The following is a 144,179-nucleotide window of genomic DNA, read 5'->3' as shown; positions in this document are numbered from 1 at the left end:
GTGTCCCCTGCATCGGCAGGTGGACTCTCAACCACTGCACCACTAGGGAAACCCTGTATTACGTATTTATTGAAAAAAATCTGTACATAAGTGGACCCGTGCGCTTCAAACCTGTGTTGCTCAAGGGTCAACCATGTTTTTATTTTTAGAATTTTACTTTTCTAATTTACTTTTGAAGTTAACATGTTTTTGTATTAAAGTTATTTTCCTTTGCACCATAATAGTAAAAGGTTTGCTGACTTGTAAAACTTTCCTTTGTTCATTCAACAAGCATATCCCAAGAGCCTATCATAATTTAGGAAATAATAATGCCTGTCATGTTTGAACACTTAGTGTGTTGCCAAAGGTTGGTTTAAGTGCTTCAGGTAAACTTATTCATGTAATCCTCAACACCTCCCAGAGGGGTAAATAGAGTATTATCTACAATCTACAGATGAGGGGGAAAAATGTGTAACATGTCTAAAGCCACACAGTTCATGCATGGTGGATCCAAGGTTCCAACACCAGGAGTCTGGGTCCCCTGCACTTAAACACTGTATCTCATGACCCTCTAGGCTTATGGAAACCAAAAGGGCACTGATCCCATTCTCAGGGAACTTGGACAGCTTCATCAACAGACAGTTATGTGTGTTACTCTTCTGGCGATGCACAGGCAGGTACAGCGGGGTGAATACAGCCTTGAGAACAGTCAGGCAGTGCTTGAGCTGTTAGTGGATGAGTGGTTGTCTGCAGACGGACAAGGGGATAGGGGTGGGAGGAGGCCCAGCATAACAGGGTGAGGGGCAGGGCAGCTGCGTGTGTTCAGAGAGGAGATGGGGGGACAGCAGTAAGGAGCATCCAGAGATGAGGAGGCAGGCTGGGCTCCGTTCACAAAAGCCCCTACTCCAGAAGGAGGCGTTTGGCCTTCCTACTGAAGGTAGCGGCTGGGAGAACATTGACTAGTTTTAATTGAGGAATTCCATCTGATTTGCATTTTGAAAAGCATGATATCCAAAATCAAAGCTTTTTCTCTATTGCAACAAGATCTTGATTTTATAGCGAAGGACAAAGGAAAAACACAATTCATTTAACTGAAATTAACTGAAAGTCAAAGTTGGAGAACTTTAAATTCTAAGAGTGGGATAGTTGGGCATGAGCCATTTGTCTTCAGTGTCACCACACCAGCCTCTTTCCAAGGACTCAACTCATAAATCACGTCATTATCTGGCTTTATTTTAAAGGGAGGCCATAGGAATCAAGTCCACTGTGACTCGGATGGGAAATCGGATGGGAAATCATTTAAGAAAATATTTCTAAAGTGTTTCTGTTTCCCACTTCAGGGTCATGCTTTTTCAGATTTCAGAAGATGTGAACAAACTGGAATTGAAGGACTTCAAGTTTTTTTTGAGCCAGGAGATTGCCAAATGTAAGCTGGATGATGACATGGTAAGACCTGGTGTCTGCCCGAGGTTTAGTCTTGAGGGTGAGTCAGCCAGTGGGGATTTCTGAGACTAAAGAGAGCACTTGTCAGTAAAGCAACATGAATTCTCACTTTTTAACTGGGGAGAAGAAGAACGCTGTCAGGCATGAGTGCTGTAGATATGATGCCCCTGTATACTGTTAAGTGCTGCTCACGTTAATTACCAGGAACAAGGCAGGGTGAGGAGCGAGGGGAGAAGGCTGGTGTGGAGGCCCAGGCAATGTGGAGACCTTGCAGAGCCAGGAGAGACGGTGGTGGGCCTGAGATCGCTTTCCCACTTCTGCAGTCTCTGAAACAATCTGGGACCTGGAAGTGTGTGTGTGTGTGTGTGTGTGTGTGTGTGTGTGTGTGTGTGTGTGTGTGTGTGTGTGTGTGTGTGTGTGTGTGTGTGTGTGTGTGTGTGTGTGTGTGTGTGATGGGAACACTCAGCCTGGAGATGATCAGGTGGCAGAGGCAATGAAGGGTGTGAGGCAGTCCCCAGGGCTGTTGCACCTCAGCCATGCACTCGGGCTGCTTCACTGTCTTCACATAAAGGTGTCCACAGGCAGTTTCAGCACAGGGCCTGGGCCTGGGGACTAGGTGACATCTGATGTGACTTCTCCTGTGTCTTCTTATTTCTGTCTTTCTGGGCCAGAAATCATGAATTGCCTCCCTAATAATCTACTGATTGGCTTTATAAGACCAGGATGTCCTCCCAGGAGGGTTGGCTTGGGAAGCTAGGGTGGGTGCTTAGTTTGGAGAGAGTGGAAGCAAAAAAAAAAAGTTAATCTAAAAGCCAATATGGCTCCATCTAGTTTTCCAACTTGATTTCTCCTCCCTCTAGACCTTGCTTGATATTTTCATAGAGATGGAGAAGAGGGTCATCCTAGGGGAAAGAAACTTGGACACCCTGAAAAGAATCTGTGAGCAAATCAACAAGAGCCTATTGAAGAAAATCAACGATTATGAAGAACTAAGCAGAGGTATAAATAACCTGAGAGCTGTGGATCAGCAAAATGTAGTCTTAAATGGACAGACTCTATGTCACAGCAGTTTCTAATCAAATATGTGTGTGTTTCTTTTTAAATTCAGAGCAAAGAATGAGCCTTGAAAGAGGTCCAGATGAATTTTCAAACGGTAATACTTGCAGATATGTTTTCGAGGTTTATTTAGTTAATTTACTTCCTGATAGCCTCATTGCCTCCTCTCCACAACCTTCTACCACATCTGCATTTTTTTTTAAATTGGGGTAGAGTTGTTTTACAATGTTGTGTTAGTTTCAGTGAATTGAAGTAGAATTCCCCGTGCTATACAGCAGGTTCTCATTATCTATTTCCTACCTATTAATGTATATATGTCAATCCCAATCTCCCAATTCATTCCACCCCCCGTTTCCCCCCTTGGTGTCCATACATTTGTTCTCTATGTCTGTGTCTCTCCTTCTGCCTTGCAAACCAGTTCATCTGTACCATTTTTTCTAGATTCCACATATGTGTGTTAAATATATGATATTTGTTTTTCTCTTTCTGACTTACTTCACTCTGTATGACAGTCTCTAGGTCCATCCACGTCTCTGCAAATGACCCAATTTCATTCCTTTTTTTAGGCTGAGTAATATTCCATTGTATATATGTACCACTTCCTCTTTATCCATTTGTCTGTCAATGGGCATTGACGTTGCTTCCATGACCTGGCTATCGTAAATAGTGCTGCAATGAATATCGGAGTGCATGTGTCTTTTAAAATAAATTTTTAAAATTTATTTATTTATTTATTTATTTATTTATTTATTTATTTATGGCTGTATTGGGTCTTTGTTGCTGCACATGAGCTTTCTCTAGCTGTGGCGAGTAGGGGCTACTCTTCGTTGCTGCATGTGGGCTTCTTATTGCGTTGGCTTCTCTTGTTGCAGAGCACAGGCTCTAGGTGCGTGGGCTTCAGTAGTTGAGGCTCACGGGTTCTAGAGCGCAGGCTCAGTAGTTGTGGCACACAGGCTTAGTTGCTCCACAGCATGTGGAATCATCCTGGACCAGGGCTGGAACCTGTGTCCCCTGCATTGTCAGGTGGATTCTAAACCACTGTGCCACCAGGGAAGTCCGCATGTGTCTTTTTGAATTAAGGTTTTCTCTGGGTATATGCGCAGTAGTGGGATTGCTGGGTCATATGCTAATTCTATTTTTAGTTTTTTAAGGAACCTCCATACTGTTCTCCATCGTGACTGTATCAATTTACATTCCCACCAACACTGCAAGAGGGTTCTCTTTTCTCCACACCCTCTCCAGCATTTATTGCTTGTAGATTTTTTGATGATGGCCACTCTGACAGGTGGGAGGTGATACCTCATTGTAGTTTTGATTTGCGTTTCTCTAATGATTAGTGATGTTGAGCATCCTTTCGTTTGTTGGCAGTCTGTATATCTTCTTTGGAGAAATGTTTATTTAGGTCTTCTGCCCATTTTCGGATTGGGTTGTTTGTTTTTTTGATATTGAGCTGCAGGAACTGCTTGCTTGTATATTTTGGAGATTAATCCTTTGTCAGTTGCTTCATTTGCAAATATTTTCTCCCATTCTGAGGGTTGTCTTTTGGTCTTGTTTATGTTTTCCTTTGTTGTGCAAGAGCTTTTCAATTTCATTAGGTCCCATTTGTTTATTTTTGTTTTTATTTCCATTTCTCTAGGAGGTGGGTCAAAAAGGATCTTGCTGTAATTTATGTCATAGAGTGTTCTGCCTATGTTTTCCTCTAAGAGTTTTATAGTCTCTGGCCTTACATTTAGGTCTTTAATCCATTTTGAGTTTATTTTTGTGTATGGTGTTAGGGAGTGTTCTAATTTCATTCTTTTACAAGTAGCTGTCCAGTTTTGCCAGCATCACTTATTGAAGAGACTGTCTTTTCTCCATTGTATATCCTTGCCTCCTTTGTCATAGGTTAGTTGACCATAGGTGCGTGGGTTTATCTCTGGGCTTTTTATCCTGTTCCATTGATCTATATTTCTGTTTTTGTGCCACTACCATGCTGTCTTGATTACTGTAGCTTTGTACTATAGTCTGAAGTCAGGGAGTCTGATTCCTCCAGCTCCATTTTTTTTTTTTTAAGAAGATGTTGTGGGTAGGAGTTTATTAATTAATTAATTAATTTTTGCTGCGTTGGGTCTTTGTTTCTGTGCGAGCGCTTCCTCTAGTTGTGGCAAGCGGGGGCCACTCTTCATCGTGGTGCACGGGGCTCTCACTATCGTGGCCTCTCTTGTTGTGGAGCACAGGCTCCAGACATGCAGGCTCAGTAGTTGTGGCTCATGGGCCCAGTTGCTCCACGGCATGTGGGATCCTCCCAGACCAGGGCTCGAACCCGTGTCCCCCGCATTAGCAGGCAGATTCTCAACCACTGCGCCACCAGGGAAGCCCCATTTTTTTTTTCCTCTCACGATTGCTTTGGCTATTCAGTGTCTTTTGTGTCTCCATACAAATTTTAAGATTTTTCGTTCTAGTTCTGTGAAAAATGCCATTGGCAATTTGATGGGGATTGTGTTGAATCTGTAGATTGCTTTGGGTAGTATAGTCATTTTCGCAATATTGATTTTCCAATCCAAGAACATGGTACATCTCTCCATCTGTTTGTGTCATCTTTGATTTCTTTCATCAGTATCCTGTAGTTTTCGGAGTACAGGTCTTTTACCTCCTTAGGTAGGTTTATTCCTAGATATTTTATTCTTTTTGTTGCAATGGTGAATGGGATTGTTTCCTTAATTTCTCTTTCTGATCTTTCATTGTTAGTGTATAGAATGCAAGAGATTTCTGTGCATTAATTTTGTATCCTGCAACTTTACCAGATTCATTGATTAGCTCTAGTAGTTTTCTGGTGGCATCTTTAGGATTCTCTATGTATGGTATCATGTCATCTGCAAACAGTGACAGTTTTACTTCTTCTTTTCCAATTTGTATTCCTTTTATTTCCTTTTCTTCTCTGATTGCTGTGGCTAGGACTTCCAAAACTATGTTGAATAATAGTGGTGCGAGTGGACATCCTTGTCTTGTTCCTGATCTTAGAGGAAATGCTTTCAGTTTTTCACCATTGAGAATGATGTTTGCTGTGGGTTTGTCATATATGGTCTTTATTATGCTGAGTTAGGTACCCTCTGTGCCCACTTTCTGGAGGGTTCTTTTAATCATAAATGGGTGTTGAATTTTCTCAAAAGCTTTTTCTGCATCTATTGAGATGATCACATGGTTTTTCTTCTTCAGTTTGTTAATATGGTATATCACATTGATTGACTTGTGTGTATTGCAGAATCCTTGCATCCCTGGGATCAGTCCCACTTGATCATGGTGTATGATCCTTTTAAAGTGTTGGTGGATTCTGTTTGCTAGTATTTTGTTGAGGATTTTTGCATCTACATTCATCAGTGATACTGGTCTGTAATTTTCTTTTTTTGTGATGTCTTTGTCTGGCTTTGGCATCAGGGTGATGGTGGCCTCGTAGAATGAGTTTTGGAATGTTCCTTCCTCTGCAATTTTTTGGAAGAGTTTGAGAAGGATGGGTGTTAGCGCTTCTCTAAATGTTTTGTAGAATTCACCTGTGAAGCCATCTGGTCCTGGGCTTTTGTTTGTTGGAAGAGTTTTTTTTTGTTTGTTTTTGCGGTACACGGACCTTTCACTCTTGTGGCCTCTCCCGTTGTGGAGCACAGGCTCCGGACGTGCAGGCTCAGCAGCCATGGCTCATGGGCCCAGCTGCTCCATGGCATGTGGGATCTTCCCGGACCGGGGCACGAACCTGTGTCCCCTGCATTGGCAGGCGGATTCTCAACCACTGCGCCACCAGGGAAGCCCTGTTGGAAGATTTTTAATCACAGTTTCAATTCCATTACTTGTGGTTGTTCTGTTCATATTTTCTATTTCTTCCTGGTTCAGTCTTTGAAGGTTATACCTTTCTAAGAATTTGTCCATTTCTTCCAGGTTGTCCACCTTATTGGCACAGAGTTGCTTGTAGTAGTCTCCTAGGATGCTTTGTATTTCTGCGGTGTCTGTTGTGACTTCTTTTTCATTTGTAATTTTATTGATTTGAGTTCTCTCCCTCGTTTTCTTGATGAGACTGGCTAAAGGTTTATCAGTTTTGTTTATCTTCTCAAAGAACCAGCTTTTAGTTTTATTGATCTTTGCTATTGTTTTCTTTGTTTCTATTTCATTTATTTCTGCTCTGATCTTTATAATTTCTTTCCTTCTACTAACTTTGGGGTTTTTTTTTTTTGTTGTTTGTTGTTGTTCTTTCTCTGCTTCCTTTAGGTGTAAGGTTAGATTTTTTATTTGAGATTTTTCTTGTTTCTTGAGGTAGGATTTTATTGTTATAAAGTTCCCTCTTAGAACTGCTTTTGCTGCATCCCATAGGTTTTGGGCTGTTGTGTTTTTTTGTCATTTATCTCTAGGTATTTTTTAATTTCCTCTTTAATTTCTTCAGTGATCTCTTGCTTATTTAGTAGCATATTGTTTAGCCTCCATGTGTTTGTGTTTTTTACAGTTTATTTCCTCTAATTGATTTCTAATTTCATAGCACTGTGGTTGGAAAAGATGCTTGATACGATTTCAATTTTCTTAAATTTACCAAGGTTTGATTTGTGACCCAAGATATGATCTATCCTGGAGAATGTTCCATGTGCACTTGAGAAGAAAGTGTAATCTGCTGTTTTTGGATGGAATGTCCTGTAAATATCAATTAAATCTATCTGGTCTATTTTGTCATTTAAAGCTTGTGTTTCCTTATTTACTTTCTGTCTGGATGATCTGTCCATTGGTGTAAGTGAGGTGTTAAAGTCCCCCACCTTTATTGTGTTACTGTTGATTTCCCCTTTTTATAGCTGTTAACATTTGCCTTATGTATTGAGGTGCTCCTATCTTGGGTGCATATATATTTATAATTGTTATATCTTCTTCCTGGATTGATCCCTTGATCACTATGTAGTTTCCTTCTTTGTGTCTTGTAACATTCTTTATTTTAAAGTCTATCTTATCTGTTATGAGTATTGCTACCCCAGCTTTCTTTTGATTTCCATTTGCATGGAATATCTTTTTCCATCCCTTCACTTTCAGTCTGTATGTGTCCCTACGTCTGAAGTGGGTCTCTTGTAGACAGCGTATATACAGGTCTTGTTTTTGTATCCATTCAGTGAACCTGTGTCTTTTGGTTGGAGCATTTAATCCATTCACATTTAAGGTAATTATGCATATGTACGTCCCTATTACCATTTTCTTAATTGTTTTGAGTTTGTTTTTGTAGGTCTTTTTCTTCTCTTGTGTTTCCCACTTAGAGAAGTTCCTTTGGTATTTGTTGTAGAGCTGGTTTTGTTGTACTAAATTCTCTTACATTTTGCTTGTCTGTAAATCTTTTGATTTTTCCATCAATTCTGAATGAGATCCTTGCTGGGTAGAGTAATCTTGGCTGTAGCTTTTTCCCTTTCATCACTTTAAATATATTGGGCTCTCCCTTCTTGCCTGTGGAGTTTCTGCTGAAAAATCAGCTCATAACCCTATGGGGATTCCCTTGTATGTTATTTGTTGCTCTTCCCTTGCAGCTTTTAATATTTTTTCTTTTTTTTTAAGATTTATTATTTATTTATTTTTATTTTTATTTTTGGCTGTGTTGGCTCTTAGTTGTGGCACACAGGATCTTCATTGAGGCATGCAGAATTTTTCATTGCAGCGTGCAGACTCTTCGTTGTGGTGCACGGGCTTCTCTGTAGTTGTGGTGTGTAGGTTTTCTCTCTCTAGTTGTAGTACACAGGCTCCAGGGCGCATGAGCTCTGTAGTTGTGGCATGCAGGTTCCAGAGCACACAGGCTCTGTAATTTGTGGCACACGGGCTCTAGTTGAGGCATGTGAGCTCAGTAGTTGTGGCATGTGGGCTTAGTTGCCTTGCGGCGTGTGGGATCTTAGTTCCGTGACCAAGGATCGAACCCACGTCCCCTGCATTGTAAGGCAGATTCTTTACCACTGGACCATGAGGGAAGTCCCTAATATTTTTTCTTTGTATTTAATTTTTGATAGTTTGATTAATATGTGTCTTGGTGTGTTTCTCTTTGGGTTTATCCTGTATGGGACTCTCTGTGCTTCCTGGACTTGATTGACTATTTCCTTTCCCATATTAGGAAGTTTTCAACTAGAATCTCTTCAAATATTTTCTCAGGCCCTTTCTCTTCCTCTTCTTCTTCTGGGACTCCTATAATTCGAATGTTGGTGCGTTTAATGTTGTCCCAGTGGTCTCTGAGACTTTCCTCAATTCTTTTCATTCTTTTTTGTTTATTCTGCTCTGCAGCAGTTATTTCCACCATTCTATCTTCCATCTCACTTCTCCATTCTTCTGCCTCACTTATTCTGCTATTGATTCCTTCTAGAGTATTTTTAATTTCAGTTATTGTGTTGTTCATCACTGTTTGTTTGCTCTTTAATTCTTCTAGGTCCTTGTTAAACATTTCTTGTATTCTCTCCATTCTATTGCCAAGATTTTGGATCATCTTTACTATCCTTACTCTGAATTCTTTTTCAGGTAGACTTCCTATTTCCTCTTCATTTGTTTGGTCTTGTGGGTTTTTACCTTGCTCCTTCATCTGCAGCATATTTCTCTGTGTTCTCATTTTGTTTAACTTACTGTGTTTGGGGTCTCCTTTCTGCAGGCTGCAGGGTCGTAGTTCCTCTTATTTCTGGTGTCTGCCCCAGTGGGTGGGGTTGGTGCAGTGCCTTGTGTAGGCTTCCTGGTGGGGGGACTGGTGCCTGCATTCTGGTGGGTGGAGCAGGATCTTGTTCCTCTGGTGGGCAGGGCCACATCTGGTGGTGTGTTTTGGGGTGTCTGTGAGTGTAGTATGACTTTAGTCAGCCTGTCTGACTAAAGGCTGGGGTTTAGACTAATGGATGGGGTTGCGTTCCTGTCTTGCTAGTTGTTTGTTGTGAGGTATCCAGCACTGGAGCTTGCTGGCCCTTGGGTGGAGCTGGGTCTTACTGTTGAGATGGAGATCTCTGGGAGGGCTCTCACTGATTAATATTCCCTGGGGCCAGGAGTTCTCTGGTGGTCCAATATCCTGGACTCAGCTCTCCCACCTCAGAGGCTCAGGCCCAACCCCTGGCTGGAGCACCAAGACCCTGCAAGCCACATGGTGTGGAAGAAAAGGAAAAAAAAAAAAAAAAAAAGAACAGAAAGAAACCCCCAAGTCGAATGGTAAAAGCAAAACCAAACAGAAAAAAACAGACACACAAAGAAACACACACACACACACTCACAAGAAAAGAAAAAGAGAAAAAAGATGAGAGCAACCAAGCAAGTAAACTAACCCCAAAATGAAAACAAACACTAAAAACTAAACTATCAAAAAGAAAAACAAAAAACCAATCAAAAGCAGAAAGCAACCTAAAAAAAGGCAAAGAAAGCATAAAACAAACACACAAAAGAGATAAAAAAGGATAAAAACATAAGAAAGATGAAAACAAAAGGAAAAAATACAAAACAACAAAAAAGTGAAGTAAAAATTGAAAAATATAAAATATAGTTAAAAAGAAGATAAAAACAAAGCAAAACAAAGGAAAAACAAAAACAAGGAAAAAGCACACTATAATGACAAAGTAAAGTAGAAAGAGGAAAAAAAAATAAAGCAAAAAATATATTACAAATAAAAGCATAAAAAAGAAAAGAAAAAAATGAAATGAATAATAAAAACAATAGAACAAAGTGAAAAAAATTATAGTAATATTAATATTTTCCTGTGGCCTCACCTGTCAGTGTCCTTGCTCCCACAGTGAAGCACAGCCAATCCCTGCCTGCCCGGGAAGTCCTCCAGTACTTCTAGGTGGGTCTCTGGACCTGCTGTGGGCTCTGTGGGGTCAGCTCAGACTGACCTGGCCCAACTCTGGCGTGTACTTGCCCCCAAAGTCCACAGTTGCCCCCAAAGTCCACAGCCTCAATTGCACGAACACTCATTGTCTATTCAGATATTCCACAGATGCAGGGTTTACCAAGCTGATTGCAGGGATTTAATCCTCTGCTCCTGTGGCTGCATAGAGAGATTTCCCTTTCTCTTCTTTGGTCCCACTGCCCCTGGAGTTCAGCTTTGGTTTTGGTCCCATCTGTGCATGTGGGCCACCCTCAGGCGTCTGTTCTCCACCCAGGCAAGAGGGGGCAAAAGCAGTGGCTGATTAGGGCTCACTTGCTCACTCAGGCTGGGGAGAGGGAGGGCTACAGCAGTCACAACTGTGATCACTTCTGCATCTTTTTTTTTTCCGTTTTGTTTTAATTATTTATTTATTTATTGGGGTATAGTTGTTTTACAATGTTGTGTTAGCTTCTACTGTACAGTGAAGTGGAGTTCCCTGTGCTATATAGCAGGTTCTCATTAGTTTTCTATTTTCTACATATTAGTGTATATATGTCAATCCCAATCTCCCAATTCATCCCACCCCCACTTTCCCTGCTTGGTGTCCATACGTTTGTTCTCTACGTCTGTGTCTATATTTCTGCCTTGCAAACTGGTTCATCTGTACCATTTTTGTAGATTCCACATATATACGTTAATATACAATATTTATTTTTCTCTTTCTGACTTACTTCACTCTGTATGCAGATGACATTTGCATGTTAATGGACCTGTTCTCCTTATAGCACTGGCTACTTTTCACCTTCTCTGCACATTGGAAGATATAAAAGGAATTGTCAAAAGACAAAGACCCTGCAGCCCCAGGCCAGCATGTTTGAAACAGGGGCAGAGTTAGTTAGTGATAAGATTTCCCCTTATTCTGTGAACTGCAAGGATATTGTGTTCAAGGTGGTCTGTGAATTTTCTTTTTTTCTTTCTTTCTTTCTTTTATTTTTTTAACAAATCCTGACTTTATTTTTTAAAAATTTATTCTATTTATTTTTAAATTTTTAAAAAATTTTGGCTGCATTGGATCTTCTTTGCTGTGCATGGGCTTTCTCTAGTTGCAGCAAGTGGGGGCTACTCTTCGTGTGGTGTGTGGGCTTCTCACTGTGGTGGCTTCTCTTGTTGTAGAGCATGGGCTCTAGGCATGCGGGCTTCAGTAGTTGTGGCACACAGGCTTAGTTGCTCCACGGCATGTGGGATCTTCTCAGACCAAGGCTCAAACCCATGTCCCTTGCATTGGCAGGAGGATCCTTAACCACTCAGCCACCAGGGAAGTCCTGTGAATTTTCATTTTAAAAGGGACCTTATGTTGTCCTGGGTGCTACATCTTTCCTCACCAAAGCACCTTCCCTGCCTGTGTCATTCCAGATGTGTCACAATTGCTCATAAGGGAGGGCTCCCTTGAAATGCTGGCCATGTCGGACTCTCCAGGAGAAAAGGACAGTGAGTCACAGGTACCGGGAAATTCCCATTCCTTTTCCCCTTTGTGCTGCAGATTCTAATTATTGTGTTCCTGAGCTTCTTTTAGCTTCCAGATAAACTAATAAGGGACAGAAACTTATTGAAAATGTTGAGAACTGTAGAAAAAAATTCACAAAAGCACAAGTTCAAAATGTGACTTTTAAACTTTGAATTTTGAAAAGGTGATCTCTTTGGTTTCCCATGTGTTAAATTTCTATTTTAAAAGCAAAGATGTTGGAATAGTTGGAGGGCAGAGGGGTGGGGAGCCTCCAACCTGATCCTTTCAGCAGCTGCATCAGCCTAAATGGGAGAGGGCTTTGGGAGAAGAGTCAGCAGGATTAGAAAAAGCAAAGTCTTCTTTTAGCTTGGCATTTCAAAACAGTTTCTCCTTTGTGATTAGGTGTAAGCAGCACATGCTCACGATCTAGTTGTCTCTATGATCTCATCCCAATGAGCTGGCCCAAGAATTGCCTTTCTAGATATCACTTCTGTTTCTGTAACTTTCAGCAATTTACCACATTGTGACTCAGCAGCCCATTCACTCTTCCTTGTGGTGGGAAACAGAGGAAACCCTGTATGCCTAACGTCTAGTGGAGACTTGAAATTAAGCTTAGAAGAGACCGTTTATTAGTGGACTCCTGAGCAAATTACCAGACCTCTCTCAGTCTGAACATCAAGGATTAACTGAAGTCATGTGGCACTTTGTAAACAGTAAAAGCACTCTGCAAATGTCATCCCCACCCATCAGCTAATGACACTGAGTGCAAGAGAGATTCGTTAACTTGTCCAAAGTCTTAAGGTTATTAAGTAGTAGGAATTTGGCCCCCTAGTCTGGGGCCCTTTTCCCTACCTTGAGGAACTGCATGGACTTCCCAGTAAATGCTAAATATCTCAGCACTGAAACAACCCCAGGGAAGTCAGGAGGTCACAGGGTCACCTCTGATTGATACTGTCAAGTAGTAGAGTCTGGATACTGTAATTTGTAGCACAGCCAAGACCTGCCTGCCCAGCACATCTGTCTCCTTGAGTCACTGTGGTCCTGAGATCCAGATTAAGCCATCAGCTTGAAAAATCCTGGGACCATGCTATGCCGTGTGATGGGCAGGCCCTCACCTGTTAGCCCAGAAGCATGGATGAGTTGAGCAGAGAGCCGAGGGAATCATAAGGTCTCAAAGGGGCAGCCCAAAGACAGCACCAAGACAGTCATTCACCCAGCAACTCCTGATTGAGCTCTCACAAATTAATAATAATCCTAGTCCCTGGCACAGATGTTCACTGCCTTGAGCAGAAATGAGAATAAATAATACCAATACAATGTGGTGACAACACTATTAATATAAGTGCAAATGCTCAGGAGGCCCAAGTATTGGGACACTGACTTTCCACACTAACTGTGGGGAAGAAGTCTGTGATCCTTGTCGGGGGATGAGTGGAAACTAGTTCCTTAGGGGAGCAGTGCCAAGTTGGGGTGGGGCTATGGAAAGTGCACTTGCATCCCAGTTTGGCTTAGGTGATGCCTAACCTCTTACTAGGGAGTTGTTTGTTCACGTCTCAAGTGTTTGATCCACAGAGTCAGCTCCTGGGTTGGATTTTTGTTTTCCAGACATCGAACACAGTTTACCGAATGAAAAGCAAACCTCGGGGATACTGTTTGATCTTTAACAATTATGATTTTAGCATAGCAAGGAAGGATGTGCCCAAACTTCACAGCATTAAGGATAGGAATGGAACAGACTTGGATGCAGGTACAGTAGAACCCAAAAGAGAAATGAAATATTTCTAATATCTATGTTTTTGTCAAAAGGGGAGAACAAAAGCTGTATCAACAGGGCCACGTGTTTCAAAAAGATGGATATAACTGTATTTCCCTGTGGAGGTGAACAACATTCTTACATACTTGTTAGTTTTCTGCTTTTGTTTTTTTTTAATTAATTTTAAAAATCAAAGCAATGTATATATAAAGATAAAATATCAAATCTTACTAAAAGGCTTATAAAAAGCAACAATAAAGTTTGTTTTTAATTCAACTAAATGAATAGAGCCTCTATAGAATGTATTAGGTGTTGGGTGAAAACATTGCTTTGGTATCAAGACCATTTACGGAAGTTGTGTTTATAAAAGTTGGGCTATGAGTGCAGCAGAAATTGAGTCCTTAACAGAAATAGCATTTTCAAATGTTAAACTAAACAGAAAGTCTTTGGCTCAGCCTTTTTCAGCTAAGATTGAGAGCTTACAAGTTAAATGAAAAATAATTTGCATCATGTGAACATAGAAATGACTACAACTAAAAGCAATAAAAGAAATAATTCAACCCAACCATTGTGATATTAAGAATTTTTACTTGATCAAAGAATTTTTGAAAATGGTGTTTATGAGTCATAACATCAGGTAATTACTTATTTTTTAAATAAAGTAGTTTAGAAAATAAGATAGCTTGATTTTAATCATAAGGACTCTGTGAATGGTTTCTGTTAACATTTGTTTATTCAAGCAAATCTATTCTAAGGTTTTAAAAAGCCACAGAACCTAAGTTCACTGACTACATCATTCATCATCATATATCTTGGTATTGAAGAAAAGGTTTCAGGCTTTCGATTTTCATTTACTTAATATTTACCATTAAAACATTTTTTATTAAAATGGCATTGATTGTATTTCTGATCAAGGGTATAAAGTAGCAGTATGTAGGATGAATAAGTTTAGCAATCTACTGTACAGCATGATGGCAATAGTTGATAATGCTGTATTGAACATGAGAAATATGTAAAGAGACTATATTTCAGGTGTTCTCATCACACACACATACACATGCAAACAAAAGGTAACTGAGTGAGGAGGTATATTATTAGCTTAACTGTAGTAATCATTTCACTATTCATATCATAATGTTGTACGCTTAAATATATGCTATTTTTATCTAAATTAATCAGACAGGCAGCCTGAAAAAGGTTGAAAGACTTTGACTAGATCAATTAGAGCATTTGGGGAAAAATAATGTTAAGCATGTAGAAAACAAAGCAATGAAAAAATAATGCTATTGCTAATTCCAGGAAAGACAAAAAGTTTAATAAGAAAGGAAGCATAATTAAAGAATATTATGTTTACATAGTATTAGTAATACATATATTTCTATTGCTTCAACAAAAATTTGTAAATGTATAAGAACACCAAGCATTCATCACCCACAATAGGAACTCAATACAAATGTCTAAAATTTATAAACGAATAAATAGAAATGAGCCCAAATTCATTACAAAATGGAGGCTAATACCCCCAAAAAAATAATAGCTAAAAGTTGAAAGTGGTTTCCTTCATGGAAATGGCTGGGCAGAACATGACTGGATAAAAGGACGAGTAGAGGGGGGTAGCTTTTTTGTAATAAGTCTTTTAGTACTACTTGACTTTTAAAACATTCATATCTCGTATTTTGATGAACAATTTTGAGAGGGTTCAGGATAAAATAAGTATGGATCTTTTATTAAAAATTTGTTTTTGCTTTTTTTCTGATTATGTAAGGATTAGTTACTTTTTAGATTGGTTAGGTAGTAAGCCTAATTAATAGCTTACCCATCTTGTAGACTAGTTGAGAAAAGACAACAGGCCAACAATAGCAGTTTCCTTCTCTTTTGCCTCAGGGCTGGGAAATATTTGCAGCTAGTGGCAGTAAATATTGGAAGTCTGTGGAATCCAGTCACTAATATAGAGGGTCTTGTTTTTAAGTTCTGGTTCAGATTCTTATCTGATCAATGTTCTCTCTAGTCCTGGGTTGTGGTCTGGGAATTCTTGCGGTGTAATATGACTTTTTTTGTTTCACTTTTCAGAGGCTTTGAGAAAGACCTTTAGTGAGCTTCATTTTGAGATAGTGCATTACAAAGACTACACTGCGAAGAAAATCTGTGAGGTTCTGAAATCCTACCAAAGCATGGACCACAATAACAAGGACTGCTTCATCTGCTGCATCCTCTCCCATGGAGACAAAGGCATCATCTATGGCTCCGATGGGCAGGAAGCCCCCATCTATGAGCTGACCTCTTACTTCACTGGTTCAAAGTGCCCTTCCCTTCTTGGCAAACCCAAAATCTTTTTTATTCAGGCTTGTCAAGGGGATAACTACCAGAGAGGTATAGCTATTGAAACTGACTCAGAACAGAAGGAAGCCTATTTAGAAATGGATTCATCACTTCAGAAGAGATATATCCCAGATGAGGCTGACTTTCTGCTGGGGATGGCCACCGTGAACAACTGTGTTTCCTACCGAAGCACCATGGAGGGGACCTGGTATATCCAGTCACTTTGCCAGAGCCTGAGAGAAAGATGTCCTAGGTAATTTTTGCTTATTCAACACTTCATTCATCTTTAAATGTCTAGCTGTGGATCACATAACTGTAATTCTCAGGTCAGTTGCGGAGTGGGAAAGAGGGCAAGTTTACCGATGGAAAAAACTGAAATACTTACTGAGGAGTTTCTTTTATTTAGCACCTCAAAGGACAATCAGCATATCGTAGAGTAGGAAAGATGGCAAAGTCATATAGTTCATCTCTGTCTTTAGGCAGAAATATGACTGAACCCATTCAACCAGTTTGGAATTTCCATGTGTAACATCCTCCAACCCTGTCAAAAGTTCTATAATAGCTGACCAAACTCGGACCCTCTTGTGGGAGATAAGTGCTAAAGATCAGAAACTTTTTCTATTCCCACAAATTTGGCCTGCTTTGAAGCCCACAAAATGTGGGAAAATAACTTTCCCTCATTTATTATCTTATGTTTCCTTTATTTAAATGATGGTTTTGTACGGCACAGTTCACCAAATGCACACACAACCAGCAGATAAATAGCAAGGAATCCTCTGTAGGTTGCTTCTAGTTCCGTGTCTCATTATGTTTTAAGTGTATGAAGAGCAAGAATTTCCCATGGCAGATAAAGGACTGAACCATAACATCCACACTACATTTTCATTTTGTAACTTAGACCACGAATCCTGCGAGGTTCCAAGGGGCTAGCTATAGAAGTGAATAAACAGGTTGCCCAACTAAACTGATAAGAGAAGCTGGTGAGAAAGCAGTGGGGTGGCTGCAGGAGACTTTCAATTTCCACTTGCCTAAAGTTTGATGCGGCCACAGATAAATCCACAGAAGCAATGCCAATTTGAGTCAGAGGACGTTGGGGGGCGTTGAGGCGACTGGGGGTAAGTGACACAATACATGGAGCAGAGTGAGGTGCAAATAGGTCAGGAGGCAAAGAAACCAAATCTGATATTGACAGTGAAGTTTCTGATGGGCATAAGATATTAAGTTCTGAGACAACTTCTTTACCTAGAAAGCCGTGGTAGGTCTTGGTTTAACGTCTTGTTATTTCAAATGCCTGTTGTTTTGAGGGAAATAACTATCACTAATCACAGCAGATGATAGGGTTTACCAGTTGATTTTTCCCCCCATAGATGGTCACAAGGTTATGTTATGTTTTTCAGGGGTGAAGATATTCTCACCATCCTCACCAAGGTGAACTTTGAAGTAAGCAATAAGGATGACAAGAAAAATATGGGCAAACAGATGCCACAACCTACTTTCACACTGAGAAAAAAACTCTTCTTTCCCCTTAATTGATGCTATTGTTTAGTTGCATAACTAAACAATAGTGAAAATGCTGCTATTTTATTCTTTCTTTTTTTTTTTTTCTTGATAGATGGAAGTGGAGGGAATGGGAGGGCAATATAATTTTCATGCAAATTCAAGCTAAATCTCTGGCTTTGCAATAGCTAGACAGTCATAGCTGTAGGCATGATTAATTGTGTTTTTAATTTGATGAAAAGGTTTAAAAATGAACTTATAGTAGATACAAAAAGTATAGTAAGTTTAAAAGAAATGTCAAAGATCACTGAGGGGGATATTTGCGATCTGACCTGGCTAAAAAAACCCCTCATGTGTTGAGGTTGAGGATATAATGCTCCCACATCCGGCCTGATTGCTGGTGGCGAGTGTGACAAGCTATCCCAGGAACATGTGAGCTTCCTCTCCTGCGCCGCTTTGCTTTTCAGTGGTGAAAGCATCACTGTTTAGACTTAGATTTCAAAAACCTAAGCATGATTGTCCTTGTTTTTATTACTCATAAGTACAGTATTCAACTCACTTTTAAGAGGAATGATGTTAATTGGATATTGGGCTTCCCTGGTGATGCAGTGGTTGAGAATCTGCCTGCCAATGCAGGGGACACGGGTTTTAGCCCTGGCCTGGGAAGATCCCAAATGCTGCGGAGCAACTAGGCCCGTGAGCCACAACTACTGAGCCTGCGCGTCTGGAGCTTGTGCTCCGCAACAAGAGAGGCAGCGACAGTGACAGGCCCGCGATGAAGAGTGGCCCCCGCTCGCCGCAACTAGAGAAAGCCCTCACACAGAAACGAAGACCCAACACAGCCAAAAAGAAAGAAAGAAAGGAGCTTTCATTAAAAAAAAAATAATAATAAACAGAAACCTCACTTAAATAGATTAGGGAGACCAGAAGGGGGAGCTCTCATTCCCTGAGATGGTAGCAGAGCCCAACAGGAAGAAAGACTTATTCTTTCCTGGTAAGAACTCAACCAGTGAAAGGCCATGGACTCTGTTTACCATAGCCCTCCCCACTTACTTTTATCCTCTATAAAAACATTCTTCTTCCCTTGCTGTGTGGGGCCTTGCATATGGCTTGCCATGGTTGCAGACCCCAAATTGCAATTTTTTGCTGATATGCAATAAACCCTTCTTTCCTGGAGAGATAACTGGCAGTCTGTTTGTTTTAGGTCAACATTTTTGGTGGTCCATATGGGGACCAGAGAAGATCCTCAATGGCTCTGGGCTTGTGGGCAAAAAAGTGTGGTACCCACAATCAAGCCCATTGAGTTCACTGTTTTCCTCAATGACCCTGGAGTTTGAAGGTACATCTTTCTCCTGGATCTGAGCTCATGTCCTCTTTGCCGTTTGAAGCTCTCCGGGCTTTATTCAGGATCTATTTTAAGGTTTTATCTTTCTTGTTAAGGCCTTGTTCTATGTGCAAGAACTTGTTTGGCACTTTGGTCTGATTTTGAGATTAAACTGTTTCTACTGAAGCTGGTTGAGAAGTTGTCAGCCCATTCCTTTGGGAACAGGAGCTGCTTCACTGAAACTGTGTCAGTTCAGCTGTTGGCCCATTCCTTTGGTACAGGGGCTGTTCTCTGGAAACTGGCTGAAAACCCTCTGGTCTGGCTCCTTTGGGATCAAGCTGTTTCCTTAGAACTGGCTGGTATTAGCTTGTAGGCTGTTTGAGTTGCAAGCTGTTTGAAAATTATTCTTTTATTCCAGAGAAAAACCTCTGAGAAATGGGGCCCCAGTTATCTAAATATTTTGATGTTGCCCCCCACCCTCACCACAGGGACTCCAGCCAATTTTATGTTTAGAAACTGTGGTCCTTCCTCATGTGCATTTTTAGCTAAATGGACTGACCCAATCAAAGGCAAGTTAGGATCTCAACAGCCATCACAGGGAACTTTTGAAATCCCCAAACTTAATTTTCCTAAAACCAAATTGGACCACAATAGTTCAAAAATTTCTAGAACTGAGTGGAATGCTTATTTCGAGGCTTCCAAATACTATCAGGAGTCTAAAATTGCCTCTCTGCAAAATAAGATCTTAAGGTTAACTGAGGCAAACAAATAAGTAAAGAAAGATAAAATGGCTCCTGAAGCTTCAGGCTCTTGTTCTTTGGCTTCTTTGTCTCAGGCTCCATCTCTGACCCCATCTTGAGTCTCTCCCTTGGCTCCCTGTGACCAGGCTCTGCCTCTGGCACCATCTTCCTCCTTCCCTTCTATGCTGCCTGTACTTCCTCTATATCCTTAGTTCCCCTATACTAATTCCTTTACTGAACTTCCCCTTCTTTCTGAAATTCTCCCCACTCCTTTTTCCTCTGAACTTGTCAGAACCTGTCCCTTTAAAATTAAGCTGTCTGAGGATCCAGAGCCTTAATTTCTCATACTCCTTGGACTAAAGCTGAACTGTTAACCATAGTCAAAGATTCACCCAAAGTAACCAAAGACCCTCACAGATTTGCTCAGGAATTTACTATAGTCATTCGAACTTGCTGACCTGGTTTCTCTGACTTATATCAGATAGTTCATATGCTTGTTGGTAAAGGTCAGGCCCAGCATTTGATGAAAACTGCTAATTGAGGAAATCCTGACAGGTCTCTAGAATTACAACCAAGAAACCTGCTAACTTATTACATGGCTTGAGCAACCACTAGGTGACTCCATCACGTGACTCCTAGGGCTTTTCCAAAGCCTGTTGATTGGAAGAAAATTCAGGCTTGCACATGAAAATCTGACAAACCTATTCATGATGATTACAGTTGACTTCAGATTGTTTTTAAAGAAAATTCTGGTCTTCCTATAGAGGTGGATTCCACCCAGGAAACTTTTAATTCTATATTTATTAATGGGTTGAACTGGGATCTTTCCCTTCTATAAAAAGGACCAGATGGAATGGGAAACTACATCCGCTCTGGATTTAGTGAATCTGGCAAACCAGTGCTCTCACACTCTAGATGACTCACCTATAAGGAAGATGGCCAAAATTCTTAATCTTCAACCCCAGAAAATGGAGTCTCCTAAATGAGACCAGAACCCTCCTAGTTTCTCCTGTTATTGCAAAGAGCCAGGACTTTGGAAAAGAGATTTTACAAATTCAAACACTTCAGGTACATTTAGCCCTCTAACCAGCCTTTCCAACATCCTCCCAATTCTCAGTGATGAGGCTCCAAGGAACTACAGGGGCTCCTCCCAACCCTCCCTCTTAATTGGCTTGGAGAAACATTTCTCCAGGTTGGGGATGAATCTCCTCCAGTCCTAGCAGACATCAGAGCCACACTCTCAGTGCTCAACCCCACTACTATAAAGCAGCCCCTGCCTCAGAATACTAAAACAATTCACATAGTGGGGATCTCTAATGAGCCACAAGAGATTCCTGTCTCTGAACTTATTTCCTTTCATTTAGGTTCTTTGAGACATACACACACCCTTTTCTCCTTAGTTCCCCTGTCCCTACCCATTTATTAAGCTGAGACTTCTTAGAGAAGTATCTTGCTGGAATTTCTTTCTCCCAGAAGGGGGAAATAATTCTAGAATTTGACCACAGTCATCAAAGAAGCCAACCAGGTGAATTAAATGACCCTGTGACATCTTTTATTTGCTCCATCTCTCACGGCCCTAGAACTGATTTTGGAAACACTGATTATTTGTCCCCATTGAATTAGGAGCTACCATCCTCCTTATGGGCAAAATCTCCAACTGATATTGGCAAAATTCACAGTGCACCTCCCATCAAGATTCAAATAAATCCCTCAATACCTCTTCCCAGAATTAATCAATACCCTATAAGTAAAAAAGCCCTTCAAAGCATAAAGCCTATAATAGAAGATCACAAAGCTCAAGGCCTTGGATTTAACAATAACTCTCAGTCATAAAACTGAATAAACCCAGAGACTCTCAGATAAACCTCCTGTGTTGTTTTGCATAAAAAACTAAGACAGGAAAGGGAGAGGAGTCTCCCAGCATCACTTCAAATGAAATGACCTCAGTAGATAACTTCTGTGGCCAGCATATCCCCCTCCTGACACTGCCTGTGCCTTGATTTCATGAGGGAATACCTAGATTCATTTTCACCTATTCCTCACCCAATGCCACACAGTTTTCGGGATCTTAGTTCCCCGACCAGGGATCGAACCCAGGGCCCCTGCAGAAGTGCAGAGTCCTAACCACTAGATCGCCAGGGAATTCCCATCCCTTCCACTTTCTAAAGATGACTCAGCCACGTCTTTTTGAGCAGCATCATTCATACCTTAGATGAATGTTTTCTTCTGTCAGGTGCTGTATGGTATATTTAAAATTTTCTTCAGCTTCAGCAGGCTTGGTCTGGAGTGTTTTCTCCAGATTTGCCACCATAGCTTTCTGAAAGACAGGTACATTTTAATAGCCATCTTTCCCAAATTAGAGTCACCCAGAGCAGAGGCTTCCTCCCTCCAACTCCTATCCCCAATCCAGCCAGGACTCACCTCTCTCTGGAGTTCCATCTGGGTTTGGTAGAGGGTTGTGTTAAGTGATTCTAGGATAAGAGCTTGAGCATGCAACTCTTCCTCTATGACCTGTGTAAGAAGAAATTGTTTCAGGACATCATGATGATGTCTACCCATTTATTCTCTTCTCCGGGACACCTGGATTCAACTATGAAAGCATCAACTTTAGCTACTCCTTCTCCTGCCCTGTTACTACGCCCTGTTCATTCTACTTCCTCTGTGTCTCACTCGTCTGTACCCTTCTCTTCAGCCTCACTATCACCGCCCCAGAGCCAGCCCTCACCACAGCTCACACGGGTTGTCAAAAGAGCTACCAGTCATCCATTCATTAAACAAATATTTATTAAATATCTAGTATGAATTCCAACTACATGACTTTCTGGAAAATGCAAAACCATAGAGACAGTAAAAAGGCCAGTGGTTGCCAGGAGTTAGGAAGGGAAACAAGGGACGAATAGGAGGACTGAGGACTTTTAGGGCAGAGAAACTATTCCATATGATACTGCAGAGGAGGCTACATGGCACGATGCCTGCGACAAAACCTATAGGATGTACAACACAAAGAGGAACCCCTAGGGTAAACTATAGACTTTAGTTAATAATCACGTATCAATATGCGTTCATCAACTGTAACAGATGTACCACACTAAGGCAAGATGTTAATAATAAAGGAAATTGTGCGTGCGTGTGTGTGTGTGTGTGTGTGTGTGTGTGTGTGTGTGTAGGGAGAAAAAAATCTCTGCACTTGCTCCTTAATTTTTCAGTAACCCTAACACTGCTCTAAAAAAATAGTTTGTTAATTAGGGGAAAAAACCCCGCAAAACCTACTACTGTATTAGGCCTAAGGAATATTACGATGAACAAGACAGATAAAGTTCTTACTTTTATGGGGATCCATTCTAGTGAAAGAGATGCAAAAAAATTAAAGTAAATACAATAAATAAATTGAAAACAAACCAAGGATGTGGATAGAAGATGCAGTGTAAGTGCAGGGAAGGGATAAGTGTGGAAGCTACTTTAGATAGAGGCTGAAGAGACTATAAAAATGAACCAGATGGGCCTATGCTTTCAGGTGCAGCCCCATTTAACTCCTACATGTCATCAGGGCTCTTTGCACCCAAAGAGCATCCTTCCACAATGTATAAACTGGAGAGGTACCATCATTTACTGCAATGGCATTGGGCAAAGCGCTGTACCAGGTCATTTTGCATTCTTTCATTTATTTATTCATTCAAAAATCACTTGCTATGTACTGAATGTCTGTGATATGCCAGACACTATTTTAGAAACTGAGGAGCAGTGGCAAAAAAATAGACAAAAATCCCTGACTTCATTGAGTTTATCAGTTTTGACGGTTATAAGTCTGTGTAGAAAAATGAAACAGGAGAAAGGACGTGCTGGGCAGGTTGTTGAGCCTTTAAGTAGAGTAACCCCTGAGAAGGTGGCATTTGAAGAAAGACTGGAAGGAGGTAAGGAAGTGAGCTATGTGGAGATCTGGGAAAGAGTTTCCAAGAAGGGAAAACACCAAGTGCAAAGACCCCAAAGTGGAAGCAACCTGGCCTGTTAAAAGAAACAGCAAGAAGTCCAGTGCCACTGGAGCTGCATGATGGAGGGAAGGAGTAGAATGAGATGAGGCTGGGGAAAAGAACCACCAGCAGGCAGAACCATCTCTGGACCAAAACAGGACTGGGAAAATTCATGCTTCCACCAGCCAGAGTATAAAAACCCCTTTTAAGACACAGAGCATTGGGCAGCTTACTCTGACGGATACTGTCTCAGTAGTAGGGAAAAATTAGCCCTAGATCAAGACTGCTTTAATTTTGCTTAACAAAACTTAAAACCAAGCCTTGGAAAATCAAAATGTTTCCAAGTAACTGAATCCCAGAACAAAGCTCAACGATATTTAAAGGAATACAAAACTATTTAGCACCTAATGAAGTAAACATCACAATGGCTGGCATCCAATAAAAAAATTACCAGACATGCAAACAAGCAAGAAAATATGACCATACATGAGGAGCAAAATCAATTAATTGAAACAGACCCAGAAATGCCACAAGTGATAGAATTAGTAGCCAAGCTCATTAAAGCCGTTATTATAACACACTGGGTCTACCTTACACCAAAGCCCATCCTTTTACCTTGTGGGACATTGTGGTCTGTTTGCCCATCAAGGGTGAAGCCCTGCCTGAGCTCTAAAATATCATGCCATGCTTTCATAATGGCTAATCTTTTCCCAAACATGTCCATTCTGGATCCAAATTAAATTCTCAGTGAAAGAGGAACCACAAGGCAGTTTGTGGGTTTAAACAGTTTCCCTTCTGGTGTCTCCCTCATGGAAGTGCTGTAATTTGTCCCAGAAGAAAAGTTCTTAGAGAGGCTGGGGGAGTGAGGTTCACTCAGAGTTTTAAGGAAAGGCCTGAAGGCAGCATTCCCAAGGGGCAGTATTGTACTTTTCAGAGTTCAGAAGGAAGAATCTGGCATTTTACTATTTAAGGCCCTTTTGTGGTTTGAGCCTTACGAGAAATGGGAGGCATTTAACATTGAAGATCACACAGTATATTGTTCATATACTTGTTCAGATCTGGCTCTAAAAAGACAACAATGGCTTTCTTTTTCAGATAGTTCTAAAATCCTTTTGACTTATTGAATCCAGCAAGCTCAGCTTTAGATCTTCTGTTTTTTAATGGTTTGGGGAAAATTATCATAGATTCCATTTTATTGAGAGTGTATCATTTTAGTGATATATTTGTAAGAGGCTAATTTCACAGGAAAAATGAAAAAGCTTACCTCTTTGGTCTTTCTCAGCTCCTTTAATTGCAAGGTGTCCCTTTCGTGTTGTTTTAAGAGCTCCTAAAAATAATTTTATTTGAAAAAGGTCAGCACTGGGTTTCTGGCACTTCTTTCAGAAAATTAAGAAAGCCAGAATAGGATTCAGGAATATAATATTCACCATAGTTTAGGTGTTGCTTTAATGAAGCATACATTATAAACTAATGACATGACATGTTGAAGTTAAATAATGAAAATCTTACTCTTGTTCAACCTTAGTGCATTGAGAAATATTTAAAGAAATCATATTTTCATTAAAGCCTTTTCTTTTGGGTACAGATTTAATACTGTTAATATCCAGTTCTCCACAGATTGAAGTTTATATTCATTGTAATCACACTCAAAATACCAACAGGCTTTCTTGACAAGATAATTATAAAATTTATTTAGAAATACAAAGGATAGGGCTTCCCTGGTGGCGCAGTGGTTGAGAGTCCGCCTGCCGATGCAGGGGACACGGGTTCGTGCCCCGATCCCGGAAGATCCCACATGCCGCGGAGCGGCTGGGCCCGCGAGCCATGGCCGCGGAGCCTGTGTGTCCGGAGCCTGTGCTCCGCAACGGGAGAGGCCACAGCAGTGAGAGGCCCGCGTACAGCAAAAAAAAAAAAAAAAAAAAAAAAAAAAGAAATACAAAGGATATAGAAGTGCCAAAATAATCTTGAAAAGCAAGAGCAAAGTTGGAAGATTTTTCTCCCTGATTTCAAGCTACAGTAATTAAGACACTGTGTTGTTGGCCTAAATATAGACAAATAGTTGAATGGAACAGAATGAAGAGTCTACCCCCTGCCCCCTCAAGTACAACAAAGACACCAAGGTAACTCAATGGAGAAAGGGACATCTTTTCAACAAATCATTCTGGAACAATAAATATCTATATGGAAAAAAAAAGACCTATGGCCTTACCTTGCTCCATACACAAAAAATATTCAAAATAGATCATAGAATCATAAAAGCTAAAATTATAAAGCTTTTTAGGAACTAGAATATCTTCATGTTCTTGGACTAGGCAACCATTTCACAGAAGGCACAGAAAGCTGTTACCATAAAAGGAAAAAATTGATAACCAACATTCATCAAAACTAAAAACTTCTGTCCATGGAAAGACAATGTGAGCAAAATGAAAAGGCAAACCACAGGCTGGGAGATAGAATTCGCGACACATATGTCTGACAAAGAACCTGTATCCATAGTATAAAAAGTACTCCTACATACCGATTATAAAAAGATGAGCAAATCAAGTTCTTTTTATATGGCAAAAAACTTGAACCAAAGCTTCACAAAAGAAGACATATGAATGGTCCAATAAGCATATGAAAAATTGCCTGACATAATTAATCATCAGGGAAACTAAAGTCACAATGAAATACAACTTCATACCCATCAGAATAGCCAAAATTAAAAGAGTGGTAATACTAATTGTTGTTGATGATATGGAACAACTGGAATTCTCATATAGTTAAGATGCAAGAGTAAAATGGTACAATGACTGTGGAAAATATTTTGGTAATTTGTTATAAATTTAAACCTATCCCTACTCTAGAGTCCAGTAATAACACATCTAGGTATATACCCAAGAGACATGAAAGCATATGTCTACAAAAATAGCTATACAAGGGTATTTATAAAAGCTTTATTTGTAAACACCAAAAGATGGAAACAACCAAAATCTCCAAAAACAGGAAAATGGTAAACACATTGTGTGGTATTCCTACAAAGAAATACTACTGTGCAATAAAAGGAATAAATTACTGATATGAACAATGAATGGATAAATTTCACAAATTATTGAGGGAAAAGAAGCTATACACAAAAGAGCATATACTGCATGATTCCATTTATATGAAGTTTAAAAACAAGTAAAACTAGTTTATAGTTGTAGGAATCAAAAAAGTGGTTGTCTTGGGGCCGGTTTTGAGGGAGATAGGGTTTATCTGGAAGGAACACAGGCGTGCTGTCCGGGTTGAAGAAATATTCTAGATCTTGATTTGGATGTTGGTTACATGGATGAACACATTTGTCAAATCTCATCAAACATGAGTTGTACATGTCCAAATTTGCTTAGTCGAGTTTGCAACAATGCCCTTTCTCTTCAGTTACAGTCAAGGATGAGAAGGCCATTCAGAGACTGGGATTTTGGTAAATAGGGAATTTCAGGTTCTGTATATGTTTAGCATTCTATTATTTCCTGTTAATTACAATTTTCAGTCCAATAGCCCTGTGGTAAGACTGCCTAGATATCTAAAGGACAGCAAGACTGACAGTCTGCTTGCATAAATTTCCAGGGAAGCTGGAAAAGGAGGACCATGCCCCAAAAGACAAAAAGTTTGCCCCATTACAGAGGTACCCCTGGGAACTGGAGGTCCCACCCAGACTGCACTTTCAACCATTGATGTGCTTTGGGCTGTTACCTCCTTCTCCCAATTGAAGTTCTCAAAGATAGCACTGTAGGAGTCATGTATTTTCCTCTTCTCTTCTTCTGAATCTAACTCAAATTTTTTGGTTATCTTATGTTCTGTGGAGGTGAGGAAATCACATATATGGGTAAATGTAGGAAAAACAGAAATGGAGAGAAAACCAGAGTATCTGAAGATAATAGAAATTCCAGACTGGGCCAAACTCAAGGTCCTTCCAGCCTGGTGTCTAACCTCTGACTCTCACCTGGAGATGCGTGAGAGTGAGGTGAACATGGCAATGGTTTTCCATCACATCAGCCTTATGGGATTTACTGCTAATGCCTCTGGTTCTTTTTATGTAGTTTATTTTGGACCTGTTGCTTATTATTTTGTCCATTCCCTCTGCTGAAGTAATCACTATGTTTTTTGGATATCCTTATCTTAAAATACAACTCTTGGCTCATGTGACTTTTCCAGCAATAAAATTTATTATTCTTTATTCAATAAAATTTATTCAATAAAATTTATACTTATCCCTGGGGCAGAGCTAGGCTTAAGTGGATTTGGGGGACAGGGGAACCTGCCAGCAGAGCCCCAGTACTAAACAGGGGGAAGGACGGGTGTAGGTCTTACACAAATTTCTTCTTCAGCATCGTGGTGCTAGGGGTGGATAGGGAGGCAACCCCCGGGCTCACAAGATAAGTCTGGACTGAGCTACACTATGAGCAGCTAAATTCTGGTCTTCCAAAACTGCTCGTAGCATCTTAGCATAGACTCTGGCAACATGGGACGAGCGTAGTGCGAGTATCTGGGAGTCTGGATGATGACGTGGGCTATGCTACACCAAGATTCCAGGTAAAGACTCAAACAGGAGCAGCTCCACACCCCATTCCCCAGCCTTGACTTCAGGGTCTTCATGCTACCTCCTGGGAGTCCAGGGTAGGAAGGGCTTTAAGGATGACCTTTCCCAGGGAGTATCTGCATTTATATGAGTGATTTGTGAATATCAACTAAATCTGATCTGAATTGTGTTGGGCTAGGATGTGGAATAGGTTTATAGAGCCCCCAATTCTACTTCAACTAGTCCTCTAGGTCAGGGAGAAGTTTCCAGAGATTTCTCTCTCTTTTTTCCATTTATGAGGAAGCTCAGTGGGGGTAGGAAAGTCTCCTGTAGGGCACTATGTATGATCCAGGCTCTGTGCTAAGTGTTGGAAATATTAAAAAAATACACAGCAATATATGACTGTATCAAATCAACATGTTGTACACCTTATATCCATTAAAATATATCTCGGGCTTCCCTGATGGTGCAGTGGTTGAGAGTCCGCCTGCCAATGCAGGGGACACGGGTTCGTGGCCCGGCCCGGGAGGATCCCACATGCCGCGGAGCAGCTGGGCCCGTGAGCCATGGCTGCTGAGCCTGCGTGTCCAGAGCCTGTGCTCCACAACGGGAGAGGCCACAACAGTGAGAGGCCCACGTACTTCAATATATATATATATATCTCAATTGAAAAATATATCAAGCATGGCTTCCTTTAGGGGGGACGTGGGAGTATGGACTGTGTTGCCCCTCCCCCAACAAGTGAATATTTGAAACTAATTCAAGAGCTTTTTTTCTGGAACTTCGGGGTCACCTGTACCCAGAAAACAAGTCTGCAGTCCTACAGATGTCCACAAGCTCGTTCCAGCCCGATTGCCAAACTTGCAACCAGTGAGTTCGGGATGGTACGGTTCAGACCCTCAGGTGGCTAAACTACATAAAAGACTCTATCCTTGTTGCACTTTCTTGAAGACTCCAGGCACCTTCCATTCAGGAGTCCAGCCATGCAGCCCACCCATCATACTTCATGACTTCAAGGCTGCCTTCCTCAAGTCGAGGCCAAACTTAATGCTAGTTTCTTGGTGCATGTCATCAAAAAGTGTAAAATTTCTGTACTCACTTTGCTGTAACAGGATCTTTTCCCACTCCAACTTCTCATCCTTCCCCCATTCTGCCTTCTTCTTTGACCACTTGTCCTCCATTTCATCATAAATGCTGTCCTGTGGAGGTACAAAGGTACCATGAAGAAAAGCATCCTGAAAGGCTGCACCCTGGCCTGAGGCTCAGCCCTGAGCCCTTTGCAGTTTCCCTCACCTGGGACCCTTGCTGGGGGCCCCATATGGTGACTGGTGGGAATCAATTCCAGCCCAGTCACCCAAGAGCCTGCAGAACCCTAAAGATCAAAGAAAACTCTGCATGGCGTTTGCCCTGTTGGAACTGGGCTTCCTTTGAAGACAGGCAGTTGAGCATGTTGCAGATGCTCATGTCAGCTCCCTCTGAATCATGAATCACTCATCAATAGCACAGGGGGAAACAAGGGAAATGCCAAGTTGTTAATTTTTTTTATCAACTGTCATTGTTTGCCTGCGACTGAGTTGTTTCCTGGGACTCCAGACTGTCAGTGCTAAAACCCGGAAAGTCCCTGGCAAACCAGGACCAGTTGGTCACCATAGGATGGGGGCTTGCTGGCCCAGCCCTTCCCCTGTCCACTTCCCCCCTCCCACTCTCTCATCCCCCTAGGATGAAATCATGCCCTAAATCTGGTTTCCTGGGGCTCCATCAAATTAGCTGGCTAAGTGGATGGGCTATGTTCTGAGGTCTCCCCTACTCTGCTTGCTAGAGTTAGTACAGAGAGACACAGTCCTTTTGTATGGCAATTTGGCCAAATGCATCAAAGGCCTTACAAGTGTTTATTCTTTTTGACCCAGTACTTTACTAAGATCAAAGGTGTTACAAAGTGAACCTGTTAACAGTGGTTGTCTGGGGCGGTGATAGTTCATTCTTTTTGTCGTTGCTGCTGCCGTCGTTGTTGTTTTAATTAATTAGTTTTATTTTGGGCTGCGTTGGGTCTTTGTTGCTGCGCGCGGGCTTTCTCTAGTTGCAGCGAGCGGGGGCTGCTCTTCGTTGTGGTGCGCGGGCTTCTCATTGCAGTGGCTTCTCTTGTTGTGGAGCACAGGCTCTAGGCGCGTGGGCTTCAGTAATTGTGGCACACGGGCTCAGTAGTTGTGGCTCGCGGGCTCTAGAGCGCCGGCTCAGTAGTTGTGGCGCATGGGCTTAGTTGCTCCGCGGCATGTGGGATCTTCCCGGACCAGGGATCGAACCCATCTCCCCTGCACTGACAGGCAGATTCTTAACCACTGCTCCACCAGGGAAGTCCCTGTTGTTGGTTTTTGAATTTCCATTTTTTAAAAAACAATGAGCAGGTATTACTTTTGTAATGACAAACGTATTTTTCAACAGGCTCCTTTAGGGTCTGGGTGACTGACATGTCCTGCATGGGTGCCATCACAGTCCGCAGGTTCCCTCTTCTCCTTGAGGGCCACTTAGGTTCAAGGAGGCTGGGAATTTCAGGAAGTGATTTTCTGGGCAAGAGCTCTAGATTCATTTGAGCGTCATCAACCAGGAATGAGCCTTGCTTCTCTTTCTCTCATAATCCACCAAGGAGCTCTGAATCTCACCTGATATATATGAAACATATTCTTCAAATACTTATATTCTTTTCCCATCTCCTCTGGACAAAAGGAAAACAACAGGGTCATCATTATTCCTCTGGAATACATGTTTTCAAATTCAAATGAGAGCTCTCCTGCACACTGTCCATACCTCAAACTCATCCTGTCGGTGGTGAAACCATGGTGTTGCCTTAGCAATCACTCTGGAAGCTTATTAGAAATTTAGATAGCCGGACCCCACCCTAAACCTGCTGAGTTTCAGAGGCAAGGCTCAGTATCTGTCAATAATATGCTTCTCAGGTGATTCTGATGCACCCCAAGTATGAGGACTAATCCCTGGGGGCAAACCTACAACTGAAGGAAAAACAGAAGCAAAAACTTCTGTCTTTTTAAAATAACATTCCTAGTGTAAATTGGTTTTGAAAACAATACATGTTCTCTTTAGAGAACTGGAAAACCAGCAAGGTACAAATATCATCTTGTAAAAATGTAAGGTAAGAGAAAGGAAGGAGATTACAGAAATTCTTCTCCCTGTGGCGATTAGTCTATGAACTCAGAATTCTGAAGGGTACACACTTTGTCCTTCCTAAAGGCAGCATAAATAATGGGATAAATGGCCCACACAACCCTTACAGGTTTTAAGGCCATACAAATCACAGTGTGCCTGTTAGAATTTAATGAAACACCATTATTTTACAGGTGAGGAAACTTGTTGAACTGGAACAGTATTACGTTTGTAGACCTTTTAAATATACTTTAAACAGTGCTTTCACATTCTTATCACTCTGATAAAGGCAGGTATTCTTGTCCTTGATTCCCAGATGGGGAAACTAAGACTTAAGGAGATGAAGGGACTTGCTCAGACCCCAAAACTTGGCCACAGACCCTTCAAACTTCTGGGGGTAGGGAGGACATTGCTTGACAGGGTTTCCCCTTTTTCAGTTTCATTCTCAACCACTTGATCTTCCTGGGCTTGAGAAGGAAACCTCGAAAGCCAAGCCAGAGTCCACCCATGGCCGTGGGAGTTCCTCTGCCCTGGATCTGCAGGGTCAGCCTCCACCCCCTCATCAGAGTCATTCTCCCAGGTCCCAACCGTACCTAGTTTATCCTGGGCAGCCAACCTCTCTGCCTTCAAGGCTGCTTTGTAGTTTTTCTCCAGCTCACTGAGCTGTGCTGCGTGAGTCTCCTCGAGCTCCCTGTGGGACCCCAGGAGAAGGCCACAGTCATCCGTGCAAAGTTCACCTGATCCCACCTCCCCTCCCTCACGCAGGCAGCTGGTGGGCAGGCTGAGGGGCCCTCACTTCCTGACACATTCTCCTGACATCCATCCAGAAAAGGGTGAGGAGATCCCTGTTTTCACCATCCACTATTTTGCATGGAGACATCAGGGGGCCATGGATGTCCCCCAACAGCACAGTCTTTGCTTACAATCCTTTTGGGAAACTGTGGGCTGATTAACACCCAGGATAATTTTACAGCCCAAGGTCTCTCCAGCCTCCATTACAGGAGGCAGATATCGGCAGTGTTCAAGAGGAGTGTTAAAATAAAAGGCCACATGGGACTTCCCTGGTGGTCTCGTGGTAAAGAATGCGCCTTCCAATCTAGGGGACGCAGGTTCAATCCCTGGTCGGGGAACTAAGATCCCACATGCCGCGGAGCAACTAAGCCCTCGTGGCTCAACTAGAGAGCCCGCGTGCCGCAAACTACAGAGCCCACGTGCTCAAGAGCCCACATGCCACAACTAGAGAGAAGCGCGTGTGCCACAAGGAAGAGCCCGCATGCCTCAGTGAAGATCCCGCGTGCTGCAACTGAGACCTGACGCAGCCAAAAATAAAAAATAATAAGTAAATAAAATAAATAAATATTAAAAAATAAAATAAAAGGCTGTATGAGCTGTCAAGCCAAGAAAAGACACGGAGGAACCTGAAATGCATATTGGTAAGTGCAAGAAGTCACTGTGAAAGGGCTACAGGCTGTATGATTCCAACAATGTGACATTTTGGAAAATGCGCAGCTACGGAGGCAGTCAAAAGATCAGTGGTTGCCGGGGTGAGTGGGGAGAGAGGGGTGAATAGGCGGAGCTCAGGGGATTTTTAGGGCAATGAAGTTATTCTGTGTGATACTATAATGGCGGATATGCGTCACTAAACAGTTGTCAAACCCCATAGCATGTACAGCATCAAGAGTGAATCCTAATGTAAACGGTGGACATTGGGGGATAACAGTGTGTGTCAGTGTAGGCTTCATTGATTGGAACAAGCGTCGCATGTTGGTGTGGGATGTCAGTGATGACAAAAGGCTGTGCAGGTATGGGGCCCGGGGGTATGTGGGAATTCTCTCTACTTTATGCTCTTTTTTCCTGTGAACTTAAAACTGCTTTAAAAAATAAAGTCTATTAGTAAATAAGTCAATTAATTTAAAAAAATTTTTAAAGCAAGTTTGTGACACTTAGGAAGACTTCTCTCCAGCAGGACTACTGGGGCTACTCTGGTGCCCAGCAGGAGGTGTGGAAGGGGACTTTCTGGGTTTTCTCACTCTCACAGACAACACACCTCCTTTTTCTTCCCCTTGGTTTGTCTCTGCAGCTCTGGCTCCTGCCCTTCCCATACCTTCTTCCCATTTTGCCTAGACCTTGACCTAGTAGCCAGGGACAGTAGAGGTGAGAGGAGGAAGAGGAGGGGCGTGGGGAGAGACCAGGCTGAGAACAACAGTAGTTTACCATAGAAATCTCCTAGAGAACCAAAAAACGGCTCTTCTCGGCAATCAACTGAAAGGGAGATTATAATTGAAATGAAATTTGGATGAGAAATTACAAAGCCAGGAATAACCTTCTCCGGGCTGTATTTTAAGTGACCTCAGATCAAACGATCCTGCTCTCCAAAGACATGTCTCTTATCTCCCCTACCCCTCGCCACCGAGTTCCATTTGGCGTTGTCTGAAATCCCAGTGAACTGAAATCCTGCAAGGATGCAGGAGCCTTAGGACCTTCAGTACACAAGAACTTGTGCCAGAAATCATACCTCCTCTTGCTTTCAAAGTTCTTCTGCATCTCAGCACAGCAGAGATCCATTTCATTGGCGAGCTAGAAACGAGGCTGGCATTTACAAGGCAGGATTGAGGACCCCACTCCCACTCCAACCTGCAACTTCTGAGAAGCCTTCCCATTCATGGGGTGTGTCCCTCTCCCCAAGCCTCTCCCGTTGTGTTCAGCGGTGCCAGAGAGCACATCGTTACTGAGGGAACGGGACAATTCTTGCCTCGCTCTACATTGTCTGGTACGTAATCAGTTCACAAAGGGTGCATGGAAACCATCCCTTTCACTGTTTTGTGGGCAGGTCTGGCCTCTTTGGCTGGACTGTAATCTCTTTGTAAGATCATGGCCTTTGGATTTTTGGATACGTAATTCAATTGAGCAATCGTTTATTGTGCAAAGGGCTTGACCTGGAGGAGCCAAAGAGGCCTGAGACTCAGACCCTGCTTTGATGAACTTAAAACCAATGCTAATAAATCCTCATTGGCAGAAGGGCTCTGTTTCCGGAGGCAGGAAGTGCTCAGTTCCAGGTGAACCTCTCTTCTAACACGCACATCGGGTCCTCTGGCCAGTGCCTCAGGAGGAATAGACATCGCCAGCCGAGACGAGGGCTCGGGGCCAGCACACACCCCCTTCTGCACAGGCACACAACAATGTAGGGTGTTCACAGCTGGGAGAATTTTAAGAATCACAATCTGAGGTCCCTCGATGGAAATAATCTCTAAATATGTCTTCAGCAGGGCCGATACTTCAGTGACTGAAAGTGTGCATTTTGCCCAGTAACCCACCACAGATGAGGTGAGTGATCTCATGCAAATTATTTAACTTCCTGAGCCTCGATTTCCTTTCTGTAGAAGGTGACCATGAACTTGGCAGGGTTTTCAGGAAGGTATAGGAATGAATCCTCAGAAGGGAAGGTCGCAGCCTGAGTCCTATGCCGGGTCACTGTAGGATTCAGGCACATCTGGTGTGTATCAGAGGGCGAGGGGCTGGCCTACTGGGAATTCACCCTTCACACGTGGGTTCGGTAACGGCAAGCGAGGCGGGGCGGGGGCGGGTGCTGGTGGCAGGAGGGGATGGGCAGATGGGGAGGAGAGGGGAGGAGTTGGGAGGAGATCTAAGGATTGGTCTGATGTATCATTCCAGTCCAGGCCACCAGACATCTCTGCTTAGGGCGGAGAAGAAAAGTCCGTGATAAAGTGAATGGTGAATTTTAAAGAAAGTGTTACCAGAATCCCCAGGGAACACGATGAGCGCTAACTGAAATCAGCAGATTCTGGAGAGTGGGCTTTGGCAGTTTCACCAGCAAGAGGAAGTGGTACTGGAGGCTTCTGGGCAGCTTTTGAGCAAAACTGAAATCCTGGTCACGCTGATGCGGTTACCAAGAGCCTCAGCAAGGTCTGAAATTTAACTCACCGTACAGGCCACAGCCAGCCCTGCTGGAAATGGCTGGCACTCCCTAGTGTGGAGAGGACAGTGGCATTGAACATGCCAGAGGCTCCCCGAGAACTCCTGGAAATTGAGTTAGGCCTAGAGGAGGGACTTGAGTTCTTGCGATTATGGATGAGGATGGAGTCAGGGCTGTTGCCTGGACAGCCTGGCTCCCAGGAGGAAGGTGCTTGGCCTTGCCTGGAACATAGCAGGTGATCTGAAACTACTGGCCTTTCCCCTTCCTAAAAAGATGTCGGTTAACTCAAGGACCACTCAACAGTTTTGGGGGCAGAACGATGGGCTCGGTTCATTTGCTCTATTATCGCTGTCAGCTCTGAGATCTGTTCTTCGAGGTCAGTGACGATAGCAGTCCTGCGGGACAAGTGATCCGTGATCCATGCAGCTTCCCTGCCATGCCAGTCAGGACCCTCCCTGGGCATGGCTGGCTCTGGCCTGGTGGGAGCCAGGCCATGTTCTGCACCTGCTCCATCACCATGGGGGGTGGGGGGTAGGGGAAGGGGGTGGTTTGGAAGAAGGAATTTGGCAGTAGGGTGGCTGAGCCTCACACGGAGCCCTTTTGGGTAATCTGGCCAGAAGTGAGCAGGGGTGGTTTGGTGACCCACTGACTAGAAGAGAAAGAGGAGGACGCCAGAAATCCATTAGGATTTGATCTTGACTTGGTAAAGATACTTGAAATGGAGGAGGGAGAAATTCAGAGGATTAGGAAATTAGGTGGAGGAATAGGATTGATGCTGACAGTGACTCATAGACAAGGAATGGGCCAGAAACAGGACAAAGAGGGGATTTAAGAGGATGGATTTCAGAGTAGATTTACGCATTTTTGTGTTTCTGAGTCTGGGGACTCCATGAAATCTGTAAGGTTACTCAGCTCTGTTTGGCTGAGCTGGAGTGAACAGGGTGGCAGGCAGTGCAGCAGAGATGAGGTCCTTGATCCCTGAGGGTGAGAGAAGAAGAGAGAGGATGTAGGAGGAGATGGGGAAGGAGGAGATAGGAATGGGAGGTTTAGCAGGTTAGCGTGAAGAGGATGTGGGGACTGACTTTACATGGTCCCGGAGGATAGAGAGTGGGTGGGCCTTGAATGACAGAGGGCGTGGCAGCGTGCCCAGCAGGGGTGGAATCAGACCAGCACCTTCCACGCTGCACCTCTCAGAGGCGTAAACTGAGTGGTATCTTTCGACTTAATGGAAAAGACATGCAGGCTCTGGCCTCCCAGAAACCCTGACCTTACCCTCAGCTCTCACCCTTCAAGTTCAGACTATGTTATGAACATGGCATCTACTCATTCTCCAGAAACAGCTAGTCCCCTTTAGTGTGAGGGACACCCACCCAGTCATTCTCCAGATCAGCTGCCTGACTCATCTGTCTGCCTGACTCAAACGGGCTCAGAGCAGAGAGGTGGGTGCAGAGAGGAGCTGGCGCCAGGCTGAGGAGTGAAGGGACGCTGTGGACTGGGCGTCAGGTAAGGGGCTCATCCTCGAGGCCAGGCCGGGGTGGGGCTGAGGAGCTGGATGCGGGTCCAGGGACATTGCCTGGAAGTCCTGACTTTGTCCATGTTCTCTGATTCTGAATGCTTTTTCCTAGCAGACATCTCATCTCCCAAGGTGACGCAAATCTGCTCCCTATTCCGAACGAAGCGGTAGCCAGGTGACACGTTTATTACTTCCTGGGCATCCAGGTGGAAGATAAGGTATAGTGCAGGCCTGGAGTGCTGAGATTGCTCCAATCTTCTGCTGGCGCCCTACTCACAGCTTAAACACAGACACGTGAGGTGGGATGCCCGGGCCCAAGTTCCGCCCGTGTCCTCCCCCAGCTTACCTCTCTCCTCACACCCAAGCGCAAGACTCGGCTGGCTCCTGAGCGCCCCCACAGGCCTCTCAAATTCAGCATGTGCACAAGCCAACTGCTGGCCCCTGCTGCCGCTCTGCTTCCCAGCCCACATCCTCCTCTGTGTTCTCCTTCATGGCCAGAGGCCAGGAGGCGGCCAGGCATTGTGGAAACCGCTCAGGTTTTGGAATTAGATGGGCCCGAGTTTAAATCCTGGCTCTGCCACCAACCATAGTTATTCAACATATCCGTGCTTCAGTTTCCTTATCAGAAAATGAAGATAGGGCTTCCCTGGTGGCGCAGTGGTTGAGAGTCCGTCTGCCGATGCAGGGGACACGGGTTCGTGCTCCGGTCCGGGAAGATCCCATATGCCGCGGAGCGGCTGGGCCCGTGAGCCATGGCCGCTGAGCCTGCGCGTCTGGAGCCTGTGCTCTGCAACGGGAGAGGCCACAACAGTGAGAGGCCCGCGTACGGCAAAAAAAAAAAAAAAAGTATATATATATATATATATATATATATATATATACTTTCACATTTCTGAGTCTTAGTTTCCTCATCTGCAAAATGGGGACAAAAATTCATGCCTCCTCATTGTGCTGTTGTGCACATGAAACGAGACCATGTCAGGAAAGCTCTTGGCACACTGCCTTGCATACATTCTCAAAAACTGGTAACTGAGCTTAGGAATATTATGAACCCCAGTGGCATTTTGTTTACAGAAACTTTTATTTCTAAATTTGTGGGAGAATAGGTTTATTTTTGTGTTTCTGTTAAATTGAAATATGCTTATTGTAAAGAAAATCATAACAAAGAAGAGTCTAAGGAAGTAAAAATTCTCCAAAATACTAACATCTAGAGATGACCACCGAAAATATTTTGATTAATGTCTTCTAGAATTCTCTCTAAAGAAACAGATTTATATAATTTTCCATAAATGAGAACAAACTCTACTTACATTCTAGATGTGCCGTTTTTAAACAATGTCATGAGCTTCTTTTAATGTCAGTAACTATATATATATATATATATATATATATATATATATATATATATATATAGTATAATCATATAATCATTTTTAAACTTAAGTTTACTATGGAGAGATTTTTTAAATGTATAGAAGTAGAGAAAAGAGTACAGTGAACTCACACATCACCTAGCTTCAACAATTAGCAGTTTGTGGCTAGTCTCATTCATCTATACTCAGCCCACTTTTCTAACACTAGATTATTTTAAAAGCAAATCTATAATTTTAATTATACTTAAGACAAATCTTTAAAACAAGCTTGAGATTTGATTCTATATCATCATGACTTTGTAACTTTCTCTTCTATGAATGTACCTGTTTATATTTTTAGCTAGCTCTATATTGATGAACATTTGGTTGTTTCCTTTTTTCACCAATGTTTGGTGCATATTCTTTTGCTCTTAAAAAGTAAAGGCCTCTCCCTCCAAATACTCGTGGGGATGACACTCAAAATAGTTAACAACCAGTAAGACAAGACTATGGAACGATCAGAGTAGTCAAGGGTTATAAGGATGGAACAGGGTGGAGGACCCTCTCCCATCCCCATGCCAGGTATTAAACCCTTACCTGCTGAATCCTGAGGAGGTATGGGGGTGCCAAGGGAGGTGTTGAGGTAACCAAGGTGGCAGTCAGGGCATTCGAGGGGCTTGAACAATGTATATGCACAACCAGTATGGTAGTATTTCAGTATATCAATAACTGCATACGAGCTAGACGTCAGCCCTCCTCCTCTGTACTCTCCCAAGAGGGAATCACTGTTAACAGCTTTTTGGTTATCCTTCCAGAAATGTTCTGTAATCTTTAAAATTTTTTACACAAGTGAGAACATACTTTACACACTACATCATTTCTGCTTTTTAAAAAATATATATATAACAGGCTATCTACTAGATATTTCCATATCAGCATAGATAGATCTGCTGCATACAGACTGGCTTGATGCGCACTGTATGGCTCTAAACATAGGGGTGTGTGTGGTGGTGATGGGGTTAGGATTCTTTCTCCTCATTATTTTCCTTTCCTATATCTCTCTCTGATGATTTTACCTGAGGATCAGTGGACTGAATGTGCCAACAGGTGACTCTGTAGTCACCAGTGAGCCAGCTGAGCCTCCAGAAAAAAATTATATGAAACATCTTTCCAAAGGGCTTACCTTGGACTGCCCAAAGATTTGTTTTTCCCATGTGGTTTCTCTCCAAGCCAAGAGTCTTAAAGACACCACAAGGTTATAGAGAAACTGTTTCGCACCAACACAAAATCAGAATTCATTCTAGGTCAAATCCAGAGGGTTCCGGAACTTGAGACCTCAGTGGTCATTCCAAGTGATTGAAATGCCAGAGCAGAAAATCCACAGTATGTGTGCTGCAGAGAGACAGGCTTCCAGTGAATCCAGTCAAAGTCTTTTACAAAGGCTGACCTGGCATGAGCACGAATTTCCCTTCTAAAGACAATCCAGTTTGAGTCTTTCAGTATTGCAATGAAAGTCACACTAGAGCAGAAAGTCACTCCTTCATTCAGACTCTTGACGTGGGCTTTGCATTGTGAGGTTTGTCCTTGGGAGATGGAAGGGAAGATTTGTTTCTTTAATTGATATGGAAACAGAACGGCAGCACCTCATTGGCTCAGGCACTCTGCTCTTTAAGAGAGAAGGCTGGAGAAGCAGTCATTAAGAAATCCTCTCACACCAGTCAGAATGGCCATCATCAAGAAATCTAGAAACAATAAATGCTGGAGAGGGTGTGGAGAAAAGGGAACACTCTTGCACTGCTGGTGGGAATGTGAATTGGTACAGCCACTATGGAGAACAGTATGGAGGTTCCTTAAAAAACTAAAAATAGAACTACCATATGACCCAGCAATCCCACTACTAGGCATATACCCTGAGAAAACCATAATTCAAAAAGAGACATGTACCAAAATGTTCATTGCAGCTCTATTCACAATAGCCCGGAGATGGAAACAACCTAAGTGTCCATCATCGGATGAATGGATAAAGAAGATGTGGCACATATATACAATGGAATATTACTCAGCCATAAAAAGAAACGAAACTGAGCTATTTATAATGAGGTGGATAGACCTAGAGTCTGTCATACAGAGTGAAGTAAGTCAGAAAGAGAAAGACAAATACCGTATGCTAACACATATATATGGAATTAAAAAAAAATGTCATGAAGAACCTAGGGGTAAAACGGGAATAAAGACACAGACCTACTTGAGAATGGACTTGAGGATATGGGGAGGGGGAAGGGTAAGCTGTGACAAAGCGAAAGAGAGGCATGGACACATATACACTACCAAACGTAAGGTAGATAGATAGTGGGAAGCAGCCACAGAGCACAGGGAGATCAGCTCGGTGCTTTGTGACCGCCTGGAGGGGTGGGATGGGGAGGGTGGGAGGGAGGGAGATGCATGAGGGAAGGGATGTGGGAACAGATGTATATGTATGACTGATTCACTTTGTTATAAAGCAGAAACTAATAAAAAAAAAAAAAAAAAAAGAAAGAAAGCTGCTTTTTCTCATATTGGATTGGCCAAAAAGTTCGTTTGGATTTTTTGTTAAGATGTTACCGAAAACCCTGAACGAACTTTTTGGCCAACCCAACAGAAAAAAAAATGCTTGCTTAAAAAAAGACCAGTGGCTTTTATTTTTATTCTGCTGCACCTCACTATATTTTACACATTTTATAGTAAAAAATTGTTTTAAATAATACCCTTATTACATACTATTCTCATCTATTTAAAAAAACTTTTTTTAATTTTTAAATTTTTTAAAATAAATTTTATTACTGATTTATTAAAAAATTTTTTTTAATTTTATATTGGAGCATAGTTGATTAACAATGTTGTATTAGTTTCAGGTGTACAGTTAAGTGATCCAGTTATACATGTACATGTATCTATTCTTTTTCAAATTCTTTTCCCATTTAGGTTATTACAGAATTTTGAGCAGAGTTCCCTGTGCTATACAGTTGGTCCTTGTTGGTTATCTATTTTAAATATAGTAGTGTGTACATGTCAATCCCAAACTCCCAATCTGTCCCTTTTTCTTCTATTTAAAATGAAAGCTGATTATAAATCCACCAGATTGATTTCATGATTCACTGATGAGTCACACCCCAAAGCTTTTAAAACTTTGTTATAAGTTCATCCATTCATTCTACTCCACACTTACTATCTACTGTGTGCCAGGCACTGTTGTGAGGTTGGGTGGATACCTCAGTTCCTGGGATCCAAAGAGCTTAGAGACTAGTGGGGAAACAGACAGTTAATAAATTCAAAAAAAGCACAATGAAGCTTATATTGAGGGCCTTACCACCTGCAGTAGGAGTAGATAGCTGGGATTTCTCTCTAGTTTAATGAGTCAAATAGTTTTAATTAGAGAAAGAATCTAACTAGCTTTGCATATTAGAAAGATAATTTTGACTGCAGTGTAGAAAAAAACAATTGGAGGGGCCAAGGTATGAGGGAGGAAAATCAGTTAGGAGTCTGTGGCAGTGGCCAAATGAGGGAGTAGCAGTGGAGATGGAGAGAAAGAGGACACGAGGTCTTGGTGATTGAGGGAAAAGGATGAGGCTATGATGATTCCTGGGTTTCTAGCTCAAGCAATTGAGTAGATGGTGGGGCCACTTATTGAGATGGGAAAGTCTGGGGGACAGACAGGCTCAGGGGAGCTGGTCATGATTTCTTGGACTTGTTGAGTCTGAGATGCCAGGGAGACATCCAAGTGGTGAGGTCAGTTACAGAGCTTGTTACATGTTTTGGGAGTTCAAAAGAAGAGTCTGGGCTATAAACTCTTTAGGAGTCTTCAGAGTAGATCCTATTTTAAGCCAAAGCAGTGGATGAGATCACACAGGGAAAGGGTGTGTGTAAGAAGAGAAGAGGTTGAAAAAAAAAATCCCACAAGGACTCAGAGGCAAAAAATATACAAATCAATTTTCACTGCAAAGTAAAGGAGCTGTTACAGTGGAGGATTACTGGACTGAATGTCAATATTATGACACAGTGTGAGTGTGTTTCATGTTTGGTAATTGCAATCATTGTTGCTTTTGTTGTGGTCATCCATTTACAAGGCTTGGTGTCAGTTTATTTATCTCTTGTAAAAATAAAATACAGTGTGTGTGTGAAAAAAAAAAAAAAAGAAGAGAAGAGGGTCTATAACAGAGCCCTGAGGAACACCAATGTTTATGACAGTGTTTCTCAAAGTATGAACCATGTGTTAGTTAAAATATGTAAAACTACCACATGAATGAAAGTGACTTAAAACAGAGAGGTTCATTAATTTCATGAACTACAAAGTCTGAGGTCAGGCTACCAGAGTTGATGTAGACTCAGAAATGTCATTGTAGAACTCGGTTCTTTCCATTTAATCTATGTTAGCTCTTCTCCCACTCTTCCTTATCACTGGTACTATATTCCAGAATATTTATTTTCAATAAATCTTCCTTTATACACATAATGAATATTTAATCAGTCAGCAGAGAAAATAAATATGTCTACATTTAAGATAAATCTTTACTCTCACAGATATGTTTTCTAGCCTTGGTGACTTGACTGATTAACAAATTAGTCTCTAAGTAAAGAATATTTGAATTTAAGTGTGGAGAAACATAACATATTCACTGAAACCAAATGGACCATTTTTCAAATGCTAGGACTGACTCTAATTATTTGCAGTTAGTTGGATTATTGTGTATTTTACGATTTGCATTACCATCTTATTACCATACGACACCTGCTATGGAGGAAAAATGTATTTTATGTGATTCATAAGGAACAGTTGGAGAAAATTGCCCTTCATTTGAAAATCTCTGTTGATATTTTGCAGTAGTTACCAAAGTAAAGCTGAAGCATCAAATTATGTATGAAGATCATACAAACTATATACAGAAAAAGAACTGGATTCTTTCCATCTTTCTGTCATGCCTGCCTCAGTGTGTTGCTGGAGGGGAGCCTCGTGATTGCACTGTGGCTGCCACGACTCCAAGTACGATGAGCAGATTAGGTAGAGATGACTTCAAAAGCTAAAAGGAAGACTTCCCTGGTGGTCCAATGGTTAAGACTTCACCTTCCAATGCAGGGGGTGTGGGTTTGATCCCTGCGGGGGGAGCTAAGATCCCACATGTCTCATGGCCAAAAAACCAAAACATAAAACGAAGCAATATTGTAAAAAATTCATTGAAGACTTTTTTTTTTTTTCGGTACGCGGGCCTCTCAATGTTGTGGCCTCTCCCGTTGCGGAGCACAGGCTCCGACGCGCAGGCTCAGCGGCCATGGCTCACGGGCCCAGCCGCTCCGCGGCATGTGGGATCTTCCCGGCCCGGGGCACGAACCTGTGTCCCCTGCATTGGCAGGCGGACTCTCAACCACTGCGCCACCAGGGAAGCCCTTCTCCCCATCTCTTGCCCTTTATCTTTAGAACAAAAGATGACTGTGTCCACATGCTATGAACGTTTCTGGGTTGTCCTGCTGCTAAGGTCAGAGGCCCTGCTTTGGAATGCAGGTGGAACTGGGGCAGGAGCAGAGAGGTGGGAGGAAAGGGAACTTGTCAAAAACACTCAGCATGAATGCACAGATTTACGTGTAATGAGATAACTGTTTCCCAGTGGTGCTGAGCATCCATTTTTTGCTTCTCATGTTTTCATTTGTAAATCCACAGGTACTCATATATTGGAGTGGTACTTGCAATAACTACATATTATAGCTGAAGAGCATTTTGCAATATGGGTTCTGATTACCTTTAAACTGATATATATAGAGAGGTCTAGATGGAATGCAAATGAATCATGGCGCCAATTCTTCACATTATTGTACAGATCTAGCGATTGCTTTGAGAGATGGTGAAATAGCTTTATAAGTGGTAGTGAATTAAATGAAATTAAAATACTTTGTAAAATTTTCTGGCCCATTTGTTGTAATGTTTGAATGTGATGTGAAGTTCTTGCTTTTAAACAACTTAGTGATTTTGCTGAGAAGGTAAGGCAAATAAATTTAATGGAATAAAATATTTTTTACTTATTTGACATTTATATATATTTCTTCTAACATCTCACCTCACCTTTGGTTTGCTTCACTCATACTTTCGTATGTTAAAGAATAAAGCATTTCCTGCCTGTCAGCCAACAGTTGTGTTTTGGCATCTTCGCCAAACCTGCACTGCAATTGTTCACTTGAAAATTTTATGGCTTTTTAGCCCTATTTCATAAAAACTAATGAAAAAAAGAAAAACCAATACTAGCATAACTCAAACATATAATAAAAACAGAGATGAAAGTCAACAGGATGCTGAAAGCCTCAAATCTTCAGCCTCATCAGGTTTTTAAACTTAAAACACATCCACTGATAATCATTTGTGAAGGAAAACACAAAGATGCTGGGAATATCACTAAATAATATATCAAAGAAGTAGAGACACATACTTTACTCATTTCTCACAAAATGTTCATATTTCTCTTTTTATTTTAATTTTATTTTTTATACAGCAGGTTCTTATTAGTTATCTATTTTATACATATTAGTGTATACATGTCAATCCCACTCTTCCAGTTCATCCCACCCACCCCCGCCACCCACGTCCCCCCCTTGGTGTCCATACGTTTGTTTTCTACATCTGTGTCTCTATTTCTGCCTTGCAAACTGGTCCATCTGTACTATTTTTCTAGATTCCACATATATGTGTTAATATATGATATTTTTCTCTTTCTGATTTACTTCACTCTGTATGACAGTCTCTAGGTCCATCCACGTCTCTACAAATGACCCAATTTCATTCCTTTTTATGGCTGAGTAATATTCCATTGCATATATGTACCACATCTTCTTTATCCATTCAACTGTTGATGGGCATTTAGGTTGCTTCCATGACCTGGCTATTATAAATAGAGCTGCAATGAACATTGGGGTGCATGTGCCTTTTTGAATTATGGTTTTCTCTGGATACATGCCCAGTAGTGGGATTGCTGGGTCATATGGTAATTCTATTTTTAGTTATTTAAGGAACCTCCATACTGTTCCCCATAGTGGCTGTATCAATTTACATTCCCACCAACAGTGCAAAAGTGTTCCCTTTTCTCCACACCCCCTCCAGCATTTGTTGTTTGTAGATTTTCTGATGATGTCCATTCTAACCAGTGTGAGGTGATACCTCACTGCAGTTTTGATTTGCATTTCTCTAATAATTAGTGATGTTGAACAGCTTTTCATATGCCTTTTGGCCGTCTGTATGTCTTCTTTGGAGAAATGTCTATTTAGGTCTTCTGCTCATTTTTTTGATTGGGTTGTTTGTTTTTTTAATATTGAGCTGCTTGAGCTGTTTATATATTTTGGAGATTAATCCTTTGTCTGTTGATTCATTTGCAACAGAGAAAAAAAAGAAATGAAAGGAATACAAATTGCAGAATTTCTCCCATTCTGAGGGTTGTCTTTTCATCTTGTTTATAGTTTCCTTTGCTGTGTAAAAGCTTTTAAGTTTCAATAGGTCCCATCTGTTTATTTTTGTTTTTATTTCCATTACTCTAGGAGGTGGGTCAGAAAAGATCTTGCTGTGATTTATGTCAAAGAGTGTTCTTCCTATGTTTTCCTCTAAGAGTTTTATAGTGTCAGTCTTACATTTAGGTCTTTAATCCATTTTGAATTTATTTTTGTGTATGGTGAGAGGGAGTGTTCTAATTTCATTCTTTTACATGTAGCTGTCCAGTTTTCCCAGCACCACTTATTGAAGAGGCTGTCTTTTCTCCATTGTATATCCTTGCCTCCTTTGCTATAGATTAGTTGACCATAGGTGCATGGGTTTATCTCTGGGCTTTCTATCTTGTTCCATTGACCTATATTTCTGTTTTTGTGCCAGTACCATATTGTCTTGATTACTGTAGCTTTGTAGTATAGTCTGAAGTCAGGGAGTCTGATTCCTTCAGTTTCACTTTTTTCCCTCAAGACTGCTTTGGCTATTCAGGGTCTTTCATGTCTCCACACAAATTTTAAGATTTTTTGTTCTAGTTCTGTAAAAAATGTCATTGGCAATTTGACAGGGATTGCATTGAATCTGTAGATTGCTTTGGGTAGTATAGTCATTTTCACAATATTGATTCTTCCAATCCAAGAACATGGTATATCTCTCCATCTGTTTGTGTCATCGTTGATTTCTTTCATCAGTGTCTTATAGTTTTCTGAGTACAGGTCTTTTACCTCCTTAGGTAGGTTTATTCCTAGGTATTTTATTCTTTTTCTTGCAATGGTGAATGGGATTGTTTCCTTATTTTCTCTTTCTGATCTGTCATTGTTAGTGTATAGGAATGCAAGTGATTTCTGTGCATTAATTTTGTATCCTGCAACTTTACCAGATTCATTGATTAGCTCTAGTAGTTTTCTGGTGGCATCTTTAGGATTATCTATGTATAGTATCATGTCATCTGCAAACAGGGACAGCTTTACTTCTTTTCCAATTTGTATTCCTTTCATTTCTTTTTCTTCTCTGATTACCATGGCTAGGACTCCCAAAACTATGTTGAATAAGAGTGGTGAGAGTGGACATCCTTGTCTTGTTCCTGATCTTAGAGGAAATGCTTTCAGTTTTTCACCATTGAGAATGATGTTTGCTGTTGGTTTGTCATATATGATCTTTATTATGTTGAGGTAGTTTCCCTCTATGCCCACTTTCTGGAGAGTTTTTATCATAAATGGGTGTTGAATTTTGTCAAAAGCTTTTTCTGCATCTATTGTGATGATCATATGGTTTTTATTCTTCAATTTGTTAATATGGTGTATCACATTGATTGATTTGCATATATTGAAGAATCTTTGCATCCCTGGGATAAATCCCACTTGATCATGGTGTATGATACTTTTAATGTGTTGTTGGATTCTGTTTGCTAGTATTTTGTTGAGGATTTTTGCACCTACATTCATCAGTGATATTGGTCTGTAATTTTCTTTTTTTGTGATATCTATGTCTGGTTTTGGTATCAGGATGATGGCGGCCTCGTGGAATGAGTTTGGGAGTCCTCCTTCCTCTGCAATTTTTTGGAAGAGTTTGAGAAGGATGGGTGTTAGCTCTTCTCTACATGTTTGTTTGAATTCACCTGTGAAGCCATCTGGTCCTGGACTTTTGTTTGTTGGACGATTTTTAATCACAGTTTCAATTTCATTACTTGTGATTGTTCTGTTCATATTTTCTATTTCTTCCTGGTTCAGTCTTGGAAGGTTATACCTTTCTAAGAATTTGTCTGTTTCTTTCAGGTTGTCCATTTTACTGGCATAGAGTTGCTTGTAGTAGTCTCTTTGTATTTCTGTGGTGTCCATTGTATCTTCTCCTTTTTCATTTCTAATTTTATTGATTTGAGTCCTCTCCCTCTTTTTCATGATGAGTCTGGCTAAAGGTTTATCAATTTTGTTTAATTGCGAATGTCGGTGTGTTTAATATTGTCCCTGAGGTCTCTTAGGCTGTCTTCATTTCTTTTCATTCTTTATTCTGTTCTGTGGCAGTGAATTCCACCATTCTGTCTTCCAGGTCACTTATCCATTCTTCTGCCTCAGTTATTCTGCTATTGATTCCTTCTAGTGTATTTTTCAGTTCAGTTATTGTATTGTTCATCCCTGTTTGTTTGTTCTTTAATTCTTCTAGGTCTTTGCTAAACATTTCTTGCATCTTCTTGATCTTTACCTCCATTCTTTTTCTGAGGTCCTGGATCATCTTCACTATCAATATTCTGAATTCTTTTTCTGGAAGCTTGCCTCTTTCCACTTCATTTAATTGTTTTTCTGGGGTTTTATCGTGTTCCTTCATCTGGTACATATTCCTCTGCCTTTTCATTTTGTCCATCTTTCTGTGAATGTGGTTTTTGTTTCACGGGCTGCAGGATTGTAGTTCTTGCTTCTGCTGTCTGCCTCTGGTGGATGAGGCTATCTAAGAGGCTTACGCAAGTTTCCTGATGGGAGGGACTGGTGGTGGCTAGAGCTGGGTGTTGTTCTGGTGGGCTGAGCTCAGTAAAACTTTAATCCATTTATCTGCTGATGGGTAGGGCTGAGTTCCTTCCCTGTTGGTTGTTTGGCCTGAGGCAACCCAGCACTGGAGGCTACAGGCTCTTTGGGGGGGCTAATGGTGGACTCCGGGAGGGCTCATGCCAAGGAGTATTTCCCAGAACTTCTGCTGCCAGTGTCCTTGACCCCATGGTGAGCCACAGCCACCCCCCACCTCTGCAGGAGACCCTCCAACACTAGCAGGTAGGTCTGGTTCAGTCTCCTATGGGGTCACTGCTCCTTCTCCCTGGGTCCTCATGCACACACTACTTTGTGTGTGCCCTCCAAGAGTGGAGTCTCTGTTTCCCCCAGTCCTGTCACTCCAGTGGGTGGACTTCTGTGGTATAATTATTCTCCAGTTTGTGAGTCACCCACCCAGCGGTTATGGGATTTGATTTGTGATTGTGCACTTACTACTGTCTCATTGCAGCTTCTCCTTTGTCTTTGGACGTGGGGTGTCTTTTTTGGTGAGTTCCAGTGTCTTCCTGTCAATGATCATTCAGCAGTTAGTTGCAATTCCGGTGCTATTGCAAGAGGGAGCGCATGTCCTTCTATTCCGCTATCTTGAACCAATCTCCGTATTTCTAAATGGATATTAAATGAGTTTAAAATAAATACATCAATTAAATTGTGAGAGAGAAAAGAGAACATCAAATAACTTTTCTGTTAGAATCCAACAATTCTCAATTTTAATTTCTTGGAAACAGTTTCGAAATAGCTAAGAGTATCAATAGTAAATTGTGGACTATAGGTAATGAATTGCTTCATACTTTCTGAGTCTTTTTAAATTAAAGATCTGCATTGACTTTAGATTTTATTTTTTTGTTGTTGATACTTTGCTGAGGAAACAATATGGTTATTCTATTTTTTTAAATCTAAGAAAATAGAATAAGATGTTTACTACTCATGACTATTGTTGGTTTGTTTTGTGTTGTTTTGACAAATAGAGTTGTTTTCTGTACCAAAAACCACATAATGGAAAGGAAAGACTTAATGCAGGATTACCTGTGAAAAGAACTGGGACAAAACCACAGAAAGACAAATGAAAATTTAAGAAGATACTCATGTTTATTATCTGATTAACATTTGACAAAGCAAAGGTAGGTGCACAAAGAGCTCTTTGACAAAGTCAAGCCCCAGATATCAAACTACAGTATCTCCCTGACAGCCCCAGAGGGCACCATGCCACTCCCAGGTAGCTGTGCTGGCTATGCAACCACTCAGTGTAGATGCTGCTGTGTTGTACTTGGAGTACAGGCTTGCAGGCATCCGACATCAAAGGAGTGGGCTACTAAACACTAAGAGTTCTAGTTCCAGGTGTCAAAAGTCAATGTTATTACCAACAAGTACTAATTGTGTACCAGAATGTTCAGAAAAAATAACAGGCTTTCAATACTATATAAAATACACCTTTTATAGAGAACAGGCTCTTGTTGTGAGCTGCCTTTAACTTATTTCCTCCCTTTGCCAAAGTCTGTTCATTCAGGTCAAATCAAGGACATATAGTACAAAATTTTTTTAAAAACTACTTTAACAATAGTCATTAACTTTTTTCCAAGACCCATGCCTAAGGCTATTTACATAAGATTTGGGATCATCATAATTCAGGAGAAATTTTAATTCTGAGTTCACAGGGAAGGTATCCCTCCTAGTAGATAATAGGATACTCAGAAATACCTGAGGTATAATCACTGAGACCCTTCAGAAGGAAAAAAAAAAAAAAAGATCAGAGTTCCCTATACTGGCATTAAAGTACATACACAGTTGATAAAGAAAAACTAAAATGTGAACAGTGCTAAAACATAACAGATAAATTAAGAAGGAACTTGCTACAAGGCTCCAGTTCTTACTATATTTTATACACAATTTCATTATAATAGAGATTCTCATTCTCAACCAAAAATGATTTTAGGTGGAAATTTCAAAAACAACAAAACCCAGTTTCAAAACAGGATTCATTTCTAGAGACGAGCATGCACCAGTTTCCAATCATTGTGTTTCTGGTGGAACAGCAACATCAATTTAATTTTCAAAAACAGAAGTCTGGTTCTCTTTAATCAGACAGGCTTATTTGGCTGTGAATACACCCTTGCCCTGCCTCCAAAGTGATCATTTTAGCCTCGGTTATTTTAAAAGTATACTAATTATACAGAACACTCCAAGATCTAGCTTAATTTATAGCTGTTTATATAATATACATAAAATCTGATAATTTAATACTTTGTACTACTCTCTGGTCTTATATTTTCCTACTTCCTCATGTCTCTCGGAAACTGGTAACAGGAAGATTACTTTCTTAGAGAATAAATAAAAAGCTTAAAGAATTGTCTAAAATAAGCACCCCAGAGTTACTTTATGAAGTAGAAACTCAAATATCATTTAAAATATGAATTGGAATATTCTAGAAATTTAAACATTAGGAATTCTTCTGGTCCACATTCAGGGACATGTGCGTTCACTTACAAACCACCTGGAATCCTTTCTGAACATCTCTGTGTGTGGTCTGCTGATTTCAGAATGACTGAGCAAGGGGGAGAGAATGGGGAGAGGACACTCTTTTTGTTTTTAAGAAGTTTATTTAGAAAAGTTTTATTAAAAGATTCTAAAAATCATGGAAAACTCACACATTTTACTCTTGCATGTGTGTTTTGAGCACATAGCTCTTTCTGAAGGAGAGGCAGCTCAAGAGGAGAGAAGGACCCTCCTCTGGCCTGTAACAGGTGTATGGATGGGAGCCACAGGAGTAACATGCCCATCAAGAATTCTGCAGAAAATTACCTTTCAGTTTAAGTCAGAACAGAGGAGCAAAACATTTGCTAATGAAGCAATGAAAACATCAAGTAACACACCTCCCATTTTCAAAAAGAACTAGCCCCCTCCTTCATCTTCTCTCCATAATGCATTTCATGTAACAGCATTTCTTTATCAACTGCATAGCCGAGATAAAGCCATGTCATCTGATGAGAAGCAGACCTCGGTCAGCAATGCTCAGAAAACAGACCTGTTTTTTCCCAATTCACAGCCTTGCGTCACACTGCTGAAAGCTGAAACCTAATCCCGGAGTTTCACTTTGCCATTTCACATAGTTAAAAAAAAGAAAAAAGGAATCCCAGAGAAAAAGCAAAAGCGTTTGACTTTCCTATCGAAAAAAGTTCACTCTCTAATTCTGCGGATATGAAGAAAAAGGCAGATGTTTTAATTTCATTTTATATTAAAAAAACACAATCTCAAAGAAAGCACCTGGGTTTTAATTCAGTTCATAATAATTTGCTGTGCCTGAGAATTTTTTGTGCAAATATATGTCATCTTTCATTAAAAGTATGCATAGCACATTTTGGAAAAAGTTTAGTTGCAACCAACTTTCCTTCCAAAAAAACTTACAGAGATAAATACACAACATTCTCTAATTCCTATTGATTGCACTTCTGGTTTAACCCATCCAGCCTCCAAGGAAATTTGAAAGACATGTACAGTAATTATGTTCATACACCTTGGCCAATGCACTTATTCAGAAGAAATATTCTGAAAACAATTTTCCTTGGTTCCAATGTACCCATATTTTCCTTCTTAAAGTAAATCCCTCCTACCCCCCACTCATGTTGTTTGGGGGGGTATGTATAAAAATACAAATTAAAAAAATTAACCCTATTAATCACAAATGCAAAAGGAACGTGGATTATGTTTGGGATCCCAGTGGCTCAAAGGCCTGAAAACAGAAAGCAAAAAGGGAGTCTACACTAGTCTGATCTTATGAAAAAGGTAAAATTCCTTGTTGATAATGCAGTGAGCATACTCTTTGATGGAGTTGTAATTTAACCAGACATTAACAGGGGCCAGCAGATAAGCCATCTCACTGTTGTCTCACTAACAGACTGAGTTTACTCCAGCAACCGTCTAGAACAGCTTTCTAAAGGTAACGGTCAAAGCTGCTCCTTCTTTTTTCCCATCTCCTAACCTGGGTCCTCCCTGCTTATGCTCACCAGAAGTAAAGGTGCTAGCAAGTTCAGTATTTCTGGTATGTTCCAATATTAATGAATTTATTTTCTAGTCACTTTTTATTTTCAAGACAATACCAACCGAGGACCACATTAAACATTTCTTCTTTCTCTGCTTCCAAACACTCATGACCTATTCGTTTATACTTTCAATTTATCAGACAGACCTCATGCCAATTCTGTTTCCGTTCTTCCACTTTCCCCTTCCCACATTCACAACCCTTCTGCAACATTCCTTTTCTCTCAGACAAGACTACATGTATCAGTGCAAATCTTTCCTTCATGTGCTAACTTGTGTAAGAGGTCAGTCAAAGGCTGAACCTCAGTCTTCCTTCAGGATATCCATTTTGGGTGACGATGTGCAAACTGGGTTGCCAAAGCTACCCATAATGACTGGAAGACTCTGATTCCTCCTCAGTCCACTCAATAAATTGCTACCTGAATTTAAATAGACAGCAGAGTTTGGTCTTTGAAGACCATTTTCTGCCTCTTGGCTTCTTCCATTTTCCTGGGCTGCAGGGGTCTTGATCACTCTGGCTATCCCCAGTCTTTTCAGCCTGTCCACTAAGTTCATCTTCAACTGGCCAACATCAGGAGGGTTTCGGGACGGTCTCAAGCCATACATCTCCTGGAGGAATGTTTCAGCTGGTCGGGAGGCCAAAAAATTTTCAGAGAGATGCACTCGAGGCTCAACGGGCAAAGGAGAAGGGCAAGGTGAGTGAGACGGTGAATTTGGTGGCGTGGAAGGGATAGCCAGGCCTCTAGGGAGAGGCTGGAGGAGGGGGTCCTGTGAATCTGGGCTTTGGTATGCTTTAGCAGAGATGCCTCGCTTTTGTAGAAGTTTGGCCAAGCTCATGGTGCCGCTGAAGGTTATGGTGGAATCTCGTCGGTTGGTGATGGATTCACCAATGCTGAGACTATAGGACATAGCAGGAGAATTCACTGCTGTGTTTGATGAACTGCTACCACTACTTCCACAGGATAATGAAGGGAAGCCAGAGCTTTACATAGAAAGAAAGAAAAAAAAAAAAGCAGTAGAGAGAATTTAAGAATAAAAAATAATCCCAAGTCAGCATTTAAAGTAATTACAGTAGTTATCCATAGTAAATATAGAGGAACAGGCAACATGTCAGTATCTGAGGAATGAAAATTTTGATGTGTTACTTCAATGATTAGTTATTTGTAATTTAGTCATTAACTTATTGAAACATATTTCTTCTCACAGAATATGAGTTTACCGTACTTAGATAACTTTATTATTCTCAAATAATTACTTTATTATTCTTAAATTTTAACTCTAAAATATGTATCTGTGGAAATACAACTAAATTTTATAATTAAAAAATCAAAGAAATTTAAATATTGAAGAAAGTAAAGTTTAAAATTTTTATTAACATATCCATTCCATAAAATGAAATATACCAAGAGACAATAATTCGTGATTTAACAATTCTTCAACCTTTTAGAAAATACAATCTTTCAAAATTAAACCAAAGACAGTTTTCTAAGGAGACACATTTCTTTTTAATCTGTCAATTTTATATTACTGAGAATAAAGTTCTAATTGTTAAATTTCCAAGAATGTTAATTCCAAAGAATAGTAGTATAAGGATACCCATGGAATGAATTTTTCTCAATCTTGACTTAAAGCATGGGTTTCTGGGAGATTAAAAATAATTAAAAGTTTTGACACCTATTAGAATCTTTCTTCTTATTCTGTGTTTTGTTAAAAAGAAAAAAAACAAAATAAACAATCATGTACTCAAGGAAATGGTGATAGAATGGAGAGGGTACATCTTTAGCAAATTATTCCCCCTTGAGCAAATGTTACCAGCATTTAATACATAAACTTTCACTTTAACACAAAATACTCAGAATATCTAGATATCAAGATTTATAAAGATTATGAACAAGATGCAAATTTAGGATTAATAAATAAACTTTCTAAAGTACCAACTTGTATTAAAGAAGCAAAATGCAAACAACTTCGACTCCTTGGTTCTGATGTAGTCTTTCTACTGTATTCCCAGTCTCCCACCTCCCTGGTCCTACTTTATTGTAGAATTGCCTGTCTTTTCCTAAACTGTTCATGTCACTACCATACCAAATGATGGTATCAACCTGTATCGAGAGCCTCCTCAAGAACCAATTTTATAAAACCTGCTATCTTGGGCTTCCCTGGTGGCACAGTGGTTGAGAATCTGCCTGCTAGTGCAGGGGACATGGGTTCGAGCCCTGGTCTGGGAGGATCATGCATGCCGTGGAGCAGCCGGGCCCGTGAGCCACAACTACTGAGCCTGCGCATCTGTAGTCTGTGCTCCGCAATGAGAGAGGCCGCGATAGTGAGAGGCCCGCACACAGCGATGAGGAGTGGCCCCCGCTTGCCACAACTAGAGAAAGCCCTCACACAGAAACGAAGACCCAACACAGCAAAAATAAATAAATTAATTAATAAACTCCTACCCCCAACATCTTCTTTAAAACAAAAAACAAAAACCCCAAAACCCCTGCTATCTTGTTGACTACAAGAACAATGTAGAAAAGTTGCAGGTATGCCTGTTTATTATAGACTTTATTGAGGTCTTTATAGGATACCACCCAAATGCTTCCCTAAACAGTCAATTTGCTTCTATCTTATAGACATTGTGAATCATAATGTTATTTCCCTCCATACTGGCAGCTAAAAAGCTAAGACTCAAATACATGGCTCACCTTATTTAGCAAGTATATAAGACTTTATAGTACAATTTATACACTAGGTGTATTCCTCTATCCATTTTATATCCTTACTCTTGATTCTTTTTTGCTTCATTTTTCTTCTCTACTTCTAGTTAACATTATCCTGCAAAGTTCTACATATCTCTGGAAATTGCCTTAGATTCTTTTCGGAACTGGTAGGACAGATATTTCAGCAATATTGCTTATTGTTCTAGTCTGTGTAGTAAATAATTTGGACTGCCCAGAGGGTTCTGGCTTTGCCCTCAGCTTCTGGGAGGTAATCTATGCCATGGCTGCTAGAAGTGTGTTTGTTCAGGATGGAGCTTGGCCACACCAGATCTTGGAGTGGAACTGGCCACACCCAACAGCTGTAGGATGGGGACTGGCCATGCCAGGAAGACTAACCATGTGATTTGGGGTGGAAGCTTTGGGTCAGTGGACCTGGAGGTGAATTCTTATAGTTATAGTGAGTTATAGCTATATAGGTAATCAATCAATCATGCCTTACACAGTGAAGCCTCAGTAAAAAAAATCTGGACACTAAGGCTTGGGTGAGCTTCCCTGGTTGGCAATACTCTGTGTGCACTGTCAAACACTGATACCAGGAAAGTAATGACTCCTAAGGACAGAGAGGTTTCATGTGTGGAACCCTCCCAGACTCTGACTTATGTGTCTCTTCCTTTGGCTAATTTTATCCTGTAACCTTTCCCTGTAATAAACAGTAACCATGTGCATAACAGCTTTCAGTGAGTTCTGTGAGTCCTTCTAGAAAATTTATCAAACAAGAGCATGGTTTTGGGAACCCCCTGAACTTGCAGGTCATATCAGAAATGAGCGCACTCTTGTGTGGAGGACTAGTCCCTCCAATCTTGCAGTTTGCTAACTATGGGTATAGTTTCAGCTGGGTCATTTACTACCTGCCTGCCCTTGGACCAGTCACCTGAACTTTCTATGCCTCATTTTTTTCATTTAGACACTACATACTCTCTTGGCTTGCCTACTTCAAAGAGTTATAATGATCAAATGAGAAAATACAATGTGAAAATATTCTAAAGACTAATTATCACAGTACATTAATTAAAATTCTGGGAATTAAAATGACAGTAATTTAAAAAAGAAATTCAAGAAAACAGAGTTGAGGAAAGAAGTAAGGCCTCAAACTGCCCAGCCCCTCTTACCTGGGGGTAACCTGAGTAATATCAGAAGGATGTAATATCCTACAGGTGGTGAAGGTGAACGTTGAGTTTGTGAAGGACAGACACTTTCCTGGGTTTGAGGTTGCAACTGAAGTAGAGAGTTTTAGGGAATCAAACACAAAATTGAAAGACTAGGTTAATAATGTAAAAAGTTCGTCATTACTATTAATAATACAGCATTTATCTGGTGTCTTTTATACAAAAATTCCCAAATCTAGAAATGAAATATACATATTTCATTTTTCCCCCATGAATTTATTTATTTATTTATTTTTGGCTGCGTTGGGTCTTCGTTGCTGTGCGTGGGCTTTCTCTAGTTGTGGCGAGTAGGGGCTACTCTTCGTTGCGGTGTGTGGGCTTCTCATTTCAGTGGCTTCTCTTGTTGCAGAGCACGGGCTCTAGGCACGTGGGCTTCAGTAGTTGTGGCATGTGGACTCAGTAGTTGTGGCTCGCGGGCTCTAGAGTGCAGGCTCAGTAGTTGTGGCGCACGGCCTTAGTTGCTCCCCAGCATGCGGGATCTTCCTGGACCAGGGGTGGAACCTGTGTCCCCTGCACTGGCAGGCGGATTCTTAACCACTGTGCCACCAGGGAAGCCCTACATATTGTATTAGTATCCACTGGTTAGTATATAGCTGAATCCTTCAATAATTTGAAACTGAAGTTCAAAAGGATTTAATATAGCTTAGAAACAAGAGAAAAACTCATTCTGAAACAATACATTAGACGAAAATACCAAACCAAGAACTAGTCATCCAATCTTTCCAAGCAAACTGTCTACTCCAGTGGTTCTTGAAGGGTTGTTTGCACCTTGTGTGAGTCTACGGGTCAAAACTACTTTCATAGCAATGTTAAGATGCTATCTGCCTCTTTGACTGGGTTGGCACTCGCACTGCGGGTGCAAAAGCAACAGTGGGTAAAGCTGCTGGCTCCGTAGCACAAATCACGGCAATGGCACCAAGCTGTAGTAGTATTCATCACTGCTGTCCAAATACAGTAGGAAAAAAAAGCCAAATTCATATCAGAATGTCCTGATGAAGCAGTAACAATTATTTATTAAATCTTGACCCTTGGGGGACTGCCCTGGTGGTGCAGTGGTTAAGAATCCGCCTGCCAGGGGCCTCCCTGGTGGTGCAGGGGTTAAGAATCTGCCTGCCAATGCAGGGGACATGGGTTCAAGCCCTGATCCGGGAAGATCCCACATGCCACGGAGCAACTAAGTCCGTGCACCACAACTACCGAGCCTGCGTTCTAGAGCCCACGAGCCACAACTCCTGAGCTCACGTGCCTCATCTACTGAAGCCTGTGCGCTCTAGAGCCCGTGCTCCACAACAAGAGAAGCCACCGCAATGAGAAGCCCGCACACTGCAATGAAGAGTAGCCCCAGCTTGCCACAACTAGAGAAAGCCCACGCACAGCAACGAAGACCCAACACAGCCAAAAATAATAAATAAAAATAAAATAAATTTATAAAAAAAAAATCTTGACCCTTGGGCTTCCCTGGTGGCACAGTGGTTAAGAATCCACCTGCCAAGGCAGGGAACATGGGTTCGAGCACTGGTCCGGGAAGGTCCCACATGCCGCAGAGCAACTAAGCCCGTGTGCTGCAACTATTGAGCCTATGCTCTAGAGCCCGTGAGCCACAACTACTGAGCCTATGTGCCACAACTACTGAGGCTACGTGCCACAACTACTGAAGCCCGTGCACCTAGAGCCCATGCTCCACAATAAGAGAAGCCACTGCAATGAGAAGTCTGCACACTGCAATGAAGAGTAGCCCCCGCTCGCCCCAACTAGCGGAAGCCTGCGTGCAGCAATGAAGACCCAGAGCAGCCGAAAATAAATTAATTAATTAAAAAAAAATCTTGACCCTTGAATCTTTTTAATATTCTGTGTGATAAAACAGGAAGTAAGCATTAAGCACTCTGCTTTATACAGAGATACAATGATTATCTAAAGGAAAAGCACATATGTAATTTTTACATTTTTTCACAGAACACCATCTTTACTTGAAAGAACAATTAATAAAAAAACTACAGTTATTCAGACTTGGATATCTGGCAACATTTTCTTGAAAAAGAAGGTAGTGAGTCTGTCTCTTCAAGAAAATAGCAGACAGGATTTCCTGCCAGTGACAAAATTTGAGCTTTCAAGTGAAAATAAGTGTTTTGGTAGACTTGTATCCATTGCTGAGAGCTTGAAAGCTTCCTAATACTAAAAGACTTACCCAGTGAGACAGGTGGTGATACTATATGATTTTAATATATTCTATAATGAAACGGGTCAACATTTGGAAGATCTGCATAACTCAGTGAACCAATATTTTCCAAATGACCAATGCGTTAACAAAATCATGCATGGGTAAAAGATACATTCAGAGAGCAGGACAGACTAATAGATTTTAACGTAACAAAGTATGAAAAATTCACTGATAGGGTTTTAGACTCACATTGCTACAAACCTTAAAGAGACTACCACTTATCAAGTTTTGGTGTAATATCAAAGAATATCCACAAATACCTGAAGAGGCTATTAAAATACTCTTTCTTTTTCCAACCATGTATCTGTGTGAGGCTGTATTTCCTTTCTTTTTTTTAAACTTTAAATTCTTTTTATTTCATTTTATTTTTCTATTGAGGTATAGTTGATTTACAATGTTCTGTTAGTTTCAGGTATATAGCAAAGTGATTCAGTTACATAAATATATATTTTTTCTTTTTCATATTTTCCCTTATGTGTTATTACAAAATATTGAGTATAGTTCCCTGTGCTATACAGTAGGTCCTTGTTGGTTATCTATTTTATATATAGTAGTGTGTATATGCTAATCCCAAACTCCTAATTTCTCCCTCCCCACCCCCCTCTCCCCTTTGGTAACCATAAGTTTGTTTTCTATGTCTGTGGGTCTATTTCTGTTTTGTATATAAATTCATTTATATCAATTTTTTTAAGATTCCACATATAAGCAATATCATATGATTTTTGACTTTTTCTGTCTGGCTTACTTCACTTAGTATAATAATCTCTAGGTCTAACCATGTTGCTGCAAATGGCATTATTTCATTCTTTTTTATGGCTGAGTGGTATTCCATTGTATATATGTACCACATCTTCTTTATCCATTCATCTGTTGATGGACATTTAGGTTGCTTCCATGTCTTGGCTATTGTAAATAGTGCTGCAATGAACACGGGGGGGCATGTATCTTTCTGAATTATGGTTTTCTCTGAATACATGCCCAGGAATCATATGGTAGTTTATTTTTAGCTTTTTAAGGAACCTTCATACTGTTCTCCATAGTGGCTGCACCAATTTACATTCCCACCAACAGTGTAGGAGGGTTCCTTTTCCTCCACACCCTCTGCAGAATTTATTGTTTGTATACTTTTTGATGATGGTGAGGCTGTATTTTCTTCATACTCCTCAACCAAAACAACATATTGTAATAGACTGAATGTAGAAGCTGACACAAGAACCCTGCTATCTTCTGTTAAGCCATAAATTAGAGACTTGCAAAACTGTAAAACTAAACCACTTTGTAAACTACTTAAAAAAAACAGCTAATTTTCATAAAACATATTATTTGTGTTAACATGTAACTCTTTTAAAATAATGAGTTAACAAATATTTTTATAATTTCTCAGTTTTGATTTCTAATAGGTAAATATCGGTAGATACAACCCATACAGATGCTCTCTGGAATTCTTAACGATTTTTAAGAGTGTAAAGAGATCCTGAGTCCAAAAGTTTTGTGAACCACTGGCTGAATTGCTCTCTCTCTGCCTATCTATTCATGCAGGTTGGCTAAGAAGTGGAGAGAATTAGAAGGGGCACTTATGCTATAGATTTCTATTGTCTTATATTCAAGACTGAGTACACTCCAGTAAGATTTATATAGAGGCAGTCAGCTGACCATACAGTTATGCAGAAAGCAAAGTACTACTGGTTACTAGACTACACTCAACCAAGCACTCTTCTCACCTGTAACTGGACCACCAGCTGAAGTCATGGGTGGCAGGAAGATTCCTGTTACTGGCGGGGATATTGATGGTTTCTGTTCCACGTGAAAAGGTTGCTGAACCTGAAAAGTGATACCTTCCTCTTCATCTTCTTCTAAATCTGAGAGGTGATAGATGGCATCCTTGGGCAACTGGGTAAAGCCTTTAGTGATGACACCTGGTCGTGGGTCAAGAATGGTTCCTAAATTTGGTTGAGCAAGCTGCTGCCATTGGTGCAGAGTTTGTGATCCTGAGGATGCAAACCAAAAAAGGAACATGTTTTAAATTTCCCACAAATATTAAATCTTGAAAGAAGCTAAAACTGTATGTGTAAAAAAAGTAATGATAATAATAAAACTACTTATTTGGTCTTAATGTTTTGGTAAAATTTGTAAATTAAAGTTATCTGTGGAAGATTAACAAGATGATAAAGATATGAATAATAATCTGTTCATTTCAAAAGTTAACTTTAAAAAGGAAATCTAAAGCAGGGGTGAAAAAACCAAGACAACACCCTTAATAGGAACTAGGATGCTGAGGCAGTGATGAGAAAGAAGATACGTATCATGGCGGGTTGTATGTTCCCAGGTGACAAAAACCAATACTCCTTTGTCCTGGAACTATGCCTATGAACTTTGAACTTTGAATTTAAAAGCCAGGCTCCTAGGTTGGAAGGCACCTTGAATTACCATGTTTTTTTCTGTATATTTCTCAAGACTCATATGTGCTCATGACTCTCCTTTCACCAGGCTCTCAGGGAGAGTAGGAAAGCGAAGGAGATGATAAAAAAAAGGAGGATCAATCCTCATGGTTTCTGTCTATGAATACTGGTGAATGATCATCCCAAGTACCTGCACCAGATGCAGTGTCTAATTGTCACTAATAGTCATATAATCTTAAAAATGGCAACTCTGACAAATACCTGCACTGACCATTAATGAATAAAACGAACTTATAGCACCTTTGAGTTTGAGGGGTCTTTATGGGTTACTGACTCAAAATTTTGTCTAATGCAGACTCTTTCATGATAATAGCAGAGGATCATTTGAATACCGTCAATATTCCATAAAACAAAGAGATCTGTTTTGAATTCAAGTTCTTAGGAGAGAATAGAAACTGACCTGAAATTAACAGAACTGAACAAAAGAAAAATACAGACATACATATCTGTAAGTAACTGACACTTTTTGGGTAAAGAACATTTTTTGAAAAGGAAGGTAGAGATGAAGCATTACATATAGATTATTTTCATTCATCTATCATATCCTGTTTATCTTACCATGAAAACTGCTATCAAGGATATTCCTTAGAAAAGGATAAGAAAAGATTACTCCTCCTCCCTCACATTTGTAAAAAAACTGTATCAGTAGAAGAGAACTGACAGCTGATGGCTTGGAGAATGCAAATCTCTTCATTCATTTTCCACAAAGTTCTGCAGGGTCACACAAACAGCGAAGATTTAGGGATAATAAAGACCTCTTCTACACTTAGGGTTCTTATAATTACATGAGAAATCTCAATTCCAGGGGAAGGCAAAGCCAACAAACAACATGGCTTAGAAACAGCCCTTCCTTACTTAGTACCTTCAAGGGGCTTGACAATTTGCAATTTTTCAGGCATAAAACCTCGAAGGCAACTGGCACTGCTCAGGTCTGTGATCTCCGACTGGTCGGTGCAGAGGGAGGCAAGGCTCTCTGTGGGGATGCCACAGTCACTTCCTCCTTCTTTCTGGCCAGCCAGAACCTGGATCTTCCGTTGCCATTCTTCAGCAAAGAACTGCCTCTCACTTAAGTAGTTCTGTCGCCGCAGACTCAGGCGATGCAGGGCTGTAGCCAAATCGCTCTCTGCAGAGCGTCCTGGTTGACAGACCTCCTGGACGTTCCTATGGGAAAAACACATTCACTGACTAGATCTGTGAGGGGCATAAGCATAGCATAGACCTCTCCTTTCCACAATGGTGAATGTTCAAGAGATTGATCTTAAAAACACATATCTTTTCTTAGATACCTGGAATACAGAAATAGTAACAACAAACCGAAATCTCTAATATATATATATATATATAATATTTTTATTTTTTATAAATTTATTTTTGGCTGCACTGGGTCTTCATTGCTGTGCGTGGGCTTTCTCTAGTTGTGGCGAGCGGGGCCTACTCTTAGTTGTGGTGCAGGGGCTTCTCTTGTTGCGAAGCATGGACTCTAGGCGCATAGGCTTCAGTAGTTGTGGCACGTGGGCTCTAGAGTGCAGGCGCAGTAGTTACGGCGCATGGGCTTAGTTGCTCCGCGGCATGTGGGATCTTCCCGGATCAGGGCTCGAACCTGTGTCCCCTGCATTGGCAGGCGGATTCTTAACCACTATGCCACCAGGGAAGCCCATATATATAATGTTTTTATAGATCATTTCAAGTGACTTCAGATAGGCAAAACTATACTTTATGTTGTATTTATTAACTTTTCTGTTTCACTTAATTTATGAACCTACAGATAATGGCCATCTATAAATTCAGTTTAGGTAGTCAAAAAACTAAATATTATTATATTTCACTGAATCTATAATACCATTGAAGGCAAGAGGTACCCTTATTTTATGTACTAAGAAAGAAAAAAATGTTACCCATTAAACTATGACATGTCATTAGCTGCAAAAGATAAACAATTTCAAAAATATTAAAATGTGAAAAAATTTACTTTAGGCCATAGAATCCTCTATGAATATTACAAACATTTAAAAGAAACCAACAAGATCTGTAAACACCGCACTTTCATAGTTCTGCAATACACAGTTTTTCACTTATTAACATTTAAAAAATTGGCGGTATCTTACAACTGATACCAAAAGAAAGAGTAGCAAGCCAAGCTTTAGTTATTCCATGTGTGAATTCACACGGATCTGTTGGTTAGATCTTTTCCTAAGGTAACTGTGTACAATGAGGTAGTATTGAAACATCAAGCTATTGTGTGTATAGAATCTACCCCTAAACCAGGCAATACAATTGAAAACCCAAGGTAATGGATTTCTGCATTAAGAAAGACTTCCCTCAGATGCCAAACATCTAATTTTCAAAAACTTTCAGCTGACTTTCCAGTCATTCTCTTTAATTTCTAGTTATACAAAATTCAATGAACTGAATTAATAAAAAGCAGAAAAAAATCTAAATTTAAACAAATAGGAAATTAAGAGCAATCTAGTTTTCCTCGATAGGTATTCCAGATTATTGTTTATCCTAATGGGCACCAAAGCAACTGAAATTAGGAGCATGGGTTACGAGAAAGTGTCATGTAATGCTATGCGTAACTGCCAATGACCAAACAGATTCAAACAAATTTGACTTTGAACACAAAGATTTAGACTCAAATTTTGCCAAACCAGAGACGAAAGTAGTAAAGAATTTTATAGTTCAATGAAAACTCCATTTTGAATATGCTCAATTAAACTTTTTCACTCCAATGATCTAACAAATAATGATACAGGGAATCATTACTGAATGAAAACTGACAGTTCTAGAACTTCCTTGGGACAGCACAGAGCAATGCTGGAATTTGAGTGTGTGAATCTATGTTTCTTACCCTGGATCTTCCTCCAAGTTACTCTTCTGGATTGTTTTGTCCTCTGTTTGTTGTAAACCAGATTCAAAAGGTTTTGCTGTCATGATGACACTTGAACGGTTGGAGCCTGGAATGGGTAGCAGAGCTGGGAATGGGACAGAGCAGCCCCGTGTGTCATTGGCAACCTTGACAGTATCAAACACCCGTTTTTGTTGGGCTCTGTCAAAAGAGAAGTGTTCATTATTGCCACTGCCTACCACTGGAGTGCTTTAGAAAAGAGACATGTTAAGTGTAGTTAATTAAAAATAAAGCCACCCTGAAGAGCATCTGAAGTTTTGGAGAAATTATTAGAAAGTAAATTTCAGAACAAGAGAATGCTCTCACAGATCCAAGCACTACGAGGAAAAAACTGAATAGTAAGCAGATTTACTACCGAATCTCATAATACCAATCACTATGGATTGTGGCTTCTGTTTAATTTCCATCCCAATGGTTGAGTAACAATACATGTGATCTGAACTTACTTTTGTTTAAAGAGAGAAGATTCCTCATCCAAACTCAACTTCTTACGCATGGTCCCCTCAATCTCAGCTGCCAGAGATTCCTAAGAAAAAGAGTTTGATGTTACTAACAGTTATTATCTAAGAAGCCTGTTAGGAGAAATAAACTATCTTTAAATTATTTAACGGAGTTTCCAGAATCAAATACTTTTGGCGTTATAATGAAAGAAAAGTCACAGGCTAAAATGCAGGGGAAGAAAAGAGACATTCTGGAAATGTAACTTTTAAACAAGAACCAACTACTTTTTCATGATATATTTTTACAAGAAAGCAGTGGGAAAACCAATTATGATAAATAAAAGTATTACATATGCAGACACACAAAAATAAAATGTTTGAAAGGCTATAAACCAAGATGTTAATAGTGATTCTGTGGAGGTCAGGATTTGATGGTATTCAGCAATTTGTTTTTGCTTCTCTGTAATTTCTAACTTTTCTATAATAAACATGTAAAGCTTTTATAATATAAAAAATTGTTAAGAGAAAAATAAGTAAGCTTCCCCTTCCCCTGGTCACGGATGAAGATTCAACTAGCATGGGTGTCATGCTCAGTGGGGCTGTGCTAACAATGACTAGAATTGGAGGTACTGGTGTGAATTCATGATTTTAAATATACATATAAACATAGGTATGAATGTAAAGATAGAGATAGATGTGTTTATGTGGGTGTATATGAACGTACACATATTTCCTAGCTTTATCTGTTGAAGGGACCTCAAAGCAATGGTACTCTAGTGGCACTGGATACCTAGCACCCAGATTTTGGATTCTAAATATCATTTCTCATTAAAAATAACCAGAGCTCCTTGGAGAATGGCTGATCCCAGGACTGGGCCAGGGAAAGGGCAAGAGGAGCTTGAAGGAGATCCCACTGGTCATATCTTGGACAATTTAAGTATCAAAATAAAAAACAATAATAATGGATTATAATCCACTGATTAAAATAGGAATCCCTGAGTCTATACTGACATAACCAAATGAACAAATGAATAAATAAATGACACAGAAAAGCTCTAACATATAAAAGAATGCCAATTAAAAAAAGTTGAAAAAATGATGGATTAAAAAGTCACCAATGGCAATTATCATAGTAATAACTGAGTCAGATACATCCCCATCAATGGGTGCTAAAACTGTGGGTAAAGGCTTGATGAGGAACAGAATATTTAAACAGTCTCAAAGTATCACCCCCAAAATAGTAATTTTGATCACTTGGCTAAGGTAGTATCTGACAATTTTCATCAATGCAAGGTTAATTTAGTAATATTAATTCAATTAACTATTAACAATGATTAACTTTACAGTGGAAAAAACTGGCAGATACTAGCTTAACCAAGCAATCAAAGTTAATTAACATCATCAGCAATGGGAAAAAGAGACAATGTGTGCCTTCTAATACAATGTTCTGAGAAGAGCATGGCATTATTTCTGCTGAAAATGCATTACCTAAATCTAATTGTGGGGAAACAACAGACAAACCCAAACTGAGGACATTCTACAAAGGTCATGAAAGACAAAACAAAGACAGAAGAACTGTCCCCAGTTGAAACAACCAAATGCAATGTATCCTTCAAAGGACACTGTTGGGACAATTGGTAAAATTTAAATGGGTTCTGTGGATGAGACAGTGATAGTATTGTATCAATGTCAATATCCAGAAGTTGATGGTTATATGTAGTCATGTAGGAGAATGTCCTTGAGAGTATCCTTGTTTTTAATAAATACACACAGAATTATTAAGGGGTAATAGGGTTATCTGCAACTTACTGTTAAATGATCCAGAAAAAATAAGAGAACAATATGACAAATGTAGTAAAATATTAAATTTGAGAAATCTAGATGAAGGATATATGAGTTTTTTGTACTACTGTTGGAACGTTACCCTAAGTTTAAAATTACCTCAAAATTAAAAATTGAAAAATATTCTGCCCCAATATTCTCTAGAAAATCTATTATAATTTATAGTTTCAGTCTTTTAAAAAATTTCACAGGATTGCATGTAAGTGTTTAAGAACTAGATTATTAAAATAACTCTTTGAACCAACATTACAAATTCGGGCATAAACTCAGAAGTTTTCATTAATTTCTTTATTTCAAAAAAAAAGATTGTTTATTGAGGAATCAAATCAATATGATTCCTGCTCTCACGGGGCTTACACTCTAACTGAAGTTAAATAGAGCAAGAAACTCAAGATCTGTTAAAAGAGGTTTTAAATGTTCAGAGCACTATTTGAATAAGTGGTACGTGGTGGGATTAGGGTAGGGAGGATGACTGAAGTTTAAGTAACTCTATGGGACACAGACCTAAACTTAATTTCCTTAGGGTTCATCTCATACAATAAATCTGGAAGGTCAACTGGTAGAAGGAAGGCTTCAATAAATAAAGACTATTAAGGTAGATACAGATATGCAAATGAAGGCCTAAATCAATAATTAAATTCAATCAACAAGGACAAACCATGTTACCTCTTCTCAAGATGCTTTACACCATTAGAAACCATATTACTCTCAGGACCATCTAATCTCAAGTTTCTTTCTCAGTTCCTTACCCCAGAAAAAACTCCATATGGCTGGGAGAAGTAGAGATGAGCAGCAGGGCCAGATCTATTCCGAAGTTCCTTTATTTCTTCTTGGGATTCATGTAACATTCCCAGACACTCCATATTCCTGTCTTGTAACTCATGCAGCTGAAAGATAGGATGGCAATTAGTGTTCCTTATTATATTCTCAAAATGACAATGGGGAAAAAGTCCCATTGGGATAAGTTTAAATTTTATCCAGAGGACTAATTTTATGAATTTAAATTTAATACGAAGACTCTGAAACAGACTAAGCAAGGAAAGTATATGTATTTCAAGCTGCCAGATTTAGGGGTGTCTTGGCCAGAATTATACATATGCATGATTTCCTAAAAACGTGAAATGTAGCTGAGACAACCGTAACTGTCAATTCAATATTTAATGCTTCCTATCCTTAAAAAAAAATGTATAGAGGAAGTATGATAGCTATGGTCAAGTTAGTTTAGTGGAATATTAGATATGTATATTTTTAAACATAATGAACATGAATGAAATCTGAAGTCTGTAAATGACAAGATCAAGTCTACAAAGTATTTAAAAAGATGTCAGGGTGCTCAATCATCCTAAACAAGTAGTTTCTTCTCCCTTGTTTCAAAAATTTTTTTATAGTTAGATACACAAGCATGTTAAAAGAGTACATAATTTTCAGAGAACATATTAACTTCAAAAATTTCTTCAAGCATGTTATGTGGACTAGATCATCAGCATCACTAGGGCTAGGGGTGCTTATTAAAAAATGCAGATTATCTTATTTTAAAAACTGTTGGGTTAGTTAATACAGACCTGTAAAAGGGTCATATATTCCTAAAGAATCTTATAAACTCAAGGTTTTCCTATTAATCAAGAAGGATGTTGTCTTGTCACTATTATTTTAGAGACAGAATCTTTAAAAAGCTTTACTTCTTAGATCTCATAATTTTCAGCTTAATCTTCTGTTGTTGTTTTAAATCTGGTTATCACCTTTAGCCATTCTTATTCACAAAGAAGAAAGGAACTATTCATTCCTCCCCCCCATATAACACAAGATAAAGGAAGATTTCATTACCTCCATTGTCAGTTGTCTTTGGGCATCTTTGGAAGCTTGGAGGTGAAGTCTCAGCTCTTCCTTCTCAATCACATGCTAACAACATATTAAAAGAGACATGTGAAGCCTTCCCATATAAAATACAGGTTACTCTCTTTTTAAGACATCTTAAGAACGTATTTCAGGGATATAGTCCAGAGGACTATCAAAAGCTAACCTTTCAAAAGCCAAATAAGTGCAATAAAATGGGCAGAATACAAAATCCATCAAGGTGTTCAGAGGACAATGAGCATGAATCAGTAGTTCACATCACAACTTTCTGAGGAAAATCCATTTTATGGAAAGAAATAGTGATTTGAAAGTAGTTATTCATGATATTTCATGACAGAAGACTAAAACAGCAATCAGACTAAAGCAATGTAAAAGGGTGGGGACCATGTTTATTTTGCTTAATGTATCTAGCACTTAGCAGAGTGCATAGTACTAGGTCAGTGCTTAACAAACATCTGTTGAACGAATGAACCTACTTCTTTAAGTTTGTGCTGAAGATCTACAATCTGAGACAAGAGAGAGGAAATCTCTTCTTGGTAACGAATCAGTTCATCACTCTTCCCAGACAATTCTTCAGTCATTCTGGACATCTGAGCATTTGTTTCACCTGGAAAAAAAAAAACTTAAAATTAATATAAATGTAGGGCAGAGGTTGGTAAACTATGGCCTGTGGGCCAAATCCTGTTTTGTAACAAGCACTGGACTATCACGAATTGATTTTTCTCTAACATAAATTTAAAATAATAAACCTGGATAACCCAATAGAGAAAATTAAAGATTCTTCTGAAACAGACTAATGCTGGGAATTTAATAGGAGGCACTGAAGCTAAAAAGAGATAACTTGTAAAGGCAAGCAAGCTAAAGATTCTGCCTCAATCTTTTTCTTTATGAAGGACAAGAAGGCTGAAAAGAGAAAGGTGAATTATATATCTTTGCAACGGCCAAGACATTTATGTCTTTGAAAACTCTTCAGGAATGTAAATAAGATCCCCAAAGAAATGAAAATCAAACTTAACAAATCTAACAAAGGAATATTTCCAGCATGGAACAGTCGCAATCTGTAAAAGCTACTGAGATGCTTCTGTAGGAGAGACTTTCTGGGATACCCAGCAAACTGAGTAGGGCCTCTAAAGTAATTCTTACAATGCAGCATTCTTGCATGCTTTAGAATTCCACTGGGGAAATAAATCTTTGCTTCATATAAAAATTTTGACATCTAAACCCAAGTGGCAAAGCTATTTCTAAGTGTTATATAAAACTATTTTAAAATCGATGGAAAGTCTATAGCAATTCAAAGGATTTGAATAAGGAGACAGGAGACCAGAATCTAAGCTCTTAGGTAAGTCATTGCTTTTTGTTTTTAAAGTGTAAAAGGTGGGTAATGATAGTGTTGATGGAGAAGATTCAATTTACATTCCTCTGGTTCTCTAATATTCTGTGCAAGGTACCACATTCTGAAGCCCACAGCTCAAATGATCTGATATGTTGTTATCATACCTTCTCTTTCCACATAAAAGGCTATATATATCAATATTTATAAAGAGATTAAAATTTTTTCTCTAGTAAAGCTGATCTTTTTCCAACTGATTTGTTTTAAAAAATTTTAGGTAACAATACATGAAAGTAAAATATATTCCTTTATAGACACAGAGTTGGCATTTAACAATACTCATAGAATGTTACGTTTTACACTATCATTTAAGCCCTAGATTTGCTACTAATCAGTTTTCTGACTTTGGCAAGTCATATTCTCTATAGGACTATTTCCTCATCAACAAAATAAGTAAGAGCTTTGGTTACTTTCATTCTAACATGCTATAATGGGTAGAAATATAGGTCTTTATTTAATGATGATGACAATTTGAAACAAAGATACTTCTTAAAAGTACATATGGTACTTTATTTAGAGTTGTGGGCTCAATGTGATATTCCAAGATTTTCAGCAATTATTTAAAATTGTTTCTTGAGATGCTTCTATTGAAACCATAGACCTAATTTCTGAGTTAGTGATATCCTACCAAAGAACTGCCCAAAGGCTATAAAACAGAATACATTAACACTTACGAAGTTCTTTAACACAATCACTGACAAGCTGTTGTTCCTTCTCCTCATAGGTAATCGTTTCTGTCTTTATGTGACAAGCCTTCAAGAAAAAAAAAATCAGTATGTGATAATATCTTTTAATGATTTTATAGTATTAACTAAAAAAATCTTTACTACTTATTTAAAGATAAAAGTTCATCACTTACAAAGGAAAACAAAAACTCATAAAGCTTTATCTATCATAAAATAAAGACCATGGAAAAGGACATGACAAACATCTCCCCCTTATTCCTCTCAGGGCCTTTGCACATGTCTACTCATCCCCACCCCAACCCCTCCCCTCCATTACATATATCTCTGATAGACTAACCCTTAGCCTCAGCTAGAATGTCACATGTTTAAGTAGGACTTCTTTGATCCATTCCCCAACCCCCCATTATATAAGCTCATGAAACACTGTAGTTTTCCAATATAGTTCTTAACTTAGTTGTAATTATTTAGTTATTTGTGTAAACTCCACAAGCTATATATTCTATGCTGTGCCTTTCTCTATTCCACCTGTCAGCTTGCTATTATCCACTTTTCAGTGGTATCTAAGTAACAATGGAGGGCAAGCACCTGTGCCTTGGCTGTCACCCCCCCCCCCAACTGGAATGTCAATAGCAAATCCTTAGTTATGCCATATTTCACCTCAATACTACCTGGACCTAAACCTTATAGCCTTTAAGGTAAAGGAGAGTGAGAATTAAGTTGACTGTACCTTGGATCGAAGAACCATATTCTCTTCTTCCAGTTCCTTGAGCTTTTCTTGCAGCATGTCCAACTGCAGCAAACCTTGAGATAAGCTAAAGGACTCATTGAAGCGAAGAGGTGTAGAGCAGCTGGAATCAGTTTCACTCTCTTCAGAAGCAATGGAGACAATTCGAAGTAACTCATCTTTCTTGGACAGCTCATGCTGCAGTTGATTAACCTGTACATCAAAAGGGTTTCATTTAAAAGATGGTCTTTATTTTGCATTATTTACAAGTAATATAGCTTCTAATTCATGGAGCAATTGTTTCTCACCATACAACAAAGTCATAAAATCAGCTGTTAGGTTTTACTGACTAAAGTAACAAGGGCTACAAAGAGAGTAACAAACCTCAGATACTTCCTAAGCTATAATTTTAGAGCATTAACTCAACATATACAGCTTTTTCTATACTAGGTGAAAAGAAAAGCCAATTTCCATATTCTATATAATGGGAATATAAGAGGAAAATTTCACATAAGATGATACATTCACAGTTCAAAACAAAACAAAATGGAAGAAACTTCAAAGTATCAGAATAGAACCTTACTTCAAATTCTCATCCTAAAGGTTTGTATTTTTAAGCTGCATAACTATACATGACTTCCCAACTTTAGTTCTAGGGAATAAGTACTTTTAACACAAAGGCTTGAATGTTATTAAACATGATGATTTATAAAATATAAATGAAACCAGATAACAAATTATAGAAGATTTAAAATGTAACCATTCAAATTAATAATAAATCAGTTCTCACTACAAATATTTATTGTTATGGGATGAATATATTTTCAAAAATTTCTTTTCCTTTTCTTTTCTCCTTTTGTTTGGGTTTCTGAAAAGATACTTCCTTTGGGTATCTATTATTTGGGGGTACATTTAAAAAAATAAATTTAAGATAAGATCACACAAAAAGTCTACAGAAAGGAGTAAGGATAAAGTGTTAAAATCTAAGCAGGATGCCACAAGTACTGTAGGTACTGAACACAAGCTTTTATATTGACTAAGGTAGAGTCACATGAGTACTCCTCTGTACAATAACACTTCATTTCTCTACTGGTGAGTTTAATGGATACTAGTGTCATCACTTCAGGGACACCCAGGAAAATAAATTCTCCATTTCCCAAGACCTAGTTGCTTCATGCTGCAAATACTTGATCCAAGACTTACTTGATCAAAGGCTTGTCCCAGCTGCTCCTCGAGGGCTTCATTGTGCTCAGACAAGGCATGGTTCCGCTTCAAGAGAGCTTGTCCAATTCGAGCAGCTAGCTCCAGATCACGATCCCTCTGTTAAAATACCAAACACATCTCTTCTTTGAGTACAAACAAAATTAAGTGGTAGTTTAAAATTCTGCAGTCATTTTTGCTAAACTCAAAAGCAATGTCCTAGAAAGCATCAAGATCCATTTTAATGCCCAGATATTACAAATGAATACAGGGCCTGACACACAAATGGTGTTTAATATACATTAGTCAAATGGATGACCACCATAGTTATAAATGCAAGAGGGCATTTCTTGATATCAAGTGAGATTTATTGATCACTCCATTAATTAGGATCCAGCAACCCAACCTTTCAACTTATGACTTTAGGGACTTACAAAATCAATACAGTCTTTAAAAATGGGGACAGGGCCTGACACACAGTAAAAGCCAAATAAATATTTGTTGAATGCATTTGTCTATTAAGCATGGTAATGATACAGTAGGCATGTTGAATACAGTTCCAATTAGGGCAAAGCTTATATGCATTCAAAGCCAGAGGCTTAGAGGAAAGCATAATCAAGAGCCCTATTGTCAACTGGTATAAGAATCGTGATGTGAAATAAAATAGGGGATATAATAGACTGGACATTTTGAGGCTATAGGACTCTTCTTAGAGTGTAGAAAAGAAGGAAGTGTGAAGAAATTGGTGGTAATGATGCAGGGAAGCCTAAAGAAAAGTCAAGCAAGGCAAGAGTTACTCTTTCTGGGTAGATGGTGATACTTAGCAAGGCATAGGAATCCTCGACATGGTGGTGGTGAGGACTGTATTCTGTAAGGTGGAAAACTATCAATATACATCTGAGTGCCTTATAGTATATGAGAATGGGTTCCACTTACATTAATCACTGTAAATAAAATTATGCTTCTATTTTTTTGGTCCACAGCAACATGAAAACAGGTGGATGGATTATCTCCAAATTTTCAAGGCCCACTTACCTCACTTTCAACATAGGCTAAGTGGCATACACACAATCATTCTGGGGCGCTGCTGGGGGTTAGGGGGGCATATGGGGAGAAGGGTACTTCAAAGAGAAAGACAGAAATTTCCATCAGATCAACTGAAATTGAAGCATAGGGAGAGACCTCTTAAGACTGCCACTTCGAAGAGATATACTATACATACTAAAAATGTCATGGACAAAGTGAGCTCAAATAATAGCCTGAATAAAAGTAGAAAAGGGAAGATGCTTCAAACTATTGGTGTTGATTTGCAATGGAGCTGCTTCTTGAATGGGCAGCTCTGTTTTCAGGGTGAGTGACACCAAGGATTTACTTAAAAAAATTTTTTTAAAAGATTGCTTTTCTGGGACAGAGAAGCCAGCCAGCACTATTATAACACAACAACAAAAAATTAAGCCCTCTACAATTTCAAAACAATAAACTTCAGAAGCCATTCTTCTTTGGAATGCCAGTTGGTATGCCAGTTGTTCTATCTGTAACAACCTTATACAGAACAACCTAGAGCAAAGACATCATTTTTCATTGATATGCAAATTTGATAGATTCTAAATGATCTTCAAGTTTTCGTTTTTTGTACTGGAGGAAAAGAAAGACATATTCCTACCTCTGCCAGGAGATGTGTAACCATGTCGATGTCATTGTAAGTTTTGGTCATCTGCTCCACCCTGTCTGTGCCTAGAACTAAGATAGTTAAAAACAACAGTTTATAGGATATAGAAATAACACAAAGTTTTAAACAGTCATAAGCATTGAAAGATAACAACACAACAAACAACCCGGGCTTTTACAAAAAGCCATTCAGAATAAAAATTAGGTGAAAAAAGAAGAGGGAAAGAAGTATTTCGTGTGTTAGACGCTCAGGAAATAGACCAATTACTATAAACAAAATGTACATCATACAATAAATTAAGAAAGTATCAAATTAACACAAGGCAGCTACCTCCTGACTGTCTCCTCTTCCCTTGGTAAGACTGGAACTTTGGGGACTTCCCTGGTAATGCAGTGGTTAAGAATCCACCTGCCAATGCAGGGGACATGGGTTCGAGCTCTGGTCCAGGAAGATCCCACATGCCGCAGAGCAACTAAGCCCATGCGCCACAACTACTAAAGCCGGTGCACCTAGAGCCCATTCTCTGCAACAAGAGAAGCCACCGCAGTGAGAAGCCTGTGTACCACAATGAAGAGTAGCCCCCGCTCGCCACAACTAGAGGAAGCCCATGTGCAGCATCGAAGACCCAGTGCAGCCAAAAATAAATAAATAAATAAATAAATTAAAAAAAAAAAAGATTGGAACTTTGGTTCACCCACACTAGAGAATGTGGGACTGGAGAATGAATTGAATCACCAATTGTTTTACATCCTAATCTAAATTAAAGTTATTGAGGGGCGAGTTCATGAGGAGTTATGTATAAAGGAATTTAATTAGAATTCTGTTGTGATTACCTTGAACATCTATGATCACCTGTCATGTGAGCTAATATCAATAAACAAGGAATAGGACTTGTAGGACTTCTTGTAATTCTATTATGAACCATAACACTTTTTATTTTTTATTTTTATTTTTTTTTCTTTTTTTTTTTTTCTTTTTTATTATTTTTATATCTACTAGTACTTATTTGAATTTTACTCACTGTTTTTTTTTTTAATTTCTGATACACAGTAGTTGAGAATCCGGTTTCTGAAGCCAGATTGCATGGGTTTGAATTTGAGCTCCACTACTTACTTACTATGTTAGGCCAGGCAGTTCACTTAAACTTCCCTCTCTTAGTTTTTCCATTGTTAAATGGAAATTGTTCTCTTAAGGTTTTTGTAAAAAATATTGAGTTGTTAAATGTAAAGCTTTTAGAACAATGTCTGGCATGTAAAATTGTCCTCATAAATGTTAGCAATATTATCATTCATTTTTATTAACATCATTTCTTTTTTTTTTTTTTTAATATTCTACTGCATTTATTTCATTTTTTCTTAATTAACATTGAGTACTTAAAACAGAATGTTTATAGAAGTCTGAGTATGGTATAAAGAATGATGATAAAACAAACACCTTTGTACCCAAATGTTGAAAGATAAACATCATGATTTTTGAATTCTCTTGGGTACTCCTTCCTTCTCCTCTCAGAAGTAACCATTATCCTGTTTTTTATTTACCATGCCCTTGCTTTTTTTTTTTATTTTTTTTTATTTTTTTTTTATTTTTTTGCTTTATAACAAATTTAATCAGTTATACATATACATATGTTTCCATATCCCCTCCCTTTTGCGTCTCCCTCCCACCATCCCTATCCCACCCCTCCAGGCAGTCACAAAGTATCGAGCTGATCTCCCTGTGCTATGCGGCTGCTTCCCACTAGCTATCTACCTCACGTTTGGTAGTGTATATATGTCCATGCCCTTCTTTCACTTTGTCACAGCTTACCCTTCCCCCTCCCCATATCCTCAACTCCATTCTCTAGTAGGTCTGTGTCTTTATTCCTGTCTTACCCCTATGTTCTTCATGACATTTTTTTTTCTTAAATTCCATATATATGTGTTAGCATACAGTATTTGTCTTTCTCTTTCTGACTTACTTCACTCTGTATGACAGACTCTAGGTCTATCCACCTCATTACAAATAGCTCAATTTCATTTCTTTTTATGGCTGAGTAATATTCCATTGTATATATGTGCCACATCTTCTTTATCCATTCATCCGATGATGGACACTTAGGTTGTTTCCATCTCCGGGCTATTGTAAATAGGGCTGCTATGAACATTTTGGTACATGTCTCTTTTTGAATTATGGTTTCCTCAGGGTATATGCCCAGTAGTGGGATTGCTGGGTCATATGGTAGTTCTATTTGTAGTTTTTTAAGGAACCTCCATACCGTTCTCCATAGCGGCTGTACCAATTCACATTCCCACCAGCAGTGCAAGAGGGTTCCCTTTTTTCCACACCCTCTCCAGCATTTATTGTTTCTAGAGTTTTTGATGATGGCCATTCTGACTGGTGTGAGATGATATCTCATGGTAGTTTTGATTTGCATTTCTCTAATGAGTAAAGATGTTGAGCATCCTTTCATGTGTTTGTTGGCAGTCTGTATATCTTCTGTGGAGAAATGTCTATTTAGGTCTTCTGCCCATTTTTGGATTGGGTTGTTTGTTTTTTTGTTATTGAGCTGCATGAGCTGCTTATAAATTTTGGAGATTAATCCTTTGTCAGTTGCTTCATTTGCAAATATTTTCTCCCATTCTGAGGGTTGTCTTTTGGTCTTGTTTATGGTTTCCTTTGCTGTGCAAAAGCTTTTAAGTTTCATTAGGTCCCATGTGTTTATTTTTGTCTTTATTGCCATTTCTCTAGGAGGTGGGTCAAAAAGGATCTTGCTGTGATTTATGTCATAGAGTGTTCTGCCTATGTTTTCCTCTAAGAGTTTGATAGTGTCTGGCCTTACATTTAGGTCTCTAATCCATTTTGAGCTTATTTTTGTGTATGGTGTTAGGGAGTGATCTAATCTCATACTTTTACATGTCCCTATCCAGTTTTCCCAGCACCACTTATTGAAGAGACTGTCCTTTCTCCACTGTACATTCCTGCCTCCTTTATCAAAGATAAGGTGACCATATGTCCGTGGGTTTAACTCTGGGCTTTCTATCCTGTTCCATTGATCTATCTTTCTGTTTTTGTGCCAGTACCATACTGTCTTGATTACTGTAGCTTTGTAGTATAGTCTGAAGTCAGGGAGCCTGATTCCTCCAGCTCCATTTTTCGTTCTCAAGATTGCTTTGGCTATTCGGGGTCTTTTGTGTTTCCATACAAATTGTGAAAGTTTTTGTTCTAGTTCTGTGAAAAATGCCAGTGGTAGTTTGATAGGGATTGCATTGAACCTGTAGATTGCTTTGGGTAGTAGAGTCATTTTCACAATGTTGATTCTTCCAATCCAAGAACATGGTACATCTCTCCATCTATTTGTATCATCTTTAATTTCTTTCATCAGTGTCTTATAATTTTCTGCATACAGGTCTTTTGTCTCCTTAGGTAGGTTTATTCCTAGATATTTTATTCTTTTTGTTGCAATGGTAAATGGGAGTGTTTCCTTGATTTCACTTTCAGATTTTTCATCATCAGTATATAGGAATGCCAGAGATTTCTGTGCATTAATTTTGTATCCTGCAACTTTACCAAATTCATTGATTAACTCTAGTAGTTTTCTGGAAGCATCTTTAGGATTCTCTATGTATAGTATCATGTCATCTGCAAATAGTGACAGCTTTACTTCTTCTTTTCCAATTTGGATTCCTTTTATTTCCTTTTCTTCTCTGATTGCTGTGGCTAAAACTTCCAAAACTAGGTTGAATAAGAGTGGTGAGAGTGGGCAACCTTGTCTTGTTCCTGATCTTAGTGGAAATGGTTTCAGTTTTTCACCATTGAGGACGATGCTGGCTGTGGGTTTGTCATATATGGCCTTTATTATGTTGAGGAAAGTTCCCTCTATGCCTACTTTCTGCAGGGTTTTTATCATAAATGGGTGTTGAATTTTGTCGAAAGCTTTCTCTGCATCTATTGAGATGATCATATGGTTTTTCTCCTTCAATTTGTTAATATGGTGTATCACGTTGATTGATTTGCGTATATTGAAGAATCCTTGCATTCCTGGAATAAACCCCACTTGATCATGGTGTATGATCCTTTTAATGTGCTGTTGGATTCTGTTTGCTAGTATTTTGTTGAGGATTTTTGCATCTATGTTCATCAGTGATATTGGCCTGTAGTTTTCTTTCTTTGTGACATCCTTGTCTGGTTTTGGTATCAAGGTGATGGTGGCCTCGTAGAATGAATTTGGGAGTGTTCCTCCCTCTGCTATATTTTGGAAGAGTTTCAGAAGGATGGGTGTTAGCTCTTCTCTAAATGCTTGATAGAATTCGCCTGTGAAGCCATCTGGTCCTGGGCTTTTGTTTGTTGGAAGATTTTTTATCACAGTTTCAATTTCAGTGCTTGTGATTGGTCTGTTCATATTTTCTATTTCTTCCTGATTCAGTCTTGGCAGGTTGTGCATTTCTAAGAATTTGTCCATTTCTTCCAGGTTGTCCATTTTATTGGCATAGAGTTGCTTATAGTAATCTCTTATGATCTTTTGTATTTCTGCAGTGTCAGTTGTTACTTCTCCTTTTTCATTTCTAATTCTATTGATTTGAGTCTTCTCCCTTTTTTTCTTGATGAGTCTGGCTAATGGTTTATCAATTTTGTTTATCTTCTCAAAGAACCAGCTTTTAGTTTTATTGATCTTTGCTATCGTTTCCTTCATTTCTTTTTCATTTATTTCTGATCTGATTTTTATGATTTCTTTCCTTCTGCTAACTTTGGGATGTTTTTGTTCTTCTTTCTCTAATTGCTTTAGGTGCAAGGTTAGGTTGTTTATTCGAGATGTTTCCTGTTTCTTAAGGTGGGATTGTATTGCTATAAACTTCCCTCTTAGAACTGCTTTTGCTGCATCCCATAGGTTTTGGGTCGTCGTGTCTCCATTGTCATTTGTTTCTAGGTATTTTTTAATTTCCTCTTTGATTTCTTCAGTGATCACTTCGTTATTAAGTAGTGTATTGTTTAGCCTCCATGTGTTTGTATTTTTTACAGCTCTTTTCCTGTAATTGATATCTAGTCTCATAGCATTGTGGTCGGAAAAGATACTTGATACAATTTCAATTTTCTTAAATTTACCAAGGCTTGATTTGTGACCCAAGATATGATCTATCCTGGAGAATGTTCCATGAGCACTTGAGAAAAATGTGTATTCTGTTGTTTTTGGATGGAATGTCCTATAAATATCAATTAAGTCCATCTTGTTTAATGTATCATTTAAAGCTTGTGTTTCCTTATTTATTTTCATTTTGGATGATCTGTCCATTGGTGAAAGTGGGGTGTTAAAGTCCCCTACTATGAGTGTGTTACTGTCGATTTCTCCTTTTATGGCTGTTAGTATTTGCCTTATGTATTGAGGTGCTCCTATGTTGGGTGCATAAATATTTACAATTGTTATATCTTCTTCTTGGATCGATCCCTTGATCATTATGTAGTGTCCTTCTTTATCTCTTCTAGTAGTCTTTATTTTAAAGTCTATTTTGTCTGATATGAGAATTGCTACTCCAGCTTTCTTTTGGTTTCCATTTGCATGGAATATCTTTTTCCATCCCCTTACTTTCAGTGTGTATGTGTCTCTAGGTCTGAAGTGGGTCTCTTGTAGACAGCATATATATGGGTCTTGTTTTTGTATCCATTCAGCCACTCTGTGTCTTTTGGTGGGAGCATTTAGTCCATTTACATTTAAGGTAATTATCGATATGTATGTTCCTATTCCCATTTTCTTAATTGTTTTGGGTTCGTTATTGTAGGTCTTTTCCTTCTGTTGTGTTTCTTGCCTAGAGAAGTTCCTTTAGCATTTGTTGTAAAGCTGGTTTGGTGGTGCTGAACTCTCTCAGCTTTTGCTTGTCTGTAAAGGTTTTAATTTCTCCATCAAATCTGAATGAGATCCTTGCTGGGTAGAGTAATCTTGGTTGCAGGTTTTTCTCCTTCATCACTTTAATTATGTCCTGCCACTCCCTTCTGGCTTGTAGAGTTTCTGCTGAGAGATCAGCTGTTATCCTGATGGGGATTCCCTTGTGTGTTATTTGTTGTTTTTGCCTTGCTGCTTTTAATATGATTTCTTTGTGTTTAATTTTTGACAGTTTGATTAATATGTGTCTTGGCGTATTTCTCCTTGGATTTATTCTGTATGGGACTCTCTGTGCCTCCTGGACTTGATTAACTATTTCCTTTCCCATATTAGGGAAGTTTTCAACTATAATCTCTTCAAATATTTTCTCAGTCCCTTTCTTTTTCTCTTCTTCTTCTGGAACCCCTATAATTCGAATGTTGGTGCGTTTAATGTTGTCCCAGAGGTCTCTGAGACTGTCCTCTGTTCTTTTCATTCTTTTTTCTTTATTTTGCTCTGCAGCAGTTATTTCCACTATTTTATCTTCCACCTCACTTATCCGTTCTTCTGCCTCAGTTATTCTGCTATTGATCCCGTCTAGAGTATTTTTTATTTCATGTATTGTGTTTTTAATCGATGCTTGATTCATCTTTAGTTCTTCTAGGTCCTTGTTAACTGTTTCTTGCATTTTGTCTATTCTATTTCCAAGATTTTGGATCTGGGAAATAGAATCTTGGATCATCTTTTCCATCATTATTCTGAATTCTTTTTCAGGTAGAGTGCCTATTACCTCTTCATTTGTTAGGTCTGGTGGGTTTTTATCTTGCTCCTTCTCCTGCTGTGTGTTTTTCTGTCTTCTCATTTTGCTTATGTTACTGTGTTTGGGGTCTCCTTTTTGCAGGCTGCAGGTTCGTAGTTCCTGTTGTTTTTGGTGTCTGTCCCCAGTGGCTAAGGTTGGTTTAGTGGGATGTGTAGGCTTCCTGGTAGAGTGGACTAGTGCCTGTGTTCTGGTGGATGAGGCTCGATCTTGTCTTTCTGGTGGGCAGGTCCACGTCTGGTGGTGTGTTTTGGGGTGTCTGTGGACTTTTTATGATTTTAGGCCACCTCTCTGCTAATGGGTGGCGTTGTGTTCCTGTCTTGCTAGTTGTTTGGCTTAGGGTGTCCAGCACTGTAGCTTGCTGGTCGTTGAGTGAAGCTGGGTGCTGGTGTTGAGATGGAGATCTCTGGAAGATTTTCGCCGTTTGATATTATGTGGAGCTGGGAGGTCTCTTGTGGACCAGTGTCCTGAAGTTGGCTCTCCCACCTCAGAGGCACAGCACTGACTCCGGACTCCTCAATTTGGGATGATGTGTTGTCTATTCATGTATTCCACAGATGCAGGGTACATCAAGTTGATTGTGGAGCTTTAATCCGCTGCTTCTGAGGCTGCTGGGAGAGGTTTCCCTTTCTCTTCTTTGTTCTCACAGCTCCTGGGTCTCAGCTTTGGATTTGGCCCCGCCTCTGCGTGTAGGTCGCCGGAGGGCGTCTGTTCTTCGCTCAGATAGGACAGGGTTAAAGGAGCAGCCTCTTCGGGGACTCTGGCTCACTCAGGCCGGGAGGGAGGGAGGGGCACGGAGTGCGGGGCGGGCCTGCAGCGGCAGAGGTCGGCGTGACGTTGCACCAGCCCGAGGCGCGCCGTGCGTTCTCCCAGGGAAGCCGCCCCTGGATCCCGGGACCCCGGCAGTGGCGGGCTGCACAGGCTCCCGGAAGGGCGGTGTGGGCAGTGACCTGCGCTCGCACACAGGCTTCTTGGCGGCGGCAGCAGCAGCCCCAGCGTCCCACGCCTGTCACTGGGCTCCGCGCTTTCAGTCGCGACTCGCGCCCGTCTGTGGAGCCCCTTTAAGCAGCGCTCTTAATCCCCTCTCCTCGCGCACCAGGAAACCAAGAGGGAAGAAAAAGTCTCTTGCCTCTTCGGCAGCTCCAGAGTTTTCCCGGACTCCCTCCCGGCTAGCTATGGCACATTAGCCCCCTTCAGGCTGAGTTCTCGCCGCCTGCCCCAGTCCTCTCCCTGCGCTCTGACCGAAGCCCGCGCCTCAGCTCCCAGTGCCGACTGCCCCGGCGGGCGAGCAGACAAGCCTCTCGGGCTGGTGAGTGCCGCTCGGCACCGATCCTCTGTGTAAGGATCTCTCCGCTTTGCCCTACCCAGGTATGTGGGGAGTTTCTTGCCTTTTGGGAGGTCTGGGGTCTTCTGCCAGAGTTCAGTAGGTGTTCTGTAGGAGTTGTTCCACGTGTAGCTGTATTTCTGGTGTATCCGTGGGGAGGAAGGTGATCTCCGCGTCTTACTCTTCCGCCATCTTGAAGTCCATAACACTTTTTAGCTTAATTAAAAATCCTTTTTCTTTATGATAAGCTTCATCATATGTAGGCCTTTGCTATAAACTAAACTGTATACTATAGTATTCCTTGCAAAACTCAAACCCATTATTTCTGGCACTCCATAAATTCAGGAACTGCACTTGACTAATTTAGCTCCAAAGAAAAGAACAGATATGATCCTAATGATTCCACAATCACAATAAGCAATACCTTTTTAAGGTAATGATGCATAATAAAAGAGGGGTCTTTTGACTTTGGAGTGCATTACATGAAACAGACTTGTGTTTGACTTAGACTGATTTTAAAATTAGTTTGCCTTGAAGTGTGAAAAATCAGAGGTTTGAAGCAGAAAAGCTGAATTCACATATTTGAGTGAGCTTGAACAAGTCACTTACCCCTTCTGAGGTTCAGATTCCACATTTATAATATGAAGCTGATAACCTCTCACAAGGTCATTAGGAGGTTCAAATATGATAATCTACTAAATAGTATTTAGTAAACTGCTAAGTATCATATAACTATTTACAGCTATAAACACAACTGGTATGTATGAAACAGCCCTGATTTAAAATTCTCTGTAAATAATGCACTGAGTTGGCAGCAGAAACTATGATTTAAGTCATCTATACTTTTTTAGTCCCATCTTAACACTTAAGGTTGCTCAAAAGACACCATTAGATAGGTTTTACTTTAATCTGAGCTTTTAATTTTTCTTCTTAGCACCACTGCTGAAAATGAAACTGGGAATTGGGACTTGCCTGGTGGTGCAGTGGTTAAGAATCTGCCTTCCAATGCAGGGGACGCAGGTTCGATCCCTGGTCAGGGAACTAGATCCCATGTGCATGCGCAACTAAGGAGCCCGCTGGCCGCAACTAAGGAGCACATGTGACATAACTAAGGAGCCCATGAGCCGCAACTAAGGAGCCTGCCTGCTGCAACTAAGACCCGGCGCAACCAAAAAAAAAATAATAATAAATATAAAAAAATTAAAATTAAAAAATATGAAACTGGGAATTACCCAGAGCTTAATTATTAATGATAGTCTTACTTCTAGTTAAAAGTAAAACAAAGTGCTGGGTTGATAGTGTTAGGAGATAGCTGAAAAAGTTTTAAATTGAAAATAAGAAAACTAAAAACAACAACAACAAAAAACAAAAACACTAGAAAGAAACATTTTTACTCCAAAAGAATTTTTATCTACAAGTAGAGAATTTTTACTTATAAGTATAAATTAATCTATAATTTAACCCCAGGGATAAGGGAAATAGGCTTTGGGGCCAGGAATCTTCCCAATTTAACTTGGTAGCATAGCAGGAACAAAGGATTAAAAATTAAGGCAGATACTAACAGTGTGTGGTCTCTTCTACTGCTTGTCTCAATAATACACGGGAAAAAAATCAAGTCAATATATCTACACCCTAAGCTACAGAAAACTAGCCAATGGTTGCAAAAACAAATGTAATGCAGGGCAGTGGGTCTCAACTCCAGATTCTAATTTAATTCATTTGGAGGAAGTCCAGGGCACAGGTAGTATATAAAATATGCCAGATGTTCTGATTTGAAGCTAGGGATGAAAACTACTGATCCAGGGTTAACACTCAAAGCAAGAACCAGCAATCCTGGAGACCAGTTAAAAACAGTTTTTATACAACTAATTTAAAAAATACATGACATGGCTTATATTATACGACTGATAAGAGTTGAAGATGAAGTGGCAAATTTAATCTGAAGTCAAACCAGTAAACTAAGGATGTAATAAAATGCTGTGAGGTACCAGTCACACATGATGAAAGGGGAATAGAAAATGAAGGACACAGTAATACAGAAAAGAAATGTTTAGAATAAAATATGTTTTAGTGAGGAGAAACTAAAATATATTTCCCATAAATGCTTACCATCTGTCATAGTCTGACAATTTAAAGCTGAACCTTAAGAAGTTACCTAGTTTAATGATCTCATTTTCTTATATGAGGAACCTTGACTAAGAGGAATTATGTGACATGTCCAAGACAGCAAAGCAAACTATTAGTGGCAAAGCCAATATAATAATAATGAGGTGATAACAACTCCCGTCTCACAAGGTCATAAGAAAAAACTTGGGTCTGCTCGTGCTCAGTGACGGGAATGGGCTCTTTGCACCATGTTGCTGTTTCTACCACAGTCCCACCAAGATCAAAAGGCTTTTATCTGATGAAATATTAGAGTATTTATCTGTGAACACAAGTTATAAAACAACATAGGTACCATTTTTGTTTTTAACGTGTGAGTATATCTGTACATGTCTATACACAAGAGAGGCTGGAAGGCTATAAATCAAAATGTTAATAGTGGTTATCTCTGAGTAGGGGTTATGGTTGATCTGTTGTTTTCTGTTCAGTTTTTTGCTAATTTTCCATGAAGAACAAATGTTATCATTGCAATCAAAAAGTAGCAGCTCTTGTTAAGAGGTTTCAAAAAGGAAAAATGAATTTTCAAATGCTTAGATATTTATTACGGCAAAGAAGTTGGATAATGCAACCAGAATTCTCCAATTCTTATGTTTTAAGTGAAACAGTCTATAGACCACCAAGCCCCAAAGGCTGGGCCACCTCAACTGCACCGAGTTGCTCAATTCATAGAGGAACACAAAGGATTCCTCTCTGCAGCCTAATCAGTTCTGCCTTCTCTTCTTTAACACAATACTCCTGATAAAGATAGGCTGCTTGGGATGATTCCAAAAGTACTCAGGGCAAAGCTCCTAAGTATTCTCTTGGCATTTAAGTATTGTGATTAAATGCTTCCAAAGCGATAGACTAATTCTTCACTGTAGTTCTATAACCAAGAATTCAGGGCCAAGCAGGCTGACTTTATTATAATTCTATCCAATACTATTTTTCCTTCAGTTCTCAGAGGTTAAAATAAAATATGTTAAATGGTACAGAAATTACCAATGCTCCTTGCTTGTTTCCAGACATGAACTTTCTAACTCTCTAAGAACAAATTATATATCAGGGAGAAAATAAACATTTGTACAGAACATTTTTGGTTTCTGAAGGTTGTTAGTTAATGTTCAACATTTTTGTTTAATATTTGGAGAATTTAATATTCCTGAAAAAACATGGGGAGATATATGTAAGCACTTCACTAATTCTTACTCTGTTATATCCACGTAATTTCACATCAACCATCCCCCAATCGTTTTCAAGATGGAAAATGCCAATGTTAATCCATTTTGATATCCCTGTTATTTATATGAGATGGTTCTTGAATAGTTCTCTCATATGTCCTTTTCAAGGTCTAGAGTTTTCGCCACAATTATCTAATTTTTAAAAGACTTCTAATCTTTCATCACTCTCCAGACCTCCCACACCAAAAACCAAAGCAAAACAACAAAAAACAAAAATGAAACACACAGTTCACATGGCAGAGTAAAAGCTAGAATAGCTCCTGATAACTACAGACAGGTCTTGAGGTTTTAACCCCAAAGAAGTGGTTCTTGCTACTATAATACAGAGAACATTTCTGCAATACAAAAAACTTCCTTCAAAAGAACTGAGGCAGAACAAAAGGGAGGCTGGTGATATACACGGTCTAGGACAGCCTTTCTCACCAGAGTTCCAGGGGAGAATTAAGCCCCATAGATAATGCTTTGAGTGACAATGTTCTCAATTCTCCGACAAATAATACCTACCTAGTACATAATGTAGAGGTGATAAGGTAATTCATTCTACAACAGATGTCTTAGGGCATATGGCTTAATTCTTCTGTGGAACTGGTTGCGAGGAATTATAAATCCGCTAACCTCTACAACTTGACTTATGGTTAATGCTTCCTGAACATTATCTGTTGTATTTCCTTTCTTGCCAGTAAAGGTTAATGACTTTCAAGGGCAGAGTTGAGGAAAAGTATAACTATCAACCAGAAGTAATAATTTCTACAATCTATTCCTCTGCAAAATTCTACACCCTCCCTAATTCCTTAAATTCTCCAGTTAATGTCACTGTGAAATGGCCATATGGCTTTGGTGACAAAGCTTTAGATCAGTGGTTCTCAAATCTGAGTGTGCACCAGTACCATCAGGAGGACTTGTTAAAACAGACAGGTCCCACCCCCAGAGTTTCTGAATCAGTAGATCCGGGATGGTAGCACAAGGATCTGTGTTTTTAGCAAGTACCAAGTGATATTATATGTAATTAATGATGTGTAATTATTACACATCATTAATTACGTATAATATCACTTGGTACTTGTAATTAATGATGCCTTAATTACAACTTATATAACCACCCCCCTTTTTGTTATGCATTAGGAAGTGGTACAGGTGATCCCTTACTCCCAAATAAAAAATGCCCTGAAGGGCAGATCAGGTTTCTATTTTTAGCCTTCACACGAACAAATAAATGGTACTTTCTGTCACAGTGTGATCTGATCGCACTGCTTGCCCCATGTCACTGTGGGGCTCTCTCTCAATAAAATTAAGAAAACCCTGCACGCAAAACATTCTTTGAGTATCTTAAACTTTGTGTGTGTAAGGCAGGGACTAGAAGGGAATTACTTTTTTGGACCCACCCATTGTTTACTTTTAAAATAAAACACTTGAGAGCAATCTCTTTCTGGTTTGGTAGGGGCTTCAAAGAACAACCAGTGTCCTTTTATTCATGTGAGATAGGTTCCCATCCCAAAACCTTGCCCATGTTTCCTTCCAAATTTCTTTATTTTCTTCTTATAGCTCTTTCAGTTTCTTTGTGTTATATAAGAGAGAAAGTGTCTCTGCCTGTGCCGCCTCTTTTTATTAGTTGTTATAATTCATTTTAATGAGCAGGAGTATCTACTGGCATGTGAGGTAAGTCAGGACAAGAAGGGGCTGAAACAGCACCAGGGAGCTGAACCCTAGGATGGCTTGCCAGGGTCTGTAGTTAACTATTCTAAACCACAAATCTTGACATCTCAAGGGATTAGAAAACTGTGGAAAAGGGTAAGAGAATGGTTTGTATCATGCTTTTTAAAGTTTTTTTAAAAAATTTTTTTTAAATTTATTTTTGGCTGCGTTGGATCTTCGTTGCTGTGCACAGGCTTTCTCTAGTTGTGGTGAGCTGGGGCTACTCCTCGTTGCGGTGTGCAGGCTTCTCATTGCGGTGGCTTCTCTTGTTGCAGAGCACGGGCTCTAGGTGCACGGGCTTCAGTAGTTGCAGCACGAGGGCTCAGTAGTTGTGGTGCACGGGCTTAGTTGCTCTGTGGCATGTGGGATCTTCCTGGACCAGGGATCGAACCCTTGTCCCCTGCATTGGCAGGAGTCTTAACCACTGTGCCACCAGAGAAGTCCCCGTGATTTTAAAATCTTGGTCAATTTGCTAAACAAAGTAAATCACTTATCTTTTACAATCATAAGATAGAAATTCATAATGAAGTTTATTTATATTTGAGTGAACTGTTAACCCAAGGAATTGATACCTTTAAAATAACAGTGAAACTGAAGTACAGTACAGAGATAAAGTATCAGTGAACGGTTGATGATCCTAGCTTCTTTGCTTCATGATATTAGGTGTATCATATGTAGTTTAGTTTTCAAATTGTTGAAGTGAAAATAGTACCATTAGATGAAAGGAATAGGACACTATTCCAGATCTTGGAAGTATGGATCTTGTAACATCCTATTAATCTCAAGTTTTAAATTGCTCCCTTGAACACTATGGTTTGTTTATGTAAAGTCCTATAAACCAAGTATTTTAGAATCTGTTTACCTTTCATTTCCCAGTCTTTTTATTTAAAATTCATCCTAAAAGTAACTCCATTAAATCATGATCTAAGACATCTTTCTAGCTAGTCTCCCTCACTGTCCCCTCCAGCAGCATATAGGACAAAGAACATGTAAACTAAGGGGCACTTTCTATGCCGCTTTATCAGAATAATGACAAACTAAATTTATCCCGATGACATTTCAGTTTGAAATTTTCTCACAAATCTAAAAACTCAGGGAACAAAGGGAAATGGAAATAAAAAAGTGTTCCTTTTAAAAAGCATTTTCTAGAAAATCTCAAGCAAATAACTTCTCAAACTATAAAGTTAAGAAAACCTTAAGGGCCTTAATTTAATATTCAGCTGCTTAGAAGAATTGTTGAGGACAGAAATACAGTTCTATTTGAGTTCCTAATTCAAGTTTAAACAATGTTTACAATTCTTTTTCTGAGCAGTAAGTAATCTGGTTATAGGAAAGCACCATTAAAAGTTAATGATTACTATGAAAATGAGAATTTCACAACAATCACTCTCCAGCTAGAATCTTTAAAAACACTGAAGCACTCACTGGGAAAATATCTAGGACCTAATGCAATCTCATATCTAATTCAAATGAAAATAATTTTATAAATATATCAATATTGAACTTATAGAATTATTATATATTCTAACAGCTACTATGCATAAAACATCTTTATAGTGAATGAACTTTAAAAAAGTAAGCTCAGCCTGAATGCAGATTTTTGGAATAAGGTCAAAAGCAAAAAAGGTCTCCATACTTGAAAGTTTAAAAAGTGTCCTATTTAATTTTGTCATTTTTAAAGAGTGTGGTGTAAAACAGACTTATTTTCAGGACAAATTTGGCTTACTTTCTCACTGAAATATTCTCCGAATCCTTAAGTAAATGATGAAGATTACTATACAGTGTGCACGTATTTCTCCTCAGCATTATTAAAGCTACTTATGTATCCAAGAACTCCGCTTCTTAATGACTTGACAAGTTCCCATGACTATGTCAGTTTAGTAGGGTAGATTAGAGTCAAAAAGCTGATGGCTCAAGATATTAAAGTATTAGGATAATAAATGCTGTGAAATATAAAGGGATATTAAATTTTAAATACTTTCACTACTTTTTTTTTTTTAAGTTCCCTTTTCTCCACAGTTGGAGGAAACTATCAAGTAAAAGATGAGAGAAATGGAAACCTCTGAGTATGCTTGCAACCCTGGACACTCAGAGTCTTAAGAATGATAAACTTTTTGCATTCAGACATAACACAATTAGAATCATCTCTTCATGTTGTTAAATCAGCTCAAGTTAAAGTAGGTACAAACTGAACAATGGCTAGGGATGTCAAATGTTTTAAAAGTCAACACCAAGATATTCATGATCTTTAGTTCAATGGACAAACTCTAAAATACTCACTCATATAACGGAAAGTCTCTTCAGCAAGGACTGGAGAGAGGGCATCAGATCCATGTCGCTGCTGGCGTGGGGACTGAGTCCAGTCTTGATTTTCATATAGAAAGAGAGAGTCTACTCTTAGCTTATACTGGGGTAGCTGTTCTTCTAGCAGGCCCACCAGCTCGACTTCAGGGAGATCTTCTTTGGAGCACACATCTAAAGAGGAGATTCCATGTAAATGAATCCAATATATTTCAATTTTCTAGGCTACAGGGAAAAATCGGTGAAATTAGTTTTGTCAAAGTAGGATAACCAAAGAAACATTAGCCAATACCATGTATCCGATGATTTTTATTACTGTATCCTGGTACTACAGTTGGCCTTTCTCTAGGTTTCTTTAATATGAGAACTTCTATAGTAAAAATACTACCATGATTTTTTTAAAAAATTATTTATTTATTATTTATTTTTGGCTGTGTTGGGTCTTTGTTTCTGTGCGAGGGCTTTTTCTTGTTGCAGCAAGCGGGGGCCACTCTTTATTGCGATGCGTGGGCCTCTCACTGTCACGGAGCACAGGCTCCAGACACGCAGGCTCAGTACTTGTGGCTCACGGGCCCAGTTGTTCCGCGGCATGTGGGATCTTCCCAGACCAGGGCTCGAACCCGTGTCCCCTGCATTGGCAGGCAGACTCTCAACCACTGCGCCACCAGGGAAGCCCACTACCATGAATTTTAATTGTATCCTATCAAAAAATATATTGCTTAGGGAATACACCTATGTTTTTAAAGTTTGAAATTTCTTATTTCTTCCTTATCAATATATTTAGTGCTTCGTACAAGAGATCTGATCTCAAATAACTTATATGCTTCGCGTAAAAAAGGCAACACAAAACCAGAAGAAAAGGAGTTCAAAAGGAATAAAATTACATGTTCTTTAATAACAGAATTGAACTCTGTGGGAGGATTCTTCAAAATCTGGAAAAATTACATTTTACTACATTCTCACAGAAGCTAGATATAAAAAAAATTAACACTTACTGAAGATGTGATACATTTAAAGTCTTGAATACCTTTCACATCACTACTCGCTCACTTGCACACCTCTAACTCCCCCTGCTTATACTTCTCTGAACACACTTGGGCTTCTCCACCTTCATGTGTTTGCTCCTGGCTTCTTGTTCCAAATGCTGCCCATCATTTAACACCTCCCAAATTTAGCAGTTTACAAAAAAAAAAAAAAAGTTATCTCTTTTAATATGCTTAAAATACTACAGCTTAAAATAGAGAAACTACAGGATGTCATATCAACCCTCTCATTTTTAAAAGAGATCTGGTATTTCCTTTGGGGGTGGCATAAAGAAACATGTTCTAACTCTGGCAAAGAACAACAAAGTTCATTTTAAGAAAACATACCTTAAAAGAGTAAATTTCAACTACTTGATCTTAACAATGAGTAGGCTGACATTAATCAAATCAAGTACAAGGAGACTGACAATATCAGACAATCCTATTCACCCAGAAGGACAAGCAGTGGCTTCATAACCACAAAGATGAGGTATATAATCACAGAGATGAGGTACATTTAAAACCTTAAATATGGATCTAAAGAAGCTCCTCTCAACCCTTAGCAGATCTCTTAAATAAGAGATCTGAAAATACATCCAAATAATATTACTATGAATTCTATGCGACTATTCAAATTTTTCCTGCCACAAATATATCACATACAGATTGTCATTATAAATCTGCAGGAAGAGAAGTTGACTATAAAATACATGCAGAGCTAAAACCAGACTCTTAGGCATTCAAGGGTATAATGAAAATGAAGAAAAAAGTAACATTCATTAAAAGAACAACCATTCCCTAGAAATTTTCTTTTAATAAGCAATAATAAAATTCTGTGAAAATTCAAGATTACCAATTCCCTACTTCAAAAAAATAATTTTAAAAGTGAGTACACAATCAAGGTTTAGTAGATTCAAATAACATCCTTAGGAGCAAATCCTATTTGCTTCCATATTATTTTTTCTTTTGTTTTTTTTAAAGATGTTGGGGGTAGGAGTTTATTAATTAATTTATTTATTTTTACTGTGTTGGGTCTTCATTGCTGTGTGAGGGCTTTCTCTAGTTCTGGCAAGTGGGGGCCACTCTTCATCGCGGTGCGCGGGCCTCTCACTATCGCGGCCTCTCTTGTTGAGGAGCACAGGCTCCAGATGCGCAGGCTCAGTACTTGTGGCTCACGGGCCTAGTTGCTCCGCGGCATGTGGGATCCTCCCAGACCAGGGCTCAAACCCGTGTCCCCTGCATTAGCAGGCAGATTCTCAACCACCGCGCCACCAGGGAAGCCCCCATATTTTTGATAATGTACTATTTATTGCTTTCCTGATTGCCCAGTCTTAATATTTTTATCCTCCAAATGTCCCTTCCTTATGCTCACTTCTTTCTAGCCACACTGCCTCCATTTAGGTTCAAGGCCTCCTCTTGTTTCCCTTGAATATGGCCTCAAAAGTGGTCTGTCCTCATTACACTCATATTTTCCTCTACATCTTCGTATCTTTATTAGTTACTCTCCTACACAAAGCGAAGAAAGGCCTGAATTTCATGTAGCCAGAGAAGAAAAACATCATGAACAGTTAAGGGCAATCAAAAGATCCTAAAAGTATCATGCCTACTGGTAGCAGGGTTAAATTAATGCTAGAATAAAGCATATTAGAGTATGGTCTTGTGATATAGAGACTTATATAGCAAAGATTAAAAGCAAGCCTCAAAAGAACTGATATTGGGCTTCCCTGGTGGCGCAGTGGTTGAGAGTCTGCCTGCCGATGCAGGGGACACGGGTTTGTGCCCCGGTCCGGGAAGATCCCACATGCCACGGAGCAGCTGGGCCCGTGAGCCATGGCCGCTGAGCCTGCGATCCGGAGCCGGTGCTCCGCAACGGGAGAGGCCACAACAGTGAAAGGCCCGCGTACCGCAAAAAAACAAACAAAAAAAACATATTATCAGCAAGTAACTTGAGGACCTGCCAAAATAATAACAGTTTTTCAAATAAGACAAGAAAATTCAGACAACATGACACTCAAAATATTCACTATTTGATAAAAAATTACTAGATATTCAAAGAATAAGCAATTTGTAATCCATTATCAGTTGGAAAATAAACCAATAGAAACAAGCCCAGTAAACACAAAGATGATAAAATTAGTAAACAGCAATTTAGAAATAGCCATTATTAATATGCTCAAAGATTTAAAAGGAAAACATGAATTTGATGAAAAGAGAAACAGAAAGTATTCCTATATTTATAAAATTCAAATAGAACTAGAGTACAATATCTAAATTTAAAAATTCACTGGATAACATTAACATATTAGACACTATCCAGAAGAAAAGAACAGTAGACTTGAAGGCACAGCAATGGAAACTAAAATGAAAAAAGATTAGGAAAAAAACCAGAGTGTCAGTGACTTGCATCACAATAACAATCAGCCTAACACACATGCAACTGGAGTCACTGAAGAGGAGAGAAGAGGGAGCAGCAAGGATATTTGAAGAAATAACAGTCAATATCTTCCAAATTTAATCAAAACTATAAATCCCTATTTCAATGAAATTCAGTGACTCTAAGCAGGATAAACACAAAGAAACCCAAAGAGAAAATCTTAAAAGCAGAGAGAGAAAAAAAGACACATTACATTTGAGGGAACAAAGACAAAAATGATCTCATCAGAAGCAGTGCAAGGTAGATGACAATGGAATGTCATTAAAGTGTATAAAAAAGTCAACTTAGAATTCTGCACCAGTGAAAACACCTTTTAAAAATGGTGAAATAAAGACTTTTCAGACAAGCAAAAAACATTGACTAGTCATTGCCAGCTGACCTATATTCCAAGAAATGTTTAAGTTCTTCAGGCAAAAAGGATATAAGATGGAAAGTTCAATCTACAAAAAGAAATAAAAAGTGACAGAAATGGTAAATCTGTGTGGAAATATATAAGCCTTTTATTCTCATAATGTATTTAACTTATAATTGTTTAAAGCAAAACTAATAACAATTAATTATGTATATAACATATGTAAATGTAAAAGGCATGGCAAGAATAATACAATGGCAGGGGGAAATGGAAGAATACTGTGTGTCCCTTTATGAAGTAGTATAATGTTATCTGAAGATAGACTGTGATAAATTTAAAAATGCATATTGCAAACTCAGAGCAACCACTGAGAAAAAAGAGAGGTATAGCTACTTAGGTCAATAGTGGAATTAAAATGGAGTCCTAAAAAAAAAAAACCAGCAAACGAACAACTCAAAAGAGGAAAGGAATGAGGGGAAAAAAGGAAGAAAGTACTTTTAAATGGAACAAAGAGAAAACAAGTAGGAGTTCAGTAGACTCAACTAAACTGATAATTATATTAAATGTAAATGGTCTAAACATACCAATTAGAAAGTAGAGATTGTCAGACTAGATGAAAAAAAGATCTGACTTTAAACTATCTATAGGAGATGTCCCTTGAATATTCAGATAAGTTAAAAGTAAAAGGATGGAAAATGTTATCATACCAATTCTACAAAAACTCTTTCAAATATAGAGAAGGGAATATTTCACAACTCATTTTTTGAGGCCAGCATTGCCCTAATACCAAAATCAAGCAAAGACATTGCAAAAAAAAGGAGTACAAACCAATGAATGGGAAACACACACACACACAAAACATTAGTAAATCAAATCCATAATATATAAGAAGGATAATACATCATGACCAAGTAGAGTTTTCCCCAGGAATGCAAAGCTGGTTTAAAATTAAAAAATAAATCAATAGAATTCACCACACCAATGGATTAAAAAAGAAAAACCATCTCAGTAATGGAAAATATGTATTTGACAAAACTCAATACCCATTCATGACAAAAACCTCTCATCCAACTAGGAAGAGAAGGACACTTTCTCAATTTGAAAAAGGGCATTCTCAAAAAACTTCCGGTGAAAGACCGTAACTTCTCTCCTAATATTGGGAATTTGGCAAGGATGTTTGCTCCCACCACTTTTATTCAAAAATATACTGAAATCCTGTCCCATTCAAAGGGCAAGGAAAAGAAATAAAACACATCTAGATTGAAAAGGAATATGTAAAACTGTCTCCATTTGCAGACATTATGGTTTATGTAGAGAATGCTAAGGAATCTACAAGAAAGTTAATAAAACTAAGTTAAGCAAAGTTGCAGAATACAAAGTCAATATATAAAGAATCAATTTCATTTCTACATACTAGTAATAAACAGCTGGAAAATAAAATTAAATAAACAATGTCATTTATAGTAGCAGAAAAAAATTAAAAATTTAGAATTAAATTTAATAAAATATGTGGAAGACCTGTGTAATGAAAACTACAAATACTATTAAGAGAAATTAAAGAAGACCTAAATAAATGGAGAGATATATCATGTTTACGGATTAGAAGACTCAATAGTCTTAAGATGTCAATTCTCTACAAAGTCTATATAATTCCATTCAAAATTCCATTAATCTTTGTTGGCAGAAATTGACAAGCTGGTTTTAAAATTTATATAGAAATGTGAAAGGTCTAGAATGGCCAAAATAATTTTTTAAAAAGAAGAGCAAACTTTGAGAAATTACACTACCTGATTTCAAGATTTACTACAGAGTTACAGTAATCAAAACATTGTGGTATTTATGTAAAGATAGACTTAGGGATTAAAGAAACAGAATGGAGAGTCCAGGAATAGATCCACACGTACATAATCAAATGATTTTTCAATGAAATTACCAAGGTAATTCAATAGTGTAACAGATAATATTTTCAACAAATGGTGCAGGAACAATTAAACATTCAACTGGGAAAAAGAAATCTGGACCCTAACTTCATTATATATTCAAAATTAATTACAAAATGGACTGTTGACCTAAATGTAAAAACAAAAACTATAAAATTCTTCAAAGAAAACAAAGGAGAATGTCTTTGTGATCTTGAAGTATGCAAAGATTTCTTAGAAATGACACAAAAAATATGAACTATAAAAGCAAAAATTGATAAACTGGACTCCACCAAAATTTTAAACTTTTGCTCTTCAAAAGACACCATTAAGAAGATGAAAAGGTGAGCCATGGTCTGGGAGAAAATATTTGCACCCCTTTACCTAACAAAGGATTTACACAGAATATATAAAGAATATTTACTACAGTTCAGTAGTAAGACAGATATAAAAATGGGCAAATGATTTACATAGACAACTCAAAATATCTAGAAATAGCCAATAAGCACATGAAAAGACACTGAACATCATTAGTCATCAGGGAAAAAGAAAGTGAAACCACACAGAGGTACCAGTACACACCTACTAGAATGGTTAAAATCAAAAACACTGACATTATCAAGTGTTGATGTTGTTGTGCAGACGTCAGCAAACTATGGCCCACAGGCCATACTGAACCAAACTGTACACTTAAAATGGGTGCATTTTATAGTATCTTAATGCAGGTATCTCAATAAAGCTGAACAAAAAATGGGAAAAACTTTAGGTTTAGATGGGTTGCAGAATTTTATGGAGTTTTAGAAAAGTAGTACTGTGTATTTACTGTATGTTATATAACACCTCCAACTGGTTTTGTAGCAGTATCCCATATTTAAACACATTAATACAATTTCAGCAAACAAGTATTCCAACTAAGTGAGATGTCTAGAAATAACTGGACAGACAGGTCAGGTTTTGTGGACCAGTGAGTTTTAGAACCAAAGTTTAGAAAAAACTTTGGGTGTACAGAGTTTTTAAAATTTAGTCTTGCAGGTAAGGACTTACGGGGCTGTACCTGTTTTTGCATACCTTGCATGTCCTGAGAGCCTCTTATGTGCCAGATACTGTTGTTAGGTGACTGCAGGGCACAGAAACACAAGCAACCCTGTTCTTGTGGAGACAGGAAGATAGGAATAGGAAGACAAGATAAGGGAGATGAGTATGACGCAGTTCCTACTGACCAGGGCTCACACGGTACAGGGAGTCAGATGCAGACAAGGAACAGCACCCAAGGCAGATTTTGATAATGAGATAGGAGACCTGAGGATGGAGAAATTAATTCAGTGGTCTCTGAGGAGACCAGGCTGGAAAGAGGCTGAGTTCCATCATGGTGGGTCTTATATGCATTTTATCCTGTAAGCAACAGCACTTCATCTATTAAACTGGACTCACCAGTGATGCTCTCTGAGTCTCTGTGATTGATATTCATGAGGTTTTCTTCACCCATCGGTGATGTAGAAGTGGCATTCTGGGATTGACTCATGCAAGATCCTTTCTTGTTTTGGTTGAGCAGGACAGCTTTGGTTTGAATCAGAGTAAAGGAAATCCATCAAGCCATTCAATAAAGAAAGGTTCTGGTCAAATGGATATTTTCTTTTAAACAGGTTTTTTTTTTTTGATGGTCAAATGACATCTGGAGCAATGAGTGCTGTCATGTGATTATCACTCCTTGGATGGTCATGACCTAAAACAAAGAACACATCAAGTGACTTTAGAATTCAGCATGCTCATTAATAACAGCAGTCCAATTACCCAGAACGTCTGTCATTAAGAATGTTTTCCTAATGATACACACAACACATGGATAAATCTAGAAATAATATACTGGATGAAAGGGTCAGACAAAAAAAGCACATAGTTTATGATTCCATTTATATAAAATTCTAGAAAATGTAAACTTACCTATAGTGACAGAAAGCAGATCAGTGGTTGCCTGGGGTTGGGGAGGGATGACCAAAGGGCAGGAGGAAAGTTTGGGGGATGATAAATATGTTCATTATTTTGATTGTGACGATGGTTTCACAAGTATATACATATGTCAAAACTTATCAAATTGTATATTTGAAATATGTGCAATCTAATGTAAATTATAATTCATTAAAGCTATTTAAAAATTTAAAGATAAGCTACTGTTTAAAGTAAAATAATAATAATATATTGTGGGGTCTATAACATATGCAGAAGGAAAACATATTAAAACAATAGCACAAAGGCCAAAATATCAAAATATCACTCAAAGGTGAACTGTGATAAATTAAAAATATATACTATAAACTCTAAAGCAAACAATAAAATAACTCAGAAATTACAGATATAAACCAACAAAGAAGATGAAACGGAATAATATAAAACAGGGTTTCTCAACCCTGGCACTACTGATATTTGGGTCTGGAAAATAATACTTTGTTGTGTGCATTGTAAGATGTTTAGCAGCATGCCAGTAGAACCCTCTTCCCAGACCCTCTCCCAGTTTTAACAGCCCCCAAATGTTTCCAGACAGTATCAAATGTCCCCTGGGGGGGCAAAGCTGCCCCCAGTCGAAAACTACTGATATAAAAGATGCTCAACTTCACTTATAATTAAAATAAATAAAAATGTAAAGAAAATATTTTTCATCCATTACATCAGCAAACATTAAGTTTTATTATATTCATTGTTGGAGGGGTACAGAGAATCTACTTATACTGTTGATAAAAGTGCAAATTGATACAAGCTTTTAGGAAGGCTATTTGGCAATGCCTACCAAAGTTTTCAATGCATATACACCATAATTTAACAATTCTACCATTAGGAATTTATATGATGGAGATACAGAGTATGCCAAGATGTAGGCGTAAGGATGCCCATACAGTATTTTCTTTTTTTAAAGCATACGTACACAACTGGAATCAAGATATCCATAAAGAAATAGTTTAATAATGGTATATACAAAGGAATATAATACATTAAATATATGTGTGTACTTTAAAAAACCCAACTGTTGCAATCAAAAAAACTGTTCAATATTAATTATAAACCTAGTTTTATATCAAAAGACAGTCTCTACTAAATAATGTCTACTTAGCAACATGCAGCTTCTATTTATGGTTAATTCATTCTCATGCCTACTATTTACAGGCATTATAAACATGATGTGTTTTTTTTTTACAAGAGTCACCACCAAGAAATAGAAAAGACCAAAATAAAAGCACTAAAGGAGACTGAAAATGGTCACTGAGGTAGCACAGAGACACACTGTCAGCAACTACTAGGGAAGAGAATTTCAGAGACAGAATGGGTAACAGAATTAAACATTACAGAAAAGTCAAAAAAGATCTTTGGTTTAAAAAAGGTGGTATACAGAGACCATAAAATCAACAGTAACCCTCTAGAAACCAGTTCAATCAAGAGATGAGGCCCAAAGCCAGGCTGTAAGTGATCAGGAAGCAAGATGGTAAGAATGGAGTTTAGTGAGTATACACCAAGATTTGCAACATCCAGGCTTTCATGAATTTCCGTGGACAAGTAAAATTTCAAAAACTTCTGTGGTTATTGGCATAGGGTTGCTGTTTTTATACTTCATAAATGAAAAAAAAATGTATAAGGAAAAACACATAATAAACAACATTCCTTCCCAGAAAAGTTTATAATTTTATGTTGACATAAAAATTTTCCTATATTTGAATTCAGAAAAATTTTATAAATTTTTAAAATTCTATTTTATATAAACAGTTATTTTCTTGAAACACGTTTGTCAATATAGCAATCTGTACTAGCCAGTGCAACATGAAGTAAAGCTCAAAAGTATCTGTTTAGGTACTTTGATTTTAATTCCAGTTGTCAAAAATTCATTTTCACATCCAAGATCAGTCTACTTGTGTGCAATTAAATTCTTCCCCATGTGCTATCTTATTGTCCAAACTGCCACTCCCAAATTAACCACTGAAAGGGCAATGGAACGAAAATGCATCAAACCAGTAAAGATTTGCCCACCCCCACCCAGTGAGGTTGGGAGGAGGCCATTATTGAGCCTACCAGAGTGGTTAAGAACATGGATTCTGAACTCCACCTCTACTACTAGTTGCATGACCTTGAATAAGTTACTTAACCTTGTTTCTTCATTTGTAAAATGGGCTTAATAACATGGTCTACTTTATGGGGTTACTATGGGGATTAAGTGAGTTATGAGAGGATAACAGTAGCACCTACCTCAGATGGTCACTGGGGAAATTACATGAGTTAATACATGTAAAGCTCTCAGAACAATACCTTAGAATACAATAAATACTATGTAAATATTAGTTATTATTATTTCTACCACCACCAAATAGTACAATTTTATCATTATCATTATTATTATTGTACCTTACACAAACTTGGGCACACTGTAAACCCTACTGTTGACTGCTAATACAATCTGCTCGCAACCTAAGAAGTCACATTTACTTCCTGCCCTCTGATGAGTGATGTTAGTTTGTGCCCTTAATCATTTTCTTTCTACCTCTGTGATTCATGAACAAACTGAAAGCTTGCAGAGTCAGAGTTCTAAATGTAGTAGAAACTAAACTTTGGCAAGCACAAGCAACACATATTCAGTGCGTTTCCTAGTTTGTACACACTTATTCTTAGTAACTCCTTGAGTACCATCTACTTGCTATGCTGGATCTTTATTCACTCTTTTTAGGAACAACTTCACGGCTTTTTTTTTAATAAAACAGTCAACCAAGCATGCGTTATTTAACAAGAAGCCAGCCTTTGTAATTCTTGCACATTTAGGAAAAAATAAAGTAAACCAGCTAAGTGACTTATTTTAATGAGAATGAGACTTAAAAAGAACAAACAAAACATGTCATTGATATAAACATTGCTGGCAGAATACAACATGCTGATGACTTAGTTTAGCCTAGCCATGGAAACTAAAATGGTCAACAGTGAGGGCCTAAATATAGGCCTTGTGCCTTAAAAAAATCTTGCTACTTCCTTAAAACGGGATACTCTGGCCAAAACAGACTTATAGAAAAGGCTAAAACAATTCAGGACACTTCACTTTGACGAGAGTGCAGAGCCTAGAAATACAGTAAATATAATGATGTGACAAACATTTAAATTGGAAAAATATATTTAAAATTTTTAGTGTACAAATAATACTTTGGGGATTAATTTAAAATACATGTTGGCTGCTGATCTGAATGCAGAAATGGGAACAGTGCCAATCACCAACTCCAGCAGCAGCTCTTGTAGACACTGTCAACCTTCCCCCAGACAAAAGATAAACTGTATAATTTAAAACATAAAATAAATGGACCATGTTTCCTATATTAAATAATGGATTTTCACCAAAGACAGAGACTCACTAATTTTTAATGTATCTGGCTACATCAAAGATAAAATTTACAAAAAATACACAATAATTTTAAAATCAGATATTGAACCACCAAAAAAAAAAAAAAAGACTATACAATGGCTTCAGTGCTAAAAGCTGAAAAAAAGGGTGGCAGGGGGTGTCACCCCCGAAATCCAACCTGGATAGTGAGCAGCAGATCTTACAAAGGCAGAGCCCACACACCAACACCAAGGCCAGCTTCGTGGGTGAGCCACAGTACACTACATTCCGGCACAGCTACTCTACCAGCAACTGTAAAGTTCACCCTGAGGGGCTATTTGGTCCTAGCAAATATTTGATCCCTCTTTTTTTGTATCATTCAATTTAATGACAAGTAGATTTTTCAGAATATAAAATACATGGAGGCAGCTCTACTTACAAGCAGGACAAATTCCAAAAGTCTGTTAAAGCTGTTAGTCTAAAAGAAATCTGTTAGTCTAAAAGTCCAAAACCATGAGTGAAATTTAGGTTTATGGGGTCTGCATTTCCTCCGAGCTGGTATATTTTTGGCATTAAAAAAAATAAGTGTCCTGTTTTGTTTACAATGAACATTTACTGAGGCAGGCAACCCCTCCCTGCCGCAATCTCCACCAACAGAAGGGAGGCAGCCTCTGGCAGCTAAGGAATCCACACCAGAGTTTCACCTGCAGATTAGAAAAGGCCTTGAACCCATGGTGCATCTGTGGCTTTTGATAAGTTTCCACAGCACCACTTTCATTCACCATGCTCAGCCTTTAAGTTCTTGAACTACAACTTTAACCTGAATTTCAAACCTTTGACTAAATAGGCATCCCATTTTAGCGATGATCCTCTGCTGAAACCATTTCAGACGTGCATATTTCTTCACCTTTGGCTGACTCTCAACTGCACAGGCACATCTTTTTTCACACATCCTGGGACTGTCCTTCGTAATCATTCTTATTGTCCAGTCATATATTTAATATGTATAATTTCCTCACTTTCAATTTTTTACACTATTTCTATTTTAGTGTTCATCCATCTATCACTAGTACTGCTTTCAGAGATAAAATGGGGGGCTTCCCTGGTGGCACAGTGGTTGAGAATCCTCCTGCCAATGCAGGGGACACGGGTTCGAGCCCTGCTCCGGGAAGATCCCACATGTTGCAGAGCAACTGAGCCTGTGAGCCACAACTACTGAGCCTGTGCTCTAGAGCCTGCGAGCCACAACTAGCACTCTAGAGCCTGCAAGCCACAACTACTGAAGCCCACGCGCCTAGAGCCTGTGCTCCGCAACAAGAGAAGCCACCGCAATGAGAAGGCCATGCACCGCAACAGAGTAGCCCCCACTCGCTGCAACTAGAGGAAGCCCGGGCACAGCAATGAAGACCCAACACAGCCAAAAAAATCAAAAATAAATAATTTAATTTTAAAAAAAAGAGACAAAATGGGGTTTGTAATATTTATATTAATATTTATAAGATACCTCAAAACTATACATGTATAAACAAACATGCTATAAATAACAATAATGTCTGAGTTGAAAATGACCATCTATTGGTGATCAGCAGAGCTGAACCCCTTACTCTGTAGCATACTTTGTCCCTATCCAGAAGCGTTCATAAGTTACAAGTTTTAAGCAGATAATTTTGTGTTGCAAACGATTTATAAGAAAGTAAATCTACCATGCAAGGACAGGGATTTCTATCCTATACATTTAGAGACGTAATTTTATTTATTTATTTTTCAATAATTATTTGTTTACTTATTTATTTATTTATTTGGCTACACCAGGTCTCTTAGTTGAGGCACTTGGGAGCTTGTGGCATGTGAACTCTTAGTTGTGGCATGTGGGATCTAACTTCCTGACCAAGGATTGAAATCGGGCCCCCTGCATTGGGAGTACAGAGTCTTAGCCACTGAACCACTAGGGAAGTCCCAAGACGTAATTTTATTTTATTTTTTAAAAAAAATATATTTATTTATTTATTTTTGGCTGCATTGGGTCTTTGTTGCTGCGCTTGGGCTTTCTCTAGTTGCGGCGAGCAGGGGCTACTCTTCGTTGTGGTGCGCGGACTTCTCATCATGGTGGCTTCTCATGTTGTGGAGGACGGGCTCTAGGTTCGCGGGCTTCAGTAGTTGCAGCACATGGGCTCAGTAGTTGTGGCAGTCGGGCTCTAGATTGCAGGCTCAGTAGTTGTGGCGCACAGACTTAGTTGCTCCGTGGCATGTGGGATCTTCCTGGACCAGGGCTCGAACCCATGTCCCCTGCATTGGTATGTGGATTCTTAACCACTGCTCCACCAGGGAAGCCCTGGAGACATAATTTTAGATGTTGCTTGTGCTTGGCATTTGGTTTCAAGCCAAATATTAAAGAAGGTTTGAAGAAAAAGTTAGTCTGCTGTCTTGTTTGCAAACATAATGAATTTATATTCCAGTAATCCAGTCTGAACTATTGCAGTGGAAAGGGATACTGTTTCTCTATATTTCCTCAACAAACAGTAAATAGGAAGAGAATGGGTGACTGCTAATAAGTAACTGATTCATCAGGGTCTTCAAATCACTAGGAGCTAAAACTACCACCGCAACACTGAAGAAGGTTTTCTAGGCAAGGAACCATCTGTGAGTCGATGATTAATTTTACAGCAGCCACATTATACAACTGTGATTGTATATTCTGTACTTTACATGTTCTAAAATTAGGTAAATAATCCCAAAGAAAAAGAATATTAGGCACTTTTTCACGAAAGCCAGGTCTAGTCATTACTAGAAGCCTTCTGTTTCATATTTTACATTTACATCCTCAACAAAGTACAATGACAATTATTAAAATATGACCCCAATCACGAGGAAAACATTAAATCATGCTTTCATACCTATGCTTTAAGAAGTTAGGAAAGCAGGATTTAACAGAAAATGTTAAAAGATAGTATTTTATGGTGTTTAAATAATGAAGTTTTACCTATCTGGAAAATTTACACACCCAGTGTGCTAGAATAACAACTATGGCATCTAATAAAGGTTATCACTATCTGTGGATTTTATTTTCAAATTCTTGGAAGTATAATATTAAACATGTTAATAAATATGCTTCCTTTTCCCATTTGGCATTTCAATGAGTTACACATATTGGTATTCAAAATTTAAAGTCAGAAAAGTTAAATAGCACCTTTGTATTTGTAATGGACTATGAAATAACATATACTACATAACCCATTTATTTTCACAGACTTTTCATTAGTTATCCAGTCACCAATTGGTAATATTAAAACAATCTCTCTGTGCCTCAGTTTCCTCATTTATAAAATGGGAACAATAATAGCACCTATTTTATGTGGCTTAAATGAGTTAATACTTATAAAGCATATATAATAGTATTTTGTAAACAGTGAGCATTACTTATGTGCTTAATATAATTTAAAAGTTAAATAGATAAGGATGTAGCATTATAAAATACAAACAACACCATTTCATGGTACCTGGTCATGGGACGCAGACTTAGAAGATACAGGATTCAGATCAGTTCCTACGCTTCCACATTGTCAACAGCTCTAGCTCTCAAAAAGAACAAGCTTTTATAAAAAGCATGGCTCTATGTCTCATCTGGGATTGCCACCTAACAATAATTCAGGAGTTCTAACAATTATTCTTACCTAAGGTAATCCTTTCTTGTCACTAACTACTGGCCGTAGAGAAACTCTTACAAAAATTTACCCAAATAAAAAGCCCATGATGGGAATGCAGACTAGTGCAGCCGTTCAAAAGAACCATGGAAACTATGTTGTCAAATTAAGTACACACGTACCCTGTGATCCAGCAATTCTGCTCCCAGGTATATCTATCTCAAAGAAATTCTCATGTCTGAACATGTGCCTGGTGGTGAAAACATTTTCTGGAGACAATGTATGCAGAACTAGCAATCTCTGCAATGTAACCTATGTGGGGCACAGTTCCTGACAATTTCTTAAAAGGCCATGTTGCTTTTATATTACTACCTAGCTGCTCTAAAGCAGTGTAATTAGAGTTCAACTAAAGAAATGGTAAAAAAAAAAAAAAAAATACAAGCGAGATTAAGCCTCAGTGTTGACATCTTCAGGTGTTTGGTTATCTGGTAAAAGTTTTGAAGGGAAAAATGTTTAAAGTTCAAAGATGACAAGAGTTTAAAAGTGGTACATAATAAGTTACATTCCTTAAACAAATCTATTTATCATCTGATGAAAATCAGCCAGAAGTGACACTGAAATTTCCATTCGGTTTCTCTCTTTTTCTTTAAAACACACAAACACAACACACACATATGCATGTGTGCACCTTTGTTTTTCATTATAAATAAAGTCATATGTTCATTCAAAAAAAATTCAGGCAGTAGATAAATATGGGCAATCAAATAAAAGCTCCTTGTAATCTTTTACCATCCTTCACTGGGAGATAGACTGTTGGTATGCGTTTAGTAGCCTACTCATTTATCTTTCCATGCCAACATATTGTCAATCTATGCCATCTTTTTAATGTAACTCACTTTGTAATGAATTACACAGTATTCAGAATATACAATTTATAACTACCAATTTTTTCCATCAGTGACTTTCTAACAATTGCTCATCCACTTTAAAACTCAAGAATCTAAACTTTTTTTGTAAAAAGCTGGGTAGTATGTAAGCCTCTGGTCATCTATTATCTTTGTTGTTGTTATTGTTTTTAACCCTTTAAAAATGGAAAAATCATTCTTAGCTTATAGAACTGGCTGGATTTGGCCCACTGGCTATAGTTTGCTGACCTCTGGTCTATACCCTAAATCACAGTATTTTTGCACCACAGAAGAAAACAATGACACAAAACTCTTAAAGAAAATGCAACAAGTAACTGAATAAGTATAATAGTATCAACATCATATTTTCAAAATTCTACTTCTAGACAGGAATTCCAACTTTTGCATGATTTCCCAGTGACAGTGAGTATCAAAAAAGATAGTAGATATATAAAAATCCTAAAACCAGCATAGGCTACTAGTTATACATCTAGTTTTATCTCTTTTTCCCATAACCCATTTTTTTCAAACTTGTTTCTGTAAAAGATCATGATTGGCTTAGAAATGTGAAAACCATGGCAAATTATTATTTGGCAGTCAAAAATAATTTAGTGACTTCATATGTAGTTTAGTCAAAGAAAATCCGATAGAAAATAGCTCAAAATTACTACATGCAAACCTCAAAAGGGTAGACTTCTTGCACACATTCACAAAATAGTCTTGATTTAGTTCTCTAAGAGCAGGATCAACTCCATACTTGAACTCTATCTGAAATTCTGTATCCTTTTAAGAGAGCACTATCTTCCCTGAACCACCTGGCAAAAGAGCTACACAATGTTATATAGTATAATCAATTCTAACACTGCAAAAGCTTTTTCAGCATAGGGTTTTCTTATAACTTCTTTAAAGAATGGAGACTGAGTTTAGTGTGAATTACTGAAATTTTTGAAAGTTTGGTAAATGGAGAAAATACGTTACTGTAAGGGTTATTATTATCAAATTAAACCTAACAAGGCACACATTTCATCATTTTAACATCAACAGTGGAGCTCCTCTTAGGAAAGAAATGCTTTTTGTTCAGGAAAATACATGGAAAAGGCACTTATGGTGGAAGGTAAGGCCTTGCAGCATCAAAGGAAGGCAAAGATGCTCTGCATAAGACTAGGTAAACAATTGTTTGTTTTTTCCCCTCTGGAGAGGGAGAGAGAAGGCAAGGGGTAGAAATCCCATCCAGATGGCAGTAACTCAGAGGCCACAGAACACTAGGAATTTGCAGAAATCTTAGGGAGGGTTTTTGGCTTCTCCATAACATGAAACTGAAGGTTCAAGCCAACTGTTTAGTTCTTAAAGGGTCTGTCTGGATACTCAGATGACATTTAGGTATAGACATATTAAAATATTCACAAGAGTGGTTGCTATCAGGAATTTATATTCCAGGATATTAATAAAGTCATCATAGTTATTATATTTTAAATCTTTTTTAAACATAGAAAATTATGTCCTTTTGACTAAAGTAATGGTTAAAAAAAGAAAAAAAAACAATTATAGGTCTTCAAAAATGGGTAATGCAGAGGAAATGGCATTATAAAGTTTGTGGATTTCCTATTCTCTTAACCAAAAACGGGGGGAAACATCTCGAGCAGAGGCATTTTACATAATAGATTATGTGGGTACTAAAATATGTACTATACTTCTAGAACCAAATAAATCCTTCCACAACAAATCAGAAAGCATTTTTTTTCAATGTTGACTGGTAAAATTTAGGTAGTAGAGTAAATCAAAAGACACCATCACCTGAAAACCTACAAACACTTCACAGAAGGTTAAGAAATAAACCAAACATATATAATCATGCTGGCAGACTTAAGAATACTTCTGTATAATCTGCTCTTCCAGACTTAGCTTCAAATCAAATAGCCAAGAAGATGCCCTGAAACAGCACTTTCACAGAGCAGTAAATTCAAATTTTAAAAACAGAAATTCAAGAAGAAGTTCAAAATCCATGTCCTCATTTTTTAAAAAAATTTTATTGGAGTATAGTTGATTTACAAAGTTGTGTTAGTTTCAGGTGTACAGCAAAGTGAATCTGTTATACACATACATATATCCTCTCTTTTTTACATTCTTTTGTGTCCTCATTTCTGTCTCCTCTAACAGTCAAACATAAACTTGCTTTTGGTGGCTTAAGGTGATCCTAAATCCTTCAGTTATTTTAAACTTAAAATACTTAAAGCCTTTAGAAGTAAAAGTTTCCAAAAGCTGCCAAAAGAAAAACTGTAGGCAACATATCCCTTCAGATCAATGAAGTAATCAGTGGCACCAGGATATGCAATCTTATATGACCAGGAACAGGGTGTAACTTAAAATGGGGGTGAGTGATGGTCAGGATAGAATATTTATTATAAACATATATAATTCTAGAATGATTCTAGAATTCTGCATATCTAAGACATATAACCATGTTAGTAATATATATGTAATATAATTCTACTAGGCAAGAGACATTCAAATTATATTATGGTTTAGACATAAGGCTCACTGTTTTCTGAATCAGTTGTCACAGTCAACTCCAGGACTTCAAGATACGGTTATCTTTTGAGGGAGAACTGGATGACTTTGGTTTGCCAATAAAATTCACGAATCAATCAATCTGTTACTTGTTCTGAGCTGCTAAAAATAATAAGTGGACTATAGATCAAAATAAATCCTTATTCCAAAAAATTAAGTCCACCTATATCTCAATACCTTGCAAATGCCAGGCATTCAACAAACGTCTGTTAAATGAATGAATCGATCTCTAGTCAAGTTACATCCTTGCAATCTGCAGTAGGGAGAAAATGGAGCCACATGAGAAACAGAAGACGGTTAGAGCATCTGAAAACTGAAGGCTTTCTTAACCCAATTTACAGAGATCTGCATAGGCCTCTCATGGGTTTCAGTAAGAAATGTGAGCATACAAGCAGGGCTTATCAGTTAAGCCCATCAGTTACATTGAAGTTGAAAACATCCCCTAGAAACGGGTTTGACAACAGTGTGGCAAAAAAACAGAAAACGTTTAATACCTGTATCCCCCGCTTTTTGAAAGTTGACTTTATGCCACTTTGCTTTTATGAAAGACCTACATTAGTACCCGTTTTCTCTAACTAAAAAAATGAAAAAAAGGCATTTGTTTTGCAGAGAAGTGTTATAGAGGCAGTGGGCACCCTGAGCAGTGAGAGGGGCACCACCAAGCTCCTTCCCAGGGAACTACACTCAGCATCTCAGCATCAAGCCTCTATAGCCTTGAACCATGTCTGTGACCATCTGCGCTTTATCCTGATTTATTTTGTGCAGCTGTTAGTAAGATGTGTCCTAAGGTAATTACTTCGCTTTATACCAGCTTTCCAAAAGGTTTCATAGGAACGCTCTACTTTCTGATAGCAGGGGAAACTTGTACCCTATCCTCCCACCCCATACCCATTTTATTTTAGAAACACTGATAGTAAGATGTTTTCTCCTTAAAGTTAAGACATGGTAATGAGAAAGGTCCAAAAGACTGCAATGGGAAAGGGGAAAAAGTCCTTAGATAGAATAGAATAAAAAGAAGTTGATGACTCAGGAGCATAACTATGACTAGCAATTACTGTATTATGGTGACTATGGCGATATGCTCCAGGATTATAAGCTTTTAAAGACTTCTTTCTCCCTACACTAAATGATCTCAAATTGCCAATTTTTTGGAGACTTAGGTCCACTTCTAATTTTCTTTTCTCCCTCACTGTGAGGCTATCAACCTTTGTTGCCAGTGTGCCTCTCCCTTTTCTAACCTGCTGTTGGCTGAGAAACCAGATTATCAGAGAACCCAGAGGTTGTCTGCTTGAGACAAAACCCTTGGACCTGTTTTTTGACCCTTGGCTAGTTCCTCTAGTACCTTTTCTTTCGTCCCTCCAGCACTAGGGATTCAGCTGGCTTGTTTCTCTTCCTTTGGCACTGTTACCAAGTGCCTTTCTCATCTGGTGTTCTTTTCTCTAGGCTGGCTATGAATATGCTCTGTCCTTTCTTTACTGTCTCCTAAGAAAAGTATAGGTCCTCGTCTCTTTTGTGAGAATTTTACTGTTAATCACTATAGAGAAATACAGTGGAAATGTGGAGAAAATGGCTTAGGAAATCTCAAATTTTTTTATTGTGATCTTGCTCCTTAATCAGTATTTACTGACTCCCCTACTTGGATGCTCCCAGAAGACTGTATGCTCAATTTTTTCCTCACTACACTACGAGCTCCTTGAAAGAAGGTATCTTATTTTTGTATGCCCCAAACCTTAAAGCAACTGACATACAGTAGGCTCGCAATACATGCCCAACTATAAGCTTAATGATTAAAAATGTCAACACACTGAATTACAGAAGCAACTGAATGAACAAAATTGATTATTAATACACTTCAGTCCAGCATCAACTAAATGAATTGCCTTGAAGAACAAAATCAAGCTAAGATTGAATATCTGAAAGAAAGCACTGTATTTGCTTTATGAAAAACTCTGTATAAGAGTTTGTTGATAAAAGGGTGATATATCATTGTTATAGCTGTGACACAGTACCCACTTGTCTTGTAATAACTAAAGAGAATGAGTTGTCAATTTTGTCAGAAAGCTAAACCTGAACCTTTGGCTCACTGCTTAGTTTTATCATGTTTCCCACAAACAGCATTTGCAGCTGTTTATGAATGCATTTAAAATAAGCCCCGGATCAAATAAGAAATGACCAAATATCTTCTTTAAGAAACTCACAATCAATAATATGTCTCATTTGTAATCTTTCAATTTTGTGACTAAACATAAAACAAAGTCACACTCAGCGGTTTAGCCTAGTACTAGCTAAAAAGAGAATGGTTGAAAAGAAGATTTCTTTTTAGGTTGTTAAAGGCTTTAGGAACAGTAGTGCCACCTCAGAGACGCTGTAGTTGGTTTCCAGTCTCCTCTTCCTTTCTGCCTTCAGACAGAGAGTGCTCTCTCTTAACCAACAAGCTTCCCTTTGTTTTGATTTATACCCACTGGTCTGAATAACCCCAAAGCACCACGCAACATGCCCATGACTGAAAGCAATTAAAAGCTGAAAGCAGAGTTCTGGCACTTGGACCCCAAACATGTACTTACTTTACCCAAGTGATGAATTTCTGAGAAAGCCATTTTCTAAGTTGACACAGATTTTAAATATAAAGTAGTTAAGCTCTCCTGAAAAGGTCACAAAACCATGTGGAGAGGGGCTGCTGAATTCTTCACCCGTGGGCGTCACCCCATAGACATGCCCTCCGTTATCCTCTTCAATGCCCTTCTTTTCTGAGACAATTCCATACCACACCTTTCTCACTCTTCTCTGAACCCCTATCTGTTCTCCATCTCTCTTTCTCTCATTCCTCCCACCAATAAACCCACACAATCTATAGCTAGATTTCTCTCCAAACTCTGAGAATTAAGTACAAACATAATCTCAGTCATACATTTATACACTTATTGACGGCAGTGGAAATTAGCAATCCTCTAAGAAGAAGAACTGCGTGGCTGGAAGACAGAAGGGGGAAAGAAACTTATCTTTCATCATTTCCTTCCAATTTTCCTACCATGTGTATATGTCCATCCAGTTAAAAAATAATGAAATGTATGTTATTTGTAAGTCTCTACTCCTGCCTTCTCTAAATTTTGCTCTACTGGTTATCCTTATACTCCATTAGCTTCACCCTCTTCCTTGGCCTATTATCATGTCCAAAGTCTTCTATTTTATTAAAAAACAGATAAAATAAAAATTTAAAAATCTCCCTTCCTCAAGACTCTGGGTTCCCCTCTAGCTGCTTTCCTCAGCCAAGCTTCTTCACAGAGTATTACTCTCATGCCCTTCTCATCTCTCATTCATCCTTCAACCTCACTGTGATCTGATTTTTCTTGAAACCACTTTCCCTTCAGTGACCAACAGTCCCTGCTAACCAATCTAATCGTACCTTCTTTGTTGTTATCTTAGGTCATCTCTGGTTTAATATTACTGACCATTCCCTACTTCAACTTTCCTCCTGTGGCCTCCTGGAGCCTACATCTTACAATGAATGCTCTTTCTCAAATCCCTCCTTTGGATCACCCAGCTCCCCGCTCCCTTGATCCTTCAATGTGTTGATCCCAGAGTTCCAGTTGTGACCATGTACTTGTTTTTCATGTACCTTTGTGCAAACCATTCACGACCACAGATTAACCACTTCTTTCATATTAGTAACTCCCAATCAGGCTCTTCAGACCAGACTTCTTCCTAAGTTCCACTCAAATCTCTCACAGGCTGATTATGATCCCCTGAATGGATCCACTGAATAGCAGATGCCTCCTTTCTCTCACCTTGCCACATTCAATCCATTATCAAATCCTGTATAGTCTAATACCAATATATCTCAAACACACCCACTTCTCTTCATCCCCTCTTCTACCATCCTAATTCAAGCCATCATCATTTCTTAGAATATGAAAAACCGAACAGACTCCATGCTTAATCTCCTCTCTATTCTCCATAAGGCAACAAGAATAAAATTTTAAAAACTAAACTCCTCTTAAAAAATTCAAGGTTGGGCTTCCCTGGTGGCGCAGTGGTTGAGAGTCCGCCTGCCGGTGCAGGGGACACGGGGTCGTTCCCCGGTCCGGGAAGATCCCACATGCCGCGGAGCGGCTGGGCCCGTGAGCCATGGCCGCTGAGCCTGCGCTCCGCAACGGGAGAGGCCACAACAGTAAGGGCCCGCGTACCGCAAACAAAAAAAAAAATTCAAGGTGTTCATAATATACAGAATAAAATCCACACTTCAAATCAGTCTCCAAGGTTCAGCCCCGTCTGGCCCCTGACTACTTCTCCTCCCTCATCTTGTACCACTCTCCTCTTTGCTCATACTCGGTCACAGGCCTTCTGTCATTTCTTTCTACTTCCGCATCACACTCTCTCCTATCCTGGGCCTTCGCAACTGTTCACTGTACCCAGAATACTCTCCCCTCTTGTTCTTTATATGGTAACTACTTCTCACCCTTCAGGTCTCAGCTGAAAAGTCACCCTCTGGGAGACGTTACCAGTCCTGACCAGTTACCTGATCTGAAGTAGCCTCCCCTACCACCTTTATTTTCCAACTCAGCATCTAATGTTTCTTTCCCAACATATATTACAATTTACTTCCTGGAAGCCCTCTTCCAGACAGGAAGGGGGAAGGTGCTATCTTCTCCCTTTCCTCCTCCTTGCTGATCAGAATGGAAATACAACGGCAGGAGCTCAAGCAACTCAATAAATATTTGTTGTTGAAATGAACTATTAACTGAACTGGTGGGTGAATTCTTTCACCATTAACATGTATAACTATCAACTCCATTGTTAAACAACATAGCGTGACACTCTTAAATTAGACCCTATTTTATTTGAACTATTCCTTCCTTCTTCATGACTTGTCAGAAACCTTTCTAAAAAGAAAGAACTCACAGTTTGGCAAACTGACAGAGATATATGGATAGACTTCAAAGATCTCAATGATCTTTACAACATGAATTAGTTCCACTTCTATACCACAGGTAGACTTTGTGTGCTCATTTTCTAGCATGAATAAACCATAATACAGGGTGCAGTTAATCAGAACGTCCCCAAGGTTATATGAGTCAGTAGTAAAGCTAGCAGTAAAGTCAGAACATTACATATTAAGAAGTCAGTTATAAAAGAAATTGCTTTTTTTTAATTAAATTAATTTTTTAATACAGCAGGTTCTTATGAGTTACCTATTTTATACATATTAGTGTATATATGTCAATCCCAATCTCCCAGTTCATCCCACCACACCCCCCCCAAAAGAAATTTCAATAAATGATTTCAATTAACAACCGGTCAACTAGCTGCTTACAGGACAGCTTTCAATAAATGCCTCTTGAATTAAACTAAAAGTACTGGAAAGAGATAAAAAGTAACATACAACAGTCTCTGTCTTAAGGGAAGATGAAGATCTAAGAAATCTAAAATCTGATGGGGAAAGTTCCAATGATCTCCATGATCTAGATTAGATCTAAGATCTAATGATCAAAGAACTGTAAGAATATAAGAGAATACCACCAGATAAAAAATAAGTAACTAATGAGTATTAGAACAGAACTGTTGTATAGTCAGTGGGGGGAGAGTTATCTTCTAGCTGAAGTAGCCTGGCTTCGCACAGGAGTAAGATTTAATACAGGGCTCCTCAAGGATGGAAAGATTTCAACAGTGAGAATGGGGGTATCCAGTAGGTAAAGGACATAGAAAGAAAAAGAGGCCCCAAAGCAAACAGCAGGCAGAGCCAATTTGGCAGCAGTGTACAGACCAACTTAAGTGGGAATGATTATGGGGAAGATACTTGGAGCTTTAAATTTGGCTAGTTAACATTAGGAAGTCTGCCCGAATAGCCAAAGCAACCCTGAGAAAGAAAAATGGAGTTGGAGGAATCAGGTGCCCCAACTTCAAACTATACCACAAAGCTACCGTAATCAAGACAGTATGGTACTGGCACAAAAACAAAAATATAGATCAATGGTACAGGATAGAATTCCCAGAGATAAACACACGCACATATGGGCACCTAATTTACAATCAAGGAGGCAAGAACATACAATGGAGAAAGGACAGCCTCTTCAATAAGTGATGCTGGGAAAACTGGACAGCTACAGGTAAAAGAATGAAATTAGAACATTACCTAACACCATACACAAAAATAAACTCCAAATGAATTAAAGACTTAAATGTAAGACCACACACTATAAAACTCTTAGAGGAAAACATAGGAAAAACACTCTTGGACATAAACCACAGCAAGATCTTTTTTGACCCACCTCCTAGAGTAATGGAAATAAAAACAAAAATAAACAAATGGGACTTAATGAGACTTAAAAGCTTTTGCCCAGCAAAGGAAACCATAAACAAGACAAAAAGACAACCCTCAGAATGGGAGAAAATATTTGCAAATGAAACAACAGACAAAGGATTAACCTCCAAAATATACAAACAGCTCATGGAGCTCAATATCAAAAAAACAAACAATCCAGTTAAAAAATGGGCAGAAGATGTGAATAGACATTTCGCCAAGGAAGACATTCAAGACTCTTGAAAAATAAATCTGGAGTCAGAATACAGGACAAATTTCAGGAATGGAGAGATTAGAGACAGAAAAATAATTAAGAAATTTTACCATGTTATGCCTGAATTATTGTTAATAAAGGTATAAACTATGTGAATAGAAACAGTAAGAGGGATGTGTGGGATTTGTGAGACAGTAAAATAGGACTTACGTGTTAAGTTGGGACTAGATGAACTTTATTGATACTCTCCTAAAAGATAATTACTTCTAGTATACACCTCAATCATTTGGCTTAAAAACCTCACAATTTTCCTTGCCCCTCACTCCCCTAAGAGTGCTCTTTCTCAGACATTTGCTGCCCCCCACCTACCATCCCCCAAACTGGCTTCTCCAACCACATAATATATTCCAGCCAAAACAAAGGACTATATTTCCTAGTTCCCTAGACAAACCAGGAAATTCCCAAACCAATGACTGTTCGTGCTATGTCGTCTTTAATGTCCTCTCCCTGTTCTACGTACCCAAAGTCTAGACATTCTTCACACCCCCGGTCAATGCCACTTTTCCCACCAAGCTCTCTCAGAGGCCCCAACTCAAAGTAAGTGTTGTCTCCCAGTACTCTCCATTTTTCTCTGAAACACTTTTTTCAAAAAACCTTGCAATTGTTCCTTATCTCCTCTGGTAAACTATATACTCCCCATCGTAAACATACCCAATTTCTTTCTGTATTCCTTCCTTCTCTTTTCATAGGTACTTGAAGATCTTGATAAATAATATATGGCAACAGCATAGTATAATGGCTAAAAGCACAGACTCTGAAGACAGACTGTTTGAATCTGAATCTTAATACTGCCATTTAGTAGCTATGTGACCATGAGCAAGTTACTTAATCTCTGTATGCTACAATATCTTTATGTATAAAATGGAGATAATAAGAGTAGATATTTCATAAAGTTGTCAGAGGACTTGGCTCAGAACAGTATAAGCATCATAAAAGTATCTATTAAATACAGTGGAAAAATACTGAATATTCTGTGATACATGAGTAAAGCTTTATTTATCTAAGGAAAGCAAAATGAAGCCAGTCTCTAGGTATTAAATAGGTATATACAAATTCTTCCTAAATCTTCTTATGTATGCCCTAAGGGTTAGCTGGGTCCTTTAAAATCTTCCCTATGTTAACAAATGGTTCTGTTTTAGTTTGACATTTCAATTTCTGAGAAAATATTTAGTTCAGCTTCCTGTGACAATAAGACACCTAATTGATCTTCTTGCCTCCAGTCTTACCCCCTTTAATCCATCCTCCCCTGGCTCAAAGAGTACCTTTCTAAAATGCAGACCTAATGTTTTCCCACTGCTACAAACCCCCTCCATTCCATCCCCCTTAGGATAAAGTTTAAAATCCTTAGAGTCTCATACAAATTCCTCCAAATATGGCCCCTGACTAGTCTCCAACTTCATCTCTCAACACTTTTTACCATAAAACCTAATCACCCGGTCACATCTCAAAAGCTTTTTGTATGTCATTCCTTTTGCTAAAACATCTCTCCATTAGTTTGCTAGGGCCACCATAACAAAATACCACAGACTGGGTAGCTTAAACAACAGAAGTTTATTTTCTCACAGTTCTGGAGGCTAGAAGTCCAACACCAACATGTCAGCAACATTGGTTTCTCCTGAGGCTTGCAGATGGCTGCCTTCTCAATGTGTCCTCACATGGGGTTTTTTTTCCTATATGCACAAGTCCCTGGTGTCTTTTTGTGTCCAAAGTTCCTCTTCTTATAAGGTTACCAGTCAGAATGAATTATAACACACCTTAAAGGTCTCATTTTAACTTAATTACCTCTTTAAGGGCCCCATCTCCAAATATAGTCACATTCTGAGGTTATGGGGGCTAGGACTCCAACTTACAAATTTTGGAGAAACACAATTCAGCCCACAACAACCCCTTCTCCTTTTCTTTAGCCAGGCTAATTCCTATTTGTTTTTCCAAGACTGGCCCAAGCCTTCCCATCCAGGCAGATTTCACTGCCCTGTCTCTGTGTTCCCATAGTACTTCTGCATGCTGCTCTCTGTATGCTGCTATCCCATTAACACACTATCCCAGTTGTCTCTTTCCTTCTTCAGACTGTATTCCTTAAGAGCAGAGACTAAATCTCTAGCACTTAGCACAGTGTCTGTTCCACTGAAGGTATTTACTAAGGATTTGATTATTTAGGGAAAGTAGAAGAACATGGACTTTGAAGAAAGGCAAGCGTGAGTTCAAATCCTGGCTATACCATTTACTTATCTTGTGGCTTTCGACAAGTCACTAAATGCTGACCTTCCATTCTACATAAGGTAGTTATAAAGATAAATGACTTAATTATAATAAAAGCATCCAGTTGTAGGGTTGGTACACAGTAGGTGCTCAATAAATGTTAGAGTACAGATTCTGGGATTGCCTGGGTTTGACACCCAATTCCACCACTTAGTAGCTGAATGACCTTGGGTATGTTAACTTATCCTCTGCTTCAGTTGCTTATCTATTAAAAACATCTCACACTGCTACTGTGAAGATAAGTTAATATAGGTAAAATATTTAGACGGGTATCTAACACTTAAAAGTACTATACAAATGTTTCCTATTATATGATCACTGCAGATCTGAACTAGTATGACTGGAAATCATGAATAATTTAGTTCATTCAATTATGAAGTTATTTTAAATGTGAATATTACGTTAATGCCTCAGATTTCTTACCAACTAAACAGGATAGTAACTAAAGAGGTTCAAAAACTGGTATGGATGATATAAACAAAGATCAAAATAAACATGAAATAATATCATCTGCCTCATTCCTTATATTGGTGTTTAAACATATTTTGGGTATTGAAGTAAAAAATCTTAAGAAACAAGTTTTTCTACTCTTTGCGACTACAGATGTTAACCATTTGCAGTAGAGAATAACATTCCTTGGCTCATATTTTCAATTTCAGAACCAGTAAACCTTTGAACTGGAAAGATCTTTGAGATACAAGGCCAGTCCTATCATGGCTTGCATTAAGTAAACAGGTGGATTTGTAACAGGCTTTCAGGGTCTTAATGAGCAGCTCTGTGGAGGACGGGAATTACAAGCAGAGAGAATAACTGGTTCAAAAAGTACTAAAGCAGGGTTCATAAGTTATTCTAGATGTCCAAGGTATGTAGTAGGAACCAGTATTAGGAAATAACGCTGGAAAATGCTTTTTAATCATCCAACCTTTAAGGTCAGTAATTTCTGAAGTAAGTACAAGTTACCTGACCTGTAACTTTGAAGTAAGGCAGATCTAGGTATGAATCTCCACTTGTTACATAAACAAAGTTGAGCCTCAGATTATGCAACAGGGTTATTATAGTGATTAAGTGATCGAATGTACATACAGCTCATAACTGAGATGCCTGGCTGATTGAAAGTACTCAAATTTTTGTCTTTCTGACCCCCCTCACCCTACGAATAAAAATCTGCAAAATAATAAAACACTGTCTTTCATACAGTATGTGTTTGCTGAATGTCTGAGGCTTGTTGAACATTACTTAATTTTAAAAACAGAAAGCTGGAATAACTGCTGAAATGACCAAGTGTCTTCAGCCCTGCCCTTTCTCCCCACCAAATGTCCTTCACAATTTCTTCGCAAGTGTCACTGCACCACCATTAACATGCTATTAACATAATGTAGCTTCCAATTCTACAGCAAAGATTTGAAGGTCAGGAAAAAATAATCATTGAAATAGATAAAACAAAACAAAACGAAACAAAACTGGAAGAGGCCATTTCATTTTATTCCTATGGGCCATTCTAGCTTGATGAATTTCCAGTGAAAAGTTAGTTTCTGACGCAGAAACTGCAGGTTTAAATAAAAGGTTCGTGGGCAAGTAACTGAGTTCACCGCTATTACAATGACCCAGAAATCTTTTAAGTGTTTAGGAGATTATCTTTACTCTGGTTCTAAAAGGACATCTGCCAATATCCATTATTTACGCTTGAAACTAAAGGCAACCGTCTTTCTTTTAAAAGACGTGCAGTGTCTGCCTCAAAATCAATCGCAAGAAAAGCCCAACTCAACACAGAAAGAGCTCTTTCCAATACCCTCTCGTCTCGCTCACATCACAGATGGCGACCAAGGCTTAAGGTTTAACGTCCAGACACTAAAGCCGCTTATCGCTCAAGGATGCGGCACCAGGTGGGTGCTGTCCGGCAGAGGATGGGATGCTGCCAATCCTGAGAGGTGCAGCTGGGGTGCACCCCGAGGCCAGAGCCCAACGCCCAACACTTCGCACTTAAACTTGGGAAACCACCCGCTTTCCACCGCGGCGGGGAGTTGGTGGGGAGACGGACCCGGCGAGGACCCAGTCCTCCGGTACCCAGCTCAGGCTCCGGTGTCCGCGCGTGACATCCGAAGACCGGGAGGAGCGCGGGGTGGGGAGGTTCCTTTGCCTTCAAGGGAGGATGGCAAGGGCAAGTTCGAGTCGTGCGCGGGAAGGTTACTCACAGGAATGGTCCGGCGTCCTCCGTCCTTCGCACGCGCTTGCTCAGGGAGAAGCCTCTAAAGCGGCAGCAGCCTGAGAGGAGCAGCAGAAGCGGCCGCCGCTGTCAGTAACCGCCCGGGCGTGGCAGGAACGGACGGGCGATTTCACAACATCATCATTCGGCGACTTCGGTTTTGCAGCTACTCCAGGTCAATGACAGCCCCCACACATTTGGGGAAGAGAAGGGGAAACCCATTCTCCCAGCAGCCTGCACGGCACCAGCGCACGACCTGCTGGGGATTGTAGTTTCCTCTCGACCACGCCCCCTAACTCTGAAGGCCACGCCTCTCGCTGCTAGCCCTGGGGCGGGGGCGGGGCCGCGACCCTGGGTCCAGGGTGGGGCGAGCCCAGTGCCGGAGGGCTGCTGGGGTTTGGGGCAGAATTCCAGGCCCACAGTGCCAGACGGGTCGCGCCGCCCTCCTGGCTCCGCGGCTTGTGCCGCGAGCGGCCCTTGCGCGCTCGCTTTGCCGCTGGGCGGGCCTGGCGCCCGGGCCCCGCACCGCTGGCCGCCTGAGGAGAGCCGCTGGCCGCGGTCGCCGCCAGGGTAATGAGGGGAGGCCGGGCTGGGGAGGGGAAGGGCTACGGGCTGGTGGCGAAGTGAGGGAGCGCGGCTCCGCCAGCGCGCGCCTACGGAAGCTGGAGGCTAGAACTCGCCGCCCCGCTTGCAGCTTGAACCCGGGAGGCCGACGGAGCCGTGGCGGGAGTCCGGCTCGGCGTGGCGAGCGGCCCCTGCGTGCCGCGCGGCTCCGGCTCGGCCCGGGGTCTCGGGCCGCGCGGCGGCCGAGGCACCTGCGTGCGGGGTAGGCGGTGCCTGCTGGGGTCGGCGGTGCCTGCTGGGGTCGGCGGTGCCAGGTGCGCGGGGCCCAGCTGCCCGCGGCGCCACCCCCACCCCTGCTGTCACCTTTGGCCTCACTCACAGGCACGCGGAGTCTCCAGACCCGAGGTGCCCTCCGGCCCGGCTCTGTGTGCCGCCTTCTGCGAGCTCGCTGCAAAGTCCCCCAAAGCAGGACTCGGAAGGAAGCTTTTACGTAATTGAACGCTCAAGCCGCGTTTCGTCCTCGGTATTTAAGTTCAGCGTTGTGTTTTTCCCTCGTGGGTTTGTTATGTCGTGTACCTTTTTCTTCAGAACTCGATTGGGATTGGTGACAGCGCCTATCTAGGATAGAGCCTGGCATACAGTAGGCGCTTAGTAAATATTTTTTGAAAGCCTGAGTCACGATGCTAAGTTTGGAAAATTCTACCGAGTTGTGTGTGGCTATAATTTTTAAGATTTTATGGGTTCCCAAGATAACTTTGAAAATTACAGTAATTTTAAAGCTCCGCAAAGAGAGTTAAATCTGGCTTTTTTGCATTCCCTGGAACAAGGGTCTCTGTTGGATGCTTAAATTAACTCAAAACCCGAGTTATGTAATTTAGATGCGCCTTCCGATTGTCGCAGAAAGCGTTAACCTTTCAGATTAAAGCTTTCGGAGGAACCATCCTATTTTAGAACAAATTTAAATTATTTAGAAACCTTTATTCTAATTCGCTTTTTAGATATAAGTGCGAGGGACCACACTGATATACTTGTAAATACATTTAGAAATACAAGTCTCAAGTATGATTTTTTGAAAAGGGTTTATGTTCATACCTAGTGAAAGAGCATGCAGGAGAAGATTATGACGGCAGATCTATACCCCGCCCTTCAGCGACCCCCCCTCACCCCGTCTCTTAGCAGGGTCAGCTGCTGCCTTGACCTCAAAATGTCTCATAAAATTATCTCTTAATAGTCTGTCACATCTAAAGCAAAATCATCTGGGGTTAAGCCACGCACGTGGGCAACCCCTTTAGTACTGACAATTCTCACAGATTGTGTCCGCTTCTTATGAGTTTTTCTGAAAAATAGATAATGTAATGGAATTTAAAGGTTTTTTGTTGTTATTTAAGAAAGAACTTAACTGATATTACACGGAAAGAGCAAGAAACAAAGTCCTGAGAACCAGGAAATTCAGTTAATCACGACATCCCTGATCTTTCTGCTTGTAGAAATGTATGCTTCAAGTGGTCAGGGCCTTGTCTGCCTCGATCACTAGTGAGTGTCCCCAGTGCCCAGCACAGTGCCTGACCCATGGCAGCCATTCATTAAACACTTGTGGGATGAATACTTGACCGTTTCAGGTAACAGGGTAATTACTTTCTACATGCGTGTGGTTTCTTCATTTACTTGGATATTTCCTTAGAATAGATTACTAGAAGTGAGAATTTTACAGGGTCAAAAGGGACAAACGTTTTTATAGTTATCAAAACATTGCCAACTTACTTTCCAAATGAGTCCTACCATTTGGTACCTTTCAGAGCATCTTCTCAAGCTCTTATTGATAACAGTATTTGGTAGTTCTGAGCACTTTCAGATAAAGTATTTCATTGATCCGAATCACCCTGGAAAGTGAGCAGGGCAGGTTTTGCATTACCCCTTTTGTAACACAGCAAACACCAGTGCCTTAAATTGATGGTAATGAATGGCAGGTGACAAAAATAAACCATTTCGGGTGTTTTTCTTCTTCTCATTCTCTTCCTTTGGTTTGTAGTGAATATCCTGAATAAATTGACATCTTTTCTTAGCAATAAAATTGGATGCTGCTGTATAATATCTATGGTTTACAAAAGCTTTTTCTTTCTCATTTTGTTCAGATGTTTGCAGATGCCTTGATCAAACCTGGGGACTTCATTAAAATGAAATAATGAACCACAATTTAGGTGAAAGAGATACTGGGTAGGTGTAAGGGAATACCCAGCACTAGCAAGTTTCGAACATTGCCACCCTTTCTATTAGGAAAGATTTGGAAACTTGGTGGTGCTTTTGTAGCTCCTTGAATCTGAATAAGTTACTATTTTAAACCTCTGCATCTGTTGGAGCCTTCATAAACTATTGAGATTAATACTCCATCAGTGAAAGTGGAAGGAATTATTTGTATAATAATCTATATCTTTCCTATCTGTCAATAAATTCCAAGAAGAATGGAAATGAGAACTAAGATTCATAAGGTAAAAAATATTCAACCTACAGAAAATATTATTTTCACATGAAAACTGAAAAAAAAATCTTTTATTAAACATGGCAAGAAGAAAATGTAATTAATTCCTACTCTGTTGCTAATCTTGACTCTTTCCCAAATTTGCTGGTCAGTGACCCTAGATGATTTAATAGGTAATTAATCGGATAAGGAAGCTTTGGAAGATTCAACGTTTACTTCTAAGTAGAACCATTGGAAATTCTTGGGCATCATTTGTATTAAAAGTGGGTCCAACATTGCCTTTCTGTATTGCTTTTACATTTGCTTAGGGTTCTGTATAAAAGTAGTATAGAAAAGATAAGGAAGAAGAGATGCAGGTTTATCGAGGCTTTGGAAATATTCAGAACCTCCTTTCAACTTCACTCTGCCTTTCTGTTGTGATGTCAGATCCCAAATAGTATTCAGTAAACAGAAATGCTCTGTAAGGACACCTTTCAGGAATGTCTGTAGTCCTTGTGTCAAATAATAGCTGCCCCTATAGTGGTGGGTTTATGGCAACTAGATCTTTAAGGAATTTGTATGAAAATATAAGTTATTTTGCTTCTGTTTTTATACTAGGATATTTCTGTATCTTGAAGATAAAGCAGAAGTCTTCTTTGGAGTAGATGGATTTTTCTCACTTTCTGTGAACTAAAGCGATTCAATGTCTCTTTTGGTAAGTTTTTGTAAGCATGGATCTAATTTTGTGTCATTAGAGTAATTAGATGTTAGTGCAAAGCCGCAATAGGCATACTCTGATGGAATATTCTCAGGCTCTGAGATGTTATTTTGATCTGAAAGACTTCTGGTCTTTAAAAATGAGTTAAATTATCATTGAGTTTTTGTCTCTTTAAAAAAGAGCTTCTCCTATACTTTTCTGATATACTCCTTCTATTCCTTTGTCCCGTACCCACTTTTTCTCATACATTTACTGTCCTTAGACATTACTCTTCCATCCAGTTAGCTATGCCTTATCCTTTAAATCTTTCAAAAATCCCTTTGACAAATTTCCATCTGGCTAAAGGCAAGCAAAATAGTATGAAAAATAAGCCCCTTGTCTTAACAAGACAAGAAACATTAGGATCATCGTCTAATATGATGTATAGATACTAACATGGTTACTGTTTATATTAAGTCCATGGTATCTACTCTAGATTAAGTAGTTTTAGGACTTTCATTGTGTCTTATGTAGAATATAATACGTTATTTGAATATTTGAATTATTAAAGCAGTGATCTTTTAAAAAGTGGTAGGTGCATTTGTATGATGATTTGTAATTTACAAATACTTTCGTATAGTATATCTCTCTCAGTCTTCAAAATTGTACGCAGGGCACGTGGTATAATCCTCATTTGGAGTTTGGCCCATGATTGCGAAGAATTAGAGCCAGGGCTCAAACTCACATCTGCCAATCCACTCTATCACTTGCCAAGTCTGAGAGGCAGAAGAACTATGAAGTTAGGAGACTGTATTGTGAGTTATTTGGAAAATATATAATGCATTTACTTTATGTTTAAAGTAAAGTTTCTCTACTTAAAAGGGGAGCTTTATATATCTGGAAACTACATTTTCTACAGCAGGCATCAGCAGACGTTTTCTTTAGAGGCCCAGGTAGTATCTGCGTGCTATGTGATCTCTATGAAGTTACTCTTGTAAAAATCTGCCATAAGCCATATGTAAATAAATGCAAATGAATGTGTCTGTGTTTCCGTAAAATTGTATGCACTAAGACAGGTAGCGGGTCAGATTTGACTCGTGGACCATAGTTTGTTGACTCCTGCTCTAAAGGATTCCTTAAGATTAACAATTTTATGTCAATTTGTAGGTTGGATGAGATGTAAAAGGGCATTTGATAAATGGAGATACTGAGATTCAAAGGGCTGTGTGGTTGCCCAGGGCTTCCAAATTTGGGGGAAAGGACATCTTACTTAATCTATTATTTCATAATTATGGATTTTTGGAAAAATAGAATTTGATAGGGTCATTTATATTTGTTCAGTTTGTTAATAATTTTACTTTGTATTCTTCTTGCAACGAAATATTTTGAATCCTTTGAATCAAAACATTCTTGTTTTCTCCTCAGTGAGATATTTGTGTAACAGATAAAGTTAATGTTTTTGCTTATGAAGGATTCTTCCTCATTCAACTTTTACCTCTATTTGACAGCTAAGAAGTGGTGTTTTCAAAGGAGCAGCAGGAACAAAATTCCAGACTCCCAGAAAGAAAGCAGGTGTTCAGCATAAACCTTGTTGTTTGCATAGACAGTTTAGGCACACCATGATCCATTCTTACTGGGGAATTGTGGGAACCCTCCCAAAATCTGAGTTCCTAGATACCAGCCAAGGGTCAACCTTGCAAATAGGCCTTTCCAAGGAGAGCAGTTTTAGGCCTGCTAACCCTTTCCCACACAATAGTATGAATGATTATTGTGAAAGATTCAGGGCAAATGTTGGAAAATATATGTAAGTACCAAATATAATATATAAATGATGTAACTGGTGGCTATTTTTTATATGAACAACAGTATTAAGTATCTTCAAAAACTTTTATTGTAAATTTTATTCACCCTACACAAACCAGTAGAAACTTTGCAAAGGAAATGATTCTACAGCTATCTTGACACTGTTAGCTCCTGTTCTAACAGGGGCGAGTTTTACATAAAACGGTGGGGATATATGTCAAATTATTGTGGTAAGATTGATATGTACAGACTGTAGGAATTCAACTTAATCAGTAATTTAGGCTAACTGGGAAAATGATTAGTTTGATTAATGAGAAATTCTGGCATATTTTAAGCTAAAGGAAGTTTGATTACTTTAAGTAAGTGACTGCAAAATAGACTTGTCTTAAAGACTCATTTGATATTATACTTTAATGTTCATATAAAAATGAATGTTCATGAGATGCTTGAAAATAATTAAAAGTCTCTTTCATACAACTTGTTTATACTTTTCTTTTGACATACCTTTTCTTCCTAAATAAGTATAACATCAGCTTCACACCACTAACATGTGTAGGTGTTACATTTCTTTATTGACAATATGTGATAACAGAACACTGAGTTGAAATGCAGGAAAATGTAAATTGTGATAATGGAACTAAGTCTCTTAATTTGATTTGAGTTGGTTAGAGATGTTTATCACCTTACGAAACAAAATTGGTTCCAAATATTGATATACTCAATGTGTGGTTTAATGTGGATAAACATGGTTCCCACACTTAAGGGAAAAAGAAAATCTGAGGATCAAGATAAAAATAATATGATGAGCAGAATAAATCTCTAGCTCAATATTCAGAAAAACACTGCAAAGATTACAAAAGGGCTAAAAATTAACACCAGCAGTAAAAATGAATTGATATTATTACCTCCAGGGTAGAGGGCAAGAATCAGAGATAGCGCCAAGTAAAATTATAGCAGATATGAAATTTGTCCTCTGCATACCCAGCTGCTTCTCCGTTCTCTCCCATACTGTCAACCTCCACAGTATGAATCCTGGCTCCAGTTCAAGTTCCTGCACGTTGCCCTTTCTCTCTGGTCCTCACCCCAGTCAACAGACTTTTTTGTATCCACATGCCACCCTTACTTATCTTGTGACTTATTTTTCACTTATTTAGTATATTTCTGAATTTACAGGATTGTTTCTGCACTTCACGAACACAAGTTGAATCACTCAGACCTGAAAAACAGTCTGAAACCAGTGCCCATCAAAACTTGGTAAGAAAATGGTTAAGTACAATTAACTCCTCTTTTGCCTTCTGTGACACCATTTTACAGAATATAATTTCTGGTTCTCCTATATCTCTTTTTCTTTACTTCTTTCTTCTTTCACTTTTCTTCTTTTACTGTTTCTTCTTCCTCTACATAAGCTATTCTCCAGAAGTCTATAATTGGCCTCTGCTCTTCTGCCTAAACAGACTCTCCCTAAGCAGTCTCACTGGCTCCTGTGGTTTCAGTTGCTCAGATTTCAGATTGTCTGGAGCTACCTGAGGTTTTCCTTTAGGTTGTGAGGGACCCTGTCATCAGGTAGGACTGATGATTCTTAAGTTTTTACCTGCAACTTTGGACTCTTTCCTGGGCACCAGATGTGTCTGTAGAATTCCTCTGGTTAGAATTTTCAAAGGCATCTCTGTGCAGTTTGAGTAAAACCTTAATCTCTCAAAACTTCACTGACCTACTGAATTTCCTGCTTTGGCAAATGAAAATCCATCTACTAAATCACCCTAACTAGAAACTTTGGAGTTATCCTCACACTGCCTCTTCCTCTGCCCTCACATCTAGTTACACACCAAGTCTTACGGATCTGTCTCTGAAATGCCCTTGAGTCCATCCCCTCCTTCACCTGATCACTGCTACTACTCAAATCTCATCATCTCTCACCTGGACTATTGCAGGTAAACACATTGCCGCTAGTATCCTAGACACACATATAACCTCCTCTCCCACTCAGATCAGTATTCAACACTGTTACCAATACAGGCCTGTTTGTGCCACTTTCCAGCTTTAAAATTGCCATTGGTTTCCTAAAGTGTATGGGATAAAGCCTAAACTTGTTAGTGTTTTATAAGGACTCTTAATGGTATGGAATATGTCTAATGTTTGAGTTTCATTTATTGCTACTGAGTCTTAGCACATACTTTTATTTCTGCTTGAAATACCCCTCTAAAATTCTTCCTCGTGCTTAAAGAGTTGGCTCAAATGTCACATCTCTGAAGCCTTTGCTCTTGTACCTTTAATTCTATTATGGTCCTACAGATCTTAGACATCCTCATAAAATGGCATTTACTATATTATCTCGCAATGATTGATGTATATGTCTCTCCACGTGATCCCCATAAAATACGCATCCTGTCTTTTGTATCTTTATCATCCTTGGGCAATGCCTGATGTATTAAATAATATTTAAAGAAACATGCTGAGAAGTAAATATTTCTCTGGGATTTTCCCCTCTAAATCTCTTAATTTTCATTTTATATTATAATTCTTTCTATAAAATAGAACCTGCCTTGCAGATACCTTAGTCCTACAAAATAGAGTAATCCCAGTTAATCCTATTTATAAATTTATTCTGACCTTATCTTCAATTGTCATCATTTTTGTCATTTCACTTTTTACTCACTAATACTGTAAAGTCTTCTAGTTATGTACCTTGTTGTACAATAGGATATAGTATCCAACTAGTTAGTATCCTATACTAACTAGTATAGTATCCTAGTTTTCATTCAAGTATTACCCTTCAGACAGGTAGTGTTTAGAAAGTAAAGTGTCTGTTGTTGACTCCTTGCTGTTACCAAGATAGAGGCCTAGAACTCAGGAAATTTCCACAAGTGCTGCTTTTTTTGTGGGAGGGGTTATTGTGCTAGGTACACATAACATAAAATTTACCATCTTAACCATTTTAAAGTGTACAGTTCAGTGGCATCAAATATATTCATAATATTGTACAACCATCACCACCATTCACCTCTGTAACTCTTTTCATCTTGTAAAACTGAAACTCTGTACCTATTAAACAGTAGCTCCTCCTTCCCTTATAATTCCCCTGCCTCTTGGAAACCACAATTCTACTTTCTGTCTCTGATCTTTGACTACTCTAAGTACCAGTATAAGTGGAATCATACTGTATTTGTTATTTTGTGACTGAGATTTTTCACTTAGCATAATGTCCTCAAGGTTCACTAGTGTTGCAGCATACTGCAGAATTTCCTTACTTTTTAAGGTTGAATAATATTCCATTATATGTATATACTAATTTTCCTTATTCATTCATCTGTTGGTGGACACTTGGGTTGCATCCACATTGTAGCTATTGTGAATAGTGCTGCTGTGAACATAGGAGTACAAATATCTCTTTGAGACGCTGATTTCAATTCTTTTAGGTATATAACCAGAAGCGGAATTGCTGGATCCTATGGTAATTCTATTTAAATTTTTTGAGGAATGACCATACTGTTTTCAACAGTGGCTGTACCATTTTACATTCCCACCAGCAGAGCACAAGAGTTCCAGTTTCTCTACATCCTCTCCAATACTCATTTTTTGCTTTTTTGATAACAGCCATCATAAAGGGTGTGAGGTGTTATCTCATGGTAGTTTTGATTTGCATTTCCCTAATGATTAGTGATGTTGAGCATTTTTTCATGTGTTTATTGACCACATACATGTATTCTGTGGAGAAATGTCTATTCAAGTCCTTTGCCCATTTTTGAATTGGGTTGTTTTTTGTTGTTGAATTTTAGTTCTCTCTATATTCTGGGTATTAACATCTTATCAGAAGTATGACCTACAAATATTTTCTTGATCCATTTTGAGTTAATTTTTGTATAGGTAAGGGTCCAACTTCATTCTTTTGCATCTGGATATCCAATTTTCTCAGCACCATTTGTTGAAAATACTGTCCTAGCTCCATTGAATGGTCTTGGCACACTTGTCAAAAGTCATTTGACCATATATGTGAGGGTTTATTTCTGGGCTCTTTATTCTGTTCTCTTGCTCTATATGTCTGTCTTTGTGTCAACACCACACTGTTTTAAGTACTGTAGCTTTGTAGTAAGTTTTGAAATCAGGAAGAGTGAGTCCTCCAATTTTGTTCCTTTTTCAACATTGTTTTTGCTATTCAGGATCCCTTGAGATTTTAATAATATTAGGTCTTCCAATCTTTGAACATGAGTTATGTTTCCATTCAGTTATGTCTTCTTTAATTTCTCTCAGCAATGTTTTGTAGTTTCCATTGTACAAGTCTTTCACTGCCTTGGTTAAGTTAATTTCTAAGTATTTTATTCTTTTTGGTGCTATTGTAAATGGTATTGTTTTCATGAGTTTTTTCTCACATTATTCATTAACCAGGTCTTTTGAATCTTTAGTTCAAAAAGTTATTAAAAAGTTTGACAAGGACAAGGACCCTGCCATGATTTTTGCTTTCTAATTCTCTAACTAGTCATGAAATCAAAAAGAGAAGTGAGGTTAGTTTTAAGATGATTTACTCTTAGTAAACCTATATTGTCTTCTTGTGATTACCATGTTGTTTTCTTAAGTGTCCATAACTCATTTGTGTAGTGATTTGATACCAGACCTTACTGGGCAACAGCATCAAGCTTGCCCCTTTATGCTTTTTTCCCTTTTTTGAAAATTGAGTCAATGTTTGACTATTTCCATTTGGGTTTCTCATCTGAGTTTTACTATATTTTCAGACTTAATATCCTAGATGTAATTGTCTTTGGTTTGGAGCTTTGAACCTATTTAAAACAACCTGTTTTGAGCTTCAGCTACTTAATTACAACCTAAGTGCTCCTAGTTTAAAGAAGACTATTTCCCTAATGGAGTTGATGGAAGCAAAGTAGAGGTTGATTAGTCTTATTTCAATCCATCATCTGGTGACCTGATGCCATTTTTTTCAAGCAGTGAACTGTAAGCCTCAGTTCATTCTGTGCTGTAGCCTTCCTGACAGACTTATAGCTTATCACTTTAAACATTTTTTAAACTGCTACATGCTCTTCTTTCTCTCTCTTATATGTGTTCTTTAAATCTGAGTTTAAGACTACTTGTTCTAAAGAAATTGAATTGATTTATTTAGATTTCTTTCTTCATTGGGATTATTTCCAATCGTATGGTAGAATTTCTTTTTATAGCCTTTCATCCCTTTTGCAGATTATTCACCTTTTACCATGAGCTTACAATTATATTTTTCTGCGCTCTTAAAAGCTTGGGGAACATGTAGAATCAAATGTAAAAAATAGTTAGCAGAATTCCTAGTACATAGTAATGTCATTCCTAACTCCCTTCTTCCTTCTCTTTACCTTGGAGGTAGTAACAAGATTCTTGCCACCTGCTGGTGCCTGTAAAGGTTGCTAAGTGCCTTTGGAGTACTGGTGTCCTTTTAGAGATCCTCATGGCTATCATATGATGCCAGTGGTGTTGGCCTCTTCTTTCTCCTGTGTGCATGTTATTTCAGTGCCACTGGGATCTGGTGCAGACCTAGCACTCTGACTCCATAGTATCCCGTGAAAGGCCATAGTGGTACATGGCCATTAACTCAGGACTTCGGTACCCTATCCTGTTCTCCCATCTCTTGAGGCTTATTTTTCTTTCTGACCTCCCTTCTGATTCATCTCATCTTTGAAAAACTTCTTCAGCTTCTTTTAATAGGTTTTAGTATGGAAATTGTTCCTTGACTGTTAACACCTCCAGACTGTTAACAGCACCAGAATAGAATATTCCTCATAGGTCATTTCATTTCTTCCCTTGATATATTTATTAGATACCCTGAAGAGTCAACAGCCATTCTTGGCAACTCCTAAGAATGCTTCCTGGGAATTGTGCTGGAAAGTATTCTTCACTACCTGTAAATCTGTGTTTCTAGCCGTCTCCCCCTTCACAGGCTGATAGCTTTATAACTAGCATTCCCTTATTAGCTGTTGTAAATACTTTTTGGATCTTAAAACAGTCTCTTAAGCCACCTTTTCAGTGCCTTCCTAATGAGCACTTGTGTGTTTGAAAAGACAATATCAGTATTTTACATTGGAGTAGGGGACCAAATTGGGGCACCAAAAAGTTTATACCTATTTTGTTTTCATATTTTTAAAACAATGCAGGTTGATGAGCCAACCCTCTCCTTGTTGCCTCCATCCACTAGAGCCAGTGAAGTGATCTGTTCCACCAACGTTTCTCACTATGAACTCCAAGTGGAAATAGGTAATCATTCTGGATTGCATATAATTGACTCATCATTGTTAGAAATGAAATTGATGACAAAAAGATTACTTTGTAAGCAGGTCTCTCTTGTTACCCACAGCATAAAACTAAATGTTAATTGTGTCAGTCAAACGGATCTGTTAATTTTATCTGTCCTAAAACAGTAGCCCAGATTTTTTTCAAGATTACCTTCTAGAATTTTTACTTTTTCACTGAAGTACTTGTAGAGGAGGAAGACACTAAATAATCTAAACATTTGTTATTTGTATCTTTATTGTGGGGAACTTCTGATCATTTGTCTGATTTAAACCAAATCATGTAAATCTTTTCAGTTACAGTCCTTTAACCAAATTACTTTCTTTTAACTTAAAACCTTGCCTAAAATCCCATTCATAGTAGAAACTTTTTTCAGTTAAGTTTGGAACTGGCTGAGTTATTGTTTTTAGCCTTATACCTGTGAAAAGTTGCTCTGAGTATTCAGAAACATCTCTTAAATAATACAAAGAGATAACTCTCTTAGGTGCTAGGAATATAAAGCCAGGTAAAACACTTGAGGAGTTCACATCCTCTCTGGGAAGATGAACATGAAAGATAACTTTGTCTTATGCACTGGAAGGTACTATAGTAGAGATGTGCTAAGTGTTATGGGAACAGAGAAGATGGAGCGTTCACCTGTGCATCTCGACTCTTCTAGGAGTCAAGGAAGATAGCAAAAAGGGGCTGGATCCTGAAGCATGAGGAAAAGTTTACTAAATATTCTAGTCAGGGTTTTTATTCAAACAACAAAAAACAGTCCTGACTACTTAAACTAAAAGACTTTTTTGAACAATTTTGCTAACTCACAGAATCATTGGCTAAAGAAATGGGCTTGGAAGAAACCCAGAGAAACTATGTGACTAGAACCGTAGCCTGGGTCACAGCATAAGAGCAGCCTAGTTAATGTACGCTAGTAGGGTACTTTAACCCCACTAGATGGTGTTGGACCTCACTGGTGAGTTCCAACTTAACTGAAAAAAGTTTCTACTAAAAATGGGATTTTAGATAAGTTTTAAGTGTGAGTTCTGACTTCCTCTGCTTCTTTTGTCACTCACTTCATCCTCCAATTGACCAAGCTTATGTCATTGACCCTCCCATGCCCAGGTCAAGGTGACCAAAAGAGAAATAAGGATTTGACCTTTTCTAAAATAGCACTGATGGAAAATGCCCCCAAATTAGAAAGGACTTTTCAGATGGTGTCAATCCAAAAAAGGTAAAAAAATAATTACTCCAATAGGTGACTGAGGAAGGACTATCCCATAGCTGCTCTGTGCCTAGACTCAGGAACATAGGGAGAGTAGGCAGTAGGAGTAGATAAATCTGAAAAAGGAGGCTTGGAACACATTGTGAAAGATCTCATATGGGGTATATATATAGAAGTTCAGACTCTCTCTGTCAGCCCCGCAACGTACCAACTTCATTACTCAGTGGATTTAAGGAAAGGTTTGGAATTTATCGTCTCTACCAGAGAGACATTGTGGAATAGTGATGATGATCATAATAGCATCTAATCGGCATCAGGCTGAACATATTATATGTATTTTTTCATTTCACCCCTTTAGCCCTCCCATTTTGCAGATGAGGATACTGAGGCTCTGAGAATTTAAGTAATAGTCATACAGTTAGTGATTTGAAAGCAAACTGTTGTGACTCTAAGGTCTAAGCTCTCAGCTGCTGCACTGTAGTACCTTTCTTTTGATAAAATGTCGAATTTAGAAGGACAACTGGCAGCAGTTCCAGGCAGCAATCTGGAAGATATAGTATATCAGGGATTTACAGCCAGAAGGGTATCATCCTCATCACCTGAGTCTTTTTAAAACATTGCAGTGCCTATATCCCATCACAGACCTCCTGAATCAAAATTTCTGGTGAATGGGAACTAGGCACAGGCTTTTGAAGTAGTTCCATCAGTAGTTTTGGTGCATGTCCTGATCGAGAATGCAGGGCATAGTGAGGAAGTCACTGCATCTATCCAGAGAACAAGGACAGGACTTGAGCTAAGGCAAGTGATGCTTGTCACTGGGGAGGAAGGGATGAATTTCAGATTAACTGCATTTCAACAATAAAAGTGACAGAATTTGGTGACTGTGGAGAGAGGGAGGAAACTAACATGTATTAGGTGTCTACTAATAGATTACCATTCTAGGTGTTTTTAGTTAAAAACTGACAACACCAAATGCTGGTGAGTATGTCAAGTAACTGCAGTACTTATACATGGCTTGTGGGAATGCAAAGAGGTTCAGCCAGTTTCAAAAACAGTTTGACAACTTCTTACAATAAACGTACACGACCTAGCAATCCCACTTGCAGGTATTTGCCAAAGAGAAATGAAAACATATGTCTACTTAAAGAATGGTTTTGGCAGCTTTATTTGTAGTCACAAAAAACTGAAAACAACCGAAGTTTATCAATTTATGAATAGATAAAAATAAATTGTGGTATATACATATAATGGCTTATTACTCTGCAATAGAGAGAAATTAACTACTGAAACACGGAAGAATCTCAAAAGCATTATACTAAGTGAAAGAAGCCAGACACAAAAAACTGTACTCCCTATGATACTATTTACATGACAAACAAAAATCACATCAGTGGTTGCCAGGGACTGGGAGTAGGGGATTGCTGAGTAACATTCCATTGTTTGAATGTAACAATTTGTTTATCAAGTCACAATACTAACCATTACAATAGGTGTGTAATGGTATATTGTGTTTAATTCCTACTCCTCTATTTTGAGCATCTTTTCATGTGCTTGTTGGCCACTTCTGTGTCTTCTTTTGTGGCTTACCTATTTAGTCTGCCTAATTTTTAGTTGGGATGTTTGTCATTTATTATAGAGCTATAAGAGTTCTTTATATAGTACTCTGTGTGTAAGTCTTGTCAGATATAAATATTGTTAATACTTTCAATCAGTGGCTTGCCTTCTCATTTTCTTAACAGTGTTTTCTTGAAGAGCCAAAATTTTTAATTTTGATGAAGTCCAGATTATCAGTTTTTTCCTTTGGTCATTAACACAAGTTTTACGTCTGATTATAGGAAGAGGATTTGACAACTTGACTTCTGTCCACCTTGCACGTCATACTCCTACAGGAACACTGGTCACTGTAAAAATTACAAATCTGGAAAACTGCACTGAAGAACGCCTGAAAGCTTTACAGGTAACAATACAAAAAAAAAAAAAAGATACATTTAATTTAATGTCTATTTGAGGAGATTACACCTATAAGAATTTTTTTTTTCACAAATTAGTAGTTCTGTTAGAGAAAGGTAGATTTCTTTCTTCTAATAAACATGCAATTACAGAATTGGAAAGAATACTTGGAAGCCAGATCCATGAAAGAGCAAATATATTCAAACTTTGGTAACTACTATAAGTTCCTTCAAATGAATATCATATTTGGAACACTGGTCTGGAATTTACTTAAATACCCCTCGTCAGTCCAGTCACAAATAATCGTATAGGGAAATAGAAAAAACAAAAAGCAAACAGTTTCCTTTTCATCCAGCTAAGTAAAACTAGCTTCTGAATTGATAAATTTTAACAGATTGCATTTCAGGAATATTATAATACCATTTCAATTGTCACTGATCATTTTTGATATAAAGAGGGGAAGGATTTTGTTTTGATATTATCCCAATTTTTTAACTATTTATATGTGCACATGTATATTGCACAGAAGAAGACTGGAAGAAATTATACTGAAATGTTAACAGTGGTTCTATGACTTAATGTTAGAAGTGACTTTTATACTCATATTTTAATGTAGTTTTTAAATGTTTCTATCATAAGAACACAGTATAGTTATTGACTGTGACCGCTGGAGCCAGACTGTCTAATAAGTTCACATCCTACTTTCATTAATTATGTGCTTTTGGACAAGTTTTCTAACTTGTTTCTAAGCATCCTCTTCTGTGAAATGGGAATTGTAACGTCACATACTTTGTGTAGTGGTTGTGAGATTTCAAGACATGAGAGCACTAAGACCAGTGCGTGGTCCTAATAAGCTCCATTATTGGTACTAATAAGCTGCCACTACTGCTGTTATCCTCATAATGAGGAAGAAGGTTGGTTTTTTGGTTTTGTTTTGTTTTATTATTTAAATCCACTTTATTGTTATTTACTTTTCCCTTCTTTTCTTTAACATCTTTATTGGAGTATAATTTCTTTACACTGGTGTGTTAGTTTCTGCTTTATAACAACGTGGATCAGCTAAAAAAGTTGTTTTTAAATGTCTTGTCTCTGTGTTTCTATACTAGAAAGCAGTGATTCTATCCCACTTTTTCCGGCATCCCAATATTACAACTTACTGGACTGTTTTCACCGTTGGCAGCTGGCTTTGGGTTATTTCTCCTTTTATGGCCTATGGTAAGAAAACTCATTTTAGGTAAAATAATTCATGGTTTGGCCTGGATGCTATAATTAAGGATGAGTGTGATCTTAGATTTATGATTCACTGCTTTTAATTTATAAATCTGATGGCTAATTCTAGATTTCATGATATATTTTTATATCTGGTTCATGCTGAATTTTAGTCTTCAGGAAAAAAAGTAGAATGGGTCTCATGATCATTGAAACCACCACTGACTGCTTCTCCAAGAAGTCAATCCTTTGAACAAGCTGTCTTTTTCCCTTCAGTTTCCTTCCTCTTTCTCAGTGGAGAGCTGCTGTTATTCTTCAAGCAAAAGTAGCTTTTCTGCTTGTGCACACCATCCCTATCCTTGTTTCTCTGCATTGTAAACTTATTTCACTGTATTGTAAACATCTGTGTGTGTACCTGTCTCCCTCACTGGATTTGAGCTTCTTGAGGGCAGGATCATGTATGTATTTTTCATTTTGGTATCCCCAGGTGCTCATAAAATACCTAACACAAGTAGTGTTCAGTAGGTGTGCTGAATAAATAAATGGATGGATTCTAGAGCTTTGATTTTTAGGATAGCTTTTGTGAGTTGCCTGTGGATTTAAAATATATATGTTCTCACACAGTATGTATTTTTTTAGTAATATTGAATATTGTTAATTCACTTTCCTAATCTCTAGCATGTCATTAGAAAAGTCTTTTTAAAGATTGGTGAAGGAAAATTACTTTGGCATAAGAAAGTGGTTAGACTCTAAAATGTAACGCGTGTGCATGCGAGCGTGTGTGTGTATGTGTGTGTGTGTTTATGGTTGATAAGAACATTTAAAACATAGCTAGAAGCAAAATCACTTTCAGTGTTCATCTAAAGATTTTAGGGGTTTCTTTCAGGTTCAGCAAGTCAACTCTTGAGGACTTACTTTCCTGAAGGAATGAGTGAAACTTTAATAAGAAACATTCTCTTTGGAGCAGTGAGAGGGTTGAACTATCTGCATCAAAATGGCTGCATTCACAGGTATTTACTTATTTGTATTTTACAGAGTGAAAGAATTTGAGAGGAAGAAGTCTTTTAGGGAGATTTTAGGAAGGAGCAATTGAGTATTAGAATGGAGGATAGGAAACTTGCAAATGAAAATTGAGGGAGGAAGGGACCAGTAGGTATAGTAGATGCTTACATTTTATAGTTCATTTACCAGAAATGTTCAGACCACCTCCTCTGTGCCAACTGCTGTGCTCCGTGCTGGGATGGAGTGCCTGTCCTCGCACAGCTCAAGTCCCAGTAATGAAGGTTACAAGAACCTATCGGTTTGGGGTATAAGCTGTGGAGAGTGGGATCCTAGTTAACGCTTGTGTTTTGTTTTTTCCTTAAGCAAATGAAGAGCTGCTTTATCTGCTTTTCAGTTGTATGTCATGTTTATATCATATACAGATTGTAACTAAACCTTTGATTTCTTAAGTGTTCTGTAGCACTTTGAGATTATCATACTAAATATCAGTTCTCTTGTTGCCAAACTGTAGGTGCAGAAGTAATTGGCTGAATGTTAAAAACAGTGCTGTTCGAAGATACATTGGGAATTTGTTTTCCTTTTTAATTAAGTTGCTTTTAAATAAGCTTGTTTTCTTATTGTTTATTTCACCTCAAAGCTTTTTTCTTACTGTTTGTTGTTTCTTAGCAGCATTCTGGTTAACTGAGGATTTCTATCAGACAGTATTCTAATTAACCAAGGTTTTATTATACTTTACCAGACTATTGGCCATCCTGCTCTATTAGTTTCCAGTTTCCGTGTTTAGGATGAAAAACAAGGCTCTTTTATAATTTATTTGATGAAGGAAATTTTTACATTAAACATATCTTTATAAATTTTGTTAATACCATGAGAGGCTATCTTTTATTGGATAATATTGCATTTAACTTTAAATTATAACTTCTAAGGAGTATTTGATTTCCAAGGGAATACATGGATTTATTCTGACCAGATTTTTATCCTTTCTTCATTGGCCAATTTCTTAGTATTTAGGATTGTTTCTTTTTGTTCTAGGAGTATTAAAGCCAGCCATATCCTCATTTCTGGTGATGGCCTAGTGACCCTCTCTGGCCTGTCCCATCTGCATAGTTTGGTTAAGCACGGACAGAAGCATAGGGCTGTGTATGATTTCCCACAGTTCAGCACATCAGTGCAGCCGTGGCTGAGTCCAGAACTACTGAGACAGGTCAGGTGTGGCCATTGCATTGGGTTGTCTATGCGTCTTAAGTGTCTTCTGAGTTTGACTAAAGGACAGTTGTGCCCTTATATTTGGATTGATGAAAGGCCTACTGCAAGACTTTTTTTATTCTTTCTTGTCAAAATTATTATGTTAGGAATTTTTAAATGTATACCAAATATTAGGTATATCTTGATTTCTCATGAGTTTTTTCCATTATTATTCACCACCCTTTATCAAAAAAGTATATGTATGTAACTTTTTAAAGGGTATTTACAGTAAAGGACTTCAAATTAATTGTTCTACAGGATTTACATGGATATAATGTAAAGTCAGATATTTACAGCGTTGGGATTACAGCATGTGAATTGGCCAGTGGGCAGGTACCTTTCCAGGACATGCACAGGACTCAGGTAAATGCTTCTAAAATCCCTGAACTACTTTCCTTTCATAAGATCCCTTACATTCTAGATAATTTCTTTTAAACATCTTTGCTGTAGACTCTTAGAACCTTTATTATTGTTGTTATTGCTTTAATATTTTGCCTGAAAATGACTGAAGGAAATTTTTCTTTCTTTTAGATGTTGTTACAGAAACTGAAAGGTCCTCCTTATAGCCCATTGGATATCAGTATTTTCCCTCAGTCAGAATCCAGAATGAAAAATTCCCGATCAGGTGTAGACTCTGGGATTGGAGAAAGTGTACATGTCTCCTCCAGTGGAACTCGCACAGTAAATAGTGACAGATTGCAAACACCACCCTCCAAAACATTCTCTCCTGCCTTCCTTAGCTTGGTACAGCTCTGTTTGCAGCAAGATCCTGAGAAAAGGTAATATTGGTCACTTCTAAGTAGCATAAAACATCTGTGTCTTGTATTTTATAGAAGTTTTGTGATATTTCCTTCTTGCCAAATTCAAATCTTTCATCAGTCTATTCATCAAAAAACTATACAGTAGCCTAATCCAGAAAATACCAATGCTAAAAACAAGTGGAGACAATGAGCAAATGGGAAGAATAGATTAGAAGAAGACTTGGGCTTCAGTCTCAGCTGTGTCATTTCCTAACCAAGTCACCTTGTAAAAATCAGTTAATCTTTGTGGACGTTAATTACTGCACTTATGTTAAGACATTTTAGAAACTTCCAAGCAGTACAAGAGTGTTAGTTGCTGGTATTACAATAATTATTATCACAGATAACTAATGCGTTAGCATTTTGGAAATAAGGTGTGTGTCTTTTTAATCTTTTTAAGCCCCTTAATGCATAGTATAGTTCCTTATAATTAGTAAGTGCCTAATAAATGTTAAGTCACAGACTAATTGAAGGTTATCTCTAGAATTAATTCTTCTCATTAGTTAAGGTTGAAGCTAAGAATTGGGCTTCCTTACATATATTTTTTCCTTTTAACTTTTGTGTATTGAGTTTTATAGCTCTAAACCTAAGTTCTAACATAGTTTACACCAAAAAAATCTACATTCTAATATGAGGTCTTTTTTAAAATAATTTTTTCAAAAAAATTTCAGGCCATCAGCAAGCAGTTTATTATCCCATGTTTTCTTCAAACAGGTGAGCTGATCTATCTTTGTTGTTTAGATGTTTTTTAATACTATTAAAAAGTCACATCATTTTGTTGGCTTAATGGGACAGTTTGGTTACTAAGATTCTTAATAATTTTCTTATAAGGTAAAGTTAAAAAGAAAACGTTTTTGGTAGTTTAATTATAGACTTTCTAAAATATTTCCATTCTGCGAAACAAAATGAGTAAAGACAAACGGAATATCATCATGTGTTACTTTATCCTTAGCTTATATTTTGATTAACGTAGAGACATTTTATTTTTCTATATTGGCTAGAAATTATGTATGGGCAAAATAATTCTGATAAAAGTCAGTTTATTTGGCTGTTACTTCTTCTTGTTTTTGGATGACCAGAATCAAAGGCATGTTTAAGTGAAAATACCTAAAAACAATTTAAACACATTTAACATGATTTCTTTAAAAGTTATTTTTTACTAAATAAAACTAATGTATTGAATTTATGTACCAACAGCCTTATTTTGAGTTTCTTTAACAGATGAAGGAAGAAAGCCAGAGTTCAATACTTTCACTGTTGCCTCCTGCTTGTCACAGGCCATCAACAGCACCACCTCCAGTGTCACCTTGGACTGAGCCGGAATGGGATTTTCCTGATGAAAAAGATTCAAACTGGGAATTCTAGGGCTGCCAAACCCTTTTATGTCCTATATACTTGACATTTTCTCCCTGCTGCTTTTTCTTCTGTATTGCTAGGTACAAATACTAGAATTATACTTGAAAATACAGTTGGTGCACTGGAGAATCTATCATTTAAAACCACTCTGTTCAAAGGAGCATGAGGTTATAGCCCCTTTGGTTAGCTCAGAGTGCTATTATAACTCCAGGGAAACTTTGGAATTATTAATCTAACTACATTTAGTGTCATCTGTTCTCAAAATTTTTTCCCAAGCTGTGACTAACTCTTCTTTTTGATCTCTCAGTATAATTTTTGAGCCAGTTAAATTTTTCAGCATTTTGCTGCCCTCAGGGGAATGAGCCCTCAGAGGACATTGCTTCCAAGTACGTTTTTTACTTCCAGATTCTCTAGCCTTTTTAATCAGCTATTGTTACACCAACAGGCTAGTTTATCCTGGCATCAAACCTGTTTTTGATAGAAGGGAAAATGTTTATACTTTCCCATTTTCATGTGTTAATACTTATGGTAATATCAAACTGAGCCTCACTCACATTAAATGATTCACTTGAAATATATAGAGAAGTTGTAATTTGCTTTTTTTTTAATTGTTAAGGGTCTAAAGTAACACTTTTCTACTTAATGTAAATTATAGATCCTAAATTCATGCACCCCGTGGGAGCTCAATAAAGATTTATTCAATTGAGTATAATAATGTTCTTTGTGTGGTTTGACAAATCTAAAACATACATTCTAATTTGTTTTGCCAAGGAAAGCTCTTTCTCAAACAGATTTATTTATATAACCTGTTGAATTGGGGACAGCCTGGTATTTGATTCAATGGAAGCAGATTTTCCAGCCCTTTATATGATTATTCTTGCTCCTGTAGGAGATCCAACTTACAAGGACATAGAGAACTCAATAGTTTTTACCTTATTAGCAAAAGAGATATGCTGTCTCCAAAAGAATATGTAGTTTGGACTGTGATAAGTTGGGATTTACCTCAATTAGTAGATTTTCTTTATTTGCACACTCTTATTTAACATTACCTTAAAAATTATTTTGAAATGATTGTTTTAAGACTTAAAAATGAAAACCAATGAGACAGTAATATATAGACTAATAGTCTGAAACACAAATCTTTTCATGTTTATTGGCCAGCCCTCCTCAAGGATATTTGGGTTACTCCATCAAGCAAGCCACAAAGACTTGCCAAGGTGGAGGAGAGAAAAGAGATGAGTACCAGTGGAGGCATTGAGATCACCTGTAGTGGTGGGGGCTGTAGCTCATTCCACTAACCTCCACCTTCTCATTTCCCCTCAGCAACAGAAGCTCACAGGAACCACAGAGGAGGTGCTCTCAAATCTGTGTGGAGAGTCAATATGTGTACTGCAAAGCAGGACTGTGGAGGCTGGGAAACAGTGCCTCTCAGGTCCACTGTGTTAGGGTTCTCCAGAGAAGCTGAACCAGTGGATTTTTTTTTTCAAGTATAGTTGATATACAATGTGTTAGTTTCAGGTGTACATCAAAGTGATATATATATATATATATGTAGGTATATATATTGATATATCTACATAGAGAGATATATGGATAAAATCACATGTTCTTTTTCAGATTCTTTTCCGTTATAGGTTATAAGATACTGAATAGGGGTTGAATAGGGGCTTCCCTGGTGGCGCAGCGGTTGAGAGTCTGCCTCCCGATACAGGGTACACGGGTTCGTGCCCCGGTCTGGGAAGATCCCACATGCCACAGAGCAGCTGGGCCCGTGAGCCATGGCCGCTGAGCCTGCGCGTCCGGAGCCTGTGCTCCGCAACGGGAGAGGCCACAACAGTGAGAGGCCCACATACCGCAAAAAAAGAAAAAAGATACCGAATATAGTTCCCTGTGCTATACAGTAGGTCCTTGTTGTTTATTTTATATACAGTAGTGTGTATCTGTTAATCCCAACTCCTAATTTATCCCACTTCCCCCTTTGATAACCATAAGTTTGTTTTCTGTGTGAGTTTCTGTTTTGTAAATAAGTTCATTTGTATCATATTTTAGATTCCACATATACATGACATCATATGATATTTGTCTTTCTCTTTCTGACTTACTCCACTTAGTATGATAATCCACACACACACACACACAGTAGAAAGTATTCCACTCAGCCATAACAAAGAATGAAATAATGCCATTTGCAGCAACATGGATTATATATATATATATATATATCACATCTTCTTTATCCATTCATGTCAGTGGACACTTAGGTTGCTTCCATGTCTTGGCCATTGTAAATAGTGCATTGGGGTGCATGTATCTTTTCAAATTAGAGTTTTCTCCAGGTATATGCCCAGGAGTGGAATTGCTGGATCATATGGTACCTCTATTTTTAGTTTTTTAAGGAACCTCCATCCTATTCTCCATGGTGGCTGTACCAATTTATGTTCCCACCAACAATGTAGCAGGGTTCATTTTTCTCCACACCCTCTCCAGCATTTGTTGTCTGTAGACTTTTTAATTATGGCCATTCTGACTGGTGTGAGGTGATACCTCATTGTAGTTTTGATTTGCATTTCTCTAATAATTAGAAACGTGGAGCATCTTTTCATGTGCCTCTGCCATCTGAATGTCTTCTTTGGAGAAATGTCTATTTAGGTCGTCTGCCAATTTTTTGATTGGGTTATTTGCTTTTTTGATATTGAGCTGTATGAGCTCTTTGTATATTTGGACGTTAAGCCCTTGTCGGTCACATCGTTTGCAAATATTTTCTCCCATTCTGTAGGTTGTCTTTTCATTTTGTTTATGGTTTCCTTTGCAGTGCAAAAACATATGTTTGACTAGGTCCCATTTGTTTGTTTATACTTTTATTTCTTTTGCCTTGGGAAACTGACCTAAGAAAACATTGCTATGATTTATGTCAGTGAATGTTTTGCCTATGTTCTCTTCTAGGAGTTTTATGGTGTCATGTCTTATATTTAAGTCTTTAAGCCATTTTGAGTTTATTTTTGTGTATGAGGGAGTGTACTAATTTCATTTATTTACGTGCAGCTGTCCAGCTTTCCCAACACCATTGCCTCTTTTGTCAAAGATTAACTGACCGTAGGTGTGTGGGTTTATTTCTGGGCTCTCTATTCTGTTCCATTGATCCATATGTCTGTTTTTGTGCCAATACCATGCTGTTTTGATTACTGTAGTTTTGTAGTGCTGTCTGAAGTCTGGGAGAGTTATGCCTCCAGCTTTGTTCCTTTTCCTCAGGACTGCATTGGCAATTCTGGGTCTTTTATGGTTCCATATAAATTTTAGGATTATTTGTTCTAGTTCTGTGAAAAATGTCATGGGTGATTTGATAGGGTTCACATTAAATCTGTAGATTGCTTTGGGTAGTATGGCCATTTTAACAGTATTCTTCCAATCCAAGCACATGGGATATCTTTCCATTTCTTTGAATCATCTTCAGTTTCCTTTATTAGTGTTTTATAGTGCTCAGTGTTTAAGTCTTTCACCTTGGTCAGGTTTACTCCTAAGTATTTTATGCTTTTTGATGCAATTTTAAAAGGGATTTTTTTTTTAGCTTTCCCTTTCTGATAGTTCATTGTTAGTGTAATGAAATGCAACAGATTTCTGTATGTTAATCTTATATCCTGCTACCTTGCTGAATTCGTTTATCAGTTTTAGTAGTTTTTGTGTGGAGTCTTTAGGGTTTTCTATGTGTAGTATCATGTCATCTGCATATAATGACAATTTTGCCTCTTCCCTTCCAATTTGGGTATGTTTTATTTCTTTTTCTTATCTGATTGCTGTGGCTAGGACTTCCAATACTATGTTGGATAGAAGTGATGAGAGTTAGCATCCTTGTCTTGCTCCAGATTTTAGTGGGAAGACTTTCAACTTTTCACTGTTGAGTGTTATGTTGGCTGTAGGTTTGTCATAAATAGCTTTTATTATGTTGAGATATGTTCGCTCTCTACCCACTTTGGTAAGATTTTTTTTCTGTCATGAATGGATGTTGAATTTTGTCAAATGCTTTTTCTGTATGTATTGAGATGATCATGTGGTTTTGTCATTTCTTTATCACGTTGATTGATTTGCATATGTTGAACCATCCTTGTGACCCTGGGATGAATCCAACTTGGTCGTGGTGTATGATCTTTTGTATGTGTTGTTGGATTCAGTGTGGTAGTATTTTGTTGAGAATTTTTGCATCTATATTCATTAAAGATATTGGCCTGTAATTTTCTTTTTGGTAGTGTTTCTATCTGGTTTTGGTATTAGGCTGATGGTGGCTTCATAGAATGAGTTCGGGAGTGTTCCCTCCTCTTCAATCTTTTGGAAGAATTTGAGAAGGATTAGTATAAGTTCTTCTTTGTATGTTTGGTAGAATTCCCCAGTGAAGCCATCCAGTCCTGGACTTTTGTTTGCAGGGAGTTTTTAAAATTACAGATTCTGTTTCACTTCTAGTGATCAGCCTGCTCAAATTATCTATTTTTTTAACACATAAGGAAGCATTTATTTGAGGTTTAACATGAAATCATACAAATAAAATTTGTATAAACACAAATCCACATTGAGTCATAACACAGCAGAAGACAAAGTTAAAACGATTTGGTGGCTATATACAGTTGGACACAGTTGTGTCTTGTACACTAGAAAGTCTTTTATTGAATAATCATCTTAGATCAACCGAAGACCAATCTTCACTGTCATCCTGCAAGCAATCTCCTCCTGTTTTCTTCAATGTCCCCTTGTAGTATGGCTGGCAGTTGTTTTGGTGACTGCCACCCTCTTGAGATGCTTTGCCATAAGTGCTTTTTTGGTCACTGTAGTCTGCATCTCCTTGTCTGTATCCGTAGTTCCTAGTTATACCCAGAATAATCATAGCAGCCATAGCCACTGTAGTTTTGATCACCACCATAGGTGCTATTGTAATTTCCATATCCTTGATAATAATTACTACTTGGTTCCAGTTTTGGCCCTGACCTCAGTCACGACTCCAGCACCACCTCACCCACCAGCTACAGCACATCTTCCTCCTTTTTGTTGTTGCTTGTATGTGCAACTTTGATTTCACACTTCCCAGGACCAATTTGATGATAACTGCTTACTAACAATTTCTTAACTGGCTCTTTGTCTGTATATGTAATAAAACAAAATCCTCTTATTTCCTTTGGTATCCATGGGAAGTTCAATATTTTCAATCTCTCCAAAGCCTCCAAAATATTCTTTAATTTGTTCTTCAGAAGTATCTGGGCTCAGTCCACCCACAAAAAAACTTTTGGAGGGTTCCTTCCCTTTTAAAGCTTTGACCTTTTTAGCGTCTAGCAATTTGCCATCCAGTTTGTGTTCTTTAACTTCCAAAACTTTATCAACACTAGCAGCATCTTTGAAAAGCACAAATCCAGATCCTCCTGATCTTTCAGTGACTGGATCTGTTTTAATTGTGTAGTCTACAGCTTCCCCAAATTGAGACAAATATTCAGTCAGATCTTTCTTAACTTGTATCTCAGCTCAAGCCTCCAATAAACATTTTACCGTCATCCTGCTGATTCTTGCTCACGTTAATCTTGGATCCCTCTGCGTTACTGTACTGATTTATATTCTCCATGGTGGCAGAATTGTTGGCTGGTGGGTGTTGTCACGCAGTCTGAGTCGTGGCCGCAACAGTGGTGGAGCATTGTATGGAGCTGGATTTAAAATGGCAGCGGACCCTAACTAAACTTAAAAGCTTTTACACAGCAAAGAAAACCATAAACAAAACGAAGAGAAAACCTACAGAATGGTTGCAAATGATGCAACTGGTTTTCTTTTATATTATACTTGA

At 38.7% G+C, this 144,179-nt stretch overlaps 4 protein-coding genes and 1 pseudogene across 13 annotated transcripts in view; 2 read left to right on the top strand and 3 right to left on the bottom strand.

The window, feature by feature from the left end:
• The window catches only part of CASP8 (caspase 8), a 31,978-nt gene extending 13,443 nt beyond the window's left edge, over positions 1-18,535 (top strand). For all 4 annotated transcript variants that reach the window (XM_082631481.1, XM_082631483.1, XM_082631480.1 and 1 more), the window contains 7 exons: positions 1,320-1,425; positions 2,283-2,421; positions 2,531-2,575; positions 11,693-11,778; positions 13,389-13,530; positions 15,607-16,108; positions 17,253-18,535. In XM_082631481.1, coding sequence (XP_082487607.1) covers positions 1,320-1,425; positions 2,283-2,421; positions 2,531-2,575; positions 11,693-11,778; positions 13,389-13,530; positions 15,607-16,108; positions 17,253-17,388 — 1,156 coding nt within the window. In that variant the 3' untranslated portion in view covers positions 17,389-18,535. The remainder of the gene's footprint in view (positions 1-1,319; positions 1,426-2,282; positions 2,422-2,530; positions 2,576-11,692; positions 11,779-13,388; positions 13,531-15,606; positions 16,109-17,252) is intronic.
• Positions 18,536-21,407: 2,872 nt separating this feature from the next.
• Positions 21,408-37,047, bottom strand: FLACC1 (flagellum associated containing coiled-coil domains 1; the record flags this gene model as incomplete). Its single annotated transcript, XM_082630410.1, has 11 exons — positions 21,408-21,733; positions 21,838-21,927; positions 24,649-24,711; positions 27,099-27,202; positions 29,024-29,123; positions 30,582-30,634; positions 31,674-31,771; positions 33,596-33,657; positions 35,316-35,409; positions 36,588-36,796; positions 36,874-37,047. 11 exons carry the CDS (start codon positions 37,045-37,047, stop codon positions 21,614-21,616), a joined length of 1,167 nt encoding a protein of 388 aa, XP_082486536.1. The 3' UTR covers positions 21,408-21,613.
• Positions 37,048-48,968: 11,921 nt separating this feature from the next.
• TRAK2 (trafficking kinesin protein 2) lies at positions 48,969-117,961 on the bottom strand. Its single transcript, XM_082630922.1, has 16 exons — positions 117,808-117,961; positions 95,761-96,052; positions 88,582-88,776; positions 73,253-73,329; positions 71,593-71,709; positions 70,393-70,602; positions 69,654-69,732; positions 68,066-68,196; positions 67,560-67,634; positions 66,485-66,622; positions 63,900-63,979; positions 63,397-63,594; positions 61,411-61,709; positions 59,811-60,077; positions 55,815-55,920; positions 48,969-52,919 (listed from the first exon to the last, which is right to left on the bottom strand). The coding sequence occupies exons 2-16, from the start codon at positions 95,849-95,851 to the stop codon at positions 52,241-52,243; spliced, it is 2,742 nt and encodes a 913-aa protein (XP_082487048.1). The 5' UTR covers positions 95,852-96,052; positions 117,808-117,961; the 3' UTR covers positions 48,969-52,240.
• A 274-nt stretch (positions 117,962-118,235) lies between these two features.
• On the top strand, positions 118,236-139,069 carry STRADB (STE20 related adaptor beta). Of its 6 annotated transcripts, XM_082630924.1 has the most exons (14): positions 118,237-118,388; positions 118,764-118,905; positions 120,515-120,596; positions 121,456-121,552; positions 124,511-124,591; positions 129,466-129,565; positions 132,641-132,762; positions 133,862-133,970; positions 134,851-134,974; positions 135,999-136,170; positions 136,470-136,574; positions 136,743-136,990; positions 137,683-137,725; positions 138,233-139,069. In XM_082630924.1, the coding sequence occupies exons 4-14, from the start codon at positions 121,541-121,543 to the stop codon at positions 138,374-138,376; spliced, it is 1,260 nt and encodes a 419-aa protein (XP_082487050.1). In that variant the 5' UTR covers positions 118,237-118,388; positions 118,764-118,905; positions 120,515-120,596; positions 121,456-121,540; the 3' UTR covers positions 138,377-139,069. The 6 variants fall into 6 exon arrangements, with proteins under 6 accessions (XP_082487053.1, XP_082487050.1, XP_082487049.1 ...); XM_082630927.1 differs by lacking the exon at positions 118,764-118,905 and having other exon boundaries at positions 118,236-118,388; positions 138,209-138,364; XM_082630923.1 differs by lacking the exon at positions 118,764-118,905.
• A 3,903-nt stretch (positions 139,070-142,972) lies between these two features.
• On the bottom strand, positions 142,973-143,978 carry LOC309809790 (heterogeneous nuclear ribonucleoprotein D-like; annotated as a pseudogene). The gene has a single exon. The product of its transcript is annotated as a heterogeneous nuclear ribonucleoprotein D-like (transcript).
• Positions 143,979-144,179: the final 201 nt, after the last annotated feature.

Source organism: Mesoplodon mirus, assembly GCF_964341445.2.
Source record: "Mesoplodon mirus genome assembly, chromosome: 8".
NCBI classification, from domain to species: Eukaryota; Metazoa; Chordata; class Mammalia; order Artiodactyla; family Ziphiidae; genus Mesoplodon; species Mesoplodon mirus.
The sequence above is the reverse complement of the archived record's forward strand: the minus strand, read 5'-3'. Positions and strand labels throughout refer to the sequence as shown.

What these genes read in the sequence shown, in the direction of transcription:
- TRAK2 (XM_082630922.1), bottom strand. Translation starts at nt 95,851, where the DNA reads ATGAGTCAATCCCAGAATGCCACTTCTACATCACCGATGGGTGAAGAA. An exon ending in ATATGGTTCTTCGATCCAAG is followed by an intron (nt 69,733 to 70,392) that starts GTACAGTCAACT and finishes TTTTTCTTGAAG; the next exon opens with GCTTGTCACATAAAGACAGA. An exon ending in ATTACTCAGGTTACCCCCAG is followed by an intron (nt 52,920 to 55,814) that starts GTAAGAGGGGCT and finishes TTCTATGTAAAG; the next exon opens with CTCTGGCTTCCCTTCATTAT.
- STRADB (XM_082630926.1), top strand. An exon ending in CCAGTGCCCATCAAAACTTG is followed by an intron (nt 124,592 to 129,465) that starts GTAAGAAAATGG and finishes AAAACAATGCAG; the next exon opens with GTTGATGAGCCAACCCTCTC. An exon ending in CAAAATGGCTGCATTCACAG is followed by an intron (nt 134,975 to 135,998) that starts GTATTTACTTAT and finishes TTTTTGTTCTAG; the next exon opens with GAGTATTAAAGCCAGCCATA.